We start from the raw sequence: 142685 nt of genomic DNA, 5'->3' as shown, positions 1-142685 counted from the left end.
GCTCCGCCCCCTCCCCCACCTGGCTGTGGGTGGGGGAGGTAATGTTAACCAAACTCACTGAAACAGGCAGGTTCTGTCTTTGGAACATAAAATTGGACTGGGTGTGAAATAGGCGCCTGATCTAAACCCTCCTGTTCCCACTGAGCGGTTCAGGTTAAAGTGACCTCCATAGTTGATTGATCGACTGAACAAGATGAGGAGAATGGAGCATTGATATCCAGGCCTCTACCTATGGTGTTACAGCAGGAGCTGTGAAGTGAAGGTTACTCAATGCAAAATGCCAAAGAAATATTGAGGTAAAAGCTCCTGTTCCTGTAGAGGGGCAGATGGAGTCACCTGGGAGTGGTGCATGGGGGAACAATTGAGCCGGAGAAGAGAACTGGTCCAGCGAGGGGTGGCTCAATATTCCATCCGTTAATTGAAATGTAAGATAGGTCAGACAGACTCCCTGAAACATGTTCACTCCTCCCAGCCCAACCTCCCTCCACCAGCTTTCTCCAGGTGATCCAAAACTCCCAGACACTACATCAAGAAAATTGCACATTCTTTTTCTAAACTATCATTCTAAACTGATAGAAAGAAAGACGTACATTTATATAGCACCTTTCATGACCTCGATACATCCCAAAATGCTAAACAGCAAATGAAGTACTTTAGAAGTGTAGATGCTGTAGGAAACACAGCAGCCAATTGGCACACAGCAAGATCTCTCAAATAGCAATGTATTAAAAGCCAGGTAATCCATCATGTGAAGTTGACTGAAGGATAAGTATCTGCCAGTCACTGGGGGAGAGCCCCCCTTTGAAATAGTGCCGAAGGATCTTTTGAATACACCTTAAAGAGCAGACAAGATCTCACCTGAAAGATGGCACCTCTGACAGTGCAGCACTCCCTCAATGCTGCCTGTCAGACTTTACGATACTGCCTCAATAGTAACCTCTGACAATGTGGCAGTTCCTCAGTACTGCAATGAAGTGACAGCCTTAATTTTTGTGCTCAAGTCTCTGGAGTGCGACCAGAACCCATAACCTTCTGACTCAGAGGCAATTAGTGTGATCCACTGATGAGAGTTTAGTAATTGTACGGAGTAAAGGATATATGCCCTTAGCTTTGTAACATGATCCAATTCAGTTCCTGGGAACTGAAATCAGGTAAGACTGCTGTATTAGTGAGTAGTTCTGGACTGACTGAAAACGTGTGAGGACTTGAGTTTGTTCAGCCATCAGCATATTTGAATTAAACAGTTCATTTCTCACAGGCAGCAAGAGTGAACATGTTCTGGTAATAAACCTGAGCGTTTCCAGCCTCTAGTAATTTCCTGACAATGTGGTGAAAGTTACAGAGTACATGCACGTACAAATGGTAGGAACCTTTTGAAAAGAGCATATGCAAGGAATTCTTTTTTTATTCATACATCGTATGTGGGTGTTGCTGGCTAGGCCCATCCCCTAATTGCCCTGGAGAAGGTGGTGCTGAGCTGCCTTCTTGAACCGCTGCAGTCCATGTGGTGCAGGGAGGGAGTTCCAGGATTTTGACCCAGCGACAGTGAAGGAACGGCGATATATTTCCAAGAGGGTGGTGAGTGACTTGGAGGGGAACTTGCAGATGGTGGTGTTCCCATCTATCTGCTGCTCTTGTCCTTCTAGATGGTAATAGTCGTGGGTTTAGAAGATGCTATTGAAAGAACCTTGGTGAATTCCTGCAGTGCATCTTGTAGATGGTACACACACTGCTGCTACTGTGCGTTGGTGGTAGAGGGAGTGAATGTTTGTGGATGGGGAGCCAATCAAGCGGGCTGCTTTGTCCTGGATGGTGTCAGACTTTTTGAGTGTTGTTGGAGCTGCACTCATCCAGGCAAGAGGAGAGTATTTGGGGAATCAAAAGTGAATTACTCACTGCAAGATTTCTAGCCTCAGACCTGTTCTTGTAGCCACAGTATTTATATGGCTAGCCCAGTTCAGTTTCTGGTCAATGGTAACCCCCAGGATGTTGATAGTGGGGGATTCAGCGATGGTAATGCCATTGAATGTCAAGGAGTGATAGTTAGATTCTCTCTTGCTGGAGATGGTCATTGCCTGGCACTTGTGTGGCGTGAATGTTACTTGCCACTTGTCAACCCAAGCCTGGATATTGTCCAGGTCTGGACATTTGGACAAGGGCTGCAGGCAATCACCTGTGCAATTATTTTGTACCAGTTCCAAATGATTGGACAAACAACATTTTCCTTAACAGGATAAATCCTGCTGAGTTAGAGTGTGAACCAAAGACTCCATTGCTGCTGCCTCCTTAAAGACAAGAGATGAGCTTCTGCAGGTCAGGATATCTACCCCATGGAGCCCTGCACATTTACTGACCACCCCACCTGTTACTCAGTTAGTCAAAGCCCAGAGAATGTTCCCAACTATAATTTTTATAAAGGTCATCAAAAGGAGACAAAGAAAAGTAAAATATTTTAATGCTGAAATTGCTGGGTTCTATATGGCATGTAGCCGCATCAATACAGATATTAGATTTGTGCTGACATATTCAGCTTCAAACTGCGGAGGTTTTTCTAGTTAACTTTATCTTACAACTTTGAAAATCAGTTATTGTTTTACCACTTGTCCCAATAAACTTACATCTGAATTTCCCAATACATGCTTGTGTTACTTTTAGGATTTTAGAGTTGCTTTAGTAATTGAAGGGTTTGATTTATGAGGAAGAGGAACAGGGCACTAGAATTTTATATTTGTAGAAGTTTAACTACAGATGAGCGTACAAGTTGGGCTTCATTGAAATGTTAATGAGCTCATTTCTTCTCATTTTGGATCTGGCTTTGTGTGGCATCGAACATGTTTTGGGAATGTGTCACCCTCCAGTATAAAAATACTGGTCTAGAAATGAGTCTGTGATGTGAGGCTGACCTGAACTGGACACAGGGAGCAATCCCATTGCCCAAAGTCCCACCTGAGCCTCAGGTGCCGATCGGCACACAGTGAACGTTTGCTCCAGAATTCACGTACACAAGTTCCACTTTATGGATGTTTTTGTGCCCGTTTTATACCTGTGAAATGGCACCAATGAGTTTTTAGGACATAATCCCTGTAATCTGGTCTATAGAACTGTAAAGATTATAAAACAGAACAGCTTGGCATTTGTTGTCGAATTCCTTTTCGTAGATTACTGTCAGCTAAACTAAGCTTTTTCTAATTGGTTTCAATGCATTTCCTTTATTGCAGGGGCAGAGTCCTTCAGGAAAGCCTGGTTAAGTTGGTTGATGCTTGCAATGACCAATCCAATAGCATTGACAGGTGGCTCAGTAAACTGGAGGCTTCCAAATGGCTGACCCATGTTAAAACCGTACTGACAACAGCTTGTCTGGCTGTTCAGTGTGTCGAAAGGTAATGGACTGTAACTTTAGAAGCTTTTTAAACATCAGGAACTCCTTGGAGATTGCTGAAAAAGGGACATTTTTTTGTTGAAGCTTTTTCCTCTTGCGCTTATCAGGGCAATTCGCAAGAATACCAATGTAAGGGAAACAACAAATTTATACCGTATGAGAAGAGAGTGCTGATTGGTTGGCAAGTGGACTCTGATTGGTAGAGGTGTTACCATGGAGAATGCACGAGTTGAAGGTGACTGACAGTTAACTGCCAAGTATTGTTTGAAATTTTAAACCAGGCAGCTTGACCCTAATTGGTCAAGGCATTCCCCTGAGGAATGAGTCAGTGAATGGCTGTCACTTATTTTGTTTGGCTGAAACAGGCGCAATGTGTGTACATGTTCTTTCTGCCTGCAAAGAACAGGGTCGTTTGTATTAATGTATGTACACGCAAATATAGGTACACGCAAATGCTCCACACTGTGAGCCTGACTGACAATCTTAACTTGGTTGTCAGCGTAATTCTTAACACACAGGATTATTTAGCAAATGTTGTCCAATCGCGGAATCACATCTAATGTGGGATACTGTGTTTTGAGTTTTGCAAGCACGGGCTGGTTGGGTACAGTCTGTACCCTGCATGTCGTGAACAGCAGCTGGGATAGTCTTTGGGATGTATGGCCTACATACCGAGCATCACACTGGCATTGAAATTTATTTACCACATTACTCATTTGTGTGAAGAGGCAGAACATCTTTTTGGTTTGATGGCAGCTTCCTGTTAATGGCCAATACCACTCGTGTTGCTACTGCATAGTAGCAGCGTGAAACACTGCTTCACCTGTTGCTCAAATTTTTGAGATACCTTGTCCTTCCAGGGTAATCTGAGATAGACTGGGCACTTTTCAGGGCTGAAAGTGACAGCCTTAGGCCCATTCATGAGTTTGCGCAATACACAGCACAAAATGGTCTGATCAGGGTAGCCATTATCCCACAGGAAGGCTTTGATGAGCCTTGTTTCAGCATCAAGCCTACATGGTGCGCAAGTGGCTTGGGGCCTATTCACGAGGTTGCCGATAAGGCCAACCTTGTAGTGCATGGAACTGTAAGAATCCCAACGTGTATATTGACCAGTGAAGATAGGCTTACAGTAGACTGCGGTAGAGAATCTCCTGGCAGATTTCTCAACTAGTACGCCAAGGAAAGGGAGTTCATTTGACTGCTCCATTTCAAAGGTGAAGTTGAGCACAGGATGGAGCCCATTAAGACATGTAAGGAAATTATTACATGCAGCTGAGGATTTAAATATAGCAAACGTATCATCCACATATTGGAAATGTGCATAGGTAAGAGGTTAGGTGTCATTCCATCGAAGATACATTTCTTGTGGAACCCAACAAAGATGTTTGCGAGAGCTGGGCCTAGAGGGGATCCCATGGCAACACCGCCTATTTGGGCATACATTGTGTCATTAAAACTGAACTCAACTGTGCGAGTTGCTGAGTTCGTAAGTTCAATGAATATTGATTCACACACTGGTGGCGGGTCTAGATTGCCATGATATAGCGCTGCAGCGTAAATATCTATGGCTTCCTTAAGTGGAATATCAGTGAATAGGCTAGCAATGTTAAATGAGCACTTGGACACAGCATTACTATTGACATGCAAGTCCTGGCAATGCCTCTACCAATCAGAGTCCACTTGCCAACCAACCAGCCCTCTCTTCTCATACAGTATAAATTTGTTGTTTCCCTTACATTGGTATTTTTGTGAATTGTCCTGATGAGTGCAAGATGAAAAGCTTCAACAAAAAATGTCTCTTCTTACAGCAATACTCAAGTTCTGTACTACCAAATGACTATTTGTATCCATGGAGATTTGTATTCCCCAACTTTCTTTCTCTCCTTGGAACTATATCTTGCTTGAACATATTCCATGCACCAGCAGCCCTCTATATTCAACCACGTGGCTGTTTTCTCCTGTGTAAGGCTAGATTATCAGCATCCTATTCAACTGTGAGTCATTACAGTCAAACCCAATCTTGCCCTTATCTGGTGTTCACATAAACACACTTCCTAGCAGGATCACCCAATAGAAATAAGGAAAAAGAATTTGTTAAAACACTCCCCTCACGATTACTGAGACCAGTTACAGTGATCTAACAGCAAAGATTGGCTAATTCGGAACCTCCTATGATAACTTTGCGGATGAATGTTTACAATATTGGGGCATCATAATTTTGCTGGTTCCTGTTAAACAGCTGACTATCAGTATACCTGAACGAATGAAGCATAATTGCACACTTCCTGTTTCTAGAACATACTGTTGAAAGGGACTTTGACATCATTTTGTAAATTAAGGTCCTCCGCCAGGCTGATATATCATATCTTGGATGTCGGCAAAGTGGCTGATTACAGAGACATAAAAGTATAGATTTTAACAGCAACCACAAAACCTTGTATTTATGTAGCAGCCTTAACATGGTGAAAGATCCCAAACTAAAACTTCACACAAGAGCATCATTAAATGAAGTTTGACACTGAGCCACATAAGGACATATTAGATCAGATCAGCAAAATCTTGGTAGCTTTTAAGGACTGTCTTAAAGGAGGAAAGTGAGGTAGAGAGATGGAGAGCCATAGGGAGAGAATTCCAGAGCTTAGGGCCCAGGCAGCAGAAGGGTCAGCCACCAATGGTGGAGCAATTAAAATTGAGGCCAGAATTGGAGGAGTGGAGAGACCTCAGAGGATTGGGGACATGGAGGAGATTACAGAGATATAGAGGGCCAAGACCGTGGGGGGTGGGATTTAAAAGAAGGATGAGAATTTTAAAACTGGACCAGGAACCCATGTAAGTTAGCGAGCACAGAGTGATAGGGGAAAGGGACTCAATGTGAGTCTGAAACTAATCAGGAGGTATGCAATGAAATAGTGAAGTACAGAGATAACAAAGCATGGATGAGGGTTTCAGCAGTGGAGCAGCTGAGGGAGGGGCAGAATCAGGTGATGTTACAGGGGTGGAAATAGGCCGTCTTAGTGATGGTGGAGGTATATGTGGTTGGAATCTCATCAGTGGATCAAGGTTGAGAAAGTTCTGGTTCAGCCTCACAGTTGCCAGGGAGAGGAATGGAGTCCGTAGCTAGGGAACTGAGGTTGTGGTGGGGACCAAAGACGATGGCTGCAGTCTTCCCAAGATTTAAATGGGTGCTCAGAACGTTAGCTTGCTAATCTAAATACCCAAAAATTCCCTGCAAAACAACATTGACCACACTTCAAAATGTAATTCATTGGCCACAAAGACTATCAGAACATTTCTTTTGTTTAATGTTGTCTATTTTCTCGTTTGGCGAAAGAAAATGGATTTTAGCAAAGATTGACTGCATCAACACTAAATAATCAAACTGGTTCAAAGTTAATTTAAATAACCACAGCTAAACCTGGAACAATATATGGCTGAATATTTGGATAGATGAGAGAGTTGTGCTGTCACTCAATACAGGGAAGGAGCATCTGTCCTGATCCACGGCTCTGAGGGGAGAGACACAACACTACAGCTCACATCTCTGGCACAAATCATCTTAGATCCAGACTGCAGGACCATTAGTGGTTTTCAAGCTCTTATCGAACGGGAATGGTTACAGGTATGTAAAATCAGAAGGAAACATGTTTAAGAAAAGGCCATTTGGTCCCTCCTAGTACACACTTTGCAAAGACCATGGGCAGTCCATCCTATCAGAGACTCTATCCTGCCTATTTAATCCCTGAAGGATAAAGTCTGCATGAATACCCTCCAATCTGTAAAGGTTCTAAAATAACACTCCAGAATATTCATCCTCTCATCTTTGATATAACAACAGCATCTGGTATTACCCTAAGCTGCTGCCGTCTCTGTGCTTCCCCACCCTCTGGCTCAACAGCAGACTATTGATCCAATGAGGTATTTGATCATTTAGACTGTAACTATCTTTGGAATCCTGAGAGGTTGAGGAAATTCATAGTTAACGTCTATCTTCAACAGTGAAAACAAGCAACCCCATGGCTTTATTGTAAGGATCGTGTGGAACTCAGTCACCTTCAGCCAGAAGGTCCGAGTTGTTCTCAGCCAGCATAGTGGCTTGTGTTTTACAATTGGCACAGCATTGCTGGGCCAAGAATGGGGGAAGATCATCTCGTGGGATTAAATAGATGGCTCTTTGAAAGAGCCAGCAGAGACTTGATGAGCCGAATGGCCTCCTTCTAGGGGGCGGGGTTTATGATTTTATATGATTCTAGAATCCCAACTCCTGATTGCTGTCTGGCAGTTCCTGCTGGAAAGTCTGTTTGTGTGTACATTGCATGGGGACAGGATAATGCTCAGCTGTGATGCCTCACATGGTTGAATGGCCTGCTAGCATTTATTATCTAGGCTCACAGAATGAAGAAACTACCTCCAAGAAACAATATTCATGCTATTTTTTCTTTTAATGATCCTGAGGTTGTCTCTGTTCTGATATTTTTGCAGGGGCGAATGGACAGTTTTGCTCATCCTGAAACATTCAGTCACATTTTGATTTTCCTTTTTTTACAGGCAGGTCATCCCTTCCAACTGCGATGTGCAAGTTCAGCTTATTCTCATGCCAAGCTGAAGCAAGAGGCACCAGTCTTCCTTATCTTCCTTGACTGCTGCTGGCAGATGAGCTATCAATTCCCCTGCTCGTTCCAGTTTAATGAGCGCTTCCTCATCACTCTGTTCGAACACGCGTACGCCTCCTGCTTTGGGACCTTCCTGTGTAATAATGAAAAGGAAAGGTAACGTAGGAGGAAATCGTTTTACCAAACTCCGCCTAATGCGAAGGTCATTGTCAGTGAATCACTGTCAAGTTCTTCACAATCGGAGTCTGAGTAGCTATAATCGCAGGACTTAGCTTCTGTAGGTCAAATTTTTCATGCCTGTTTTAAGATGTTTCTAAACTGTTAAATGTTTTGAAAATTAAATTATAAAAATTGTGTGGTTTGAATAAAATAAATCTTAATGAACAACGGATTCCCAAATATACTCCACCTTTATCCCTGAAGATCGGGAGCAAATCCCATCAACTTGCCCCATGCTTCCCAATGGTGAGAGTTTCCTGTTTTCCCAGAATTTATGAGCTTTGCAATGAATCCCTGGCCTCCTCATCCGCAGCCTTACCCCTTTCTCTCAGTGGCAGCCTGTTCATTCAAACCCCCTCCCCAGCACCAGCACCATCGGGACAGGTTCCTTGTGGCCCCAGCATCTTTAGATCCTTGACCATCAGCTGTGAGGCCCCTCCCCCTGAGTTTGAGTGGGAGATGATCCTGCTTTATTCAAATATCACCCATGAGTTAAAATGGCCTAGGCCTCACTGAACTCCCCCGTGACTGTACCCTACCCAGTGAAGAACTCCTAGTAACTCTCTTGTTAAAATACCAAGTGATGTGGTGGTCAAACATACAGTTAACTATTTTGTTGTCTATTTCAATTCTGCTTTCTCCTTTGGTTCCAGGAAAGGTCATACTTTCAGTCAACCCCACTAATAACTCAGATGTGTGTAATCCTACTTGCATGCAATAAATTACTTCCTTATCTTTAGTATAGACTGCCCAACCATCAAAAAATATCAAGAACAACAGAATTTATGACATAGATACCAGTATTCTTGCAAAATCCAGTGAGTAAGGGGGAATAATAAGAGAATCAGAACTTGCCCTTAGTGTACAATATGAAAGCTCTGTATAACAAACCTTGGCTTCAGATTTCCTTACAGTGTGCAGGCTGAGGAACTTCCTTACACAGGAATACGTACATTAGCTAAGATTCTATTACCTGCACTCTCGAATAACCACCAGTACTTCTGTGGGAGTTTTAAATTCGGAGATGAGTGGGACTCAGCAAGAGAGAAAGAAAACTTCTACGTTCAAAATAAGGTTTATTTAAAACAGAAATCGGAAGGAGATTTGGGAAGTGCCGATTATCTGTCAATTTCCAATAGCCGTACTGACCTCCATTATGGTGAATAATTCCATTTAATAAAAGCTCTTTGCCTCTGAAATGAGTTGGTTCTCTGGTGGGATAAATCATTCTTAACAACTTCTTACTGTATGCTCCTGGTGTAGGAAGACTCCCCTCCTTTCTCCAGAGAGTCAATGACACTTCAGAGGAAGTTGCCTCCCACAGTGTAACTCAGATTTGATCTTTCACTTTGACTGAGAAAACAGTCAGACTTCACCATCTTAAAATGAAAGGGGAAATGGTCACATTTGTTGTTATCTCCTATTAGAGATCCAGCACATTTCAGGTAGGTAAAATTGTCTAATTTATAAAAGGTTGTTGGTTGTGAATTGTAACTGGGATTGTATCATAGGGAAAAGCGATGGTCAGAATCATTGCAGTTTGGATCAGGCCTTTTTAATGTCACTTTACTGGTGTGATTTGGCAATGATGTTACGCAGAAGAGGCTTGACTGTGTCTCTTAAGGCACTTTAAATTGATATCAGGCTACCAGCAACAAAGCCTGTGCTATTCCCACCGTTGACAATATCTATCTATACAAATGATGTGAATTCTATGGGCCAGAATAATGTCACTTATACAATGCATGCCATCATCAGGTACCAACACTTGCAGCAAATTTATGGGCAAAAAATTTGAAAAGCTAAATGTGCACAAACAAGTCGAACTAACAGGGCCCGTGGCGAGATGGCTCACCCCTGTAAAACCTTTCCCTATATCTCAGGTGACTTTGCAGAGATGGCTTTTCCCAAGTCCCAAGACTGATGATCAAAGGCATAGAAGATATGTACTGCTTCCCATTGACCCCCCACTAGGTCCATGTCAAAAAGTAAGAAGGAGACTCAAAGATCCAAGGCCTCTGCCTGGACACCCCTATCATGGAACCTCACCACCAATATAAAAACCTCTTTGCTCCTTGGGTCTCTTCCTGTCTTTTAGAAAGACTAACATGTGTAACACAAAACAGAGAAAGGAATTTAATTCCAGTGGATGTGTAAAAGGGAAGATTTACTTAGTGACAATTAATGTTATCTGATATAAAACCTAACGTATTATCACTTAGTGTTCAAAGATAAATTAACAGATTAATCTGGGACTGGATTTATAAATTGCCATTTTATCTCAAGTCCCAGGAAAGGAGGTTTCAGGCTAATCACCAGAAGATTCACTGCCTCAGACTTTCAACTGGGTCAGTGGAATTAATCAGTCCCATTATTATTGCACCCTGCTTCGTGCCACTTGCTTCATTTGTAAATTAGAAGAGAATAAAACACATTTGTTGCATCAGATTCCCCCCCTTATCCCAGGTTTGCAACAATTGGCAGAAAACACAAAGTACTGGCAGCAGAAACACTCTATAAAGTACATTTACTTTCTGAATATCTTCCCCATGGTTTGTAGGTTTAATCTGAATGTGAAGGAACAGACGATTTCCATTTGGGCGCGGCTAAACAGACCTTGTGAGCGAAAGCTATACGTTAATCCTCTGTACGAAAGGAACAGCCTCACCATATGGCCTTCAGTTGCTCCACAGAGCCTGCAACTTTGGCAAGGTATGTGTGATTAAAATATTCACTGAAGACTGCAAACTAGGCAACCTGTTCTCCTCTTTGTCTACTCTCCCTGGTCCACCTATCAGCTGGTGCTAAAAATAAACAAGCAGCGGGTGACATGAAACAGATCCTGGATCAGACTTTAAACCAGACCCTTTCTTCCCTCTCAGGTAGCACTATTTGGAAGGATAGCAGAGGACCAATTTCCTGGTCTGTATTTATTCTCCGACCATCATCAATAAAAAACAGATGATCTGTTCATTATCATATTGCTGTTTGTGGGAGCTTGCTGTGCGCTACTTGGCTGCTGTGTTTCCTACATTATAACAGTGACTACACTTCAAAGTGTTTCATTAACTGTAAAGTACTTGAGTCATCTTGAGGTTGTAAAAGATTCTTTGTAAATACAAGGTCTTTCTTTCTCCCTTTCTCTCTTTCTCCTCTCTCTATTTCTTCACCTCTCTTTAGCTCTGTTTCTCTCTATCTCTTGTTCTCTCCTCTGCCAATGTCACTGTGGTTTAGAAGTCTATGAGGGGACTCTGATGTTGGCATTCCCCATGAGGGCACAGGCATGGCCCATGCTCAGTTCTTTGCCACACAATTGACGACTGAAATGCTGGAAAACACACTTACTGAATTTTATTTAACCGAGGAGTTGAAGCTTTGGGAGAATCCAGGAGAATTGTAATGGTATAACGTGCATTGAAACATCAGCAATGCCCCCCCAACAGTGGTTTAGAAAGATGACAAATTAAGAGACTGGGTGAAAAGTAATTAAATTCAAAGGAAGGTACATGAATAGCTTATTACAGGGGTGGTCAAACTTTCTGAACCTTAGAGCCAGATACGATAATCTCCAGACACTCGAGAGCCACAAGACACGGACATATTTTTATTACTATTGCACACGCTTATGTTCCCTCCCAGCCCACTCACTCATCCATTCCTTCCCTCCCAATGCAGCTCCCCAACTCATCCACACACCCTCTCCTTCTACTCCACCCTCCCCACCGACCTGGATTTCTCCACCTTGCGTGAATGTGGGAGAGCTAGAATAGAGAGAAGCAGCTCTCAGGGCCCAAACCCCAGGCCCCAGTTTGCCTCCTCCTCTCTTGGCCCCACTATCAGCCCTGTTCTCAGCCTCCCCTGGCCCATCCCCCCACCCCCAACTCCCCCTTCCCCGGCCATGCTCTCGGGCCCTCTCTGGCCCCACCCTCACCCCAGTCTGGCAGCACCAAATCCTGCAGCTGAGGTGGCCCAAGCCAAGGCCTTGTCCAGTTCTTCAGAATGATCCAGATTAATCACCCCACCCTAATAATTGCCCCACTTTTTCTGTAAAGCCTCATTTCATTTGTAAAAGAGCCATATGTGGCTAGTAAACCGCAGTTTTAGCCACCCCTGCATATTGTTTTTCAATGTTCACCCTGCAGACAACAGCCTTTGGATGGCAAATACTTAAAAGCATATTGAAGAGATTGCCAGAAGCTGATTCAAACAGGATATATTTAGATAAGGACAGCAACTGAAGATCAAAATCTGTGAACGTAAAAATATCTTCTCAAAAAGGAGAAGAGAAAACAAGTGACCCATAATGTTAAAAGAATCAAACTCAAGTGAGATTTGTCCTACAAGATTCATGGGAGTTTTTGAAAATGTATACAATGATGCTGGCAGTCAACGTTTCAGAAGCGACCTAAACCGGATGAGAGGGGAAGGAATTGTAACTGAAGCAAAACCACAGATGACGATTAGCAAACTGAAAAGGAGAACTTAATTGGATGATAATGTTTGCCAAATATGTAGACATCTTTTCTTTAGTAACTCAAGTTTTGTAAGCTTATTAGTTAGCAAATTGGAGAACAAATTTAAACAAAGTGTTTTTAAATCAACTCTTTCCCCTTCATCAAACATTGGAAAAATAGCAGAAAAGAATCTCATAGTTGCTGAAAGATAACCTTTTTGAGCCTGTAAATTTTCAGCCTTCTTTGTTACTGAACTCTCAAACAATAAAGCTGCTTTGTTCATGTTGGTAATTCAGGCTGGCACTTATGCTGCTAAGATTAATAGAAAAATTCAGGATAAAGCATTACCCTATAGAGGGTGAAGTAAAAACCCCAATGCCTAAAGGAGGAAGCTCTATCCTAGCAGCAATTGCACATTGCAAAGAAGATTAGAAGAGAAAGAAGAAGGAAAGAAGATTACGAAGGTGGAGGAATAAAGATAATGAAAGTAATGTATGTAGTAGATAGAATGGGGAAAACTATTATAAAAGAAGTGAAGATGCATGGGAGGAACTTGAGGAAGAAGGAAGTCAGTGAAGGAGGAAATAGGTAGCTAGGGAATGAGGAATCTGTGAGGAAAGGAGAAAGCGGTGAAGAGGAAGCAGGGGAACAAGTTAATAAAGTTGAGAGTAAAAGAAAAGAGAGTGAGATAAATAAAAGAAGGGAGAAAATGTGAAGAGTTCGTCTTGGTTTAAATGTAAACACAGAATAGGTCCAGTTCAACACTCCCCCCAATGATATTTTGTTGTTTATGTTTCAGGTTTGTTCCTAAGATGGAATCTATCACCAGAGCATCAAAACGAGGCTTGGGAGCAGATTAATCACATCATGGAACACAGCAGGAGAAAAGCAAATCCTACAAGTACAGAACTGTCTGTTCTGAAGGAAGACCATGCCAGAAACTAGGAAACTTTCAGCATTTGATATTCAGAGTCCAGTATAGATCGGAATGATTTTCAGAATTTCCCAGCTTCACCCTTTCAAGGTCATCACCATTTGTAGGGCTATAGAAAAAACAAAAATAAAACTTGGACTGTGCACCCACAGAGGTGGACGTAGGAAACCATTGATGACAGAGTTGAAGGAGAGTTGGGGGAAAGCAATTTCCATCCTGATAAATACAACTGTAGCTGAATAAAAGTTTTAAAGTACTGTTTTTACTTTATTATTTGCTTTGTTGATATGAAAACTATAATAAATCAGCTGTGAACTCGTAACAGTTAATAAGATACAACCAGATCACTCGCTCCTTAACTACTGATTATTTAGCCAGCTGACCCATGTTTGTACACATGTTTGTTTTCACTCTGAAGTAGAAACATTGTTAGGGCCAACAATACAAGTTCATAATGGGACAGCCAAGTTCTCTGCAGAGTCTCTCCACTGCTGGAACTCGATCAGCCTACACTATTCTCCTGGATGCTTTTTTCTAAATACAGAGATAGGATTGTTTCAGGTGTAATTGAGCATCTTTTGTAATTTTGAAAGACTTTCCTGAAGATATTCTGGGACAGACTTTGTTTTTGAGCTGACAATTTCACTTGCATTCATACCATTATCGGCAAACTTGCTTTGGTTTATGCAGAGAAGCTCGATAAGCGATCTGCATTCAGATTAAAAAATAATATTTCAATGGACACCTTTCAAAATGATGTGGGCATCTACTTTCCTCTATAGGAAGGATAATGGTCAAGAGTGAAAAGCTGTACGGTAGGAGATGTGGGAGCTTTGACCCTCAATAGTTATGGATCTGTTTTTTTAAGTAAGAGAACAGACGCTAATCTTATTGCAGGTTTACTGTCTCAGTAAGTCACAATTTCATTGTGTTTAGTAAATGTTGCATTGTAATTTTAAACCATTGAAGGTTCCAGCATCTAGAAAAGCAATGCAATGCCATCCAGTGCTGGTAAAGGAGAACTGCAATAATATTTGGTGTGGCTGGTTCAATGGACATGTGTCTAAAGCTTGTCCACCCAATTCATACAAAACTTCACACACTGAGAAGAGACTGAATTACGAAAGTGAACAGTTTAGCCATATGTGTTTTTAATACATGTCATTGAGTGTTGGAGTGAAGGTTTCCTGAATTCTTTATAGGTCGTTTCACACAATCTGAAATTCAGTGGTAACAAGCAAATGTTCAACAGAATAAATAATAAAATGGTAGCATTACATTCTTCCTTCACCCCTCCTTTAAAGTTATTATTATAATATTATTGAATATCACTTCTCAATTGCTCTGTGTTTTACAATGTGACGAAGACATTTTGTGTTCCTGGGATTAAGTCTGGTTTTATTTCACTGATCAAAATAGGTTTGTTAATTCTGCACATTAATAAAATTTCAAAACATTTATATTTGTATAAAATCAAATTTTAAATAAAGTTTATTAGTACAAAGGTCATTTGTAATATATTTTTCAATATGTTGTGTCAAACATTTAAAAATGAATTTGTAGTATCTCCTTTTCAACATAATTTCTACCAATTTATCAACTTCAGATTTGATCCCCTATATGTATCTGAATTAATATGAAATACAGTTTTCAAAAAAATTGATAGTAGTAAGAATTAAATCTTGGTGTGTACATATGCACTTGTGTGTGTTGGGAGAGAGAGGAAAGGTTTGGAGGAGGGACAGGGGGGAATCCATGGGTAAATCTTCCACTGCCTCCCCTCCCCCTCACAACAACAGGGTCGGTCTGGGCAGCTTCTTTGGCTTCCTTGGGAAATCCCATCTCGTGAACGTTCTGACAGACCCCAAATCTTTACTAGACTGAGATAGTCAAACTCAAAGAGAATCTATTACATACTCTGTGGGGACAAAGGCTGTGCTGGAGCAAAGGCTTTGGTTTCAGTAGTCTAGGTTAAAAATTGGTTCTAATTATTCAGTTAAGAAATTCAGTGCAGAGTCAGCTCATGATCATTGTTTCAGACAATCTGTAGGCCAGCTAATTTTGATTGATGGATGGTGCTGGGTACAGCTGTCAAATCCAATGACTGAGTCCTCCAGGATACAAAACCCCATGCATAAGCTGTACATGTCCCTTACACTAAAAGCAGGATGCCCATTTACTGAGAGCAACACTATATGGGGCCCCTCATTCTCCTTTCTCTCATCCTTCACCCCTTTTCTCCTCATTTTCCCCTCTCCTGTGCTTTCATTCTCCATCTTCACCCTTTCCTAGGTCTTTCAATCTACCTCATTTATCCCCTCTTTTACCTGGTTCTCTCACCCACAGTTCGATTGCATATTTAGAAAGGCTCCACTACCTGGAAGAATGTAATGCCCAACACAAAAGACATTTGCTCTGTTCGCAGAGGCAATTGGACAGGATCTGGCTGAGACCCTAGAGAAGCAGGACAGGGAGCAGATTGGAATGCTTCAGATTTTTAATATTTTCAGAGGCTGCAAGTCTGCAAACACTGATTCCAGACTTATTAAAACCCTCCAATCTGGACCCACTCTCTTCAGGTGATTAAGTTAGCCATGCATGCAAGTACCAGGAAGAAAACAATTTGGAAGGATCTTTATGGGGCAGACACAGAATATCATAGATTGAATTTGACCCATGGACAGATATTTGCATACCACCACTCTACATGGAACCATGCATAAGGCCATTAAATTGTCAGGGCTAAATGTCTCTGTTCATTCAAACTATATTTTTCTATCCTTTGAAAATTCGGCATAGAACCAAAGCAGCAAACACAGACAGGCAAAGGCTCCCAATAGTCGAAAACTCTCCCCAAATTCAAAGGTACTGAAGAGGAAACAGTGACCTTCTCCTGAACCTCTGCCCTGCCTGGATATTCAAGGGAATTCGGCACCTGTCACTGATCTTCCCCAGAGAGGAATGGCTCTGAGCACAGCATCTCTCCATGGGTTTGGTTTTGCCCACTTGCTCCACAGGGAAGTGCAGATGCAGCAGGATCTGAGCAGCTGGAGTTACAGTGCTGAGTGCTGCCTGCTGTACCAATGCAGAATTCTTTAGTCTGGCTTCACCTGTTAAATCGATGCACCAACTGCGGCTGGAGCCTGGAATCTGTGCACTGGGTTACTCTCCAGCAAAGATAGGCAAAAATTGGCATTTCAACAATGTCAAATTTGTATTTTCAGTGAAGAAGTAATGTTTATATATGACCTTCTCCTTGTCCAAATGCAGCAAGACCTGGACAATGTCCAGGTTTGGGCTGACAAGTGGCAAGTAACATTAGCACCACATAAGTGTCAGGAAATGACCATCTCCAACAAGGGAGAATCTAACCATTGCCTCTTGACAGTCAATGGCATTACCATCACTGAATCCCCCACTATCAACATCCTGGGGGTTACCATTGACCAGAAACTGAACTGGACTAGCCATATAAATACTGTGGCAACAAGAGCAAGTCAGAGGCTAGGAATCCTGTGGTGAGTAACCCAGTCCTCAAAGCCTATCCACCTTCTACAAGGCACAAGACAGGGGTGTGATGGAATACTCTCCGCCTGCCTGGAAGAGTGCAACAACACTCAAGAGACTTGACACTATCCAGGACATCCGCATCATTGGCACCACATCCATAAACATTTGCTCCCTTCATTACCGAGGCACAGTAGCAACAGTGTGTACCATCTACAAGATGCACTACAGGAACTCAGCTAGGCTCCCTAGATTTACAAACCCATGACCACTACCATCTAGAAGGACAAGGGCAGCAGATACATGGGAGCACCATCACCTGGAAGTTCCCCTCCAAGTCACTCATCATCCTGACTTGGAAATAAATCGCTGTTCCATCACTGTCACTGGGTCAAAATCCTGGAACTTCCTCCCTAGCAGCACTGTGGGTGTACCTACACCACATGGACTGCAGCAGTTCAAGAAGGCAGCTCACCACCACCTTCTCAAGGGCAACTAGGGATGGGCAATAAATGCTGGCCTAGTCAGCGATGCCTACATCTCATGAACGATTACAAAAAACCTTCAACAGGTAGGATGTATTTAATACTGATGTATTGAAGAGTTGTGCAAAATGAAGCTGTAAATTGAAGAGTCCGTTTAAAATTCACACATTTAATTTAAGCAAAGTTTTATCTGAAAAAATTAAACTGTATTGATTTATGATCACCCACAAGTTGGTCTTATCACTCTGCACTGAGATAATATTAAATCTAAGATAAAAGCAAAAAACTGCGGATGCTGGAAATCGAAAACAAAAACAAAAATACCTGGAAAAACTCAGCAGGTCTGGCAGCATCTGTGGAGAGGAACACAGTTAACGTTTCGATTTTAGTCATGCGGACTCGAAACGTTAACTGTGCTACCTTCCACAGATGCTGCCAGACCTGCTGAGTTTTTCCAGGTATTTTTGTTTTTGTTTAATATTAAATCTGTCTGACAAGAGTCATTCATTCTGATATTGTGTCTCATCAAACTAGAATAGATGTGTTTGCTTCAAAATACCAGCAATAAAATATCCTACAGGAGAGTGCGATGCTTTTAAAAATAAATGTTGTTGTTCTTGGAGAAATGGAGCTCCTGGTGGCTTGAGTCTTTTTACCGATGTAATCGGACAAAACTAACCCACTGCCCCTGAGGAACATAGCATTAATTTTCACCCAGCACGTCTTTGGTATTAATGAGAGGGAGGGTTTAATGTTCATCTGTCCTCTTTTTGTTTCCTACCATCAGCACCTGTCACTTTGGATGCTCTCGATAGAGAAGTTTGTAAATAAATGATTCACGCCAATGAGGCCGGTATATATAAGAAATGTTAAGATTTACATTTTTTTCCCACCCCTAATTGCCCTTGAGAAGGTGGTGATGAGCTGCCTTCTTGAACCGCTGCAGTCCATGTGGTGCAGGTACACCCACAGTGCTGTTAGGGTGGGAGTTAAGATTAGATTTGAGGTCGTGTATGTGTTTGGAGGTGAACCTGATTGGTTGGCCTTTCAATATTCTGATGTGCCATCCAGTCAGAAGGCTCCGATGGCCTATCAGATGTTCCCGGGGCGGGGGGGGGGGCGCTCAGATTGAATGGGGTTTCATGCAGGATGAATGGAATTTCCAGTTTAGAAGATTCACTTGTCAAAAAGAAGCCACCTTTTACCAAATTGTATGGACATCACTCAGGAAAAAAAGGGTGAGTTGGATCTGAATGCGAAATATTTTGAAAGAATCGGGTGTAATGGTGGTGGTAGACCAAGAGAGAGAGCAGGAAAAGGGGTATGGGAAAAATGGGTGCAGGAAAGGGGGCGAGGGGAGGGACAGAGGGAACTGGGAGAGGGAAGGGACAGAGAGAACTGGGAGAGGGGAGCGAGAGAGAGAACGGGAGAGGGGAGCGAGAGAGAGAGCGGGAAAGGGGAGCGAGAGAGAGAGCGGGAGAGGGGAGCGACAGAGAGAGCGGGAGAGGGGAGCGAGAGAGAGCGGGAGAGGGGAGCGAGAGAGAGCGGGAGAGGGGAGCGAGAGAGATCGGGAGAGGGGAGCGAGAGAGAGCGGGAGAGGGGAGCGACAGAGAGATCGGGAGAGGGGAGCGGGAGCGGGGAGCGAGAGAGAGAGCGGGAGACGGGGGCGAGAAAGAGAAAGCAGGAAAGGGGAGTGAGAGAGAGAGAGAGAGCGGGAAAGAGAAGTTGAGAGAGAGCAGGAAGGGGGAGAGTAAGAGAGGGTGGGAAAGGGGAGAGAGTGGGAAAGGGGAGAGGGTGGGAAGGGAGGAAACAGAGATAGAGAATGGGGAAAGAGAGAGAGAGGGAGGGGGCGAGAGAGAGTGGGAGGGGGAGAGAGAGAGTGGGAGGGGGAAGTAAGAGGGAGAGAGAGGGGGGAAAGAGGAGAGACAGAATGGGAAAGTGTAGAGAAAGAGAAAGTGGAGGGGGCGGAGACGCTCTCCCTTCCCCTTTCCCTCTCTCCTTTCCTCCTCTCTCATTCCTCCCACCATTACCCCCGATTCTTTTGAAATATTTTGCGTTCAAATCAAACTCTCCGGTTTTTTTCAGTGAATTCCACAAAGTTTGAGAAAAGGGGAATTTCTTTCAATCGAGTGAATTCTTGTAACCTGGAAACTCCATTCAAACTGAGCACCTCCCTGGGAACCCCGATCAGCCAATAGGAACCTTCTGAGTGAATGGCCAATCAGGGCAGGGCAAAGCTGTCCAATGCCAAACAAATTCGGGAAAGACATTTCGCGGGGGGTTGGATGAGGTTCCTGATCACATCACTCACAGCATCAAACCCCACATCAGGACAGTGACACTATTATATCGAAGATAATGGGTAACTAGGAGGAATTAGGAAATAATAACAAAAAAACTACTGCGGATGCTGGAAATCCAAAACAAGTAATTAGGAAACACTAATTTAATTAAATAGACGGAATGACCCCGCATGTTAAAAGCACAGTTCAACTTATAACCGTTTTAATGTGCATATTATATTTCAGAATTGAGGTCGACATTAACAGTTATAGTTATTGCCCGAATAGATTCGTGCTCTAATGTCATGAAGTGATTTTATTCTCTTTCTAGGTGAGTTTCTGTGCCGATGGCGACACTCGCCCCGAGACATTGAGACATTAATAAGTATAGAAACCCCCTCGAAATTGCAGTTATTCCAGTGAACAGTTCCAGTGCAATCCAATTAAACCAATCTCTTTTCAAACCCCTTGCTTCTCACCCAATTAATTTCTAAGGTTCTAAGGGCTGTTCGTCAAGAGTGACATTTCTCCTGTGTCAGAGAGAGAGAAATGTTCAGTAGCCAAAGTAAAGATAATGATCTTTTCCTCATTTAAAAAGAATCATTCGAAATGTCCTTTTCACCCCTGTTCACTGATTCCAAACCTCAGAAGTGAAGAACAATTATCCAGTGCTGAGTAATGTTGTCCTCTTTGTGAATGCACAATTGAGAAGGTTAACGTGATGGAATCAAGTCCTTAATATTCCGTGACATTTTTCTGCGATGTGAATAGACCATTAAAGCAGCGGAATTTCCAGCAACAACATTTTGAGATCGAATGGGTTTATGTGAGTATTACTCCATGAAATTATATTATCCCAGTTGTTTGGGGGGGGGATGCTGTGGGACGTGCTCTTCTTCTTTTAGAATCCACGTGTACGTTTATATAGGAACGTTTATTCGGGTCTTGTAGATAATTACCGGCAATTCCAGGACTTCATTTCCTACCAATTATTATCTATCAATAAAGTCAGAGAAAACCTGGCAAAGGTTGAGTGAGACGTCAGCCCAGGAAACTCCTCGTTCCTTCCAGGGTTGATAGTAAATGCTCTGTGACATTTCCTCAGACTCTCAATAGCCGCATCTCTGTCACTGCTGGGTCAGCAACTCTCTATCTGCCTATTCCACCGGCCGTGTGCGGACGCATAATTTTTCCTAGCGTTATTTACAGAGGGTCATTTTTACATTAAGGACATGTAACCTATTCACGGCTATCCTGAGTCCTGTAAAATTACTTCCTATAGAGAAAGCTGCAACCAAAATAAGACTAATTGTAAATGTTGATGACATTCCTATTTAACGAATGACCTTGAACAGAGCTGGAATAAGGGGATTTTCTCGCTGGGACCAGCCAGTAGTCCTGAGGCTGACCGCTCCATGTACCGGAGTGCGCTCTGGACATTGTAGTCTTTTGCATGTGAGCTGTACAAGAAATGGCCAGAAGCGGACTCCAACTCCCAGAGCGCCGGACAGCCTGGTCTCATCATCCAATACTCATCGGATCAGCCTCTCCCAGCCAGTCTGTTATCACCACCCCTCCCGCTTTAAACTACTGGTGAACAGCCAGTGGGTAAAGGTAATCCGGACGCTTGCCCTGATCTTTTAAAGGGAATCCGTTTACCCCAGATATTATAGAAGAGGACATTGCCGGGTGAGGCGAAACAAGAACTCTTCAAGTTTTCACACAGTTAAAACCTTTGAAGGTGTGGGAAACAGCGAAAAAAGCGAAGCCTCGGATGTAATCGTTCCCGCTTGTTCCTTTTCCTTCTGCCTTTTGTATTTAGTTTATATAATACATGTCGATATTTCTTCTTTGTAATTTTCTTTCTCCTTGTCCCGAGCTCAGCTTGGCTTTTACAATTGTAGAATTTTAAGCTTCAAATGTCACACAGGTCGTTGTGTCCGACGCGCTGTCATTGCGGGTAAGGGTTTTACCAGGTCGATTCCGTAAATGTCTACAACGGTTAAGAGTATGTTTTCAATGAATATGGTTTTAGACAAAGAGACAGGGTGAAAAAGAGAATGTTGCTTTTATCGCTTGTGATTTACAGCTGATGGAGAATACCATTTAAATGGTAGGATGCAGAAAGGTAAGGATCACATCAATGGGATAAACCCTTCAAAGGCAGTCTTTCCAAATGAAATGCAGTTGGGGTGAGGTGCAACAATCCTGCCTAAGATCCTGGCAAAATGAAAGCTAAACTTCATTAGTCAAATGAACCAAATGTCAAAATGCAAAGCAAATTTTCTAAAAAAAAAATCAAATTTAAAATTAAATAACTTAGAATTGATGTGTCAGCGGATTTAGATGATTCGTTTTGTTTCACTACGATTTTTGCAAGCTCATTTCTTTGAACACCCATGCATTCTCCTTAAGAACAGGTATCAGCTTTGGTAATATTTAGCTGATCATATTTGAATCTGATCGTCGATCATGTTCAGCAGCGAATACAGTAACTTTCTGTTTGACCTACGTTTTGATTATAGCGATGGTAAAATTGATTTTCGTTGTAATCGAGAGAGGAGCATCTATTTCTGATATTCTTCCGGTCATTAAAAACAAAATATTATGCAATAAATAATTTCCAGAGTAAAATGTATGTAACTCAGGATGCTTGGTGCTAAAATAACTAGAAGCCACAATTTACACGTTGAAGATTTGCAGTCTGCAATCTCTCGATTTTTATCTTTCCAAAAGTATTCTTTATTCTTAATTTATAAAAGTGGTTCAGATTTGACATTACATGAAGTGCGATACTGATCGGATTCTTTCAATGCAGTAGGTGAGAAGTCTCACTGCATTTGCAGTTACAGATTATATTTACAATGTACAGTTGCATTTCATTTCAAACATTCCCTGGTGCATACAGCCCGAGGGGTTCCACACCCCCCCACCCCCCACCGCTCTCCCCCCTTCCCCCTGTATAGTATGGTATCATCCTGTTTCCCTTAAGGTCCAATAGCCAAAACTGAACTCCTTTCAATTTAAATATTGAAATTGGTCAGATCGGAGAAACGCCTCACTGTAATACATTAACACATTACCAAGTGTAGGGTCTTTATAAACCTCACAGAGCAATCTTAATAGGGCAACCTACCTGAAATAAACAATAAACCATACTGTCAAACACTCATATTTATTCCAAATCTGAAGTGAGACAGTAAGTTTCCTTCATATTATTCCTGTCATTCCAACATAGACAATGGATGTACCAGCGCTATTTTCAGTACATATTTGGCTGACCATCAATTAGAGAATGACGTCTACTCAGGACCGTAAGTTTTCGCTATGGGCCCTCAGGTGGCTGAACAGGCCGATTCTCCACCCACAGATCGATGGGCACATGAAGGAGGACATTCCATGAGATAGTGGGATTCGGAGTTCAGGATTTGTTTCCTTTTCTTCCCTTCTCTGCCTCATCATTAAGGCATTGGGACTTAGAGCGTGATGCAGTTTGATGGACAATTTGTCACCATCCTGAGCAAACAAATGTCCTTTAGAGAAGGAAATCTGCTGTCCTTACCTGGTCTGGTCTACATGTGATTCCAGATCCACAATAATGTGGTTGACTCTTAAATGCCCTCTAAACAAGAGCATTTAGAGATGGGCAATAGATGCAGCCAGCAACACCCACATCCTGTGAATGAATAATTAAAAAAAGTAGCAAATTCCTCCAAATCAAATGCAACAATATTGACATTAAAGGAGAGCTTCAGAGTGTCTTTGAAGCATTTTCTTTTGCAGTATTTATTCAATTGCTCCTATTTCTTTTCCCCATTTAAAACCCTGACTATCTTCAGATGTATAAGTGATTTAATTTAACTTATGTGTGACATCTCTAAATAATCCGCCCATCTAGCTATATATATATATAAAAATATCAGTAGCTTAATCTCACTCAAATGAGAGCATAGTTGATGCAGAAATAGGTGGGCTGAATAAATAACATTTTTTTTTTCAAATCTTGGGTTTGTGCATGTGGGAGTCTTCAATGTATGTGATATTGGACAATGACATGTATCAGGATGTTTATTCTTTGTTATTTTTAATTAGCACATACTCAAAGGTGAAGAACTCTCTAACTGTGTTATGATTTCCATAAATTCTATGAATGTTTAAAAAGAAAATTCAACTCCCAATAATTAAATGAAAGAATTACACCACAAGATTTCATGCTTTAAACAAACAAAACTTTATTATACAAAATTTAAACAAAGCAAATCATAATAAATTAACACTCTCTGTTTTGCAATTACTTAGGTTGTAAGCCCAATTCTATTTTTTACTTTCACCCACAAGTTCCCATATATTTTACAAAATGTTGAGGGTTCATTCACTACTTCTGGGATCAAACTAAAGGTATGCCACAGCTCTCAGGAATTCACTTTTGGTTTCTCCTTAGTGTTCCAGCTATTCTCTGAGGTGTGAATACTTTTGGTATCCTTCCGTTAGCATTTGGCTAGGTGATTCTCTGACTCTCCCTTAACCATGGATCTCACTTGCCTCCCTGCTTAGTGGCCTTCTAAAATCAGAAAAAAACCTTTTGTTTTCTGATAGCCCTTTGTTATGGTTCCAGCTCCTGGCAGTCTCCTCTCTCTGCCTTCTCCAAACCCCAACCAAGCTGACTGCCTGCATCCAAGCTGCTCTCAGGCTAAGTGCCTATTTCTCTGAGAAAACACACAGATAAAAACCTGAAATAAAAGATTACCTCCCTGCATTGCCCATTTCCATAGCAACTTGGCACACTTGGGATGTTCCAAACAGAAATGTAAATTAGTTACTTTTTACCTTCAAAACAACCCTTTGGTTCTGGGGCTCACATGAATAATTCATATCTCTAATGGAGATAATGGCCACCTCTCCAGACCCACTGGTTCCACCAAGAAACCCAGTGTTTACTAAAAGGTTGCTTTTAGAACTTCTTTGATCTTGGGAACCTACATGAATAATTCACTCCAACTTCAACTTCAAAGCATTTTCTGAGCTGTCTTGAGGCTAGAGAGATCCAGGTGGGCCATTATAATGATGGGTGTGAGTACCTTTCACCACCATCCTAGCAACACAATAAAACTTCCTCTTTGAACCGACATTACCCCAAGTCTGTTAGTTTGCACTTACTTCAGGGTTATTTACCCATTTCTCAATCAAGTGTTTCCATTTAACTCACATTTAAAATCAATTCTTAAAACGAAAAGTGATACCTTTAAAACACATGAATTACAAAATTAGGTATTCACAACACTTGTCTCGCTGTTAAGTTGCTGCAAAGCATACTTTGTTGTCGTGTTTTATATTCACTATTCTCTTACATCTTCCTCACCTTTAAAAATAAGGTCAAACCCATAAGTCTCTCCAAAGTTGTTGGTCAACCAGGACACAAATTTGAAAGGTATGAAAAAAGGATCTCTGCCCAGTTTTCCATTTGTTGTTCCAATAAACAAACTAAAATCAAGCAAACTCATTGTGCGGAAGATTGAGTTGCCAGCATGAGTTTCCATAGCTTTCCCCTTTAATGTCTTTCCTTTTTTAATGATTCAACAATGTGTAAGCTCCTCCAATGTAACTCCATTGCACAAATGTTGCAAATGATTAGCAAATTATTTTTGTTTGTGTTTTTCTAGGTTAAAGATGTTAACAGGCCTGCAACGATTTGTATTTGAAGGATCAAGGAAAGCTGCTACTCAAAACTACGGTTGTAACTTTCCGATGCTGCATCAAAGAGTCGTTAGGTTTCTGAGCTGGTCACCTCAGCAGTTCACCGGAGATGGTGACTACAGACCCAAAGAGGCTGCTAAAACCTATGATCCGAGGATCTTGATCACAGGTCTTGAAAGTGATGGCAGCTTTCAATGCTGTTCTTATTGTTTCTTTACAATTCTGCACAAATGGTGCTAATAGCCTTGAATTTACCTTGGTTCTTTTTTGACATTGCTTTTTTTCCCTTTCCCTATCATTTCCCTGTGGAGCTGTTGCATTCTGTATGTTCACCAACAGACTGGGCATACTTTGTGTTATTTTAATTCATGTTGCTTCCACCGATTGTAAATAGATGAAAATGGCCATCCATCATAGGGTGAATTGGAGCATGTCAGTAATACGAAAGCACAAATATCAGAAAGCGTGTAATGAAAAGGGGCATTTGTACTCTTATATCCTGCTTATTCTAAAGTACTGTATTTTATAGATTTGACCTCATTTACTGAATTTCTTGAGACAAAGTTCAGACTAAGTGCTTCCAACCCCAAAAGCCAATCTAGTTAAAAAAATAGAAAAAAAATCAAGCAAACTCCCGAATACCTTTTTTGTTTTTGGAGTCTTCATAATCCGATCCTATACTTTTTCTATTCCTCTGATCTCAAAGCCGGACATTGAGCAGATAAAACTCCTGCACAGTAGGGCATGAAATTCCTAGGAAAGACAGGATGAAATGTCTAATTTCTAGCCAAGAAAACAGAGCATTTTGGGGCAGAGCCAGTTAGTTTAACATCTGTCATTGGGAAATTGTTGGAATCCATTATTAAGGAAGTAGTAATGGGGCATTTGGAAAGTCAAAATGCAATCCACCAGAGTCAGCATGGTTTTATGAAGAGTAAATCATGTTTGACTAATTTGCTAGAGTTCTTTGAAGATGTGACAAGCAAAGTGGATAATGGGGATCCTGTAGATGTAGTGTATCTGGACTTCCAGGAGGCCTTTGATAAGGTGCCGCACAAAAGATTAATACACAAGATAAGATCACATGGAGTTAGGAGTAATATATTAGCTTGGATAGAGGATTGGTTAACCAACAGAAAGCAGAGATTCAGGATAAATGGGTCTTTTTCTGGATGGCAAGCTGGGGTGCCACAGGGTTCGGTCCTTGGGCCCCAACTATTTACAATCTATATTAATGACTTGGATTCAGGGATATATAGCTAAATTTGCAGATGACACAAAAATAGATGGGAAAGTAAGTTGCAATGAAGAAATAAGAAATTTATAAATGGATATGGACAGGTTAGGTGAATGGGCCAAAATCTGGCAGATAGAGTTTAACGTGAATAAGTGTGAGGTTATCCATTTTGGTCGGAAGAATAAAAAGGCAACTTATTATTTAAATGGAGAGAAACTTCAGAATGCTTCAGTGCAGAGGGATCTGGGTGTCCTCGTGCATGAATCGCTGAAAGCTAGTATGCAGGTACAGCAGGTAATAATGAAGGCAAATGGAATTTTGACATTTATTGCTAAAGGAATAGAGTATAAAAATAGGGAAGTGTTGTTGCAATTGTACAAGGCATTGGTGAGACCACACCTGGAGTACTGTGCACAGTTTTGGTCCCCTTACTTGAGGATGGATGTGGTTGCACTGGAGGCAGTTCATAGGAGGTTCACTAGATTGATTCCAGAGATGCGGGGCTTGTCTTATGAGGAGAGATTGAGCAGTTTAGGCCTATATTTGCTCGAGTTTAGAAGGATGAGAGGAGATCTAATTGAGGTATATAAGATGCTAAAGGGATAGACAAAGTAGACGTGGAGCAGATGTTTCCCCTTGTGGGGCATTCTAGAATGAGAGGCCATAGTTTTAGGCTAAGGGGTGGTAGATTTAAATCAGAGATGAGGAAGAGTTACTTTTCTCAAAAGATCGTGAATCTGTGGAATTCACTACCTCAGAGTGCAGTGGATGCCGGGACGCTGAATAAATTTAAGGAAGAGATAGACAGGTTTTTAATTAGTGGCGGGTTGAAAGGTTATGGGGAGAGGGCAGGAAATTGGAGTTGAGGCTGAAATGAGATCAGCCATGATCGTATGAATGGCGGGGCAGGCTCGAGGAGCTGAATCGCCTACTCCTGCTCCTAGTTGTTATGTTCTTATGATCCCAGTTCTGTGGGGATTTCGGACCATTTGCTATAAATTCTAGTGGGTAGGGCTCAGGAGCAGCTCAAAGTTGGTAAGACTTCTGATATAAGACTGAAACTCAGTCAAATTCAACAATTACTCCCATACCCTCCATTCCCTGGTAACTGCTTGAACCGGACTGTGGCACCCTTGACATTGTAACTATTCCTGACCACATATTCACTCCATCATCATATCACCTCATTCCACCTCCATAACGTCACCCGATTCCACCCTTGTCTCTGCTCATCTGCTGCTGAAACCTATGTCCATGCCTTTGTTATCACTAGACTTAACAATTCCAACAAGTTTCTGATCAACTTCACCTATTCCATCCTCCATAAGCTCAAACTCATCCAAAACTCTATGCCCATATCCTAAAACGCACCAGGTCACATACATCTATCACCCACTGTGCTTCTGGTTGAGTAATGCCTCAATTTTAAAATTCACATCCTTGTTTTCAAATCCCACCATAACCATGCCTCCATCATTACTTCTGTAACATCCTCCAGTCCGACAACCCTCTAAGATATCTGCACTATCCTGGCAGATGATGTGCTCTGCATGCAGCTAATAATGTACATCAAGTCTCAGCATCAATGGGAAGTAAAATCATGCAGGGTGTATTGCCACTGGCTGGTTTTTGTGTTGGCCAAATTCTGCCTAGCACACTAACAAAATTTCTCCTTTGAACTGTGCCATTTGGGAATTTGTTTTGTACCCAGAAGATGGCACCTCCAACAGGACAGCACTCCCTCAATATTGCACTGAGATAGCCTATATTGTGACTTAAGTCTTCGGAGTAGCCCTGAACCTTCTGACTCAGGCAAAAGTGCCAGAACTGAGCCTAGGTTGATTTATTTTGAATGCAATCCAATTCAGTCTTTAAAGAATTTATTGTTAAAATCCTCTGTTTAATGGTTACATTTCCTGTTTAGGTGGATTGGGTCAGCTTGGTTTTGGTCTTGCAAAGTTTCTTAGGTGAGTATTAGAATTCTTGATACGGTCATAGATGATAAAAGATTTATCCTGAATTTACCCTGAAACTAATTTTGACCAGTTTGGGTTTGAGTGTGCAGTAGCCTTTTAGACCAGAGTTAAACTGCCCTAGGCCCCAGGATGTGTGTTTATGATGGATGTTGATGTGATGATGTCTACGCATTAATATGCACTGTAAGCGATAGGAGTTCTGTCACATTTTAAATCGTAAACAATTCCATATGTTTTTAATATCTATTATTGAAATATGGCCATTCAGTTTAAATGGGATTACTGCATGCTGACCTACATCTTTGACCAAACATTTGATCACTTGTCTTAATATCTCCTTGTGTGGCCCTGGTGTCAGATTTTGTTTGATAATGCTCCTGTGAAGCATTCTGGAATATCTTACATTAATTTGAGATTACTATAAATATGCAGCTTGTTGATAATCTCTTCATGATTTGTGTCTTTCTGATAACCTATTGAAGAAAATGCACATTACTTTTATGCAAAATACACATGATCATTGTTTTTTTTAAAACATTCATTCATGGAATGTGTGCATCTCTGGCAAGGTCGTCATTTATTGGTCATCATTTATTGCTCATCCCTAATTGCTCTGGAGAAGGTAGTAGTGAGCTGCCTTCTTGGACCACAGCCGACCATCAGGTGTTGGTACACCCACAGTGCTGTTAGGAAGAAAGTTCCAGGGTTTTGATCCAGTGACAGTAAAGGAGCAAGGATATAGTTCCAAGTCAGGATGGTGAGTAGCTTGGAGGGGAACTTGCAGGTGTTGGTGTTCCCATCTATCTGCTGCCCTTGTCCTTCTAGGTGGTAGAGGTTGCGGGTTTGGAAGGTGCTGTCAAAGAAGATTTCTGTGTTGTAGTGCATCTTGTAAATTATAGACACTGCTGTCACTGTGTGCCGATGGTGGAGGGACTGAATGTTTAAGGATGGAGTGCTAATCAAGTGGGCTGCTTTGCCCTGGATTGTGTTGAGCTTCTTGAGTGTTGTTGGAGCTGCATTCATCCAGGCAAGTGGAGAGTATTCCGTCACACTCCTAATTTGTGCCTTGCAGATGGTGGACAGGCTTTGGGGAATCAGGAGGTGAGTTACAGAATTTCCAGCCTCTGACCTGCTCTTGTAGCCAAAGTATTTATATGGCTAGTCCAGTTTAGTTTCTGTTCAATGGTAACCTCCAGGATGTTGATGATGGGCATTTCAATAATGGTAATAACATTGAATGTCAAGAGGAGATGGTTATATTTAGTCTAGCTAGAAATGGTCATTGCCTGGCACCTGTGTGGCACAAATGACACTTGCCATTTATCAGCCGAAGCCTGACTGTTGTCCTGGTCTGGCAGCATATGGGCACAGAAAGATACCGAACATTGTACAATCATCAGCGAACATCCCCACTTCTGACCTTATGATGGAAGGAAGGTCATTGATGAAGCAGCTGAAGATGGTTGGGCCCAGGACACAACCCTGAGGAACTCCTGCAGTGATGTCCTGGGGCTGAGATGATTGGCCTCCAATAACCACAACCATCTTCCTTTGTGCTAGGTATGACTCCAACCAGTGGAGAGTTTTCCCTCTGATTCCCATTGACTTCAGTTTGGCCAGGGCTGCTTGATCCTACACTCGATCAAATGCTGACTTGATGTCAAGGGCAGTGACTCAAACATCACCTTTGGAATTTAGCTCTTTTGTCTAGAATTATCTAGATAGATAGCACAATGAAGATTATTCCTCATAGCTCATAAAGGTGACAGTTATTTAATATTGTTTGCCCGGTTCCAGGAGGCAGAACTAAATTAGCCACGTTTATTTTTCCCATTTGGATGCTTGGTATTAAGATTCTCAAAGCTTGGCTTTATCCTATGAGTAGATGAAAGATTGGAGAGAAATTTCTGGGGGTTGAGGAGGGTGGTGTCCTGTACCTTTTGAAGGCCACCTGATGGATGCATCTGCAGCCAGGAACTGTTGACTCTGGATAGATAAAGCCTTCACCCAGTCCTTCAGCTCTTCTGAACCCAGCAAGAGAGATGCTGAAGGCGCTGCTTAGGCCAATCCATACTGGACACTGCTTATATTATTAAGAGTTAGCAAAGATTTGCATCTTTTACCTTCTTTGTATATCCAAAGAATTGGAAGATAAAAGTAAATGGTTTCTGGTGTCTGGATTTGTAGCCAGTGGCTACCTCTTGTTATAATGAATTGGATTTGTGGTTTATTCTTCCTCTATTTGAGGATCGGAAGAACATGTAACAAATAAATGAGTTCATTAGAGCAACAAGGTTTTCTGTTCAATCGTTGGGCAACGTTACATCAGCAGATATGAGTACAAGGTTACAACCTGATTCATAGGGAATAAAGATTTATTTCTGAGAATGGTCTTTAATTCTGGGCACATACAAACATACATACGAATTAGGAGCAGGAGTAGGTCACTCGGCCCCTTCAGTTTGCTTTACATTCAATAAGATCATGGCCGATCTGAATGCAACCTCAGCTCCACATCCCTGCCTACCCCCGATAACCTTTCACCCCCTTATTAATCAAGAATCTATCTAGTTCTACCTTAAAATATTCAAAGACTCTGCTTCCACCCCCTTTCGATGAAGAGAGTTCCAAAGACTCTCAACCCTCAGAAAAAATTTCCTCACCCCTGTTTTAAATGGACAACCCCTTATTTTTAAACAGTGACCCCTAGTTCTAGATTCTCCCACAAGGGGAAACATCCTCTCCACATCCACCCTGTCAAGACCCCTCAGGGTCTTATATGTTTCAATCAAGTCACCCTTGCTCTTCTAAACTAAGCCTAGTCTGTCCAACCTCTCGTCAAATGACAACCCACCCATTCCAGGTATTAGTCTAGTAAACCTTCTCTGAACTGCTTCCAACACATTTGCATCCTTCCTTAAATAAGGAGACCAATAATATACACAGTACTCCAGATGTAGTCTCACCAATGCCATGTGTAACTGAAACATAACCTCCCTATTTTTGTATTCAATTCTCCTCACAATAAATGATAACATTCTATTAGCTTTCCTAATTATTTGCTGTACTTGCACTCTAGCCTTTTGCGATTCATGCGGTATGACACCCAGATCCCTCAGCATCTTGGAGCTTTTCAATCTCTCACTATTTAGATTATGGGTGGGATTTTCCACACCCGCCCGCTGCCGGAATCACCTGGTCCCGCCACAAGTCAATGGGCTTCTGGCTGGGGCACCGCCTCGCCTGTGGCGGGTCCCACCCACAACGGGGCCGGAAAATCCCGGCCAATATGCTTTTTTATTATCACAACGTTATTCAATCTTTACTAATATCACAAGAGAAATATTTGGTGAAGTCTTAAAAACCTAACACACACATCTCTGAAAGTCAACACTTAAGGATGTGATTTTTCATGAACATGTGGGACTATATATGCAGAAAAGGACAGGCAAAGAAAGCTGTCCAAGAGGCAATTTGGAATAAAAACAAAAATTGCTGGGAAAAACTCAGCAGGTCTGACAGCATCTATGAAGAGAAAGACAGAGTTAACGTTTCGAGTCCCTATGACTCTTCTTCAGAGCTAAAGAGAAGTAGAAATGTGGTGAAATATATACTCTTTAAGGGGGGGTGGGACAGGTGAAGCTGGATAGAAGGCCAGTGATAGGTGGAGGCAAAGGAGAGATTGCCAAAGATGTCATAAACAAAAGGTCGAAGGGGTGTTGATGGTGATACTGGCTAAAGGAGGTGCCAATAAAGGGACAATAAAAAAATGTAATCTTTGTTTTAGCTTCCTATAGTTTCTGCAATCATTTGTGTAACCATTTGTTAAATTACCCCCATAGCTTATTGGTTGTAGCAAGACTGGACCCCTGGATTTCACCAGTATCACTTCCACCCAGTCTTGCTAAGAGTGTAAATAAGAAATATACATTGTACATGCTCACCCTTGAAAAGGCAGGAATTCTGATGATGAAAGGGTCAGAGCTCTGGTGGGTCCAAGGTCCATCCCAATTTCTGTCTCCTCCTGTCCCCCTTCCCACTCAACCCATGCACCAATTCCCAGAATTTTGGGAGCACTATTATGGAGCTGACTCTGGTTCTGGAATTTGTGAAGATGGATGTGATTGGTTTTAATATTTTGGGAATATGGTGGTATTCTGTAAAGAAGAACGTGTGGCTGTGTGTGTGTGTGTCCATGATTAATTAAACTGGAGAGAGGGTTCATTAAGACAGCTTGTCTGTGAGAGTTGAGAGATAAAAGGATGAAGGTGCTAGATGCATGCATTTGTAATGAGAGGCTCTGGTGAAGTGGATTTACAAGACAATATGTTGGGTTTTAAAATTTGCAGTTGGTGATAGGTAGGTACTTGACTTTTGAAATGTTGAATTTCAAAGGGGAGTTTAAAAGTGACAAGAGACTTTTACAACTTACAAAGGTTTCATAAGTAAACAAGGGAGGGTTATTCAATTTTATTTGACCCAAAAGTGGAGGCAATAGGAAAACATGAAAGATTTTTATACTTTGGAAAAGTTGAGTTAAAAGAGGCATTTGAGAACAATGGAATCTAAGATGAAAGGGGGAAAAAAATAGATATTTAAGGAAAGATGTTTGAGTAGTGGTTGGCTGTGAGGGGGAGATGTCCTGAGACCAGCTCTGTGCTGAGAAAAGGTGTGAAATCTGAAACAGCCATCCAGTGAGACAAGAAAAGTCTTTGTTTTCAGAAAGCAGTTTGCTTCTAAACTTTCTTGGATTTCCACAGCAGAGTGAAAGAGAGTGAGAGGTTGTGTGGCATACTTTTGCTAAAGTGACAGCAGTTTTGCCTTGGGTAATATTATTGGATTTTAATGGTTAAAAATCTATGAGAGCTGTTGCCAAGTAATTTACTTGTTTGTTCTGACCAAGTGGGTTTTTTTAGGGAGTGGATGTTTCGTAAGACTGTTTTAACTGTGTAACTTTAATCTTGTGTGCTTAAGTTTTTTTTGTGAATAAATCTTTTTATTTTAAAATCCTAAAAGTGTTACTGGGATCCTATGCTTCTGGGATCAGTAGTTTTTTCCTTTGTTTTCAAAATTCAAAATAAAAGTTATGATCAGTATGACAAGTTTCCCTCTGGGTTTGGCTTGCTCAGCAAATAACATCAGCTGTGGTCATAACAAATTATACTATTGGAAACTATTATATAGCAATACCAAGCTGGCAGCGGAATCATTGGAATCTGACAAATCATTATCTATTTTTATTTTACAAATGCATGGTCAATAATGTTCTAAGCTCTAAAATCCCATCCATAAAATATTTCTTTCAGATTGTTTTCTTTCTTGCTGGATTTGCCTCAATCTATAAAACACACAAATTTGGTGTAGATTTAAAATAGTTCTGCAGTGACATTGATGCAATAAAATTATCAATGGGGACTTTCTTATCTATATTCTCTGGTTTGTTTCTTCCTGTTTCCACTTTGATTTGATCACTAATATTTATTTTCCCACCATCTTTCTCCCCTCCTCCTGTAAGTCATTAACTGCTGCTGAGATACCTGTCACTCTCTGGGTATCTTGGATAAGTGACCATGATCCATGTGTGAGCACTGGCAGGTTGCCAACATCCATTGTCAGAGCTCATACAGGGATAATGGTGAGTTGTGCAAAGTGGCTGGAGGGAAATGGATCTACAGAACCAACAAAGAGTCCATGTCCTTCAGAGAGAAAAAGAGCTTTGAGAGAAATATTTACTTGTTGCATTTCCATCCCACAGGGAGTCATTTGGAAGGAACAATGTCATTCTTTCTGATATCCACAAGCCTGCAGCTGAAGTTCTTGAAAATGGTGAGTGTAGACAATATGTACAATTCTTTCCTGAAAACCCATGTGTGAAATCCTGTGTATCTACTCAACAGAGTTGTCCAGTGCAGTAGTTCACAAGCTTTCTTGGTTGAAGGACCCATTGGTCTAATGAATACACAGAATCTCAATCTACCAGACCAGAAAAGTTTTAAGAGATAAATGTATCATTCTTACATCTATATTGGAATCCTTTCTTTTATCTTAATCTGATCTTTCTGGAAGAGCAAAGGGCTCTTAATCATCTGTTTGACAATGGAAAATTGGCCATAATTTTTATATAGAATAAAACCGGTTTACAATATTACGATTAGTAATAATTTTACAAGCCCAAGAGAATGATTTTAATCTTAGTGAAAATTAAAGCTTAAGGAACACACTTTCAATCTTGCAGTTTGTTTAAAAAGTAACTCTGATTTGTTTGTCATCATCATCTTTATATGTAGTCATACAGTATAGTAACATCAGATTATTAATTGTATTAAAGATTTTACCCACAAGTTCTTTACACTTAAAATTGCATCTTGACATATTACCTCAAGGTACAGTGAACATTTCCTTATTCAATTTACAGGTCCCTTCATCTTTGCTGATGTTCTTGATTATAGGAATCTACAGGAATTAGTGGTCAATAACCAAATAACTTGGCTAATCCATTACAGCACTCTTCTTAGTGCAATTGGAGAGGCTAATGTGCCATTAGCCCGCAAAGTCAATATTACTGGTATGCAACATTCTTAGCTTCAGAATGAACTTTATCTGATTTTCTCTCAAACGGTTACATTTTATTAATAGTATTTTCCTTTCATTACTAATATAAACTTCTCCACACTTAAAATTTGTTAGATGTTACTTTTGGTGTTTCAGTTTCACGTTTTTAGAACTAAGTTGTGATTAGTTCTAAAAATATGACAAGTAGCAAGCTTCACAGAATCGCAAACTTGTTATGGTGCAGAATGAGGCCATTTGGCCCATCGTGTCTGCTCTGGCTCTCCGAATGAGCAACTCACCTAGTACCATTCCCCTGTTGCCTTCCTGTAACCCTGCACATTCTTCCTTTTCATATAACATAACATATAGCATTTCATATTCCCTTTTGATTGAATCTGCCTCCACTACACTCTCAGGCAGTGCATTCCAAACCCTAACCACTTGCTGCGTAAAAAAGCTTCTCCTCATATCACTATTTTGCTTATTTTACTAATTACTTTAAATCTGTGCCCTCTTATTCTCGATCCTTTCATGAGTGGGAACAGTTTCTCCCCATCCACTCTGTCCAGAGCCCTGATGATTTTGAATACTGCTATCAAATCTCCTCTCAATCTTCTTCCTGTAAGGAAAATAGTCCTAACCTCTCCAATCTATCTTCATAACTGAAGTTCCTCATCCCGGGACCCATTCTCATGAATCTTTTCTGCACCCTCTCTAATGCCTTGACATTGAACCTGCCTCCATCACAATCTGAGGCAGTGCATTCCAAACCCTAACCACTCCCTGCGTAAAAAAGTTTCTCCTCATCGTGTCCTCCTAAAGTGTGGCGCCCAGAATTGGACTCAATACTCAATAGCTGAGGCCGAACTAGTGGCTTATACAAATTCAAAATAACTTCCTTGCTCTTGTACTCTACACCCCTATTAATGAAGCCTAGGATACCATATGCTTTATTAACCACGCTCTCAACCTGTCTTGCCACCTTGAATGACTTATGCTCATATATACCCAGATCCCTCTGCTCCTGCACCATTTTTAGCATAATGCCCTTTATTTTATATTGTCTCTCCATGTTCTTCCTACCAAAATGAGTCACCTCAAACTTCTCTGCATTGAACTTCATCTGCCATCTGTCCGCCCATTCTCCAATGAGCCTATGTCCTTTTGAAGCTCTACACTGTCCTCCTCACTTTGCTGATAGTTTAGGACCCAGGCATTTTGACACTCAACCCATAGTTGAGTTTGGCTCTAATCATAAAATCACACATTCAAGTCACGGTCTGTCAATCTATCTTACCTTGTTTAGGAGAGCTCTATTAACTCCTGTTTAAGAGAAGACAAAGTAAATATAATGGCCCTGGTAAATCATGGACCCTACCTTGGAAAAGCACTGAGGGTTTCCCTCCATTTTAACTACATAAGTTTGCTTGGTTAGTGAATAGGATCGCTAGGGAAACTTAGAAAATATCAATTTTTTTTTCCTCCTTGTTTCTGCCATTTTCCCCACTGTTTTACTGACTGAGGCTCCTTTATCTCAGCAGCAAAATGAAATGATTCTAACATTGATGTTCTGGACTCAGCCAAAAGGAAGCCTGATTGGTGATTTTTAAAAATCCAAATTCCTATTGGGGATGCAATAAAACAACTTGCTAAAAATCAACAAAGCTCAAATAATATGGCACGGGGAATTATTCATTGATTTAACCTGAAGATTTTAGCTGAATTCCAGGTTGAGAGGAGATTCATTCCAAATAATGACCAAAGAAGGGATCATATGTAGCTCACAGTATCAATCTAATATCATCATGTGGTATTTGATTGCATCCCAGCTCCAAACTGAACAGTATCTTTCTAGATTGAAAAGGGGACAATCTGATTTCTCACATCTGGATTCTAAATTGTACATTAATTGTACTGCCAAAAATATTGCATTGCTTATATTTTAAAATATAATAAATTCTAAATGAAGAGAAATATAACATTATAGTTTTGTGTTACTATATTGGGATTATGTAGTGGTTCTCATTTATCAGCCCTGTGCATCAAGTGATCATGAATTTCACCCCTATTATTGAGGATGAACTATGTCTTTACAGCCCAAGAACTTGCACCTTGTGCACAGAATAAGTGCATGCCACAAAGACATTATGCAGATGATCACAGTTCTTTATTTGTTTTGGCCTTAACCATTTGTCCAAAACCAATGAAGATCACTGGTAAGGTGATTAATAACATTAGCTGTACAAGTTTGTTATCAAAAATGATAGCTTTCTTCAAATGCATATTCTAGACATTCAAAAATGTATGAGAATAGAATTAGAAAGGGATTGCTGAATATGAGGCATGGATTTGATTAAAAAGATGATATTGATTATTAATATTTAAGTTGGAGTGCAAATCACTTTTGGAATTAATCAGGATTTGACCAGCAGTTTAATGATATGCTCCTTCGAATTGCTTCTCAGGTTTGCACAATGTGCTGGATGTTGCTTTAGAATATTCTCTACGTCTTTTTGTCCCCAGCACCATTGGTGCCTTTGGACCCAGCTCTCCCAGAAACCCTACTCCTGACCTGTGCATTCAGAGACCTCAGACAATCTATGGAATTTCCAAGGTGCATGCAGAGTTAATGGGTGAGGTGAGCTGTTGTTTGTCGTTATTGGAAAAACACATAGGTTCAAACAATGAAGTAGTTAGCTGCGATTATGATATCTTGGTTATCACTTTCTTGTTTTCACAAGTCATGCCCACATTCTGTTAAATTTCAAACCCTAATTCAAATGCCTACTCTGTGTTTTAGTCTTTACCTGACTTAATTTTTTTTGGTAACTCCACAGAACCATGAAACTTATGATGTTGCACCCTTGCTGTTGTAAACTGGTATGAAGATCAGTAAGTTTTGATGGAGTGACTGATAGGTATTTGGAACAATGTCCATCATGCATCAGGATATCCAAATGGGGAAAGTGCTCATTTATGAGAGTATTTTGAAACTCCTCAGGAATGTGTCATGCTGCAGGCTGTTGATTGGTGACTATCACCGATTTGATAATACCTGCATTGAATCTCAGAATCACAGAATTGTTACAGCACAGAAGGAGGCCATTCAGCCCATTATGCCTGTTTTGGCTCTCTGAAAGAGCAATTCACCTAATGCCATTCCCTGCTTTCTCCCCGTAACCCTGCACATTCTTCCTTTTCAGGTAATAATCCAATTCCCTCTTGAATGCCTCAATTGAACCTGCCTCCATCACACTCTCGGCCAATGCTTTCTACATTCTAGCCACTCGCTGCGTGAAAAAGTTTTTCCTCATGTCACCGTTGCTTCTTTTGGCAGTTACCTTAAATCTTTGTGTTCTCATACTGGATTGTACCACCAATGGAAACAGTTTCTTCCTATCTACTCTGCCCAGTCCCCTCATGATTTTAAATTCCGCTACCAAATCTCTTCTCAACTTTCTCTTCTCCAAGGAAAACAGCTCCAACTTCTCCAATCTATCAACATAACTGAAGTTTCTCATCCTTGAAACAATTCTTATGACCCCTTCTCTCTCATGCCTTCACATCCTTCCTAAAGTGTGGTACCCAGAACTGGATGCTCTAGTTGAGGCTGAATCAGTGTTCTATACAAGTTTAACATAACTTCCTTGCTATTGTACTCTATGCCTCTATTAATATAGCCTAAGATGATTTATTAACTGCGGTCTCAACCTGCCCTGCCAACTTCAATGATTTATGCACATATACACTCCATCTGCTCCTGCACCCCCTTTAGAGCTGTATCCTTTCTTTTAGATTGTCTCTCCATGTTCTTTCTACCAAACTGAATCACTTCATACTTCTCTGTATTAAATTTTATCTGCTACTTGTCCTCTCATTCTATTAACCAGTCTATGTCCTTTTGAAGTTCTACACTATCCTCTTCCCAGTTCACAATGCTTCCAAGTTTTGTATCATCTGCAAATTTAGAAATTTTGCCCTGTACACCACCAAGGTCCAGGTCAGTTATATATATCAGGAAGAGTAATGGTCCTAGCATGAACCCTTGCGGAACTCCACTGTAAACCTTCCTCCAGTCCAAAAAGCATCCATTAAGCATGACTCCCTGTTTCCTGTCACTCAGCCAATTTTGTATCTGTGTTGCTACTGTCTCTTTTATTATATGGACTCTAACTTTGCTCACAAATCTATTGGGTGGTATTTTACCATATGCCTTTTGGAAGTCTATGTACACCACATCGACAGCATTACCCTCATCAACCCTCTGTTACCTCATTGGAATACCTCGTATATTACCAAGGGTCCAAAATGCTAACGATTTGGTAAAATATAAATCCAGTGGATATAACTGGGAGCAGCGAGATTAGAATTTGCACTGGACAGAAGGTACATTCGATTTCATGGCACCTTTTAAGTACCCCATAAATTCTGCTGAAAGCAGGAGAAGGTGTAACAAGTGCCTGATCCAGCAAAAGTATAGCCATGGGCTCCAACTAGGATGGCATCATAAGTCTAAATTCTGACATTTCCACCCTAGGATCCAGTGATCTGAATTAAAGCAATAGGGTTTACTTTGAGAGTAGCAGTTGAGAAAGGCTGGTGCTGGGATCTTGATTATGAATTTCTGTATTTCATTATGCTGCTAAAGAATAGTTCATAACTTTACTTGGCTTGATCTTTCACCAATTTTACATTTGGCCTTTATTTTGGAAACACTCATTAATTTGGAAGCTTCCTTCAAGACTGTTTCTTGCTTGGGGAATTTCCCTAAAGGGAAGTGAAAACATTGCAAATTATTGTTCCCATCCTCATTATTTATTTGTTTGAGGAGGAAGAGGCTAAAAGCAGGCATCCTGGGAAGCCAGGCTTCTGACAGGACCATTGGAGATCCAGCCCTCCCACAGATATCCAGCCACCAGGTTATACAGCCAATGAAGATCATTCTTTAATATATCCATGGATTTAGGTGTCAAGAAGCCTCTCTGGTTTGCAGGACATTTGAAGAACTTTCTGGGCTACCACTTGCTTCAGGATTCTCAACACTGTACAGAAACCCTTTCTGATAATGTTGCATCGGAATCCACCAACAACCCTGCCATCTGATGCATATCATTGGAGTGCCTTTATATGATCATTGATACTCTGCAAGAACTTGTCTTTTCATAGCTTGGCTGCTGATGGATCATCATTTTGAATGTTCAACAGCAAGGACGTGACCTCAACTCCTAGGCCTCAGCTCTGATATATCACACTCCACATCTAATATCTTAACCTCTGGTTTACTCATAAGTTGTGAATGACCCTGCCAATTCCTCACCTAGGCCACCTGTACTACCCCAGGTTAACCTCCCAGTGTTGGTGAATGCATGTGATAAGTTCAAGATGGAGTGAGCCATTTTTCTGCTGGCAGTATCAGGTATTGAAGAAAAGAGTTGACGTTTCGAGTCCTCCTGACCCTTCACTCAGTTCAGCTGAAGGGTCAGGAGGACTCGAAACGTCAACTCTTTTCTTCTCCGCCGATGGTGCCAGACCTGCTGAGTTTTTCCAGGTAATTCTGTTTTTGTTTTGGATTTCCAGCATCCGCAGTAGTTTTTTGTTTTTATCTCAGGTATTGAAGAGTCTGACATTGGTCCTTGCAGTTTCACTGTTGTATTATTCTTGGTGTCTGTGTCAATGAGAAGAATTGAGAAATGGAATGTCTTGCTGTCCACTTTTTCCTTCCTATTAAGGACATATAAAGATCTCTTCATAGTCAAGAAAGGTTAACCATTTCTGATATTTGACATTGGCACTTAGCACACACACAAACCGTTTGTGCATGCAAACCCTTCCATGTCTCCATTCTGTAAGGCACTGGTGAGTTAGTTCCAGGATTTTCTTTGGCCCTTCCTGTCATCCGGCCTCCTGGAATATCTTCTCAGGAATAGTGCACATTTCTGAAAACTCTTATCTCTTTGCGAATGCAATTCTCATAGAAAATTCCTAACATTGCAGGATGATTAGTTTTGTATTGAAGTATTGTTCTATTGCCTTTAAAAAGTAAATATCTTGCAAAGTCTTAAACGTAGGAGGTTTTCATTTTCCATAGAACAAATCCCAACAGATATACAGGGGTAGCATCCATCAACTTGAATCTTGAATGCAAAAAAGCTAAGAGATGGGTTTCACATGTTTTTTTCTCAAGGTTGTAATATAAAGAGCTAAACTTTCATAACTTCTGATTTGGCATGACTTCTTTATTACTTGTGAAAAGATTATCCATAGGACTTAATAATTTGACTGTTAAGTAATTTAGTTACTGGTTGTTTTATTTGTAGCTGTTTGTCATTAACCAACCATTACAATCTGATTACCGGTTTCTATGATTAGTTAATCATTCCATGATTGTACCATGTGACCAGCAGGTTGGTGGATGGAGAACTTGGTGGATTGAATCTTTTTTGTCCTGTGTTGGTCATTAAAAATAAACTATACACAAAACCTCACTTAAAAGTAATACTACTTTATCACCTTCAATCTGTCTTAATGCAATAATAGGGACAATTATGAAAAAGGAATTGAAAATTAATATTAAAAGCTACTACTTTTTTATTTCAAATAGTATTTCCCAACTTAAGTTTCTAATAATGCAATCTATTTCAGTATTATCATCTCAAATATGGTCTGGATTTCCGCTCTCTCAGATATCCAGGTATTATTTCAGCTGTCTCTAAACCAGGTGGAGGAACAACAGGTGAGAGTCATCAGGGTCATTTAATCATAGTTAATTCAGGCTTTACTATACAAGCAATGAGTGAAAAGACAAACTTTCTATTATCAATGTTGCCTAAACCATAACCAAAACTCAAAGAACACTTTAAGAAAAAATGAACTAGATATTGTAGATATAACTTGAGAGTAAAATAATTCAATATTTTCTTAAGTCAATTTTTTAGAATACAGTGAGATCTATGATTCATTTGCATATCATTTCAAACAGCATTTTATTTTCCTGCTGCTTTTTGTACCTCCTAGATATTGTGGCTAAAGGGAGGAGACCAGACCCATACCAAGACTGTACTCAGCTTGATGCAGGATCACAAGGCTTGCCATGTGGTTTAGGGATGATTTTTCTCTTGTCTCCCTTAGGATCAAGAAGTTTGCTTCTACTCCTCCTATGTCTAAGGCAACAGCTAATATCAGGAGCTCAGCTTTCAGGGAGAATTGAACATAACCCCTCACCTTCATTGTTGTACAATTTTTGGTACTCAAAATATGGGATCTTCCACCACCATTTTGAAATACTTCATAGTTAAAATTTGGTCTTCCAAATTGCGAAGGCCTTGGATTTTCTTTGGCCATTTTATTATATGATTTATTTTAATTTCTAAGTTAAGTTTCCCTTCTTCTCCTGTCCCAATAATAATAATTTCACTAAATAGATTAGTTAGATTATTAAGATTTTTTTGTTGAAATCTATTATTGATTAATCTGGCATAGAAGTTGCTGTTACAGCCAACAAAACATAGATTTTCTGTTTGTCACTCCCTTTTCATACCTTATGTTTGCAGGTTCATGAAGGTGAAATTCATACATGATTATAGAGTATATCTTGCAATCCATGTCGGATCTGCTGGATTAAGTTCTGAGGCTTTATGCCACCCTTATCATTCTTTCCTTTCAGACTATGCTGTTCAGATCTTTCATGATGCTCTCAAGACTGGAAAGTTTGAATGCTACCTTAGATCAGATACACGACTTCCCATGATGCACATTGATGACTGTCAAAGGGCAACCTTGGAGTTTATGGAGGCTCCAGCAGAGTGCCTCACCATGAGAACTTACAACGTCAGTGCCATGAGCTTCACTCCACAGGAGCTTGCTTCTGAAGTCTGCAAGTACTTGCCTGATCTGGAGGTCTCCTACAAGCCAGATCCAATGCGGCAGAGCATTGGTAAGTGAAGTATCCAGAACATAAGGAATTCGAGAGGAATTTCAACCTTGTCTATTTCAGGAAAACTTATTTTCTTTCCACCAACTGCCATAGAGATGTGCAATACTTTTCCCAATGATGTATCAGGACATGAGGATGTACAATCTTGTCAGTGCAATATCTGATATTGGTTTGCATCTTTTGAGTGCTGGTTGGGAGACAGGATCATTGACAAAGTGGATACATGTCTCCTCCATCTTGGTTGCAAAATAAATATTGGTTCCATTACCAACAGCTCAGATAGAGATTCCTCTGCTGTTATGAGAATGTACCTTGCCTAGTTCTCAGCGCAAACCCACAGGCACCCTCTAGATTTCCAATGTGCAATGTAAGAGTACAGGCAAGGATATATCCTGTAGATGGAGCGAATGGAAGGTTTTGATTTTACGTCACAATTCAGGGATGCATAAGGTTTATTTCTTCATTTACCTTTTTTATCTGCTCCTTTCTCACCTATTCTCCTGCAGGCAATGTGTCCTTGCTTGGGACGCTCTGAAGAAGAGTCATACAGACTCAAAACATTAACTCTGTTTCTCTCTCCACAGATGCTGTCAGACCTCCTGAGTTTTTCCAGCATTTTATGGTTTTTATTTCAGATTTCCAGCATCTGCAATATTTTATTTTTGTCCTCATTTGGGTATGGCTCCAAAAGTACTGCTAGCACCCTACCCAAATTACCCTTATTCATAATACATGCGAGTGCCTTAACATTGGGTGTCAGTGGAGCATGTTATTGTGCCATATGTCACAATTATTCCCATCCAAAGTGAACACACAGCTGCCAGCAGGAGGTCACTGAACAGGTTTCAACAGGAACACTGAACTTTTTTTCCCCTTCATGATCCAGGATTTCGGGAGTAATTTAGTGAGATCAGCCAGCTTGGCACAAACTAAGGAACAAATGTTCTACATTCTGTTCTGTGAAGTGTTTCTACTTTCTGATAAATTGCTGAGCCAATCGGCCAAACCCACAGGATTGCATTCAGTTAAAAAAGTAAATCAATTTAGTTCTTTCTCAAACAGGACTTTTTTAATGAGTTAACAAAATCATAAAACCTCTCCAATTCCGTGAAAACAGCATCATTTCCACCCCTTAAAAAAAAGCAAGAAGCATTTTTTTAAATTCTTTGAGATGTGGGCATCATTAGCAAGGCCAGCATTTGCCCTTGATAGACCATTTCAAGGGGCAGTTAAGAGCCAACCACATTGCTGAGGATCTGGAGTCACATGTAGGCCAGAGCGGGTAAGGATGGCAGTTCTCCTTCACTAAAAGACATTAGAGAGCTCTAATGTGACGAGGTATATTATCAAAGTCTTGTTATAGATGTATAATTTTTAATGTTCTGTGCACATCAGTTTTAGGCCATTGGCCTCCTCCTTTCCTTTGCATCATTCTTTAACTTAAAAGGTGAATACGAGAACTATTAACGCTCTATAGTCGCTGACATCACTGCACTCTTACTGGCAACCAAAGCTTCTCCCTCACTGTAAGAGCTTGTTAAAGCTCTAACGGAATAAAATGTAGAGTATAATGAGATAGCCTGATTTCTCAAGGGAGAGTTAAAACCTTCGCTTTATGAAATGAAGGTTTGCTTAATGTATGTTATTTTAAGGCACAGGAAAATTTTAGTTATTTTTCATTAAATTTCTGAAGACACTTTGATGTTTTCTGCTTTCATTTTATATCCTCCGATTTTCTCACTTTGTTCTTTGCACAATATCCACTTTCCCTGACTAACAACAACATTTTGGAACTTACTCCCTGGTCTGAGCCATCCAATCAGTGCTGCTCTGTACCCAGTTGTTGGGAGAGTGTCTTATCGCCTACTCTCATTTGTTTGTGGCCTCCACAACAGCAACATTAGTTTCAGGAAGCGGCTAGGGGTCTAGAACAAGGGAATCACAGTCTCTGGATACTGGGTAGGCCATTTAGGATTGAGATGAGGAATCACAGAATTGTTACTGTGCAGAAGGAGGCCCTTCGGCCCATCATGTCTGCACCAGCTCTCCAAATGAGCATCATGACTTAATGCAATCTCCTCCATTTTCCCTGTACCCTTGCACATTGTTACTATTCAAATAATCATCTAATGCCCTCAATTGAACCTGCCTCCACCACACTTCCAGGCAGTGCATTCCAGACACAAACCACTCGCTGTGTGAAAAAAAGTTTTCTTGTCACATTTGCTTCTTTTGCAAATGACTTTAAATCTGTGCCCTCTTGTTCTCGATCCTTTTATGAGCAGGAACAGTTTCTCCCCATCTACTTTGTCCAGCCTCCTCATGATTTTGAACATCTCTATCAAATCTTCTCTTAGCCTTCTCCTCTCCAAGGAGAACAGTCCCAACCTCTCCCAATCTATTGTCATAACTCAAGTTTCTGATTCCTGGAACCATTCTTCACTCAGAGGGTGGTGAACCTATGGAATTCTCTATCGCAGGAGGCTGTGGAGGCCAAGTCACTGAACATATTTAAGAAGGAAATAAGATAGATTTCTGGATTCTAAAGGTGTCAAGGGGTGTAGGGAGAGAGTGGGAATATGGTGTTGTGACAGAAGATCAACCATGATCATATTGAATGGCGGAGCAGACTTGAAGGGCCGAATGACCTACTCCTGTTCCTAAATTCCAGCCCAAAACTACATTATCAAAGCACCTTAGTAAAACCTTTGTGTAATCCTATAACACGATAATATCTATAGCTGTAAATTAGATTTATACTAAAATGGGTTTTGCTGCTGATCTGTAACAATAATTTGTTCACTATAGTGTGAACATAACATAAGAAATAGGAACAGGAGCAGACCATTCGGCCCCTCGAGCCTGCTCCGCCATTCAATAAGATCATGGCTGATCTTCTTGTGTTTCAATTTCCACATTCCCATCGAACCCCGATAACCTTAGATTCTTGTTAGGCAAGGGAATCAATCTACCTCTGCCTTAAAAATATTTAATGACACCACCACCTTCTGAGGCAGGGATTTCCACAGTCACACAACCCTCTGAGAGAAAATTTTTTTCCTCATCTGTCCTAAAAGGGCAATCCCTAATTTTACAATAGTGCCCCTAGCTTTGGACTCACCCACAAGAGGAAACATCCTTTCGAAATCCACCTTGTCAAGGCCGTTCAGGATCTTGTATACTTCAATCAAATCACCCCTCACTCTTCTAAACTCTAGTGGAAGCAAGCCCAGACTGTCCAAACTTTCCTCATAAGACAACCCAGTCATTTAAAAAAAAAAATCATTCATGGGATGTGGGTTTCGCTGGCTGGTCCAGCATTTATTGCCCATCCCTAGTTGTCCTTGAAGGTGGTGGTGAGCTGCCTTCTTGAACTGCTGCAGTCCATCTGGTGTGGGTACACCCACAGTGCTGTTAGGAAGGGAGTTCCAGGATTTTGACCCAGCGACAGTAATGGTGATATATTTCCAAGTCAGGATGGCAAGTGACTTGGAGAGGACCCTTTAGGTGGTGGTGTTCCCATCTGTCTGCTGCCCTTGTCCTTCTAGATGGTAGTGGTTGTGGGTTTGGAAGGTGCTGTCTAAGGAGCCTTTGTGAATTCCTGCAGTGCATCTTGTATATGGTACACACTGCTGCTACTGTGCGTCGGTGGTGGAGGGAATGAATGGCTGTGGATGTGGTGCCAACTATGTGGGCTGCTTTATCCTGGATGGTGTCAAGCTTCTTGAGTGTTGTGGGAGCTGCACTGATCCAGGCAAATGGGGAGTATTCCATCACACTCCTGACTTGTGCCTTGTAGATAGTGGACAGGATTTGGGGAGTCAGGAGGTGGGTTACTCGTCGCACTATTCCTAGCCTCTGATCTGCTCTTGTAGCCACAGTATTTATATGGCTAGTCCAGTTCAGTTTCTGGCCAACGGTAACCCCCAGGATGTTGATAGTGGGGTATACAGTGATGGCAATGCCATTGAACATCAGGGGTGATGGTTAGATTCTCTCTTGTTGAAGATGGTCACTGCCTGGCACTTGTGTGTTGCGAATGTTACTCATTCCAGGTATCAATCTAGTAAACCTCCTTTGAACCACCTCCAATGCATTTACATCCTTCCTCAAATAAGGAGGTCAAAACTGCACACAGTATACTAGGTGCAGTCTTACCAGTGCCCTGTATAACTGAAGCATAACATCCTTACTTTTATGTTCAATCCCTCTCATAATAAAGGATAGCATTCATTAGCCTTCTTAATTACTTGCTGTACCTGCATACTAACTTTTTGTGACTCATGTACTAGAACACCTAGATCCCTCCGCACCTCAGAATTATGCAGCTGTTCTCCATTTAAGTAATACTTTTTTTTGTTCTTCCTGCCAAAGTGAATAACTTCACATTTTCTCTCATTAAACTCCATTTACCAGATCTTTGCCCACTTATTCAACCTATCTCTATCCACCTACAACCTCCTCATGTCCTCTTCACAACATACTTTCCTATCTAACTTTTTGTCACCTTCAGATTTAGCTACCATGTCCTCACTCCCCTCATCTAAGTCATTGATGTAAATCATAAAATATTGAGATCCCAGTACAGACCCCTGTGGGACTCCACTCATCACATCCTGCCAATCAGAAAAAGACTCATTTATGCATACTCTCCACTTCCTGCCAGCCAGTTAATCTTCTATCCATGCTAATATGTTATCCACTACTTTTATTTTCTGTAATAATCTTTGATGTGGCACCTTATCAAATGCCTTCTGGAAATCCAATTACAATATGTCTACAGACTCCGCTTTATCCACTGCGCAAGTTACTCATTCAAAAAAACCCAATAAGTTGCTTAAACATGATTTTCCTTTCACAAAGCCATGCTGACTCTTCCCTATTGCCTTGAGTTTTTCTAAGTGCCCAGCTATAATCTCCTTAATGATCGATTCTAATAACTTCCCCACGAAAGACGTCAAGCTAACTGACCTATAGTTTCCTGCTCGCTCCCTTTTTGAATGGAGGGGTTATATTTGCTACTTTCTAATCTGATGGAACTTTTCCAGAATCTAGCGAATTTTGGAAAATTAACACCAGAGCATCAACTTCCTTATTAGCCACCTCTTTTAAGACTGTAGGATGTAGTCTGTCGGGACCCGGAGACTTGCCAGCCTGCAGCTCCATCAATTCGCTCAGTACCATTTCCCTAGTGATTTCAATTTCACCAAGTTCCTTTCTCCCGTTCACCTCCTGATTTGCAGCTATTACTGGAATATTTTTTGTATCCTCTAGAGTGAACATAGAAGTAAAATATTTGTTCATTTCTTCTGCCATTTCCTTAATATCTACTATTAACTCCCCACTGTCACTCTAGAGGACCAACATTTAATTTACTTATTCTTTTCTTGTTTAAATATCTGTAGAAACTCTTGCTATCCATTTTCACATTTCTAGCTAGCGTCCTCTTATACTCTAATTTCATTCTCCTGATTAACCTTTTTGTCATTCTCTGCCATTCTTTATATTCTGTCCTATCATCTGTCCTGCCACTCATCTTTGCAGAATTGTATGCTTTTTCCATAAGTTTGATGCTTTCCTTAACATCTTTAGTTAACCACGGATGGTGGGTCCTCCCCTTAGAATTTTTCTTGATAGTAGGAATGTACTTATTCTGAATACTCTGAAATACCCTCTTAAATATCTGCCACTGCTTCTCTATTGATCTATCCCCTGGCCTAGTATCCCAGTTCCCTTCAGCTAGCTCAGCTTTCATCCCCACATAGTTGCCCATAAACTTATTTAAGTTTAAGATACTAGTCTTAGACCCGCTCTTCTCCCTTTCATACTGGATGTAAAATTCAATCATATTGTGGTTGCTGCTACCTAGGGGTGTTTTCATTCTGAGGTCATTGATTAATCCTGTCATGTTACACAATACTAAGTCTAATATAACCTGCTCTCTGGTTGGTTCCAGAATATGCTGCTCTAAGAAACTATCTTGAAAGCATTCTAAGAACTCCTCATCCAGGTTACTACTGCCAATCTGATTTTTCCAGTTTGTGTGTAGATTAAAAGCACCCATGATTATTGCCATCCCTTTATCTCAAGCACACAACATTTTCTCTTGAATACTTTGTCCTACACTGTGGCTACTGTTAGGGGCCCTGTAGACCACTCCCACTAATAGCTTTTTCCCCTACTATTCCTCATCTCCACCCAAAGCGATTCTACATCCTGATCTCCTGAACCAAGGTCATCTCTAACTGTTGCACCAATGCCCTCTTTGATTAACAGTGCTACCCCTCCACCTTTACCTAGCTTCCTATTCTTCTTCAATGTCATGTACCCTTCAACATTAAGGATCTAATCTTTGTCGTCCTGCAGCCATGATTCCATAATTGCTATCAGATCATATTTATTTACTTCAATGTGGGCCATCAATTCATTTACTTTGTTTTTGAATGCTATGTGCATTCAGATAGAGAGCCTTCAGCTTTGTCTTTTTGTTACCTTTGTAACATCTAGTCTTGACCGTTGACGTATTCTTCGGTTTTTTTCTCTCCGTCCCTTCCTGCCATTCTCTGACCCCCATTTCTCATATTACTATTTTGCTCTCCCTGCCTTGAATTGCTACCTCTACCCAAACTTGATCCCTCACCCCTCTTGTTTAGCTTAAAGTCGTCTCTACTTCCCTTATGTGATTTGCGAGGACACTTGTCCCAGCACAGTCCAGGTGTAGACCATCCCAACAGTACAGCCCCCACTTTGCCCAGTACTGATGCCAGTGCCCCACAAACCGGAACCCCCTTCTCCCACACCAGTCTTTGAGCCACGCATTTGTGTCTCTACTCATATTTTCCCTATGCCAATTTGCACATGGCTCAGGTGATAATCCAGAGATTATCCAGAGTGAAGGTGATCAGCTGTCCATGTTCCAGTCAATAGGTGCTTTTCCAGTGGCAAAATGAAGCAGAGAATAATTAAAACAAGAGTATCACCTTTATCAGCACAATTAGCCATTATATTACTTTAAATATTGTGTTCAAATTTAATGTCCTAAATTATTGCCTTTTTGGTTTGAGCAGTAAACCAGAACCAGAAGAATACACAACATTCTTGGGAATGGTGCACAAGTTAAAATAAGCTGATTTGAAAGAATAGAAATAATGATTTTAAATGAAGCTCATTAAGGTCACTCAGTCTTTTCTCTTTCCAGAAATGTGTTAATTGCTCTTTGAACCCACTTCTACTGTAGTGGTCATGCCTGCTAACTTATTCCACAAACTCTGAGCTGCATTAAATAAAATATTTGCCCTAACAAACACTTAATAGAAACATAGGGGGAGGACACTTCACCCATTATGTCCGTCAGTCAGAAAAGCGCTAGCTTGTCTAATCTCACCTTCCAGCTCTTGGTCTGTACCATTGTAGGTTATGATACCTTGTGTTCATATCCAAGTGATTTTCAAAAGTGATGAGAATTTCTGCCTCTACCACCCTTTCTGGCAGTCAGATCTGATCATCACCACACTCTGGGTGAAATGTTTCTTCCTCAACTTCCTTCTAATTCTTCATCATTTATTTTAAATGTATGCCCCCTGGTTATTGACCTCTCTGCTAATAGAAATAAGTCCTTCCTATCCACTCTATCTAGGGCCTTAACAATTTATGTACTTCAATTAAATCTCCCTTCCACCTCCTCTGTTCCAAAGGAAACAAACTCAGCCTATCTAATCTTTCTTGATAGCTAAAATGCTCTATTTTAGAAAAACATCCTTGTAAAACCTCCTCTAGTCCGATCACATCCTTCCTTTAATGTGGTGACCAGGACTGTACACCATACTCTAGCTGTGGTCTAACCTGTGTTTTATAGTCCTAGCATAACTTCCCTACTTTGTACCTAGGCTTTGGCCAATAAAGCATTCTGTATGCCTTCTTGACCAGCTTATTTACCTGTCCTGCCACCTACGAGGATCTGGACATACACAAGATCCCTCTTCTTCCACACTTCTCAGAAACTTACTGTTCCCTTGTGTGTTTCCTTGTCATGTTTGTCTTCCCCAAATGTATTACCTCACTCCCCTGAATTGAATTCCATTTGCCACTTTTCTGCCAGCTGACCAGTCCATTCATATCTTCCTCACCATCAACAATATAGCCAATTTTTGTATCATCTGCAAACTTTTTAATCATACCCCCTACGTTAAGTCTAAATCATCGATATACACCATGAACAGCAAATAACCCAACACTGAGTCTTGCTAAATCCCAATGGAAGAAGCATATCAGTCATAAAAACCATCAACTGTAGCCCTTTGCTTCCTGCCAATGAGGCACTTTCCCTTGAATCTCACAAGCTTTTAAATTAGTGATCAGTCTGCCATGTCGGATCTTATGAAAAGACTCACTAAAATCCATGCAGACAGCATCAAATACACTATCCTCCTAACTGAAGATCTTTTAAATGAAACAGGGAATCGAGGGGAAAATTTTTCACTGGTTGGAGTCACGCCTAGCACAATGGAAGATACTTATGGCAGTTGAAGGTCAATCATCTCAGTCCCAGGAAATTACTGCAGGAGTTCCTCAGGGTAGTGCCCTAAGACCATCTTCAGCTGTTTCATCAATGATTAAGGTCAGAACTGGGGAAGATCATTGATGATTGAACAATGTTCAGCACCATTCACAATGCCTCAGATACTGAAGCAGTCTGTGCCAGCAAGATCTGGACAACATTCAGACTTGGGCTGGTAAGTGGCAAGAAACATTCACACCACACAAGTGCCAGGCAATGACCATCTCCCCTTGACACTCAATGGCATTATCATCGCTGAATCCCTCACTATCAACATCCTGAGTGGGGGGGCGCAGTTTACCATTGACCAGAAACTGAACTGGACCAGCCATATAAATACTGTGGCTACAAAATCAGGTCAGAGGCTGGGAATTCTTCAGGGTAGCTCACCTCCTGACTCCCTGAAGCCTGTCCACCATCTACAAGGCACAAGTCAGGAGTGCAATGGAATACTCTCCACCTGCCTGGATGAGTGCAGCTCCAACAACACAAGAAACTCAACACCATCCAAATCAAAACAGCCCGCTTGATTGGCATTCCGGGCGCCACATTCAACATTCACTCTCTCCATCCATCACCGACACATGGGGCAGAATTTTCCCCTTGGCGATTTGGGGGCGGGGCCCGCTCGCTGACGCGGAAATGACACAGGATGACGTTGGGAGGAACCCCCGACGTCATCCCGCCCCATTTAAATATTCAGGAAGGCGGGCGGACAGCAAGGTCACCTGTCCGCCCGCCGTCCTGTCAATGGCCAATTGAGGCCATTGACAGGGTAATTAAGGCAATTAAAGGCCCTGCCCATCCAACCTTAAGCCTGGTGGGCAGGCCAGGAACCCTAGCGGGCTTCTGAAAAAACATGAAACCTCATCCACCGGCGGGATGGGGTTTCATGTCTGTTTTAAAAAACATTCATAAATTTTCTGTAATATTTATTAACATGTCCCATCTCGTGTGACATTGTCAAATGAGGGGTACATGTTAATAATTTTTTTATTTCTCTATTTTTAAAGTTTCAAACACTGTCAGCGCTCTCCCTGAGGCAGCACTTAGTCTCAGGGAGATGTGCGTTCTTTAGCACACATGCGTGAAAAAGCGCACTCTGACAGTTGGGGAATACTCCCCACTCAAGCACAGGAAGTGCATAGCGCTTCCCATCGGGCAGCCCACTGGGTGGGCCTTAATTGGCCCGCCCACTCAAAATGGCGGCAGAGCCCATTTTGGCGGCGGCAGTGATCAGCTGCCTGCCCACCGAGCCGGTGGGGCCCGCCCGCCCGCCCATCAAGGGCAAAATTCTGCCCGTAGTGGCAGCAGTGTGTACCATCTACAAGATGCACTGCAGCAACTCACCAAGGCTCCTTCAACAGCACCTTCCAAACCCATGACCTCTACCACCTAGATGGACAAGCATAGCAGATGCATGGAAACACCACCTTCACTGGTTGGAGTCATGCCTAGCACAAAGGGAGATGATTGTGGTTGTTGAAGGTCAATCATCTCAGTCCCAGGAAATCACTGCAGGAGTTCCTCAGGGTAGTCGTTCTAGGACCAGCTTCAGCTGTTTCATCAATGACTAAGGTCAGAATTGGGGATGTTCATTGATGATTGAACAATGTTCAGTGCTATTCACAATGCCTCAGATACTGAAACAGTCCATTCATTGAGAGCAAGTTCTCCACCAAGCCACACACATCCTAAATTGCAACTCTCATTACCATTCCTTCACTGTGGCTGGGTCAGAATCCTGAAACTATTTCCCTAATAGCACTGTGGGTGTACCTATACCACATGGGCAATAAGGGATGGGCAATAAATGCTGGACTAGCCAGCGACACTCACACCCCATGAAAGAATATGTTTTAAAAAACCCAATTGTCGGCCAGGTATTGACCCTGGGCAGAATTTTATGGTGCCGCCAAAGTCAATGGACCTCTGAATGCCTCGATGCATTATTCGGCCCTGCTCCTGCCGCAACGGAGCTGTAAAATTCCACCCCCTATGTCTATGTAGATAAACGCAGGGTTTCCCCCACCACAAATATAATTTGCTTATTCCTTTTCTCTCAAATGTTTCTTATTTTAGCTGACGGATGGCCAATGAGCTTTGAAGACAGCAATGCTCGGAGAGACTGGGGTTGGAAACACCGGTATGGTCTGCAGGAACTGGTGGCTGACATGCTCCAACACATCCAACTGAAAAACAGCAATGATGCCTAAGTCGGATCTAAATAAAACCCAGGAGTGAGTCCTCTTCGTACATTTCATTTCAAACCCTTTCTTGAAAAATGTAACAATAAATATTAATTTGTTCAGACATGAAAAACAAATGGTGCTGTATTTAGACTAGCAGTGTAGAAATGCTAGCCAAAATTGAACTTGCAAAAATGATCACCAGTTAGATTATAAAAATAAACAGTTCGAGGTGCACCAGGTTTGCAATGGGACATGCCTATTTCTCTTTCATTTTTAAGACATTACCCTGGATACTTGACTAGAAGTGGAGAATTTAAGCCTTATTAAAATTGCCTGTATAATGATAGTTGGGCCCAAAATTTGTTGGAGGTTCTGCTGTAATTCCATCTGGAAACTTTCCAATTTTAATATATAATAGTGATTGCAAACAAACCATTACAATTGTGTGTGGGATCATGTAAAAGATTACACTAAACCAAGCGAAATTTCAGCAGCTGTTATATTGCATATTAACACTGAACCTCGATAATGATATCCCAAGTATTTTGAGAGGGGACAATATAGTCGGTTCATAAAATATTCATTAATGGTTTTCACTCAGGCAACTAACAGCCATGAATAAAATTTGGCAGACTGGTACTGGATGCAAAAACTAGCATGTATGAGATTTTCAAAGAGTTATGCGAAAGCCATCATAGTAAAGGTTATATACAAGTCAATAGAAATATCTAACTATTCAATAACATGCATTAAGATAAAGGCAAGATTTGTTTTTACCAATAATGAATGGCTTAGGTTTAGCAAAAAATGCCAAATTGGAATGTACAGTGAACCCACTCAGGATTGAAAATATTTTGTTGCTAGATATGATTAATTTGTGGCCAAGAAACAGAAATATGAAAACACCTGTTCGAACATCTTTTTTGGACAAATACAATGCACTCGTAAAGGTCTTCAGCAGACACAAGATAAATCAGGTAAAGGAGCATAGCCGCAAACTGCAGGAGGATATCAATGGGCTGCTCAGGTGGGCAGAGCAGTGGCAAACGGAATTCAACTTGGATAAAGTGTGAGGTAACGCACTTGGGGAGGGCTAGCAAAGCAAGGGATTACACTATGAATGTTAGGACCCTGGAAAGTACTGAAGATCAGAGGGACCTTGGTGTGCGTATCCACAGATTCCTGAAGGTAGCAGGGCAGGTAGATAAGGTGGTTAAGAAGGCATATGGGATACTTGTCCATACTAGCCAAGGCACAGAATACAAGAGCAGGAAGGTTATGCTGAAACTATATAAAACGTTCGTTAAGCCACAACTGGAGTACTGCGTGCAGTTCTGGTCACCACATTATAGGAAGGATGTGATTCACTGGAGAGGGTGCAGAGGAGATTTACCAGGATGCTGCCTGGGATGGAGGGTCTGAGCTATAAGGAAAGATTGGATAGGCTGGGGTTGTTTTCCTTGGAGCAGCGAAGGTTAAGAGGGGACCTGATAGAGGTGTATAAGATTATGAGGGACATATAGGGTGGATAGGAAGGTACTTTTTCCATTAGCAGAGGGGCCAATAACTAGGAGGCATAGATTTAAGTTAAGAGATAGAAGGCCAAGAGAAGAGGAGTTAGTGTAGTCAGATCTTTGTTGAGCGGCATGGACACAATGGGCTGAATGGCCTCCTTCTGTGCTTTAAACATCTTTGAGCCTGAATATTAATCATTTCAACAATATGGATAATATAGATTTAAAATAACTCCACAAATAACCAACTTGTGTGCTCAAATGGCTGATTTTTATTTCAGAACATTGGTGAAACAGTCCTTTATTCCAATGTGCTAATTCCGAATATAATTTAAAGTAACAGAATTACACATTCTTCCAATTTCATTGAAACCAATTTTTTTGGTCACCGTTGCAAATTGGTCCAGATTATGCATCTGCAAAATGAGAGCAATTTAAATAGGGCAAATGATTTTTGTTTGAATCTTTTTATAGTTAAACTGTATGTTTGCTGTGTAAAGTCCAATTAGAATAACTGAATCAATGAAATACAGAGCAAGTAAATGATGTTAATGTTCTTTTGTATTCATTTATTTTAACAAAATAAATCTTGCAAAACAATTTGAAAATGATCTCTCTTCAACTCCTTAAAATTCCATCTCAAATTCAAAATACTGTGGGTCAAAATGATGTATTCTCACGTAACCATCTTCACCTCCACTACTGTAACTGTAAAGAACAATAATTATTGATTAGATCCTTGTACATTCTAGTCTATCCCAAAACTAGAAAAACAGGGCAAATAACACTTAGGTGCTAAGACTGGTGCAGGTATCCACATTATCAATTTTGGAATCAAGTTTGGCTGCACTCATTCCTCCTTTTCCCCACTCTTCACTCACAGCATCCACTGTCCTTGCAGTATTTTAACAAGAGCTTTCCAGAATTCAATCTGTTCTGGAAAATTCAAACCATTACCACACTAATCTGCTGAATTCATTCCCTCCATCTAAATAATGTTACTCAAGATACCCATAAAATGGTGAAGATAATTTCTCTAATGTCACTATGAATATCTTCTAAGCAGTCAGCTAGTTGGTCTGATTTTTGTAATGATAATTGCATTAAGAAGTAAACTAAAGTCATTATAGTAATATATCTGCAATACCTTTAAATTTACTGGCAGCTATGTATAAACTCCCTTTAGTTTGCTAGATACCCTCAGAACCACAAAAGCAAAGAAGCCCCAGAATACAAATTGTCTCTAAATATTTCCAAATGTAAATAAAATGTGTCTGGAATAGGTCTATTTGAAGAACAGTGACACTCGGGAACTAAAACAATAAAACTAAAATTTATCTTCTGCTAGTTTCAGTGTAACTCATAATATACTACATCAAAGTTTCAAATGCGATTTTCAAATTATTGCACCAACCTTTTTCCATCAGGGTGGAAAGCTACACTGTTGATTGGTCCAAAGTGACCCTTCACTCGACCAAATTCCTCTTCAAATGACAAATGGAAAAATCTAAAAAAAGGGAAAAGGAATTAAACTATCAGTCAGTTCCACAGTTATCGTTAAACAGGCCCTCCCACCTCATCACTATATTGTATTTTCTCTGAAGCCCTGAGGGTGGAATAATCTGATTTACAGATTGCTCAACAACTCCTGCCTATGTTACCCTGCGAGTATCCAACGTGTGTAGATCAGAGCCTTTTAGCTGATCTTTCCCCAAAGGTGGCTGCAAATTCCTTTTTTTTTTAAAAATAAAAATAACTAAATTGAATATTCCACCACATCCCTGGCCAATTCTGGCTTCATTAATGATGGCCATCACACAATTACCTGAACAAAAACAGAAACAGAAATACCTGGAAAAACTCAGCAGGTCTGGCAGCATCGGCGGAGGAGAGTACAGTTGACGAAACGTCACCTGTACTCTTCTCCGCCGATACTGCCAGACCTGCTGAGTTTTTCCAGGTATTTCTGTTTCTGTTTTTGTTTTAGATTTCCAGCATCTGCAGTTTTTTGTTTTTAACACAATTACCTGACGTTGATATAGACAATTTGTAGTGACCATACAGGATCATATAGATCGAACCTCAGCTAAAGTCCTCCGCAATCAGGAAGCCAAGAAGCAGAAAAATTCATTTCAATGCAATGCGATCTGAAAGCCGAATTCAAGGCTCTCTGGCTCAAGGCTAAACATTCCATCAATAAAGTCCCGCAACTGAGATTACTAATGATAATTTTCATTTAAAACAAGTATAAAAAGCTATTTTGAAGACAAAGTAAATTTGCCGTCTCAGATATCAAGACCAGGAAGCTCCCGGTTTGCGCTGAGTTCTCAGATAGGGAGCAGGCAACAGAGCCCGACAGAACTGTCCTCAAGTTTAGGCTGTGCACCTATGGTGCAACAACATTCCTGGCATGGCAATAAAATTAACAATGGTTTTATTCAGCACAAATAGGAGGTACAACAAAAATAGTAAAAGAGGCTGTGCAATGGAGCAATGTCTAGCATAAGGCTGAAAAACTCTGACATAGTGGCAAAGCTGCAGTATAGATAATCCATGTTCCACTGTGAAATCACAAACCCAAGATTTAAGTAGACATTTCCCAATTCAAATATTGGAATGGCATCAGCTAATCGCATTCTTGTGAAAGTAAACTTTTCAAAGACACAAGACTTCCAAGCTGCACTCTGGAGAGTACAAAACATCCCAGCGGTGCACAATATTACTCCTAATTAACCGAGACGAAGGCACAAGCTTACTGAATGAGCCACAGACTGGATACTACTGTAGTGACATTTCAGACACATTCTTAAAAAGGAGTCTAATTCAGCATTTTTGCATAGTTCTTAAATTTAGAAGTAATAATTTTGGGTTAAACTCACAAAACAAGCAGATAACATACCAAAACTAAGTTCAGTGAATTAATTCCACACCAGTGTTTGCTACTTACCGGGCCTCAAACTTGCCAATTCTGGTAGAGGTCGTTGTGACATCCATTGCTTCCTGACCACCACCAAGGACAACCTATCGAATCAAAATTTAGTATTGAGACAATTAACCAAAGCAGACTACAAGAATACTTTAACAACAGTAGAAATACTTCATTTACTCGTCAGATTTACACAGGATGTTTTAGGAAGCAGGACAATGGCCTTTGGCAATTAACTGAGAGGGAATGGTGTCCAGGCATCGAAACACGTGTAATACACGGTATACCGATAATGAGCAGCAGAACGCAACCCAATTGAGAAAAAAAGCAATATTCAGATACATATTACAGCTGTAAAGGTTTATTTTTTTATATCAGCTTTCAAATTATATGCTGTGACAAGTAAAAATCTTCTACATGAAATAACATCCTCTCAAGCCATAAAATGCAAACCAAACTCCACATCATCAAGGTTTAACAAAACAAACAATCACCCTTTAATGTTCACTGCATGTATTGCAAGGGATAGTCTCATCACTATCTAGTTCAGCATTGGATACGGTCAATTAAACAGGAAAGTGTGTCATTTTTCACGAACACTGCTACTGTACAGATCTGCCCTGATGATCCTGTTACATGACTTAACCCAGAAATGACTTGTACTGAAGATGATTTAATTTCACATGAACAGTGTGTTGGGTCACAAAATTACACTGATACCTTGGCTGAATAAAATTTGATGACAACAATGTTAATAACCAAAAACGGTTCCTTCTAAACAATTATCCTGATGATTTCAGAATCGGTTCTTAATCTGATGAGTAATTTTTGCTGACAACTCTGATCACATCAACAGACAAGCAGTTAATCTAGTTCAGCAGCACTCAAGCTTTTTGTCTTTGTGGCTGATGAGCTGCAAACAATAGTCATATATAAAGACTGTAATTAATATTCTGATTAGCTTACGCACAACTCAAGCTGTGCATACTAAAAGATCCCGGTGCTCTGATTTAGGATTTATGCACTAATCCTAAATCAAAACCACCTGGCCTACAACATTCAAACCGGACAAACTTGTGAATAAGGTAAAACGAAATTAGGGCTAAGCTGCTCGGCATTGCAGGCTAGATTCCTGTCTCCCAGCTACATGACCCCAAGGGGATATACCACAGAAACCCCTGGTCTAGATAAGGGTTTTGTTACAATTGGAACTTGTGGGGTGAACCAAAATGGTGCTTAAATCTGTTATTTAATTTAAGTGGCTACGCTGCTTAAAAAAGTGTTGCAGTGAAGTACCTTTTTCTACTCATGGAGAAGTAACATTTTTCAGTTATCAGGGAAATCTGTGGAAACTCCCGCCTGTTCGGTTTCCCCAGCTACAGGAGAATCACATACAGCGCTCACTGCGGAAGTATGGATCTGTATTTGTCTCAGGCCCAGAAATCACTGTTTAACACAATTCACCAAGCCAGAATTTAACTGCTGTTGGATACTTTAGATTAAAATGTTTTTCCTTAACCAGCAGGCAATATTAAACATTTGCTAATATCCCATGGGCTGTAATTTTGTACATTTAGACAAAGCAATAGACTTATCTACTCTAACCTGATCATCAATTTTTATGTAAAAACAAAAATATGAAATAAGAAATATTAGTTGAGTTCCTGCGCATCTTTCACAGACCAGAACCTGCATGTCAGTCTCCATATAGGCCATTGTGATTATTGCTCATAATATCTGGTAGTTTTCATCCAAATAGAATGCTTATTGGTTATATTCCAAATCTTTTTCCATTTTGAGATATCCCGAGTAATAGAGCCTACATTTGTTTCATGTGAAACAAGTGAAGGGGCTTCTACACAGCGCTCCAAACTCAGACAAACCAGCCATGAATTGTATCATCTTTCATCCCCTTGGAAAGAATGAACTAAAGGAAATTTGTAGATAACGGTTTAAATTATAAACCTATGGTAAACTATTAGGCTGTGGTGGAAGGCACCATTCCTTTAGAGGATTAAAAATGGAAGCTGTTGTCCCAATCTCAGAGCAGGTCTCAGCAAGTAGAAAGGCAGATAACATTAGTACCAACAGATGAATAACTTTCATCTCCAGGCCACTGAGGCAGAAACAGCTTAATTGAAAATGACTTTTTTCATTAAGCTGAATGTCTACAAAGGGTGATGGACGAGGCAGTTATTGCATCCATAGAGGTAATGATAGTAGTGTCAGCTTTCCTCTATCTACACCATCTGTGGGAAAAGACAGCAACTTCTGTGAAAAATAGAGCAAGAAGATAAAAGTGAAAGGTGGTCTTCGACATTGCAATGCAGTAAATGAAGTGTAACAGAGATTTAAGTGGAATACTAATCCTGAGACAGCCTGCTCTAAATACACCAGCACTACCCTCGACTGAACACGAGATAAATGAAAGTCACAGAACGAAGCTTATTTACAACCATTTTAAATACTAGTAATTTATCAACCATTAAATCAGGTTGTATGCTTCAACTATTTAAGAAATTCCTTAAAATCAATTTGCATTTTGTGCCTTTGACTTTATCATAAAAGTACTTTCTCACCCCCAAGAATTCATCAAATACTTTCAAGTATGAATACCATTAAAAAAAAACTTTGTGCCTGGATGTTATTTTCTAAATAGACTCAGTCTCAGATGTTTGCAGCACAGGAGGCCAAATGGCCCATCGTGTCCGCGTCGGTCAACAAGGATCGGACTACACTAATCCCATTTTCCAGCGCTTGGTCCATAGCCTGGGGGCTATGGCAATGTAAGTGAATATCTAAATACTTCTTAAATGTTATGAGAGTTCCTGACTCAACTACCCTTTCAGGCAGTGAGTTCCAGGTTCCCACCACCCTCTGGGTGAAAAAATGTCTCCTTAACTCCCCTCTTACCTTAAATCTATGCCCCCTGGTTATTGACTCCTCTACTAATGGAAGAAGTGCCTTCCTATCCACCCTGTGTCCCTCATAATCTTATACATAATCTTATCCCTCAATCAGGCCCCCCTCCCAACCTTTGCTGCTCCAACGAAAACAACCCCAGCTATCCAATCTTTCCTTGTAGCTCAAACCCTTCAGCCCAGGCAACATCCTGGTAAAAACAAAACAACTGTTCTGTTGTTCTGCTGAAGGGTCTGCTGAAGGGTCATGAGGACTCGAAACGTCAACTCTTTTCTTCTCCGCCGATGCTGCCAGACCTGCTGAGTTTTTCCAGGTAATTCTGTTTTGGTTTTGAACATCCTGGTAAATCTCCTCTGCACCCTCTCCAGTGCAATCACACCCTTCCTATAATGTGGCGATCAGAACTGCACACAGTACTCCAGTTGTGGCCTAACCTGTGTTTTATACTGTTCCAGCATAACCTCCTTGCTCTTGTATTCTACGCCTCAGCTAATAAAGACAAGTATCCCATTTGCCTTCTTAACCACCTTACCTACCTGCCCTGCTGCCCTCAGGGATCTGTGGATATGCACACCAAGCTCCCTCTGATCTTCAGTACTTTCCAGGGTCCTACCACTCAATGTAATCCCTTGCCTTGTTAACCCTCCCCAAGTGCGTTACCTCACACTTTTCCGGGTTGAATTCCATTTGCCACTGCTCTGCCCACCTGACCAGTCCATTGATATCCTCCTGCAGCTTACGGCTATCCTCCTCACTATTTACCACCCGATCAATTTTCATGCCATCCGTGAACATCTTAATCATGCCCCCTACATTTAAGTCCAAATCATTTATGTACACCACAAAGAGCAAGGACCCCAGCACTGAGCCCTGCGGAACCCCACTGGAAATAACTTCCAGTCACAGAAACATCCCTCTACCATCACCCTCTGCTTCCTGCCTCTCAGCTAATTTTGGATCCAACATGCCGCTTTGCCTTCGATCCCATGGGCTCTTACTTTCTTGACCAGTCTGCCAGGAGGGACCTTATCAAAAGTCCATGTAGACCACATCAAATGCATTACCCTCATCAACATTCCTGGTTACCTCCTCAAAAAATTCGATCAAATTTGTCAAACATGACCTGCCCTTAACAAATCCATGCTGACTATCCCTGATTAATCCCTGTCTCTCCAAGGACAGATATATTTTGTCCCTCAGAATTCTTTCCAGTGACTTCCTCACCACCGAGGTTAGATTGACTGGCCTGTAATTTCCTGGTCTATCCCTTCCTCCCTTTTTTAATAATGGGACAACGTTAGCAGTCCTCCAGTCCTCTGGCACCTCACCTGCAGCCAGAGAGGATTTGAAAATTACTGCCAGGGCCCCTGATATTTCTTCCCTGGCCTCCTTCAACAGCCTGGGATACATCTCATCCAGGCCTGCAGATTTATCCACTTTTAAGGCCGCTAAACCTGCTAGTACCTCCTCTCTCTCTATGTTAATTTCTTCTAATATTTCACAGTCCTCCACCCTGATGTCTATACCTGCATCGTCCTTTTCCATTGTGAAGATCAACGCAAAGTATTCACTGAGGACTGTACCCACGTCTTCTGGATCCACACACAGATTACCTCTATGGTCCCTGATTGGCCCTGCTCTTTCCCTTGATATTCTTTGCTCTTCATATATTTTAAAAACCCCTTTGGGTTTTCCTTTATTCTACCCAACAATGCTTTCTCACGCATGCTCTTAGCTTTCCTAATTTCCTTTTTTAAGTTCCCCCCCCTGCACTTTTTATACTCCTCTATGGAGTATGTCATATTGAGCTCTCTGTATCTGCCATAATCTTCTTTTTTTCTTAATCCTAATCTTTATGTCCCTTGACATTCATGGTTCTCTGGACTTGGTCCCCCCGCTTTGTCTTTACGGGAACATATTTGCCCTGTACTCTCGCTATTTCCTCCTTGAATGTCTGTCTCTGCTCTGTCACAGTTTTATCTGCAAGTAGCTGTTCCCAGTCCACTTGGGCCAAATCTTATCTCAGAGTCATAGAGTTATACAGCACAGAAACAGGCCCTTCGGCCCATCGTGTCTGTGTCAGCCATCAAGCATCTATCTATTCTAATCCCATTTTCCAGCACTTGGCTCAGAGCCCTGTATGCTATGGCGTTTCAAGTGCTCATCTAAATACTTCTTAAATGTTGTGAGGGTTCCTGTCTCTACCACCCCCTCAGGCAGTGTGTTCCAGATTCCAACCACCCTCTGGGTGAAAAATGTTTTCCTCAAATCCCCTCTAAACCTCCTGCCCCTTACCTTAAATCTAGGCCCCCTGGTTATTGACACCTCCACTAAGGGGAAAAGTTTCTTCCTATCTACCCTATCTATGCCCCTCATAACCTTGTAAACCTCTATCAGGTCCCCCCTCAGCCTTCTCTGCTCCAAGGAAAACAACACCAGCCTATCCAGTCTCTCTTCATAGCGGAAACCCTCCAGCCAAGGCAACATCCTGGTGAATCTCCTCTGCACCCTCTCCAGTGCAATCACATCCTTCCTATGGTGTGGCAACCAGAACTGCACACAGTACTCCAGCTGTGTCCTAACTAGCGTTTAATACCGCTCCAACATAACCTCCCTGCTCTTATATTCTATGCCTCGGCTAATAAAGGCAAGTATCCCGTATGCCAAGTTAACCACCTTATCTGTGCTGCTGCCTTCAGGGATCTATGGACATGTACACCAAGGTCTCTCTGATTCTCTGTACTTCCTAGGTTCCTACCATTCATTGTGAATTCCTTTGCCGTGTTAGTCCCCCCAAAATGCATTACCTCACACTTCTCAGGATTAAATTCCATTTGCCACTGCTCTGCCCATCTTACCCACCCATCTATATCCTCCTGTAATCTAAGGCTTTCCTGTACACTATTTACGACACCACCAATTTTCATGTCATCTACGAACTTACTGATCATACCTCCTATATTCATGTCTAAATCATTAATGCACACTACAAACAGCAAGCGTCCCAGCACCGATCCCTGCGGCACACCACTCGTCACAGGCTTCCAACTGCAAAAACAGGTGATCATACTAAAACATAAGATCCTGAGGGGACTGGATAGAGTGGATGCCCAGAGGATGTTTCATCTTGTGGGGGATTAAAACTAGGTAACAGTTTAAAAAAAAGAGGTCTGTCTCCCTTTGAAGGCTGAGATGAGGAAGAAAGTTTTTCCCTCAGTGGGTCATTTGAGTGTGGAATTCTCTTCCCCAGGCGGTAGCGGAGTCTGAGTCTTTAAATTTATTCAAGGTTAAGTTAGCCAGAACTTTGATTTTTGTTAGACAAGGAAGTCAAGGGTTACGGGGGCGGGGGGCAGATCAGAAAGTGGAGCTGAGACCACAATCACATCAGCCATGATCTTATTGAATGATGAAGCAGGCTCGAAGGGCCAAATGACCTACTCATGCTCTTAAGTCCTACGTACAGCTGGGAGGGAGTTGCCCTGGGAGTCCTTAACATTGACTCTAGACCCAATGAAATCTCATGGCGTCAAGTCAAAATTGGGCAAGGAAACCTCCTGATCACCACCTACCACCCACCTCCCCGTCGATGAATCAGTACTCTTCCATGTTGAACACCACTTGGCAGAAGCACTGAAGGTGGCAAGGGCGCAAAATGTACTCTGGGTGGAGGAATTTAATGGCCATCACCATGCTCGGTAGCACCACCACAAATCAAGCTGACTGAGTCCTAAAGGACACAGCTGCTAGACTGGGTCTGCAGGAGGTGGTGAGAGAACCAACAGGAGGGAAGGACCTACTTGATCTCATTTTCACCACCCTGCCTGCTGCAGATACATCTGTCCATGACAGTGTAGATAAGAGTGACCACCGCATAAATCTTTGTGGAGATGAAGTCTTGTCTTCACATTGAGGATACCCTCCATCGTTTTGTGTGGCACTACCACCGTGCTAAATGGGATAGATTTCGAGTAGATCCAGCAGCTCAAAACTGGGCATCCATGAGGTGCTGTGGGCCATCAGCAGCAGAATTGTATTGAACCACAATCTGCAACCTCACGGCCTGGCATATTCCCCACTCTATCATTACCATCAAGCCAGGGGATCAACCCTGGTTCAATGACGAGTGCAGGAAGCCATGACAGGAGCAGCACCAGGCATACTTAAAAATGATAAAAGCAAAATACTGCGGATGCTGGAAATCTGAAACAAAAATAGAAAATGCTGGAAAAACTCAGCAGGTCTAACAGCGCCTGTGGAGAAAGAAAAAAACTAGCTCTGAAGGAGGGTCGTACAGACTCGAAACCCATACTTAAAAATGAGGTGTCAACCTGGTGAAGCTGTAACACAGGACTACTTGCATGCCAAACAGCAGAAACAGCAAGCGATAGACAAAGCTAAGCAATTCCACAACCAATGAATCAGATCTAAGCTCTGCAGTCCTGCCACATCCAGTTGTGAATGGTGGTGGACAATTAAACAACTCGCTGGGGAAGCCAAGCTCATCAGTGCAAAAGATAAGCTTGACACATTTGCAACAATCTTCAGCCAGAAGTGCTGATTGGATGATCCATTTCCTCCTCCTCCTGAGGTCCCCAGCATCACAGATGCCAGGCTTCAGCCAATCCAATTCACTCCACATGAAGGCACTGGATACTGCAAAAGCTAAGGGCCCTGACAGTATTCCAGCAATAATACTGAAGACTTGTGCTGCAGAACAGCCTAGCCAAGCTGTTTCAGTTCAGCAGCAGCTTGGCTAGGCTGTCGATGGAATTAGAAGTTAAAACGCTAGTAAGTGAGTCTGGAAGGCAGAGGAAGCATAGGCTAGATAAGAAAGAAGTGAATTTAGCAAGGCTAAATGGAATATATTTTAAAGCAAGGAGCCTGAGGAATAGGACAGATGAGCTGAGGGCACGGATAGACGCGCGGGAGTATGATATCACATCAATGACCGAGACTTGGCTAAGCTTAGTAAAATTAGCCTTTCCCCAGTTTAGAACTTTTATTCCCAGCCCAACCTTATCCTTTTCCATAACTATCCTAAATCTAACTGAGTTCTGGTCACTATCTCCAAAATGCTCCCCTGCTGATACACCTTCCACCTGCCTGGGCTCATTTCCGAATATTAGGTCCAGAACTGCCCCCTCCTTGGTTGGGCTTTCTACGTACTGGCTAAAAACGTTCTCCTGGATGCAATAAATCATTTACACTTTTAAATGCAAATCCTTCACACCTTAACTCCATTAAACTCCAAAAAACACTTGTAACAACGGTTTGAAAATTTAACGTCCATTTTTGGCCACTACTTGGCTGCTTTTGAAGTTTAACTGAAATACTGTTCTTCAAGTATTATCATTGATTGTCACAGTGCTTCTACAAGACTTGCATTTATCAGGACTAATTAAAACAGGAACTACGATGAGCTAGAAGCATGGGAGCTAGAGGTAATCAGAAGCTGCATTTGGAAGCAATTCTAAGTTTTAGTACAAACTGTTTTTGCTGATTACCAAGAACATTGTGGTACAAAATAAAGGCATGAATTATAATAAACCAAGCTACATGATCTAAATAATCATAAACCCCAATTATCTATTCTGAAAATCAATGAAAAAGCAGGATGAAACGTGCGACATAGCAACAGCAAAGGGATTAATATTGCTATTTTATATGATTGTCCACATTTCCAATGAGAAACCTAACCAGATTAAATGACTTTAGAATACAATTAAATCATGTAAAATAGAAATGGATGAAATTAACTTATACTGTACACAACAGGGCCAGTTATGTAACTACTTACATAAATTTGCATGAATTGCAGAAGCAATTTGTTTTTATATAAAAATCCTGCATCAAGCACACACCTTATCGTGCTTCCCTCATAGGATCATAAGAAATAGGAGTAGTCCATTTGGCCCCTCCAGCCTCCTCCAAATTCAATAAGGTCATGGCTAACCTGATTGTGACCTTAACTCCACTTCCCTGCCTGGTCCCCATAACCTTCGATTCCTCGTAGAAGGAAGGTAGAATACTTCTGATCTAGTCAGAAACTTCCAAGCACTTTGCATTGATTAGATTGCACTTGGATCAGTGAATATTTAGATGGTATTGTGACTTTGACGAGTTATCCACTTCTCCAGCCATTCTTTTTAGAGTTTACAGAATGCACCAAAATAAAGTGAGGTGTTTAAATGACCTGGAAGATGTTCCAGGAATTACTGTGCAGAAGAAACATCGCTCATTATGCATGGCCCTAAAGACAGAAAGGGGAGGTGGGAGGAACATCAAATCAGTAATTTTCACCAACTAAGCTGAGCATTGTAGTTTAGGAAGAAAATATTTCTAGCAATAAAATGCAGGCTACATGTGTGAACTTTGAACCATACTTTGTTTATTAAGAAGTATACATGCACACAATTCATGAATTTTAATCAGGCAACTTACATGTTCCACAATAGGTGAAATAGCAGCTGAATTCACAGGCCTTTCAGTCCTGAATGTTTTCAAGTGATCGAAACTTGCAGAATCAAACAGCTGTAATAAGAAAAGATTAAGAACACGTCAAGAAAATTGGAAAAACTAGCTCAAACAGAGTTGCCATGGATGGAACAAGGTGATATACTTATTATTATTTATGCACTTTTAGAGTATCTGATTCTATAATCTTTACAGCTTCAGGCACTCTTAAGCAATTAACTTCCTACATTGTATAAATTAAAAACTTTATAAAGAGTTTTTTTTTGGTTTGGAATCAGCAGGGGTAGCCACAGGGAGGGGTGGGTGTCAATGTGAAGTGTCAGGGTTGACTTAAATGGCCCTGATGGCCTTTTATCATCAGCTTTTCGTAGCTCAGGTGGCAAGAAAAATTACATCAACTAAGATGAGCATTCCAGCATTTTCTGTTTGTGTTTGATTTCCAGTATTTGCAGAAATCCGCAGTATTTTGCTTTTATATTATGGGGCAGAATCTTGCCCTTGGATGGCGTGTGGACCCCACCGGCTCGGCAGTGGGCGGGCAGCCGACCCCCGCCACCATTTTAAGTGGGTGGGCCGCCCGACGGGAAACTCTATGCGCTTCCTGTGGGGGGGGTGGGGGGAAGGAATCCTCATTTGTCAAAGAGGGCATTTCTCCCTGAGGCAAAGTCCTGTCTCAGGGAGAATACTGAGTGTCAAAAACATTAAAAATAGAAACATTAAAAAATTATTAACATGTCCCCCTCATGTGACAATGTCACACAAGACGGGACATTTTAATAATGACCACATAAAATTTATTAATTTTTTTTACAATACAGACATGAAACTTCATCCCAGTGGATGAAGTTTCATCAATAACCTGGAGCCCACTGGGGCTCCTGGCCTGCCCGCCAGCCTTAAGGTTGGACGGGCAGGGTCTTTAATTACATTAAATAGCCTGTCAATGGCCTCAATTGGCCATTGACAGGTAGGCGGGCAGACAGCTGATTTCACTGTCCGCCCGCCTTCCTAAAAATTTCAAAGGACCGGGATGACATCGGGGATTCCTCCTGATGTCATCCCGCATCATTTTCCCCTCGGCAACCAGGCCCCGCCCCCAAATTGCCAAGGGGACAATCCTGGCCTACGAAAAAGATCATCCCTTCACAAATGTACTTACATTACCAAGAATATTTATCCAATAAAAGCCTACAAAATGCCACACAAGATAAATGGTACTTTGCATTGTAATAATTGGAATTTGTAATCTAGGTTACATCAGATTTAAATTCAAACCATACTCAGTTAATAAAGATTTCAAAAATTGTGACACCGACTCACCAATAAATTTAGCATCCATGTTTAGTCAGGCTGTTACAGCTTTGATCCAGACATGGATGCACGAGCTAAATGCTTGGGATTGGAGATCTGCTGCCCCTGACAGCAGTGCTGCATTTGATGGAGTAAGGCACCAAGAGGAGTAAAGCAAAACTGAAGTCCATGGAAAACCAGGCTGATTCTTACCGTGAACAAAATTCCTCACTTTTAATAAACAGACTTTGTACATAATGTATCGCTATTTCTACAAGCTCAGATTGGAACAGTGTGCTGAATCTGGTCAAATCTACAGCTAAGTTTGCACTAGAAAAATTAGACGTGATAACATATGAATCAATAGCTGTTAAATATGAAAAAAATGCATACCTTGGCAGTACTATCCTTTGAAGCAGTGATAAACATGGTCAGGTCTAAGGATGTTTGGATGTCGTTAATTTGCTTGGTGTGTTCTTTCACTTTTGTCATTATTTCCCCTGACTGTCAATAAAGCAAAATAAGAGAAATGTCAATAATTGCAAAAAAGTCACTATCCTGAAGAGTCATATTGGTCTCAAAACTTTACCTCAGTTTCTTTCTTCACAGAAACTGCCTGACCTGCTGAGTTTTTCCAGCACTTTGTTTTTATTTCAGATCCCCAGCATTTTGCTTTTATATGAATAATTCACCATTGTTTAATCACTTTAAAGATATACATTTCATAGCAGTCAGGACTCCAAAATAACAAAGGACAGCTCTCTTAATGGCTCAAATTCATTGATTGATGTAGAACAGAGACATACATACCAGGAGCACTCCTTTCATATAAATACGTTCTTCCCTAGATATTAGTGAAAAAGAATACCAAGCAATATAGAATTGTCAGTGTTGTAATGATAGATGAGTTATACATTGCTGTTTAACAGTATGTGGGTTCTTGATGCACTTTTACTGCATGACTTGCTATTCCAGGTAGACTGGAATTTTAGGTGTTACACAGGCCAGTAACGATAAAATTAGTGGCACTGGGAATAGCTAATTACTTTTGCCTTCATTGTTGTTTTTCCTCTAGAGGCAGAGAACAAAACTATCCTGAGGTTGTGATCCCTGCCCCCAGGAGCATACATAGAACTTCATTTATATCACAATGCTGCCTCTAGGTTCCAGGCAATCATTCTGCAATTTCTTCTTACCTTAGCACTATACTGCACCAATTCACCATTCTCATGTCCTGCAATGACAAATTCTCCAAGGGGTCCCCAAACAGCACTGGTTATCTTTGACTCACTGGCTGGAACCTTCATGTATGGTTCATTGTTAGCTAAAGATTAACAGGGAAAATAAAAAAATAAATTAAAACTATATTAAAAAATCTTACATTTATATAGCACCTTTCGTGACCTCAGGACGTCTCAAAGCACTATACTGACAATGAAGTACTTCTGAAGCGTAGTTACTCTTGTAATGTAAAAAATACGGCAGCCAATTTGCAAGCAGCAAGTTCCCATAATGAGCCATGTGATAATGATCAGGTAATCAGTTTTTGTGATCTTGATTGAGGGATGAATATTGGCCACAACGCCCAGCGCTTCTTCAAATACTGCCAAGGCTTCTTTTACATTCACGTGGGATGCTGGACTGAGCCTCAATTTAACATTCTATTCGAAAGACAGCACCTTCGACAATTCAGCACTCCCTCAGTACTGCCCCGGAGTGTTAGCCTAGGTTTTGTGCTCAAGTCTCTGGAACGGGACTTGAATCTAGAATTATCTGACTGAGAGATGAGTACGCTACCAACTGAGCCATTGCACCCAATTTAACTTTACACTAGATGATAGATAAATCACTTTCTGGGATTAAATTGGGACAAAGCTATATTGCAATGATTGCTGAATATATCAAAAGGGTCAACTAAAAAACAATCCCACCAAATCAATTCAACAACATTGGGCAAAAAAAAAATGTTCATAAGAAATCAACTTGTATTAAAATAGCCTCTTTAACATAGACAAATCTCCTTTAGAGGAGACATGAATAGTTCATGTTTTGAAAAGTTTCAAATGTGAGGGGGTGGCCGGGGGGGGGGGGGGGGGGGGGGGGGGGAGAGAGGGAGTTCCAAAAAGCAGGGTTGAGGTGATTACAAACCCTACAACTGAAGATGGAACGGGAGGAGCTGGTAGGATGTATAGGAGGCTGGAGTAAGTTGGGTGGCGGTCAAAGGATACCAAGGGGATGTAAGGGTGAAGAAGATTGCAAAGGTGGGATGGGTTGTCATGAGTTACTTACTTCTGAGATTATAATAAAAATAGAAATAGTGGGATACAGCAGTGGGAGAAAAGAATTATCCAAACAGTGGTAGATGAATTAATGTAGGTGGCATCAATTGTAACATGTTTTCAGCCACTAGTGCACAAGTACAAAGTACTTTGAGTAATTTAAGTTAAACAGTATTTAGGTTTGTTCATGTGCAACTTAAAACTAGAGTACAAAATGGGAAATATGATTAAAACAAGCACAGTAACCCTGTTTCCTTTGTTCAAAGATGTAAAACAAATGGCTGCCAAAGTCAAAAACAACCAAAAAAATAACTGGGAAAAATATACCCGAAAGGAAAAGTTTGCAAAACCACACTCAATGGGGAAACTGCTACTGATTATCCATATCGGTACAAAAGGTTCTGTCAAACAAGACAGCTTACTACACTGGCCTGCCTCACTGTAGAAACAGCACCATCAAATGGAGGTTACTGAGAAAATCAAGTCCAGCTTCAGTTCCAGAATACTTTAAGGTTAAAGCTTGACTTTTCAGAAGTCTACCATGAGATAAGTCCAATAACAGGATGTTCCATCTTTAAATTGAACTGCTAAACATTTTCAATTAAAAGCCATTTTATGTAGCAAGGCATTAAAAAATCTTCCAAATTAATTATGCTACAACATAAAATCCATAAATGATTGTAAATTGATATGTAGCAAAGGAAAAAGCGTATTCATTATTTTTATATACACAAGTTACTGGAAATCACATAATACTACAGAATCTACCCATTTTATAAATGTGGGTGTTGAAAATGTTCATACTCACGTGTATGTACCTATATTTAGCTGTTTGTTAATGCAGAACTAAGTATTGCTGAAAAAAAGACATGTTGGAGCTTTTCGTCTTGCACTCATCAGGACACTTCACAAGAATACCAATATAAGGGGGAAAACAACCATTTATACTACATGTGAAGAGTGTACTGATTGGTTGGCAAGTGGACTCTGATTGGTAGAGGTGTTGCCATGAAAAATGCACCAGTGATGGTGACTGACAGTTAACTGTCAAGCATTGTTTGAAATTTAAACCAGACAGCTTGACCCTGATTGGTCAAGGCATTGCCCCGAGAAATGAGTCAGCAAATGGCTGTCACTTATTTTGTTTAGCTGAAACAGGTGCAATGTGCGTACATGTTCTTTCCGTCTGAAAAGAAGAGTCCTGTGTATTAATATATGTAGTTTCCAGTACACACAAATACGCCAAACTGCGAGCCCAACCGACAATCTTAAATTGGTTGTCAGCGTAATTCTTAGCACCCTGAGGATTACTTAACAAGTGTCGTCCAGTCACAGAATCACATGTAATGTTGGACACTGTGTTTTGGGTGTACAAGCACGGGCTGGTTGGGTATGGTATGTACCTTTCCCATTGTGAACAGCAGCTGTGACATGCTGTTTGAATATAACTTGCTGTTTTCCCCTCATATTGATACTTTTGCAAAAAGCTTCCAGATGTATCTATATCTATGAAAACAAATGCTCTGGTGGATTAATCAGAATTAAAAAATTAAACTGCTACACAGGAACTGCTCTTGTACCACACATCTCACTAGTTTTCTCTGTAAATTGAACAGCTGGTAACATATTTGAAAGACTTTTTTAAATGCTTAAGGAAAGAACATCAATCTTTGAAGGGGAGATTTCTCTAATTTCTATTAAAATGTACTCTCCTTACTTATCTGAGCAGAATCTCGTATGTCAAAGAAGCTGACGTAACAATGGTAGCCCATCTGCTTATCAGTTGTAAACATGATGATGTTGCCACTGAAGTCAAATCCGCCCGTTCTGACTGCAGAGCTCGTTTTAAACAAAGCAAGTTGCTTCCCTAATAATGAAAATTATTAATCTGATGAATGTGAAATAAACAAAACCTGCAATAAAAGTGTACAGTGCTACAAATGGTAAAAATGTACATGAAACACTGAATTAAATGCTGCAGAGAATACATTTAACCAAATTACCAAGCCTATTTTTTTTTTACACCAAGTCATAATTTATAAAAAGAAACTAATCTTAATATGAAGAATTTTGATTATACATTATACAGAAGTGAAGTGCCAAGTTAGTAACATTGCAATATCTCACCTGTTTCACAGTCCCAAAGTCTGCATGAGTTATCTGCAGAACCAGTTAACACTTGTTTTGTGTCCCCTGATTATTAGATTAAGGATAAAATTAATCATCTGTATGGAAATTCAAAATACATGCACAGGTCGCTGCAGCAACTACCACATGATGTCCAGGAAGCAATTTGAATTTCTTCAAATAATGTTGAATACTCATAAGTGGCATTTAGAAAGTGCTCAAATACAACTATAGAGAGAAATGCCATACCTTAAGAGTGACATCATGCTATCTGATGGCCTTTTAGAGAAACCAAGATAAGTAATAAGAATTTCCTCAGTCTGGTTAGGATTCACCTGTAATATGCAAATAATTTATTTTGCCAGGTGGTGTCCTTATTAGAAAGAAGGATCAAGTTTCTGGACCTCTTACAATGTAAAGCTGCAAGATTTTACCTGCAAAGTTATTATCACTAGTCCCACCAGATCTTAGTAGAGATCAGCACTCAAACAATGGATTACACAAACATTAATTTCCCTGCATCAAGTTTCAGCGATTATACAAAAAAAACATATGGACGTATATGGTATCAATGTCTATCAAGAGTAACTGCAATCAAAATGGGCTTTCCAGCATCGCCACTGTAGATTTTTCTATTGGATAAGTATTCGTAAGAACTGAAAATGTGTTTTCTTTAGAAAATTATCGATTTCATGAAGCTACACTCCCTGAAGAAATTTACAATATCGTGGCCACTATAGCAGCAGTAACCCATCTGCCAGTACGAATCTTTGACATTCAAATTATTCAGCTGTACAATTTCTGAAATCCCCCAAGGAGCTTCCAGAGGAGTATTCCCTATGAGAATTATGATGTGTACTACATCTTAATTCAAAATGCATAAAAATTGGAACTCATGGGCTGTCTAGGCTGTCTAAGTGTAAGAAATGCATCAATGGTTACATTGTGAAACATCTCACAATTCTAACTGACCGACCTGAGCCTGCATACACCTCTAGGCAGGATGGCACATTAAAAGCTGAACAGAAATGTTTTACACGTACAGAAAGCAAGAGTCTTTGCCGTTTATAGTGAAGTTGGCTGAACATCAGAGTAATACTTGCAAGCCAAATGCAGCCAATCAAATCCAAAACTTCTTCAGAAATTGATATTTCAGTAGTAAACATACACAAATGCTAGATTGAGAGATTATGGCATTGTGCCTATTCCCAGCAACCACAATGATTTTGGCCATTTTGACCATTATCATTGTGCAGTACTCTCAACCAAGACTTTAGATTTCAACTACGAATATACATAGTGAATTTATCCACAAAATACGTTGGTTACTACCTAATGAGATGATAAGTACAAATTACATCCTTGTCATTAAGGATACAGTCAACATCTACACACCATACTGCTCCAGTGTGTCCATTGTAAGTGCCAAGTCTCTCACCATTCAGAGAATACCAGACATTAACAACCTGTGCAGCACAGAGAAAAAAAACAGAATGAATAGATTATGGATTTTCATAAGGAACTATGAACTTTTATCAACTCTGTCAATACTCATTTTCACTTGTCACCAGTACAACATCATCCTTTTCAATGATGCAAACTAAAGTATACAAGTAAGCATTTTTTTTACCCCGCAGCATTGTGAAGTACTAACTAAGTTGTGGGCAACTTGCATTCTTTTTCAAAAATACAAATAAATTACATTTTAATTTAGCAACTTTTGTAAAGAACTGGTTTGATTGAGCCTAATTATAAATTAGATTTTACTTTAGCAAGTTAAAAGTTTACGCTATAAACATATGACAATATACATTCTTCATACATGTGTTGGCAGAACAACGTCTGCTCAGGAAGGTTAGCACATGGGATTATCTGTTTTGCTCACTACAGGTATGGCCCAGCCAGAGCACCATGAATATACAAAATGACACCATAATTGTATGGTGGTCTTTGAGTAATCAAGAGATGATAAGTAATAAAAATTTCAATAGGTCTGACTGCAAAATACAGCTAATTTTCTCAAATATTTAGCCCACTTCATTTTGCATGTTAGAAAGGGATCGAGGTTCTGGCCTCACAATGCAAAGTTAGAAGAAATTTTCTACAAATTCCTAGTTTAAACATGAGCTATCATACTGTAGCTATCCAAGAGATGAGCAGAGGGACACTAACAGGAATTTATTTTATTCTATATAGGGTACACACTGAAGCCAACCATTTAGAGATTTTAGTTTTAACCCAAGATCATTAATCAACTTTACAATATATGGCATTTATTTTTCTCATAAAATTTGAATATTAATCCACCAAAACAGCTCGATTACAGGAGTTAAACTGCTCGTTTGTGATGACATCACAGATGTTAACTCCGGCTACAGGCTGGCTCACAAAGCAGACAGCTTTGTGGAACCAAAGCGAAGGTGAAGACGGGAACAAAGTAAAAGCAAAATCAGTTAGTCTTTAAACAAGGCTGTCATTGAAAATATAAACTTATTTGTGAAGCACTGTCACACTTACGATTTAAAGTGCTTACACCCAAAGCCACATGAACATATGGAACAGTATCACAGTTGCCATACTGATCCTTCACAGAGTTTTAAATAATATTGCTCTACCAAAGACATAATGGAAAAGAAAATCGCTACACTGAGTGGCATAAAGCTACATAGGACACCCACTCAATTCCCAGTCTGAGCTGAATTAGCTTTTAGTTGAGCCAGAATAATTCTCCTCCCTGCCTCTGGGCTGGAGGCAACATAGGAGGAAAAAAACCAGCCAAGGTTACCACTCCTTGTCAATACTGTCTAGCCTCACGTTAAGAATAACATTTCGGTGATATATAGGAGGGTCCATACATAGGGAACTATAACCCAAGAGGCGAGAATACTCAGGAAAATGTATCATGTCAAAACAGGCAGAAAACAAAAGGTTAGAGTCCACCATTTTACAAGCTGGCAAAAAGTAACACTGGACCACTAGAAAATTCATCTGAACAAAGAAATGGATGTATCTTTTAAAAGCTGTAAGAATGCAAGTGGATACTTACAGCAGTTCAAGGTGGCTCACCACCTTTGCAAGGGCAATTAGGGACGGGCAATAAATGCTGACCTTGCCAGCAATGTTCACATCCCATGAATGAATGAAAAAACTGATTTTAAGTGTTAAAAACAAAAAGCTAAAAGCTACTGCGGATGCTGGAAATCCAAAACAAAAACAGAATTACCTGGAAAAACTCAGCAGGTCTGGCAGCATCGGTGGAGAAGAAAGCAGTTGACGTTTCGAGTCTTCACGGCCCTTCGGCAGAACTGAAGCATAGTTAGGAGAGGGGTGAAATATAAGCTGGTTTAAGGTGGGGGGGGGCGGGGGGGGGAGAGAGAAGTTGAGGGTGTGGTGATTGTGGAGATAAGCAAGCAGTGATAGGAGCAGATAATCAAAAGATGTCACAGACAAAAGGATCAAAGAGGTGTTGAAGGTGGTGATATTTGTCTAAGAAAAGTGCTAATTAAGAATGGAAGACAGGACACTCAAAGTACAGCTCTAGTGGGGGTGGGGTGGAAAAGACTAACAAGGTTTTAGTTTTAGATTTAAAAATAATGGAAATAGGTAGGAAAAGAAGAATCTATATAAATTATTGAAAAAAAAAGGGGGGGGTGGAGAAACGGGGTGGGGATGGGGGGAGGGGTAGTTTAAGATCTAAAGTTGTTGAATTCAATATTCAGCCCGGAAGGCTGTAAAGTGCCTAGTCGGAAGATGAGGTGCTGTTCCTCCAGTTTGCGTTGAGCTTCACTGGAACAATGCAGCAAGCCAAGGACAGACATGTGGGCAAGAGAACAGGGTGGAGTGTTAAAATGGCAAGCGACAGGGAGGTTTGGGTCTTTCTTGCGGACAGACCCCAGGTGTTCTGCAAAACGGTTGCCCGGTTTGCGTTTGGTCTCTCCAATGTAGAGGAGACCGCATTGGGAGCAACGAATGCAGTAGACTAAGTTAGGGGAAATGCAAGTGAAATGCTGCTTCACTTGAAAGGAGTGAACACTCCTTTCAAGTGAAGCAGCATTTCACTTGCATTTCCCCTAACTTAGTCTACTGCATTCGTTGCTCCCAATGCGGTCTCCTCTACATTGGAGAGACCAAACGCAAACCAGGCGACCGTTTTGCAGAACACCTACGGTCTGTCCGCAAGAAAGACCCAAACCTCCCTGTCGCTTGCCATTTTAACACTGCACCCTGTTCTCTTGCCCACATGTCTGTCCTTGGCTTGCTGCATTGTTCCAGTGAAGCTCAACGCAAACTGGAGGAACAGCACCTCATCTTCCGACTAGGCACTTTACAGCCTTTCGGGCTGAATATTGAATTCAACAACTTTAGATCTTAAACTACCCCTCCCCCCATCCCCACCCCGTTTCTCCACCCCCTCCCTTTTTTTTTCAATAATTTATATAGATTCTTCTTTTCCCACCTATTTCCATTATTTTTAAATCTAAAACTAAAACCTTGTTAGTCTTTTCCACCCCACCCCCACTAGAGCTGTACTTTGAGTGTCCTGTCTTCCATTCTTAATTAGCACTTTTCTTAGACAAATATCACCACCTTCAACACCTCTTTGATCCTTTTGTCTGTGACGTCTTTTGATTATCTGCTCCTATCACTGATTTTAAGTGTGCTGTTTTATTTTGTGCTTTTAGGAATGTCAGCAAACATTTTTCAGTCCCCTTTAGAGAGCCTGGAAGGCTCACAACTCAGTGCACTGCAGCTGAAGTGAGTTACCAGCGTCTTTCACAAGAAAATGTATATCATTGTTTCACCCAGGAATCATAGATAGGTTACATATACTGCACCACTATTTCATATATTCATGATTACTATTATTTTTTATTCAATCACGGGATGTGGGCTTCACTGGCTAGGCCAGCATTTATTGCCCATCCCTAGTTGCCCTTGAGAAAGTGGTGGTGAGCTGCCTTCTTGAACTGCTGCAGTTATTGATATCGTCACAAGATGTGCCAATACCAATTTCATGACATAAGTTATTACAATGTTCTATAATTTATAAGTTATACTTACAGTATCTTTTGCACAGGAGAACACCAAATCACCTTCTCTGTTGTATTTAATCTGTGTGATTGACCTTTCATGACCTTGTAACAGGATGGGTTTCTGGTATAGAGCAAAAAATAAATAAACTGGGATACATCACAGTGCTGATACAAAATAGATTAACCATTTAACATCAACAAGTCTGTAAGTATAAGGTGGTAAGCTTATTGATAAATTGCCAAAACTCTAAATCTTCTCAAGGTAAGGACCACAATGCTTTTTTGATCTTAAAAACAAGTGAAAACATTCAACTGCAACACAAAGGGCAGTGTCAAGAAAGAGCGACCGAAAGGCAACAGGACAACTATAACTAACTAAAACAGTATAATAAGCAGCTAAAGTGGAATGGACATGGAATGCAAGAACAGCATTTTGATGCAGATTGATTCCCCAATCATTTCAACAGACAAAGTGTAAAATGGTTTTATCAAATTGGTTGTACTGCTTAATAAAGATACCACATGCTGCCAGTATTACTAAGACAGGATCATAATGTTTGAGCCTCTTATGGTATATGAACTATTAAAATTTCATAAAGATAAAAGCAAGATACTGCGGATTCTGGAAATCTGGAATAAAAACAGAAAATGCTGGAAAAACTCAGGTCTGGCAGCATCCGTGGAGAAAGAGAAACAGAGTTAACGTTGACTTCATATGACTCTTCTTCTATTAAGATATCTTAGTGGTTTGCCAATTCTTGCAGAATTAGTTTAGTTTTAAAAGGACATGTGCCTAAACTATTGCACTCATCAATCTAAAAGAAATTTCCACCAGACAGGAAGACTAATTTAAGGGATATGCTTATAATTGAAAGTGATTCCTACATCCAGCTTTAAGAAGTGCTGCTAAATTTTTTTTAAAATGCAAGAAGGATAAGGAACAACTGGTTACCTGGAAAGGTATATTAATACTACTGGATGATTTAAAAGGAATACAGATACAAGAACTAAAAACTTAACACTCCAAGCACTTCACCTGACACTAACTGCTTTCTTTAAGAGGTTCCCAATAACTTAGTATTAATTAAACATCTAACTGAGCCAGACTAAGATTGGAGCTAACTATATTCACATGAATAATGGAAAATTAATAAAGCTGTCATAGGGAATACAGCGTCCATGTGAACGCTATCCCAGCACTCAACATCTTCATGCAAGCTTGGTTCAGTTGATAGTCCTCTGAGCCGAATCACAATAGTTTGATTTCAAGCTTCACTCCGGAAATTGATCACATTATTGAATGTAAAAGTGCAAGGGGAGCACTGAATTGGATAAAACTTTAAAAGGAGGCACAATCTGCCTGTTCAATTGGAAAGAAACAATCCCACGAGACTATTAAAAGAGTCCCAATCATTAGTTATTCCTCAAACTAAGACAGATTAACTGGTCATTTATCTCATTTGTTGCTTGGGAACTAGCTGCCACTGCCTTGTAGCACTTTGGCCTGTACAAACCATCCGACTAGGGGTGTTTTTCATTCAAGATAAATTCACCCATCAGCCCTGTGCTTGCTGACCTACACTGGTTCTCAGTAAAGCAACACCTTGATTCAAAAATTCTCATCCTTGTTTTCAAATCCTTCCATGGTCTCACCCTCCCTATCTCTGTAATCCTCTCCAGCCCCACGACTCTGAGGTATCAATGGATGTTATCTACTTGGACTTCCAGAAGGCTTTTGACAAGGTGCCACACAGGAGGCTGCTCAGTAAGATAAGAGCCCATGGTGTTAGAGGCAAGGTACTAGCATGGATAGAAGATTGACTGTCTGGCAGGAGGCAGAGAGTGGGGATAAGGGGGTCCTTCTCAGGATGGCGGCCGGTGACTAGTGGAGTTCCGCAGGGGTCAGTGTTGGGACCACAACTTTTCACTTTATACATTAATGATCTAAATGAAGGAACTGAGGGCATCCTGGCTAAGTTTACAGATGATACAAAGATAGGTGGAGGGACAGGTAGTATTGAGGAGGTGGGGAGGCTGCAGAAAGATTTGGACAGGTTAGGAGAATGGGCAAAGAAGTGGCAGATGGAATACAATGTGGGGAAATGTGAGGTCATGCACTTTGATAGGAAGAATAGAGGCATAGACTATTTTGTAAATGGGGAGAGAATTCAGAAGTCTGGAGTGCAAAGGGACTTGGGAGTCCTAGTCCAGGATTCTCTTAAGGTTAACTTGCAGGTTGAGTCGGTAGTTAGGAAGACAAATGCAATGTTAGCATTTATTTTGAGAGGACTAGAATATAAAAGCAGGGATGTGCTGCTTAGGCTTTATAAGGCTTTGGTCAGACCACATTTAGAATATTGTGAGCAATTTTGGGCCCCGTATCTCAGGAAGGATGTGCTGGCCCCGGAGAGGGTCCAGAGGAGGTTCACGAGAGTGATCCCAGGAATGAAAGGCTTAACATATGAGGAACGTTTGAGGACTCTGGGTCTATACTTGATGGAGTTTAGAAGGATGAGGGGGGATCTGATTGAAACTTACAGAATACTGAAAGGCCTGGATAGAGTGGACGTGGGGAAGATGTTTCCATTAGTAGGAGAGACTAGGACCCGTGGGCACAGCCTCAGAGTAAAGGGAAGACCTTTTAGAATAGAGATGAGGAGAAACTTCTTTAGCCAGAGAGTGGTGAATCTATGGAATTCATTACCACAGAAGGCTGTGGAGGCCAGGTCATTGAGTGTATTTAAGACCGAGATAGATAGGTTCTTGATTGGTAAGGGGATCAAAGGTTACGGGGAGAAGGTGGGAGAATGGGGTTGAGAAACTTATCAGCCATGATTGAATGGCAGAGCAGACTCGATGGGCCGAATGGCCTAATTTCTGCTCCTATGTCATTATGGTATCTGTGCTCCTTTAATTCTGGCCTCTTGAGCATCCCTGATTTTAACTGCTTCACCACTGGTGGCCGTGCCTTCAGCTGCCTTGGCACAAGTTCTGACTCGGGGGGGGGAGTGGAAAATGACCGCTCTCCCATTCCCACCCCTGCCCCAGGCTCACTCCCTCTAACCCCCACCGCCCTCGGGCGCTCTCTCTCTCTAACCCCCACCCGACCACCCCGTCCATGCTCCCTCACTCCCCCCCCCCCCCCCCGGTTTTTCTCTCCCTCCCCTCTCCACACTCACCATGCTGTCGGTGTTTCTCTCTAGGCCGCCTGGTTGGGAGGGACCTGTCACCGAGCATGCGCGGCGCCCATCCGCCTCCGGAAGTGAAACCGGGCGGGGTCAGGGGTCACAGGGCCGCTACCATGGCGACTGTGGGTGAGTAAAGCCGGAGAAATACAGCATCCCAGCTTCACATAGACCCACATATTTGTCCGCTTTGACCGTAAATCTCTCCCGCTCCCCTCCACCTCCTCACTCCCTACCCACCCCTCCTCCCCCCGCTGATTAATCAGAGTGATGATTATGAACAGTGAGGGATTTGCACTCAGAAACCCGGAGTCTTCTCTTTTATAACTCAGCACAAAGCATGAACCCTGTGGGGAAGGTTATGGGATCAGCCCGAGTCTGGATAGTTTATTTTTTCTTGACCTGCCACCCATGTCAGTGAGGGTCAGTGGGATCTGCTCACGATGTTGTCCCATGTTTTCTATTTCAGTGGAAGTTTGCTGCCTCCTCCTCGTGGCCCTGCTGTGGGGTGGAACAAACCCCTTTCTGAAGAGGGGCACGGAGGGGATAGAGAAGGTCAGGTCCAGAAACTTTGTCATTCAGCTCTTTGCAGAAATGAAGTTTTTATTCCTTAATTACAAGGTGAGAAATTACTTGGAAATACTGCACTGACTCTGCTGTATCCTTTAAGAGAGCATGGCATTAGAAATGCCACATGGGGAAATCAGCATTTTCCAGCTTCGGTTATTCTTATTTGAAATAATAATTTAGTTGGTGGGATAGTTCTTGGTTGTGAACCCATCCATGATTTGCCTTTCATGTCATTTTAAGATCCTTCTCCCCAGCCAACCCCCAACATCAGTGTTTATTTGTTAACCTGTGAACGTACAAAATAGGAGCAGAAGTAGGCCATTAGCTCCTCGAGCCTGCTCTGACATTCAATAAACTCATGGCTTATCTGTTTGTGTTTCAAATTCCACATTCTCACCTACCCCTGATAACCTTTGATTCCCTTGCCTAACAAGAATCTACCTACCTCCGCCTTAAAAATATTCAATGACCCAGCCTCCACCACCTTCTGAGGCAGAGAGTTCCAAAGCCTTACAACATCTCTGTCCTAAAAGGGTGACCCCTAATTTTAAAACAGTGCCCCCTATTTCTGTGCTAACCCACAGCAAGAAACATCCTTTCAATAGAGATAAAAACAAAAAGCTAAAAGCTACTGCGGATGCTGGAAATCCAAAACAAAACAAAAACAGAATTACCTGGAAAAACTCAGCAAGTCTGGCAGCATCAGCGGAGAAGAAATCAGTCAACGTTTCGAGCCTCCATGGCCCTTCGGCAGAACTGCAGCATAGTTTCAACAAGGGAGAAATATAAATTGGTTTAAGGTGGGTGGGGGGCGGGGGGGAAGAGACACATTGAGGGTGTGGTGTGAGCAGATAATCAAAAGATGTCAGAGACAAAAGGGTCAAAGAGGTGTTGAAGGCGGTGGTCTTTGTCTGACTAGGAACTTTACAGCCCTCTGGGCTGAATATTGAATTCAACAACTTTAGATCTTAAACTCCCCCTCCCCCCATCCCCACCCCGTTTCTTTTCCCCCCCCACCCGCTTTTTTTTTCAATAATTTATATAGATTCTTCTTTCCCCACCTATTTCCATTATTTTTAAATCTAAAACTAAAACCTTTAGTCTTTCCACCCCACCCCCACTAGAGCTGTACTTTGAATATCCTGTATTCCATTCTTAATTAGCACTTTTCTCAGACAAAGACCACCACCTTCAACACCTCTTTGACCCTTTTGTCTCTGACATCTTTTGATTATCTGCTCACACCACACCCTCAATGTGTCTTTTCCCCCCCGCCCACCTTAAACCAATTTATATTTCTCCCTTGTTGAAACTATGCTGCAGTTCTGCCGAAGGGCCATGGAGGCTCGAAACGTTGACTGATTTCTTCTCCGCCGATGCTGCCAGACTTGCTGAGTTTTTCCAGGTAATTCTGTTTTTGTTTTGTTTTGAACATCCTTTCAATGTCCACCTTGTCAAGAACAGTCAGGATCTTATACACTTCAATCAAGTCACCCCTCAATCTTCTAAACACCAGTGGAAACAAGCCCAGCCTGTCTAACTTTTCCTATTATTTGGCTGAAAAGTTGTCCAACTTACATCTAATTTTACCCTGAATTGACATTAAAGTCGGTGAAGCAAAAATATGCCAAAAATAAGCACAGTTATCAAAGATAAACTCCAGAAGCTGGGAATCTTAAGTACAGCTTCAACGGTAAGAAAGAAAGTCTTGCATCTAGATAGCAGCTTATTATATCTCTCAAAAACATCCCAAAGAACATCAGATACAATTAATTACTTTTGAAATGCAGGAACTATTGCATGCAGGCAATGGGTAGCCACAGCAAAATTCCACAAATAGCACTGAGACAAATAACTAATTAGCCTGTTTGTAGGGATGTTAATTGAAGGAGGAATGTTGCTCAAGACTCTGGGAGGTGGCTAGATTTAATATGTTGAATGTCTTATTCTGAGAAAACCCTTATCATAACATTGTTAACAGAGTCACCTCGCAATGCCTCTCCAAGTACTCTGACATCCAGCAACACCTGTCCCCTGGACTCCACTGAGTGCTACTCTTTGCTGATTCCTCAAAGCATTTCCAGACCCCTTTCCCAGTACATTCGAATATCACTGCTCCATTCCACAACTTTCCTCTTCTCAATCATCCCTATTTCTTCGAGCTTCTCCAATGCTCTCTCATCCCCAAACTTCCCCTTCCAAACCTGACTACCTTTCCAACAGTATGAGCCTCTACAGCCACGTTAATTCTCAAATACTGCTACATGCAGTTCTTTTGATTCACAACCCAACAACCTGCAGCTTGGAACATCTCTGTACTTCTTTCTCTGTGTTTTGGGCTATTTATATTAAAAAAGATGGTTGAAAGAACTTTGATTCACAATTGAGGCCACTGAGTACGGTTTCCATGTAAATTAGAATATAATATGGAATTTGAGCAAGAAAAGATTACTAACTCTACCACAATAAATCGGTGTCCCTGATAGTAATTTGAGTATTGCATAGCATTAAATTGTATATGAGGTATTTAATGAATACTTTGCACCTGTCTTTATCAAGGAAGGATATGCTACTCAGGCCACGCTGAAAGGAGGTTTTTTTTTCTATTCGATCATAGGATGTGGGCATCATTGGCTAGGCCAGGACTTATTGCCCATCCCTAATTGTCCTTGTTCAGAGGGCAGGTTTTAAGAGCCAACCACATTGCTGTGTGGTCAGGAGTCAGACCAGGTAAAGACAGCAGATTTCCTTCCCTAAAGGACATTAGTGAACCAGATGGGTTTTTACAGCAGTCGACAATGGTTTTGTGGTCACCATTAGACTTTTAATTCCAGATTTTTATTGAATTCAAATTCCACCATCTGCCATGGCAGGATTCGAACCCAGGCCTCCTGAGCATTACCCTGGGTCTTTGGATTACTAGTCCAGCGACAATACCACTATACCATCACGTGCTCCCACCTCAGACACCAGGGCCCAAATGTTCGCTCCTGGGCCACGTGTGCAGAGACAAGAGAATTCCCGGCTTTGTGAACCCAACCTTTAAAAATGGCTGCCCGCAGGTCAAATTTTTATTCCGGGGTGGGGGGGTTGGGCCCAACGTCCCCAGAATGAGTCCGGAGGCTGCTGGGTGCAGGGGCACTTAGTTTTAGTTATTTTTAAAAAAGCAAGGCAAATATCGGCCCTCTACCCCAGTCACCTCCCCTCACTCCCTATGCTCCATCTATGCCAATTTATGCCACTTCATGCCTCCATCCACACTACCATGGCCCCTCATACCTCCTATGCCAATCCATGCCTCTCTATCCACTCCCTATTGCCCCATACCCACTATGCTATTCACATCCTCATGGCCCTTTATGGTCCCTTTGCCAACTTAATGCCAACTCATGTCAACACATGACCCCCACCCACCACCCTTTGCCCTTACCCCCTCTATTCCAGACTTGTGAGCAAAGTTATAGTTCATGGAATAAAAGGGACAGTAGCAACATGGATATGAAATTGACAGTGACAGGAAACAGAGAGTAGTGGCTAATGAATATTTTTCAGGCAGGAGGAAGTTTTGTAGTGGAGTTCCCCAGGTGTCAATGTTGGGACCCTTGCTTTTCCTGATATATATTGATTTAGACCTTGGTGTACAGGGCACAATTTCAAAGTTTGCAGATGATATGAAACTTGGAAGCATTATGAACTGTGGAGAGGATAGTGTAGAACTTCAGAAGGACATAGACAAGTTTGTGGAATGGACTGACAGTGGCAGGTGAATTCAATATGGAGAAATGTGAAGTGATTCATTTTGGTAGGAAGAACATAGAGAGACAATGTAAAATAAAGGATAAATTCTAAAGAGGGTGAAGGAGCAGAGAGACCTAGGTATATATGCGGTGTCTTTGAAGGTGGCAGGACAGGTTGAGAGATCACTTAACAAGGCATTAATAGGGCCATGGAGTGCAAGAGCAAGGAGTTTATGTTGAACTAAGACACTAGTTTGGCCTCAGCTGGAGTGTGCGTCCAGTTCCGGGTGCCACATTTTAGGAAGGATATGAAGGCATGAGAGAGATTGCAGAAAGGATTTACGAGAATGGTTCCAGGGATGAGGAGCTTAAGTTATGAAGATAGATTGGAGTTTGGAGAAGCTGGGACTGTTTTCCTTGGAGAAAAGAAGGTTGAGAGGAGATTTGATAGAGGTATTCAAAACCATGAGGGGCCTGGGCAGAGTAGATGGGGAGAAACTGTTCCCACTTGTGAGAGGATCAAGAATGAGAGGGCACAAATTTAAAGTGATTGGCAAAAGGAGAAAATGCAAAGGGGAAAATCGTTTCCACACGGCGGATGGTTAAGGTTTGGAACGCACTGCCCGAGAGTGTGGTGAAGGGAGATCTAATCGAAGCATTCAAAAGAGAATTACATTGTTATCTTACAGCATAGAAGGTGGTCACTCGGCCCAATATGCCTGTGCTGGATCTTTGAAAGAGTTACCCAAACAGTAACACTCCACTGCTCTTTCCCTATTGCTCTGTAAATTTCTCCTTTTCAAGTGTTTATCCAATTCCCTTTTGAAAGTTACTATTGAATCTGCTTCCAACATCCTTTAGGGAGCCCATTCGAGATCACAACAACTCGCTGGGTAAAAAGGAAGAATGTGTGGGACCACAGGGAGAAGGTGGGAGAATGGCACTAAGGGAATCACTCATTAGGAGAGCCAGTGCAGACATGGTGGGCCTAATGGCTTTCTTTCTGCATTGTAACAATTCTGTAATATCCTCTTTCTCAACATGAGTGAAATCATGGGAAATTCGCAGGTATATCTCAGTTTGTTGTCTGGTTCTGAGCTGGATCTAGATTCACATTTGCCCCATAAAATACCCTCAGTAGTTTGAACTAACTCCAGTTACCTGGATTGTTTGGCTCAGGAACTTTAAAGGGAAGAGCCAAGCATCAGATGTACTCCAGACTCCAGGCAACCCATGAACAATGTCATCAGATAGTGTTGGAAGAAAGACCGAGAATTGATATTTATTCCTTCCGTTTATGTTTTTTAGTATTTGGTGCCTTTTGTTTTAAACCAAAGTGGATCAGTCATCTACTATTTCACATTGGCATCTACAGGTCAGTGAGCTTATTCATTCTACGTTACATCGCTGATGTTTTATTAAAGCCACTGTTTTGTACTGAAGTCTCGTTATCAAATGCCACTTTCTGAGGCTTTTCCAAATAATTGAGACAGCATGTATAATTTGGAGCATACACGTAGACCTTAGATTTATTCCCAACTCCTCACTTTGTTAAAGAACAACTTTGTGATGGAATTTTCTTTGCGAATAAATTTATCATGTGTTGTCATTCAAATCTTCTTGCATGTGGCATGTCTCAAGGACAATTAGGAATGGACAACAAATGTTGGCCTTACCAGTGACGTTTACATCCCATGAACAAATAAAACAAAAACATTTTAAATAAATGCTGTTTAATTGTCCTTTACGACATCATTAGTGAACCTTCCCAGGAATATCAGCTCTGGAGCTCAATTGCGATGTTTAGCTGCCAACTTAATTTGTACTTTTTCTTTTTTAGTTTTCTCAATACAGTAATTTGCCTGACCAAAAGCACTAAATGCCAGTTCCTGGAGCAATGCTAGTCAGGTTTTGTAATTGCCCTGTAAGATGTACATGATGATGATGTGGGTTGATTCAACCTCCGATGTTTCTTTCTCTTGGAGAATGCTAAGTACAAATATGACACCAGGATTACACAATTTAAATAAAAGTGATCTGTGCAGTGTTGGTAAGGTCGCATTTCTTGTTCATTCCCAGTTGCCTTGAGAAGGCCAGGCTGGGTTACTTTCTTGAACTGCTGTATTCTTCCACAATGTTGTTGGGTGGGAATCCCAGAACTTTGACAGAGAAAAAATGAACAACCGAGGATATATGAGGAAATTGGTTTTGATGATGGCTTTTGGCCCTCTCAATGGTGGAAGTCTTGGGGCTGGGAGGTGCTGGAGGAGATTAAAGCCATGCATCTTTTTAGCATGTTGCAAATTGAAATGGCAGGAATCTGTCTTAAACATATTTATTGTTTCCATATTGAAATCAATGGAAGTGTACATAATCCACAAAACTTACTGATCAAACTTGTTTGGCATCAGCGTCTGTTTCTTTTGTTGAATTCCAAACAAAGGAATTCACAAAGGGACAAAGTAGAGATATATTCAAGTGAAACAAATTTAGTACTCCTCAGTAATACAAGCAGTTGAATAAGAAAATCAGAAATTATGAAGTAGTAAGTGAATTGAATGTATTTCACGATTGATTGGCCTGGTGTTTTAACACAGATCTGGCTGAACTAACTCCAATACTTCTCACGTGCTGTCTCCTGGGTTTTGTTCCGACATATCACAATGCATGGGCTGTATTTGCAGCTTCTCCTCTTCTTGAACAGTCACCCCCTAACTGCTACTTTGCATCCTCTACTTTGCTTTTTAACGTACTACCTTTTCTTGATACCACATAAGCATGAGAACAGCTTTTCTATTTGCTTAGCTGCAGCTGCATTTGCTGCTCCTGCCTTGATGCAGCTGCTAATCAGCCACTAACATAAAGAATTGCATATCAGAATTATTGAAAATATTACCATTAACAACATGGATGTTTGTGCCACATACAAATCTCAATTTCAAAGCCACTACAATTGTGATCTAAAGCTTACATCAAAATCAAGCACTTGTTAAGTGACATAGCAAGTACAGCCGCACTGGTGGGAATTGTGTGATGGAAGTCCTATCATGCAACTACAGTCCACATTGTTTATAGATGGTTCGCTCGCGTGAATTAACTTTACCCTCTGTACACAGTGGCTGGTGTATCTGTACACAGTGGCTGGTGTATCTGTACACAGTGGCTGGTGTATCTGTACACAGTGGCTGGTGTATCTGTACACAGTGGCTGGTGTATCTGTACACAGTGGCTGGTGTATCTGTACACATTGGCTGGTGTATCTGTACACAGTGGCTGGTGTATCTGTACACAGTGGCTGGTGTATCTGTACACAGTGGCTGGTGTATCTGTACACAGTGGCTGGTGTATCTGTACACAGTGGCTGGTGTATCTGTACACAGTGGCTGGTGTATCTGTACACAGTGGCTGGTGTATCTGTACACAGTGGCTGGTGTATCTGTACACAGTGGCTGGTGTATCTGTACACCGTGGCTGGTGTATCTGTACACCGTGGCTGGTGTATCTGTACACCGTGGCTGGTGTATCTGTACACCGTGGCAGGTGTATCTGTACACCGTGGCTGGTGTATCTGTACACCGTGGCTGGTGTATCTGTACACAGTGGCTGGTGTATCTGTACACCGTGGCTGGTGTATCTGTACAAAGTGGCTGGTGTATCTGTACACAGTGGCTGGTGTATCTGTACACAGTGGCTGGTGTATCTGTACACAGTGGCTGGTGTATCTGTACACAGTGGCTGGTGTATCTGTACACAGTGGCTGGTGTATCTGTACACAGTGGCTGGTGTATCTGTACACAGTGGCTGGTGTATCTGTACACAGTGGCTGGTGTATCTGTACACAGTGGCTGGTGTATCTGTACACAGTGGCTGGTGTATCTGTACACAGTGGCTGGTGTATCTGTACACAGTGGCTGGTGTATCTGTACACAGTGGCTGGTGTATCTGTACACAGTGGCTGGTGTATCTGTACACAGTGGCTGGTGTATCTGTACACAGTGGCTGGTGTATCTGTACACAGTGGCTGGTGTATCTGTACACAGTGGCTGGTGTATCTGTACACAGTGGCTGGTGTATCTGTACACAGTGGCTGGTGTATCTGTACACAGTGGCTGGTGTATCTGTACACAGTGGCTGGTGTATCTGTACACAGTGGCTGGTGTATCTGTACACAGTGGCTGGTGTATCTGTACACAGTGGCTGGTGTATCTGTACACAGTGGCTGGTGTATCTGTACACAGTGGCTGGTGTATCTGTACACAGTGGCTGGTGTATCTGTACACAGTGGCTGGTGTATCTGTACACAGTGGCTGGTGTATCTGTACACAGTGGCTGGTGTATCTGTACACAGTGGCTGGTGTATCTGTACACAGTGGCTGGTGTATCTGTACACAGTGGCTGGTGTATCTGTACACAGTGGCTGGTGTATCTGTACACAGTGGCTGGTGTATCTGTACACAGTGGCTGGTGTATCTGTACACAGTGGCTGGTGTATCTGTACACAGTGGCTGGTGTATCTGTACACAGTGGCTGGTGTATCTGTACACAGTGGCTGGTGTATCTGTACACAGTGGCTGGTGTATCTGTACACAGTGGCTGGTGTATCTGTACACAGTGGCTGGTGTATCTGTACACAGTGGCTGGTGTATCTGTACACAGTGGCTGGTGTATCTGTACACAGTGGCTGGTGTATCTGTACACAGTGGCTGGTGTATCTGTACACAGTGGCTGGTGTATCTGTACACAGTGGCTGGTGTATCTGTACACCGTGGCTGGTGTATCTGTACACCGTGGCTGGTGTATCTGTACACCGTGGCTGGTGTATCTGTACACCGTGGCTGGTGTATCTGTACACCGTGGCTGGTGTATCTGTACACCGTGGCTGGTGTATCTGTACACCGTGGCTGGTGTATCTGTACACCGTGGCTGGTGTATCTGTACACCGTGGCTGGTGTATCTGTACACCGTGGCTGGTGTATCTGTACACCGTGGCTGGTGTATCTGTACACCGTGGCTGGTGTATCTGTACACAGTGGCTGGTGTATCTGTACACCGTGGCTGGTGTATCTGTACACAGTGGCTGGTGTATCTGTACACAGTGGCTGGTGTATCTGTACACAGTGGCTGGTGTATCTGTACACCGTGGCTGGTGTATCTGTACACCGTGGCTGGTGTATCTGTACACCGTGGCTGGTGTATCTGTACACCGTGGCTGGTGTATCTGTACACCGTGGCTGGTGTATCTGTACACCGTGGCTGGTGTATCTGTACACAGTGGCTGGTGTATCTGTACACAGTGGCTGGTGTATCTGTACACCGTGGCTGGTGTATCTGTACACAGTGGCTGGTGTATCTGTGCACCGTGGCTGGTGTATCTGTACACAGTGGCTGGTGTATCTGTACACCGTGGCTGGTGTATCTGTACACCGTGGCTGGTGTATCTGTACACAGTGGCTGGTGTATCTGTACACAGTGGCTGGTGTATCTGTACACCGTGGCTGGTCTATCTGTACAACGTGGCTGGTGTATCTGTACACAGTGGCTGGTGTATCTGTGCACAGTGGCTGGTGTATAAAATTAATCAATTTCAAACAGAATTTTAACAGCTTCAGAAATTAAAACTGTACTCATTGTTTAAAGAATGCCTGCTCTGGGATAAATGGACAGGATCAAGGAAGGTTAATGTGTTCAGCTTTCATTTCAATTCACTTTTGTAATGTGTTTATTGATAGTAGATGCATATAATTATTACTCCTTATGTAACTTTTAAGGTAAATATTCAGTTAAAATGTCTGTTTTTGCAGATCTGTCATTGGCTGTGCTCTTATCAAACTCTCTCACATTTCTCTTCACATTACTAACTGGAAAGTTGCTTGGTGAAGATATTGGTGGTAAACGTAAGTACAATATGTAAATTAAAATAAAACCTGTCGCAAGGTTTTTACAGAATGGAAACAGGCCACTCAGCCCAACAGGTCCTTGCCAGAGTTCAAGCTTCAATCGAGCCTCCTCTCACCCTTCTTCATCTAACCCATCAACCTATCCTTCTATTTCTTTCTCTCTCATGTGGTTATCTAGCTTATTCTTAAAAGCATCTATGCTATTCACCTCAACTACTCCTTGTGATAGGAAGTTCCTTATCTCAATCACTGTCTGGGTTAAAATGTTTCTCCTGAATTCCCTGTTGGATTTATTAGTTCACTATCTTATATGTATGGCCCCTAGTTCTGGACTTCCCTGCAAGTGGAAAGCATCTTCTTTATACCTGCCCTATTAAATTCCTTAATAACCTCATAGATCTATTATCAGGTCACCCCTGCCTGTTCAATCTGTCCTGATAGGTATCACCTCTCACTTCTGGTATCATCCTGGTAAATCTTTCTTGCATCGCGCCTCTATACAAGTTTAACATAACTTCTCTGCTTTTAATTCTATCTCTCTACAAATGTACCCCATTGCTTTGTTTATGGCCTTATTGACCTGGGTTGCTACTTTTATAATGTATGTATCTGTATCCTCTGCTCCTCTCCCCCATTTAGACTCTTATTTCCAAAGGAGTATGTGGCCTCTTTGTTTTTCCTACCAAAATATACCACCTCGCATTTAGCTATATGGAAATTCATGTAAAGCATGAACAGAATATGATTTGCTGACCTTAACGTTGCATCATTGTCTAAGCCATCAGTTAATAGCAAATTTGTTAACACACATTAGCCCAGAGCTTCCAGTCGCCAGATCATTGGAGGCTGGACGTATGACCCAAGATGTGTGTCAGGACCCTGCAGAAGTCCTGATGCACTGACCTCTGTGGGAATTGCCCAGGAAGTTTGACGGGCAACTCCCCTGCACTCCCCTCTGCAAAAGACTTTGACTCTGAGTTAGAGTCTGAGATAGTTACCCAGGAAATGCTTGACAGAAAAATTCTAATTAACTCCAGGGTAACTACAGAACTGACCGACCCCCCCGCCTCACCAATCACTCACACTGACGCCACTGGCTTCCCCCCTCCCGACATCTTGACTATTCCACCCCACCCTGCACTCAACCCAACTACCTCCTGACCAACCCCCTCCTGACCCAACTACCCCTCTCGCTCACGGTAACACCGACCATCCAACTTCCTCCTGACCAGACCTGAATAGCCCTCGACCTGACAACCCCTCCTGATCTGACTAGCCCCTGACCTGACTACCAGTTCCAACCCATCAAGCCCCAACCTGACTAACCCTCCTGACCCGATGCACCTACCCAACTCACCCACCTACCAGCTCACTCACCTGCCACCCTATCCACTTGCCACCTCACCCATCTGCCACCCTACCGACAATGATTACCGCTTTGTAGAAAATCTGAGCCACTATCTTTATATTAATAGCAACTTTGTGATGGAGTCGTGAGTCTTGTTTATTGCGTATTTGTCACTCTTTAAAAACATGCTTTTTAAAATATTTTCCATGTCTTTTTCAGAGGCTATGATAGGAATGCTGCTGATTATTGTGGGTGTCTCTCTGTGTGTTGCCAGCACAGTCAGCATGGAGACTTGACATAAAGGGAACCTGGTGCATCAAAAGGACAAAATCAAACTGTTTGTTGTATAGCTGTACTTGATCAACTCATAAAATGATGGAACAAAGTACAGAACGGCAAACGAGAAACACTAATCTGGTTGTGTCTCAGAATTAAGAGGAGAATGGATCATCAAATTCTAACTTGAGCACTTTAAAGATATAAACCTGTCCCACAGTTGGTGTGTTTATACTACATCGGAGACCTATGCAGGAAAAAAAGACTCTAGCTATCTTCAATCTGGAGTCAGATTAGAGGCCAGTAATTTTCAATTCTTGATTTCTGCTCTTTCAGTAGTCAGCATTTTCAAATTAAAATCTAGTATTGATCCTTATAATAGCCAATGGAGGGCACAGCCATGGCCTGTTGCAAAACAATTATGTATATTTTTCTTCCGCTGAAGTGAATGATTTTGTATGACTGAATATCAAAGAATGAAAGTCATGTTGTAGAAAGGGAGCTCCATTGTTGTGAATATACAAAGTTGAATAATAGTGACAAACAATGCTGTACGTTGACAACTTTTATCGTTTTAAACATAATCCCAGAATAATCTGGAGTTTCACCAGTTTTTATTTTAAATTGTGTGATACTTTCTTCCTGCCACTAGATGGTATTAATGCATTTATAAATCATATATGTACAGGAACTGATTACTCTAATAATATAGCCCTGTTGTGTATCCATAAATTCATGGGCACGTATCTGCACATTTTTTTTTAATTTCTAAGATTTTCCCAATCAACATAGTTTTCTTCATCAGTGTGCCTGTCATTGGGATAGAAAATACATGGACTTTCCCACAGGGAGCTCTGGGATATGGAAATAATTTACCTTCTAAATTATGTAGATGAGTTTGTGAATCTGAAGGACAAATTAGACAACGTGCAAATAGGGAACCATTGCGACCAAAGGGAATGATCTGTTGTGAAGGGATCTTGTTGAATAACATTTATCATCCAGCCAGATATAATGTTTGACTAAGGGCAATTATGTTCCACTTGAATTCTTTTAATTAAGAGACCATTTTTGGTATCTAATTTTAATCTCTTTAGTCACTGGGTACACATGTGAAAAGTGTTTTGATGCGGTCAGTTTATTCCTCGTCTAAATCGTAAACCAGCTGAAAACTGCTACACTACATTGATCTGGATGTGGCAGAAACATTTCTTCTGTCAGGAACAGGCTTATAAAATACCATTGTATGAATAAGAAATGCAGAATATAGGCACATATGGCAGAAATGCTGAGATTAGATTAATGTGCAATATCCACCCATTTCATTACTAATTCGAACATTAAGCAATGATATTGAAATGTAGACATGGACTTGTGGTTGAATTTAATATTAATCTACAACTCCTATGTCTATCTCCCTCATCTATGCTGTAAATACTAAATTAAATGAACATTAAAATGATTGATCTTCTGTCCTAGGAAAATCTAATGCAACAACAGCAAGATTTGCAAACAGTAGCTGAAATTGTTATAAAACTGAATTAAGGAAAGAAAGTATAATACAGTAGAACATTACAGGTGACAATTGTGCATTCCAAGGTGATAGCTAACGGTCTGCTCAATGCATCTGAACAATAAAGTCTGATTGACTGCTGAAGGTCAAGGGTAAAGAAATGTTAAGGATCTTAAATTAGAGTGGCTCACCAGAGTTTATTCACAGCACCCTTCAAACAACTATATAAGGGCATTTGGAGGACATTTGGACCATGCTGCGTTGCTGTGGATACAGCAAATGAGTTTTTTTTTGTGTGAGTTAAGTATTATGTGCAGCATTGTGCTAGGATTTGAAAGCATCTTGATTTAAAAATTAGTTTTCTATAACATTTGAAATTTTACAAATTCCTCCTTTATTCTGCCAGTTTTCACCCACCCCCTCCCAACTTTGAAGACTTTGACACCTTGCTGGGCACAATTTCATAACTGGCCATTCCCCTTTCCTGCCTCCTGGCAGGCAGCATTGACTCAGCACTGAAAACAGTGCCATGGGCACAGGTGTGCCCTGGTGCTCTCCAAAAGACATTATTGACTCCTTGTAAGGTTCTCCAGTTGATCTCTTGTACCTCAACCACATTAGTAGTCTTCCTGTGAGGATCCAAATGGTGAATGTCAGCAATTGGTGATGGGGAAGAGACAGAAACAACAACACCTGATGTCTATGCTCACACTTACTGAACGTTTCAGTGAATAGTAATTAGGAGCTGTGGCCTATTTTGCCTCTAACCTATGGAGGCCAATTGCAGCACTTGTTAGCACTAGCTGAGAACAGCTTTATTAGCATAGACTGTTGATGAAATCGGGAAGCTTCTGGTCTACATGGTTCAACTATTTACTCTAGCCACTTGAGCCTGTACCGAAATATTTTTCTGTTAGTTTTAAGGAGAACTTTTAAATAGCGTGAGAAGTGGTTTATAGATTTGGCTTTTATTCTTTCATAACACAGTAGATGATGCAGATTAATTAAAGTGTGAGAGAAAACAAATAGAAAATGGGCCACTCAAGTGTAAGCTCCAACAGAAGGTGCAGGAGAACAAACAAACTTAGGTTAGCTATTCATTAGCCTAGGAACACTGTGGCTAAATGCAGTGTCCGCACTAATGTCTCACTTGTGTTCAATTAATTCAGCCCTGACCAAAAATGAAATCTGGGATCCTTCTGATTTTTGTAATCAGTACCAAAATAAGCTGACACTTCAATGTATGGATAATGAAATAATGCATTGTCGCAGATGTGACCTTTCAGATGCGATGTTAAACTTAGGCCATCATCTGTCCTCTGAGGTAGATGTAAAAGATCTCATGGCATCATCCAGAGAAACGGGGGGAAGTCTTATTGCCCTAGTCAACATTTATTCTTGAACTGACATCACTTAAACATAATCTGGTTATTTCTCTCCTTGCTTTTTGTGGGATCTTGCTGTGTTGAAATTGGTTGCTATGTTTTTTTACATTACAACAGTGACTACACTCTAAATTGGCTGTGAAGCACTTTGGAATGTTCGGAGGTTGTGAAAGCAGCTATTTAAATGCAATTTGTTTTAAGAAAGCCGGTAAATCCAGCAAAGGGCCTTCTACATTGTTTACGTTAACAGATAAATATTACCATTGTTTTGTTGGAAAGTGGCACCATATAAAAAAAAGCTTTTTGAATGAATGACACATTGCATCATAGGAGCATGTTCAGGACCTTTTTGTATAAGGTACCAGCTTTAGAAACATCTAAGACCACTGAAAAGAAAAAGATGAATAATATGGAACTAGAAGTAAAACCAGTATTCAAATCATGTAATTTTCTGGCTTTGTGATGGGATGTTCTTTGTGCCAGTAGTGTGGAGTCAGAAAATTATCCCTTAATGATAGACTTGCAATTCTGTGTTACTGGTAACATTTTTAAAAATTCTTTCATGGGATGTGGGCATCGCTGGCTGGGCCAGCATTTATTGCCCACTCCTGGTTGCCTTAGAGAAGGTGGTGGTGAGCCGCCTTCTTGAACTGCTGCAGTCCATGTGGTGTAGGTGCACCCACAGTGCTGTTAGGAAGGGAGTTCCAGGTATTTGACCCAGTGACAGTGAAGGAACGGTGATATATTTCCAAGTCAGGTTGGTGAGTGGCTTGGAGGGGAACTTCCAGGTGGTGGTCCCATGCATCTGCTGCCTTTGTCCTTCTAGGTGGTAGAAGTTGTGGGCTTGGAAGATACTATCGAAGGGACTTTGGTGAGTTGCTTCAGTGCAGACTTCTGCCACTGTGCGTCGGTGTTGGAAGGAGTGAATTTTGAAGAGGATGCCAATCAAGTGTGCTGCTTTTTCCTGGATATTATGAGCTTCTTGAATGTAGTTGGAGCTGCACTCATCCAGGTAAATGGAAAGTATTCCATCACACTCCTGACATGTGCCTTGTAGATGGTGGACAGGCTTTGGGGAGTCAGGAGGTGAGTTACTGTCCGCAGAATTCCCAGCCCCTGACCTGCTCTTGTAGCCACAGTATTTATATGGCTGCTCCAGTTCAGTTTCTGGTCAATGGTAACCACCAGGTTGTTGATAGTGGGGGATTTAGTGATGGTAATGCCATTGAATGTCAAGGGGTGATGGATTCTCTCTTGTTGGAGATGGTCATTGCCTGGCACTTGTGTGGTGCGAATGTTACTTGCCACTTATCAGCCCAAGACTGGATATTGTCCAGGTCTAGCTGCGTATAAGCACAGACTATTTCAGCAAATGGTGCTGAACATTGTGCAATTAACAAACATCCCCACTTCTGACCTTATGATGGAAGGAAGGTCATTGTTGAAGCAGCTGAAGATGGTTGGGCCTAGAACACTACCCTGAGGAACTCCTGCAGGGACTGAGATGACTGACCTCCAACAATCACAACTATCTTCCTCTGTGCTAGGCATGACTCCAACCAATATAGTTTTCCCCTGATTCCCATTGACTTCAGTTTTGCTAGGGCTCCTTGATGCCACATTCGATCAAATGCTGCACTGATGTCAAGGGCAGTCACTCTCACTTCACCTCTGCAGTTCAGCTCTTTTTGTCCACGTTTGGACAAAGGCTGTAATGAGGTCAGGAGTTCAGGTTCCCTGAGCGGCAAGGAGCAGGTTATTGCTGAGCAAGTGCCTCTTGCTGGCACTGTCGACACCTTCCATCACTTTGCTGATGATCAAGAGTAGACTGATGGTGTGGTAATTGGCCAGTTAGATTTGTCTTTTTTTTGTAGACAGGACATACCTGGGCAATTTTCCACATTGCCGGGTAGATGCCATTATTGTAGTTGTACTGCTACAGCTTGGCTAGGGGTGCAGCTAGTTTTGGAGCACAAGTCTTCAGTACTATTGCTGGAATATTGTCGGGGCCAATAGCCTCTTAGGAAGGACCCCCAAAAGACAGGAAATAGATGATACACATTGGTCACCTCACACTAAGTTAGAGGATCAGATGGGGCAGGCAGCAAGGCCACAGAGACTGAAAAAGACAAATGGAATCATTTCCTAAAAATTAATTACAGGTAACTTTTCATTGGAAGTCTTCTGGTTGCTATGTTTGGACCATAGGGCTGGATTTCTCCCATGATTCTGGGTGTATACCTGTGTAAAAGTCCAGGGCCAGGATTTTTAGCTTGGCGCCCAACACGTCCAAGTGAGAAATAAAGCACGTTGACGATAAGGCACCCTCGCGATATTTCGCTAGGCGGGCGCGCTATGAAGACAGAGGCGTGTCCACCTTTAATTAAGTGGCTAGTTAAAGCCCTTGGGACACCAGTTGTCTCGGAGTTTACGTAGGCCGTTCGATTTTCAGGCCATCGCACAGGCAGGCGGGTAGGCCACATTTTCAAAAACCTCATCCACAGGCGGGATAAGAGCGGTCAGTGGGCTTGTTAACACAAGTCGTTTGTACTTTAGCGTATAACTTGCTGCTGCTTGCTTGTGTGAACAGGACATCTTCGTTTCACTTCAGAGCTGCTTTGACAGAAATAAGAGGCTTCAGCTCAGGACTCCGGAGGACTCATACCACTTGGGGCCTTCCAGGTATCAGACAGCCTTCCCTTACCCTGGAAATGGGGATTGTGGTCTCCGCTGGAGGCATCTCCTCTGAGGAAGAAAAGAAGAGAGGGACAGAAGGTGGAGGAGACCAGGTGTCCCTATTCAGCCTCCAGGGGAGCAACCTGTGGGAGGAGAGGCACAGGCACAAGGGGCGCAGGGCCAACAGGAAGTCCAAGGTGGAAGGGGCCACAGAAGATGCCACTACCCTATTGCCAGGGTTTACAGGCAGCGATGCAGCTACCTCAATATGTCTTAGGTGCAATGCCCAAGGAGGCTCTGCCTCTCAGCGGAGACAGTGACCTCTATCCAGAGGATCGGGCCTGAGATCAGCTCCGACTGTGTGGTGGACACCCATGCCAGTGGCTGTGAAGGTCATGGTGGCCCTCAACTGCTATGCCTCCAGCTCTTTCCAGGGGTCGGTGGGTGATCTTTGTGGAATCTCCCAATCAGCTGTCTACAGTTGTGTCAAGCTGGTGATAGACACTCTGTTCAGGTGTGCATTGATTTTCATTCACTACATGGACGAAGACAGCCAGGCTGAGCGAGCCAGAGGCTTTGCAACAATTGCTGGGTTCCCCTGCGTCCAGGGTGCTATTGACTGCACACATGTGGCCATCAAGTGGGTGAGCCCAGTGCCTTCGTCAACAGGAAGGGCTTCCATTCCATGAACATGCAGATAGTGTGTGACCACCGGATGCAGGTTCTGCAAGGTACCCAGGCAGCTCCCATGAAACTTACATCCTGAGACACTCCCAGGTGCCGGGGCTCTTCAGTGCTCCAGCCCGGCTGGATGGATGGCTCCTGGGTGACAAGGGCTATCCCCTCAGAAGGTGGCTCATGAAGCCTCTCTGTCATCCAAGAACAGAGGCCGAGCAGCGGTACAATAGGAGCCACAAGGACTGTGGTAGAAAGGACCATAGGTCTTCTCAAGATGCGCTTCCGATGCCTGGATTGTTCAGGGGGAGCACTCCAGTACCCCCCAGATCGTGTGTCCCTGATAGTGGTTGCATGCTGCACTCTCCACAATCTGGCACTGGAAAGGGGGGACGCAGTGGAGGAAGAAGATGTTGACGCAGCTGCTCTGTCTGCAGACGATGAGTCCAGTAGTGAGTCCGAGGATGAGCACAGTCAGGAGAACGCTGAGGGGATAGACGCTGACCTGGCCAACCTCCAGGGAGGCAGGGACACCCGGGAGGCTTTGATCCAACACTCCTTCAGCTAGCCTACCAAATAAGAACCACCACCACATGCCAGGGCTGCAGGCTCCATACTCGATACCTGACAGGAACATTTGCTTGGTAAACAACATGTGCTATGTGTCATTTCAATAAAGTTTAATGAGTTTATAGTCACTCATGACATCATGGGTTACCCTTCAGCTACAAAACTAATGAAGCACCCAGAGGCTTGTTGTACAAAAACACATTTAATGATATGGTGCCTGGCACACATTCTACAAGTTAAATTGAGAGAAGTTATCCATCACACCAATGAACAATTAATGTAAAAGTGGAGGAAACAAATATCACCCGTGATCAGGCCATGTTGTGCCTAAGGTGCTTTAAGTTTGCGCCTGTGGGTGCTATGTCTAGATGCTCCCCCCTCGCTGGCACCAGCATTGGAGACAGCTGCTGACTCTGCTGTCCTGTTGGCCTTGTTGACCTTGGCGGTCGTCTTCTGGCCTGCGGAGCCTGTGCTGGCCCCGCCTGGGAGGGAGCGGGCAATGTCACAGCTGGCATCTCCCCAGTCACCGCACCCTCAGCGGAAGCCACGGTCACTGGCAGAGGGGCGAAGGTGCTGCTGCCCTCATCCGGATCGCCCTGAGAGGAGCCCACAGAGACGACAGGCAGATCGTGCGCCAACGTGAGGTTGCTCTGGACCTCCCTGCTCACCACTGATGGATGGGCATGTAGCTGGGATACTGGGTGCCCAATCCATCTCCCACACTGACACTGACCACCTGAGATTGTTGCCGCTGTGAGGGCTGCAGGTCCGAGCGCATCCCCAGGAAGCCCTGATTCAGCTCCTGGAGCAGCCCCTCCATGAGAGTCGCCACCCTCTCCATGGAGGAGACGTTGCGCTCGGCCATGAGGGTCATTGCATTGCTCACGCTCTGCGAGTTCTCCTCCGTCATGGAGACCATGGCATGCATTCCCTCATGTATCTCCGCCAGATCCTTCCGCACACCCTACTGGACACCCAGCATCTGCTGCCTCAGGGACAAGTCCAGAGACCCATCATCAACCACCGACTGAGCATGTTCCTGGTCGCCAGCATTCCTCCGACTGCCGGCGCCCTGCGCACTCTCTGCCTCCGCCTGCACCTCAAGCGAGTGTGAAGTGTCCTCACCAACATGCACCGAGATACTAGCTGCCGATCTAATGCTCACCGAGTTGCTGGTATCTGCGCTGGTGCCTGCTTGGCTGAGAGAGTGTGATGCTGGTGCATTGTGATGGGTGCTGTCCTCTGGGGTCAGTGGTGGGCTTCAGGCTCCTGACCCCGATGGGCTGCTGGTGAACATGAAAGGAAGAACAAGGACGTGTCATTAGTTGAAGTCATTCCACTGTTACTGTGCATGCCTGGTACCCGGATCAGGGGGCCCTTGTCCTTCCATTATCAAGGGGGATTCCAGGTTCGTGGCTCACATCAATATAGAGACTACAGTGGAATGGTTGCAATAAGTGACATTCTCACCTCAGTGCACTGCACTCTTACCTCCCTGTGGCACCCCAACCTCACCACGGCCGCTTGACCGAGGTGGCACCTCTCTCGACATGGCACCTCTCCTGCTCCAGGGCCTCCTGCTCATATTGAGTGAGGATGAGGAGGTGTGGGTGGTCCCCAACCTCTCAGCATTGTTTTGGGATGTTTGCTCCTGAAAGGACAGAGGAGCATTGATTAATCCACTCTCTACCTGCAGCATCATTGCAGCCTGGCCAACCCCACCTGAGGAACACCTCACAGGGCTCAGCCCATTCGTGACCCTGGAGCTGTAAGACACTCAGTCCAAGCAGCCAGGGCTCAGCCCCTTGGCCAGCTCCTGCCTCATTGACAGTTGCCACTTACACTCTAACACCTCTGAGGTCCAAGGGGGGAATGGGCAGCTCTTAACTGCTGTGCAAAGTGACCCATGCAACACGGTTCTCACCCTCCCCGAGCACAGGAGATTGTTGAAGCGCTTCCGGCACTGGACCCATGTGCACCTCATCACATCACCACATCTCCTCCCAGGTCTTTTTGGTGAGGTGGGGGGGGGGACCTCGTCCTGCATTCCCCGGGGACAAGGATTTCTCAGGAGGGCAGTAAGCCACTCATCAGAGAAATGCGGGGCCAAGTGCCCTGACGACCTGCCCCTCCCGCCTGCATGTCCACCCGCTACGCTGTCCATCATGAGGTCAACGTCCTTCACTGGCAGCCTTCCGAGGGCTGCCGTGGCTGCCATTGGACCCAGTGGACATTGAGCACCGCCCCCCCACCCGCCCCTTCTCGCTCATTCCACAGCGGCGTCGTATGCTAGGTGGGCCTTTATTGGCCAGCCCGCGTATAATCGCGGTGCGGAGCCGATCGTGGGTGGCAGTCAGCTTCCCAAACGCTCACGCTGAACCCGACCAACAAGGGAAAGATTCTGGCCTAGGGAACTTCGGGCTGATGCCTATTGCAGGCGGCTGTCAGTCAGGTCAAGTGAAGGGCATTTTGAATATGCTTCACTTGAACTCCCTGGGCAGAGAAATCGTGTTCAATATTGAACACAATAATTAAGATTGAAATCTAATGTTACAGATTTTGCAGGACAAGAACATTGCAAGTGAAGGTCAAGGAAACACAGGAGATTCCAGTTTTAACAAATGATAATGATAAAAGGTCAAAGTACCTCATGCTGTGTGACATCACAATTATCTAGTTAAGAATCTCTGTTACTAAGGTGATTACTGAGAAACAATTGTATTTATCTTTTTAGAATCTTTGATAGTTATTGGACATCTGAACACTGCTCTTCCATTGGTGCGCTTTCTGTTTCAAAACTTGTGAGATTTATCTGACTCTTAATAAGTCAATAATTTTTTCACTTAGTAATTTAGCATTTACACTGTGCAGCAGGTAAGTTTAACAAATGTAACCAAAGAAAGAAACTTCTTTTCCCAAAGAGGGGTAAGAACGTGGAACTCCATGTGGAGCGGTTGAATTGAATAGTATAGATGCATTTAAGGGGAACCCGAAGAAGCACATGAGGAACAAAGTTATATTGATAGGGTGAGAAGAAGTCAGTGAGATGGAGGAGGCTCGTGTGGAGCATTAGTAATGACCATTTGGGGTGAATGGTGTGTTTCTATGCTGTGCTTTCTTCTACGCAACATGTAACTCCTTATGAATACTTTTTATGTTGTGAATAGTTCCTGTTTCTACTTTGTAAGTTATATTTTTGATGCAAAGTATGACACAGGAGCGTTATAACACAAAATTCAGCACCCAACCTCATAAAGAGATATTGGGACAGATGAATGAAAGCTTGGTCAAAGAAGTAGGTTTTAAGAAGCTTGTTAACAAAGCAAAGAGAATAGAAAGGCAGAGAGGTTTAGGGAGAGAACTCCAGAATGTAGAGCCTTGTCTGCTGTACGCATGGCTACCAATGGTGGAGTGATTAAAATTGGGAATGCTCAAGATGCCAAAATTTGTGGAGCAAAGATATGTCGGAGGGTTGTAGCCCAAGGTAAGTAGCAGACTTGGAGAGTTTGAGGCCATGGTGTAGTGGTATTGTTGCTGGACTAGTAATCTAGAGACCCACATAATGTTCTGGGGCCCTGGGTTCAAATCCCGCCATGGTAGTTGGTGGAATTTGAATTTAATAAAAATGTCTAATAAAGCCTAATGAAACCATTGTAAAAACCCTACATTAGACTCCAGACCCACAGCAATGTGGTTGACTCTTAAGTGCCCTCTGAAATGGCCTAGAAAGCTGCTTAGTCATCTCAAAAAAGGAATGAAACCAGACGGGCCACCCGGCATCAACCTAGGCAAACTCAACTCTGTGACCCTGCAAAGTCCTCCTTACTAACATCTGGGGGCTAGTGCCAAAATTAAGAGAGCTGCCTTACAGGCTAGTTAAGCAGCACCTTACAGATAATCTCGCAGACACCACCATCACCACCCCTCGGTATGTCCTGTCCCACCGACAGGGCAGAGGTGGCGGCACAGTGGTATACAGTCAGGAGGGAGTTGCCCTGGGAGTCCTCAACATCGATTCTAGACCCCAAGAAGTCTCATGGCATCAGGTCAAACATGGGCTGATTACCACGTACCACCCTCCCTCAGCTGATGAATCATCCTCCATGTTGAACACCACTTTACGAAGCACTGAGGATGGCAAGGGCACAGGATGTACTCTGGATGGGGGACTTCAATGTCCATCACCAAGAGTGGCTCGGTAGCACTACTACTGACCGAGCTGGCTGGGTCTGCGGCAGGTGGTGAGGGAACCAACGAGAGGGAAAAACATACTTGACCTCATCTTCACCAACCTGCCTGCCGCAGATGCATCTGTCTATGACAGCATCGGATGGAGTGACCACCCCACGGTCATTGTGGAGACGAAGTCCTGTCTTCACATTGAGGATACCCTCCACAATGTTGTGTGGCACTACCACTGTGCTAAATGGGATAGATTTCCAACAGATTTAGCAACTCAAGACCGGGCACTGAGTCACTATGGGCCATCAGCTGCAGAATTGTACTTGAAAACAATCTGTAACCTCATGGCCCAGCAAATCCCCAACTCTAACATTACCATCAAGCCAGGGGATCAAACCTGGTTCAATGAAAAGTGCAGGAAGGCATGCCAGGAGCAGCACCAGGCATACCTAAAAATGAGGTGTCAACCTGGTGAAGCTGTAACACAGGACTACTTGTGTACCAAACAGCATAAGCAGCAAGTAATAGCAATCCCACAACCAATGGATCAGATCTAAGCTCTGCAGTCCTGCCACATCCAGTCGTGAATGTGGTGGAGGAGGAGTCTCCACAAATATTCCCGTCTTCAATGATGGGGGAGTCCAGCACATCAGTGCAAAAGATAAGGCTGAAGCATTTGCAACAATCTTCAACCAGAGTTGCCGAGTGGATGATCCATCTCGGCCTCCTCCTGAGGTCCCCAGCATCACAGCTACCAGTCTTCAGCCAACTCAATTCACTCCACGTGATGCCAAGAAACAGCTGAAGGCACTGGATACTGCAAAGGCTTTGGGCCCTGACAATATTCCGGCAATAGTACTGAAGACTTGTGCTCCAGAACTTGCCGCACCCCGACCCAAGCTGTTCCAGTACAGTTACAACACTGACATCCATCTGGCTATGTGGAAAATGATGTACTGTAACACAAAAAGCAGGACAAATCCAATCTGGCCAATTATCGTCCCATCAGTCTACTCTTGATTATCAGTAAAGTGACGGAAGGGGTCATCAACAGTGCTATCAAGCGGCACTTGCTCAGCAATAACCTGCTCACTGATGCTTACTTTGGGTTCTGCCAGGGCCACTCAGTTCCTGACCTCATTACAGCCTCAGTTCAAACATGGACAAAAGAGCTGAACTCCTGAGGTGAGGTGATAGTGACTGCCCTTGACATCAAGGCTACATTTGACCGAATGTGGCATCAAGGAACCAGAGCAAAACTGGAGTCAATGGGAGTCATGGGGAAACCTCTCCACTGCTTGGAGTCATATCTAGCACAAAGGAAGATGGTTGTGGTTGTTGGAGGTCAATCATCTCAGCTCCAGGACATCACTGCAGGATTTTCTTAGGGTAGTGTCTTTGGCCCAACCATTTCAGCTGCATCATCCTTTCATCATAAGGTTAGAAGTGGGGATGTTCACTGATGATTACACAATGTTCAGCACCATTTGTGATTCCTCAGATACTGAAGCAGTTCATGTCCAAATGCAGCAAGACCTGGACAATATCCAGGCTTGGGCTGACAAGTGGCAAATAACATTCGTGCCTCACAAGTGCCAGGCAATGATCATCTCCAACAAGAGAAAATCTAACCATTGTCCCGTAACATTCAATGGCATTGCCATCACTGAATCCCCCACTATTAACATCCTGGGGGTTGCCATTGACCAGAAACTGAACTGGACTAGCCATATAAATACCATGGCTACAAAAGCAGGTCAGACACTAGGAATTCTGTGATGAGTAACTTACCTTCTGATTCCCCAAAGCCTGTCCACCATCTACAAGGCACAAATCGAGAGTGTGATGGAACATTCCCCACTTGCCTGGATGAGTGCAGCTCCAACAACACTCAAGAAGCTTGACATCATCCAGGGCAAAGCAGCCTGTTTGATTGGCACCACATCCACAAATATTCACTCCCTCCACCACCGACACACAGTAGCAGCAGTGTGTACCATTTACAAGATGCACTGCAGGAATTCACCTAGGCTCCTTAGACAGCACCTTCCAAACCCATGACCACTACCATCTAGAAGGACAAAGGCAGCAGATAGATGGGAACACCACCACCTGGAAGTTCCCCTCCAAATCACTCATCATCCTGACTTGGAAATATATCGCCGTTCCTTCACTGTTGCTGGGTAAAAATCCTGGAATTCCTTGCCTAACAGCACTGTGGATGTACCTACACCACATGGACTGCGGTGGTTCAAGAAGGCAGCTCACCACCACCTTATTAAGGGCAACTAGGGATGGGCAATAAATGCTGGCCCAACCAGCAATTCCCACATCCAGTAAATGAATAATAAAAACAATAGAGTAGGGAATAACAAGTCAGTGGATGGGGTCAGATTAAGGGGGAATATAAAAAAGCCGAAATCAGAGTTAATGTGCATGTACATAAATGCACGGAGTGTGGTTAATAAGATTGGTGAACTACAGGCACAGATTGACAAATGGAATTATGATATTATTGCTATACAGAGACCTGGCTCAAAGAAGGGCAGGACTGGACGTTAAATATTCCTGGGTACAAGGTGTTTAGGAGAGACAAGAAAGGAAGAAAAAGCAGGGGGGAGGGATGGGGGAGGGGGTGTAGGGACTAGCAGTATTGAGTAAAGGTGGCATTACAGTACTGGAGAGAGAGGATGTTCCAGAGGGGTCAAGGACAGAATCTCTCTGGCTAGAGGTAAGGAATGAAAAAGGTGCAATAACATTTATCGGTGTAGTATAAAGACCACCAACTAGTGGAAGGGATGTGGAGAAACAAATTTACAAAGAAATTACAGAGATGAGCAAGAATTATAGAGTAATTAAAATGAGGGACTTCAATTATCCAAACATAGACCGGGATAGGAATAGTGCAAAGGAACAAGGTGGGCGTCAGTTCCTAGAATATGTTCAAGGTAATTTCCTGCAGCAGTATGTATCTGCTACAATGAGAGGACAGGTACTGTTGAACCTGGTTCTGGGGAACAATTTGGCCCAAGTGGATCAAATATCAGTGGGACAGCATTTAGGGTATAGTGACCATTGTATCATAACATTTAGGTTGGTAATGGAAGAGAACAAGGAGCAATTGAGAGCAGGGATAATTAATTGGGGGAAAGCCAACTTTGATGGGATGAGAATGCATCTGAGTCGAGTGAGTTAGAATCAAATGTTGGCAGAAAAGTCGGTAGCTGAACAATGGGCCCCCTTCAAAGAGAAAGCATTGCAGGCAATGTTAAGGTGTATTCCCTTGAAGGGGGAAGGTAGCACAAATAAATCCAGAGCACCCTGGATGACAAGAGCGATAGAGGTGAAGATGAAAATGAAGATGTGCGCGTATGACAGATGTCAGGTAGAAAATACAATGGAGAATCAGGCTGAAAATAGAAGGACAAGGGGATTTAAACAAAGAAAAGCAAGGAGAGAGCAGGAGAAGAGACTGGCAGCTAACACAAAAAGGAATCCCAAGGCCTTCTGTCGGCATATAAATAATAAAAGGGTGGTAAAAGAGTAGGGCCGATTAAGGACAAAACAGGGGACTTGCAGGAGAAATAGCAAAAATATTAAACAAGTACTTTGTGTCTGTCTTTGCAAAGGAAGAAGATGCTACCCAGGCCAAAGTGAGAGAGGAGGTAACTGGTACACTCGAAGAATTTACAATTGAGAAGGAGGAGGTGTTAGAAAGGCTACCCTTACTTAAAATAGATAAAGTACCAGGACTGGATGAGATGCATCCAAAGGTCCTGAGGGAAGTGAGAGTGGAAATTGCAGAGGCACTAGTGATAATCTTTCAGTCTTCCTTAGACATAGGGGTGATGCCAGAGGACTGGAGAATTGTAATTGTTACAGCCTTGTTCAAAAAAGGGGTGCAAGGATAAAGCCAGCAACTACAGACCAGTCAGTTTGACTTCAGTGGTAGAGAAACTTCTGGAAACTATAGTTTGGGGAAAAATCAATAGTCACTTAGACAAGGGCAGGATAATTAAGGATTAATTAAAGGAAAATCACGTTTAACTAACTTTCTGGAGCTTTTTGAGGAGGTAATGGAGAAGGTTGATAAGGGAAACTCTGTTGATGTGGTGTATATGCATTTTCAAAAGGCATTTGATACAGTTCCACACAACAGACTTGTGAGCAAAATTCTAGCTCATGGAATAAAAGGGAAAGTAGGCACTTGGATAAGAATTTGGCTGAGTGACAGACAGGAAACAAAGAGTAGTGATAAATGGTTGTTTTTCAGATTGGAGGAAGGTTTGTATTGGAGTTCCCCAGGGGTCAATGTTGGGACCCTTGCTCTTCCTGATATATATTAATGACCTAGACTAGCGTTCAGGGCATGATTTCAAAATTTGCAGATGATACAAAGATTGAAACTGTTGTTAGCTGTGATGAGGGTAGTCTTGAACTTCAAAAGGACATAGACATGTAGGTGGATTGAGCAGACAAGTGGCAGATGAAGTTCAATGCAGAGAAGTGTGAGGTCATTCATTTTGGCAGGAAGAATATGGAGAGACAATATAAAACAAAGGGAGAAACTCTAAAAGAGATTGCAGGAAGAGAGGGACCTTGGCATGTACATACATAGGTCATTGAAGATGGCAGGGCATGTTGAGAGAGCAGTTAATAAAGCATATAGTATCTTGGGCTTTATTAATAGTGACATTGAGTACAAGAGTAAGGAGGTCATGTTGAACTTGTATAAGACACTAGTTAGGCCTCATCTGGAGTACTGCATCCAGTTCTGGGCTCCATACTTGAGGAAGGATGTGAAGGCATTGGAGAGAGAGAGAGTACAGAGGAGATTCACAAGAATGATTCCAGGGATAAAGAACTGTAGCTATGAAGAAAGATTGAAGAGGTTGAGATTGTTTTCCTTGGGGAAAAAAGGCTGAGAGGAGTCTTGATAAAGATATTCAAGATCCTGAGGGGCGTGGACAGTGTAAATAGTGAGAAACTGTTCCCACTCAAGAGGGCATCAAGAACTAGAGGGCACGGATTCAAAATAATTGGCAAAAGGAATAAAAGTGATGTGAGGAAAATCTTTTTCACTCATTGGAGTCTGCAACGATCTCCCTGAGAGGCTGGTGGGGGCAGGTACGATCAAGGTATTCGAAAGGGAATTGGATTACTATCTGAAAAGAGAGAATATGCAAGATTATGGAGACAAGGCAGGGGAATGGGACTAGGTCGAATGCTCTTTCAGAGAGCCAGTGCAGACTTGATAGGCCGAATGGCCTCCTTCTGCAGTGTAAAGATTCTGTGGAGGAGGTTATAGGGATAGGGAGGATAGAGGCCAGGGAGAAATTTGAAAACAAGGATAAGAATTTTAAAATTGAGGTGTTGCTGAACTGGGAGCCAGTGTAGATCAGGGAGAACAGGGGTAATGAGAGAATGGAACACCACAACAGTTAGATTTTTCTTCCCTTGCAGGCTACTTGCCCTGAAGTGCTTTCCCTCTTAGAAGCGGCAACAGTCCGAGCTGAAAACCTCACCGTATCACTAATGACAGTCCACATTAAACCAACAGTAGGTATGAACCAAACAGGCTGCTTCTCTAATCCTGGATAACAGGGTGAACTGACTGAAAAGTAACAAAGCTCCACAAATTGCAGCAAACAAGTTTGAGTGTTAGGTAGCACTGGGCTTTTAACTCATCATTATTGCACTAGGAGTCAGAAAAACTCAGCTAGTCGAGCTATGTAGTCAGCCAGTACATTTGGCCTTCTTATTAAATTGTCATAATTCCTGGCAAGGGAGAGATTCTGCTCCTCACCTTTCAGACACTGTGTATGTAATATAAGTTGAGCAAATTCAGTAATTTCCTCTTCCTCTATAAACTGCACCAACAAAGTCTGTTTTGTTGACAAGGTCTTGATAGTTAACAGGCTTCTGAAATATTTGAGAGGGCCCCCCCTCCGCCCATCTCCATCTCCTGACAGTTTATTCAGGGATCTGGTTCCAAAGGTGCCAGTAACCACTCTGGTATTTTATCCAGGTAGCCATTGTATTCGGGGAGTGTTAGCAGACTGTTGAATCACACCAAGCATCACAATTACACACCCCATTCTGTCCTCACCCCAGATACAGCATGGATCACCAGATAAGAGTTATGATTGGGAACATTGATTGATTTTGCCCCCACCCCCTCCCATGTATCTGTCATTACCGCTATGAATACTGTTGAATTTACAGGAAGGTTTTATGTGCTTGACCCATTCTCCATCCCCCTTACCCACTGGTATTGTATTTGCAGATATTGATAGGTCCTACGCTCCAGTGTTACTATGTGATGGCATCCACACTGATGGACGATTGGTGCAATGTAGTGATGTTATTACTGGGAAATTAAGTATGTCTGGAATTTTCTGCCTCGTTGGCTTCAGCTGTCATGGCGGACATGAGTGGACAATATGGCGGGAAGGCCAAAAATCTGTTTGATGAAGCCAGCTTGTGATCATCCGCTCCACCCATCAATGGCAGACTGCGTTTCCTGCCACCAGACATCAGGAAAGTCATTTCAATACATCTGCATATAATAAAATCCCCGCTCGTTGGAATCATCCCCGCTACGCTGGATCATCCAGGCACAGCAGCGTGATTACACACCAACGTGTTCCACAACTGTAATTAAGTGACGTGCACCTTGTGAGCTGCACTTCACTCAGGACTTCGAGGTTTGTTTGCCCACCTTGCTTCGGGCAGCACTCACGGTCTCAGCGCCAGGATTCACAGGCAGCACCACATCACTTTTAGGGGGACTCACAGGAAGGTCTCTACCTACCAGACCGACCGTGAGGCAGGGGTGGCTTTTCAACAGCTGCAGGGCTGGGGCTTGCTTGGGGAAGGGGGAGAAATGGCCTCAGGCAAGGGAAGAAACTGCAGGGCGAGGGCTGTACTGGGGAAGGGGGGTAACCCAGGATGTGTGTAGGGGCAAATTTTGTGCAAGTAGCCTCAAGATGGTGAGGGCTAAGGAGGCAATCTCCAGAGGAAATAAGACAGATAGTGATGTGAGGATGTGTGTGACAGAGTTTTAAAAAATTTATTCACGGGATGTGGGCTTCACTGGCTGGGCCAGCATTTATTGCGCATCCCTCATTACCCTTGAGAAGGCGGTGCTGAGCTGCCTTCTTGAACCACTGCAGTCCATGTGGTGTAGGTTCACCCACAGTGCTGTTAGGCAGGGAATTCCAGGATTTTGACCCAGTGACAGTTAAGGAACGGCGATATATTTCCAAGTCAGGATGGTGGGTGATTTGGAGGGGAACTTCCAGCTGCTGGCGTTCCCATGTATCGGTTGCCATTGTCCTTCTAGATGGTAGTGGTCGTGATGTTTGGAAGGTGCTGTCTAAGGAATCTAGATGAATTCCTGCAGTGCATCTTGTAAATGGTACACACTGCTGCTACTGTGCGTCAGTGGTGGAGGGAGTGAATGTTTGTGGATGTGCTGCCGATCAAGCGGGGCTGCTTTGTCCTGGATGGTGTTGAGCTTCTTGAGTGTTGTAGGAGCTGCACTGATCCAGGCAAGTGGGGAGTATTCCATCACACTCCTGACTTGTACCTTGTAGATGGTGGACAGGCTTTTGGGAGTCAGTGGGGGGAGTTACTCATTGTACTATTCCTAGCCTCTGACCTGCTCTTGTAGCTACTGTATTTATATGGCTAGTCCAGTTCAGTTTCTGGTCAATGGCAACCCCCAGGATGTTGATAGTGGGGGATTCAGTGATGGTAATGTCATTAAACATCAAGGGGCAATGGTTAGATTTTCTCTTGTTGGAGGTGGTCATTGCCTGGCACTTGTATGGCGCGAATATTACTTGCCACTTGTCAGCCCAAGCCTGGATATTGTCCAGGTCTTGCTGCATTTGGACATGGACTGCTTCAGTATCTGAGGAGTCGCGAATGGTGCTGAACATTGTGCAATCATCAGCGAACATCCCCACTCCTGACGTTATGATGAAAGGAAGGTCATTGATGAAGCAGCTAAAGATGGTTGGGCCTAGGACACTACCCTGAGGAACTCCTGCAGTGATGTCCTGGAGCTGAGATGACTGACCTTCAACAACCACAACCATTTTCCTTTGTGCTAGATATGACTCCAACCAGCGGAGAGTTTTCCCCCGAATCCCATTGACTCCAGTTTTGCTAGGGCTCCTTGATGCTACACTCGGTCAAATGCGGCCTTGATGTCAAGGGCAGTCACTGTCGCCTCACCTTGGGAGTTCAGCTCTTTTGTCCATGTTTGAACCAAGGCTGGAATGAGGTCAGGAGCTGATTGGCCCTGACAGAACCCAAACTGGGCGTCAGTGAGCAGGTTATTGCTAAGCAAGTGCCGCTTGATAGCACCGTTGATGACCCCTTCCATTACTTTACCGATGATCGAGAGTAGACTGATGGGGCGGTAATTGGCCTGGTTGGATTTATCCTGCCTTGTGTGTACAGGACATACCTGGGCAATTTTCCACATAGCTGAGTAGATGTCAGCGTTGTAGCTGTACTGGAACAGCTTGATTAGGGGTGCAGCAAGTTCTGGAGCACAGGTCTTCAGTACTATTGCCGGAATATTGTCAGGGCCCAGAGCCTTTGCAGTATCCAGTGCTTTCAGCCGTTTCTTGATTTCACGTGGAGTGAATCAAATTGGCTGAAGACTGGCATCTGTGATGCTGGGGACCTCTGGAGGAGGCTGAGATGGATCATCCACTTGGCATTTCTGACTGAAGATCGCAGCAATTGCTTCAGCCTTATCTTTTGCAGTGATGTGATGGGCTCCTCCATCATTGACGATGGGAATATTTGTGCAGCCCCGTCCTTCAGTGAGTTGTTTAATTGTCCACCACCATTCATGACAGGATGTGGCAGGACTGCAGAGCTTAGGTCTGATCTGTTGGTTGTGGGATCTCTTAGCTCTGTCTATTGCTTGCTGCTTACGCTGTTTGGCACGCAAGTAGTCCTGTGTTATAGCTTCACCAGGTCGACACCTCATTTTATTTATGCATGGTGTTGCTCTTGGCTTGCTCTCCTGCACTTTTCATTGAACCAGTGTTGGTCCCCTGGCTTGATGGTAATGGTAGGGTGGAGAATATACCAGGGCCATGAGGTTACAGATTGTGTTCGAGTACAATTCTGCTAATGCTGATGGCCCACAGTGCCTCATGGATGCCCAGTCTTAAGTTGCTAGATCTGTCCGAAATCTATCTCATTTAGCACGATGATAGTGCCATACAATGCAATGAAGTTAAAAGCAAAATACTGCCAAAGCTGGAAATCTGAAACAAAAACAAAAATTGCTGGAAAAATTCAGCAGGTCTGACAGCATCTGTGGACAGAAAGATAGAGTTAACGTTTCGAGTCCATGTGACTCTTCTTCAGAACTAAAGAGAAGTAAAAATGTGGTGAAATATAAACTGTATAAGGGGGGTTGGACAGGTGAAGCTGGATAGAAGGCCAATGATAGGTGGAGGCAAAGGAGAGGTTGCAAAAGATGTCATAAACAAAAGGACGAAGCGGTGTTGATGGTGGTGATACTGGCTAAAGGAGGTGGTAATGGTGACATTAAGAGTAGAAAGCAGAATGAGGGTGACAGATGACTGTAGTGGGGGTGTAGTGGGGGGAGGGGACAGTGTGGGAGAAAAGATCGAAATAGGCTAAAAGGTGGGGATAAAACAATGAATGGGAATAAATTTTTAAAATAATAATAGAAATAGGTGGGGAAAAAACACACATATTATATTACACACAAATTAAAAAATAAATATTTGAATAAAGGGGATCAAAAAGGGGTGGGGATGGAGGAGAGAGTTCATGATCTGAAGTTGTTGAACTCAATATTCAGTCCAGAAGGCTGTAAAGTGCCTAATTGGAAGATGAGTTGCTGTTCCTCCAGTTTGCGTTGAGCTTCACTGGAACATTGCAGCAGGCCAAGGATGGACATGTGGGCAAGAGAGTGTTGAAATGGCAAGCGACAGGGAGGTCTGGGTCATGCTTGCGGACAGACCGAAGGTATTCCGCAAAGTAGTCACCCAGTCTGCGTTTGCTCTCTCCAGTGTAGAGGAAACTGCATTGGGATCAGCGAATGCATTAGACCAAATTGAGGGAAGTGCGACTGAAGCACTGCTTCACTTGAAAGGAGTGTTTGGGCCCTTGGACGGTGAGGAGGGGCAGGTGTTGCACCTTCTGCGGTTGCATGGGAAGGTGCCGTGGGAAGGGGTTGAGGTGTTGGGGGTAATGGAGGAGTGGACCAGGGTGTCCTGGAGGGAATGGTCCCTATGGAATGCCGACAGTGGGGATGAAGGGAAGATGTGTTTGGTGGTGTCATCATGCTGGAGTTGGTGGAAATGGTGGAGGATGGTCCTTTGAACACGGAGGCTGGTGGAGTGAAAAGCGAGGACAAGGGGGACCCTATCATGGTTCTGGGAGGGAGAGAAAGGTGTGAGGGCAGGGGCAAGGGAGATGGGTCGGACACGGTTGAGGGCCCTGTCAACAACCGTGGTGGGAAATCTCGGTTAAGAAAAAAGGAAAACATGTGAGAAGAATTGTTTTGGAAAGTGGCATCATTGGAACAGATGTGACAGAGGAAAAGGAACTGAGGGAATGGGATGGAGTCCTTACAGGAAGCGGGGTGTGAGGAGCTGTAGTCGAGGTAGCTGTGGGAGTCGGTGGGCTTGTAATGAATATTGGTGGACAGTCTATCACCAGAAATTGAGACAGAGAGGTTAAGGAAGGGAAGCGAAGTGTCGGAGATGGACCATGTGAAAGTGATGGAGGGGTGGAAATTGGAAGCAAAATTAATAAATTGTTCCAGGTCCAGATGAGAGCATGAAGCAGCACCTAAGTAATCATCGATGTACCGGAGAAAGAGTTGTGGGAGGGGGCCGGAGTAGGACTGGAACAAGGAATGTTCCACATACCCCATAAAGAGACAGGCATAACTGGGACCCATGCAGGTACCCATAGCCACACCTTTTATTTGGAGGAAGTGAGATGAGTTTAAGGAGAACTTGATCAATGAAAAAACAAGTTCAGCCAGACGGAGGAGAGTGGATGGGGATTGTTCGGGCCTCTGTTCAAGGAAGAAGTGGAGAGCCCTCAGACCATCCTAGTGGGGGATGGAGGTGTAGAGGGATTGGACGTTTATGGTGAAGAGGAGGCGGTTAGGGCCAGGGAACTGGAAATTGTTGATATGATGTAGGGCATCAGAGGAATCGTGGATGTATGTGGGACAAGACTACAAGTGAGAGAGAACAGAGTCAAGGTAGGGAGAAATAAGTTCCGTGGGGCAGGAACAGGCTGATATGATTGGTCTGCCGGGACAGTCCTGTTTGTGGATTTTGGGGAGGAGGTAGAAGCGGGCTGTCTGAGGTTGGGAGACTATGAGGTTGGAAGCTGCGGAGGGAAGATCTCCAGAGGAGATGAGATCAGCGACAGTCCTGGAAACAATGGCTTGATGTTCAGTGGTGGGGTCATGGTCCAGGGGGAGGTAGGAGGAAGCATCTGAGAGTTGGCACTCAGCCTCTGCGAGATAGAGGTCAGTGCGCCAGACAACAACAGCACCACCCTTGTCAGCAGGTTTGATGACAAAGTCAGGGTTGGACCTGAGAGAATGGAGTGCGGCCAGTTTAAAAGGAGACAGGTTAGAGTGGGTGAGAGGGGCAGAGAAATTGAGACGACTAATGTCACACTGACAGTTCTCAATGAAAAGATCAAGAGCAGGTAAGAGGCCAGAGGGAGGGGTCCAGGTGGAGGGAGAATATTGGAGGCGGGTGAAAGGATCCGTTGAACGGAGAGACGACTCCTGCCCAAAGAAGTGAGCACAGAGACAAAGGCGGCGGAAGAAGAGTTCAGCATCATGCCGAGACCGGAATTCATTGAGGTGAGGGCGCGAGGGTATGAAACTGAGTCCTTTGCTGAGCACTGAACATTCAGCATCAGAGAGGGGAAGGTCAAGGGGTATGGTGAATACATGGCAAGGGCTGGGATTAGAAGACGGGATGGGATCAGAGGGACAGGCAGGGGTGGAGGGTCCTGGATGGGTTTTGGTATCAATGAGTTGTTGGAGCTTGCATTCCTTAGCACCTAAAAGAGACAAAGCTTCTTGTTGAGGCATCGGATGAGATGAAGAATAAAATGAAACTGGGGGCAAGGACAGCTTTGAGATAGGGTGAGTCGGTGCAACTGGAGGGAGAGGTTGAGTGTGTTCATATGGCGGTGCATGGCACTGAGCAATGGAAGGTATCCTCACAGTGAAGGCGGGACTTTGTCTCCACAATGACTGTGCGGTGGTCATTCCTACTGATACTGTCATGGACAGATGCATCTGCGGCAGGCAGGTTGGTGAGGATGAGGTCAAGTATGTTTTTCCCTCTTGTTGGTTCCCTCACCACCTGCCGTAGACACAGCCTAGCAGCTATGTCCTTTAGGACTTGGCCAGCTCGGTCAGTAGTGGTGCTACCGAGCCGTTTTTGGTGATGGACATTGAAGCCCCCCCACCCAGAGTACATTCTATGCCCTTGCCACCCTCAGTGCTTCCTGCAACTGGTGTTCAACATGGAGGAGCACTGATTCATCAGCTGAGGGAGGGCGGTATGTGGTAATCAGCAGGAGGTTTCCTTGCCCATATTTGACCTGATGCCTTGAGACTTCATGGGGTCCGGAGTCAATGTTGAGGACTCCCAGGGTAACTCCCTCCCAACTATGCCACTACCTCTGCTGGGTGTGTCCTGCTGCTGGGACAGGACATACCCAGGGATGGTGCTGGTGATGCCTGGGACATTATCTGTAAGGTATGATTCCGCCGCTTGACTAGTCTGTGAGACAGCTCTCCCAATTTTGGCACTAGCCCCCAGACGTTAGTAAGGAGAACTTTGCAGGGTTGACAGGGCTGAAGTTTGCCGTTGCCATTTCCGATGCCTAGGTCGATGCTGGGTGGTCCATCCAGTTTCATTTCTTTTTTGAGACTTTGTAGTGGCTTGACACAACTGAGTGGCTTGCTAGGCCATTTCAGAGGGCATTTAAGAGTCTCTTGAGCTGGTAGTGAGTGAGATGCCAGTGAATGGGTGATGGGCTTGTGAGTGTGTGAGTTTAGAGTGATGAGATGGTTGCCTTAACCTGGCAGCATGGATGAGATAATTCATCCGTTTTCTGCTCTGGATGACCATCCTCTTCTGTGCAGCATTGGCACTGACCACTCCTGCCACTACCTCTCAAGCCGGAGCGGTGAGATTGATGGGCCTCCTGTGGCCAGAGCAGGGGTAGAGGACATCATGGCGGACTTCCAAAAGGCATTCCAGTGATGGGTCACTGAACTCTTCTTGGCTTTCAAGGCCATGTCTTCACTGGAGCAGTCCTAGGCTGCAAGCATTGAGAACTGCGTGTGTGTGGCTGCAGTTTAGGTATGGCACCCGGAGTGGGAAAACGATGAGGTAACAGCTTGGCGGGCGATTCAGAGGTGGCCCACCAGCAAGACGGCATGTTTCATATGGCTGCATAATTAATGAGGTGGGAATTGGACATATGGTGTGAAAAGCCGCCATTGCGGCCGGCGGGTAAAACGTCCTTTTTCCTGCCTGCTACCACACTTAGCGCAAATGTGGAATGATTCCGCCCAATATCTTTCTGAAGAAAAGAGGGTTGAGAGGAGATTTGATAGAGGTATTCAAAATCATGAGAGGTCTAGACAGACTAGATAGGGAGAAACCATTTCCGCTCATGAAAGGATCGAGAATGAGAGGGCACAGATTTAAAGGAATTGGTAGAAGAAGCAAAAGCGACATGAGGAAACTGTTTTTCATGCAGCGAGTGGATAAGGTCTGGAATGCACTGCCCGAGAGTGTGGTGGAGGCAGGTTCAACTGAAGCATTCAGAAGGGAATTAGACTGTTCTCTGAAAAGGAAGAATGTGCAGGGTTACGGGGAGAAAGCAGGAGATTGGCATTAGATAAATTGCTCATCCAGAGAGCCGGTGTAGACACGATGGGCCAAATGGCCTCCTTATGCACTGTAACAATTCTGTGATTTTAAAACTGTGCAAATGCAGTACAGATTTATCATTGACGTAATATAGTGTATATGACTAGCGTTAAATTACATAAGGAATAATGACAATTGGTGTGTTTATAAGGCTAGAAACATATTGAAATTTCAAATTACATCATAGACAAAGGGACTAAGGCTAAAACAATTTAGAATCTGAACATTGAGATGGGATTACAGTCTCCGAAAAATTCTCCTTCCCTACAGGTTTTTTACAAGCATGACGGAGGATTCTGTGGATTCTGAACCTCAACCTGAGCCGGTGGCATTAAATTCAGAGATCAAAACCCTTCCTCTTCCCAAGGATTGTGAAATACTTTCTGTACGTACAAAAGTGAGGAAAGGTATTGAACAGAATACAAAATACACACGTGAGGTAAGTGATTTAAAAACATTTTAGAAGAGTTTGATCTATAATATATATAGAATAATAAAGCAAATTTTCTAGCTTTCTCATTGCAAGAAATAATCTTGAATTTCTTTATGGTATTAGATTTAATGCAAGAATAGCCTGGAGTGATTCAGGCCAACTAATAAAAATAATTCACTATTCCATCCCATTTCTATATCAGATCCTGGATTTATCACCTATTTAGTGTTTTTTTTTCTATCCCTTTGCTCATATTATGGTGCTTAATCTACAATAATTCTGGAAATTCACTGTCACCCATAAACCTTAGCACTTAATCTGTCTCTAAAGAAGCAACCATTTGCTTCAATGGCCATAAACAATGTTACCTGATGTAGAAATGTTTACATTTCTTTCTAAAATCTTTGTTTTTATGCATATCTGTTACATTCAGATGTTGTCTTCATAACTGTTAGGAGAAGCAGACAACGCCATGACATAGGAAAAACAGAGTACAATTTTCTGAAGTCAAATAAATACATGACTCTAAGTAAACACAAACTCAAAGAAGGATGGATTTTCCTCTGTGATTCCATCTGAAATGGGGTGAGTTGCAGGGGTAAATAAACCAAAATCCTGACATTTCTGTTTCCCTATTTCCCTTCTCATCTAGCTGTGATCAGCACTAGCTTTCCTGACTGCTGGATTCAAATGTTGGTGGGAGCACAAGGCCCAGAATAGGCCATTCCCCTCTATCTGCCCCAGTTACTTTACTTCCCATGGTCGTCATATAGAAGGTGATGGTAGGCTAGGGGTAGCAATATCAGCCTCGAGGAAGAACGTCTAGTAGAAGATTCCTCTCCCATGGTAGAGGCTCCCATTTAGTTACCTATGTAAATCTCAACTTCTGTTAAGGCCCAAAGGCTGCAAAACCTTAAACTGCGAGGCCTTTCTACCCTTTTAAATTCCCACTGCAGAACCAATGGGATATTGTGGCTGGACATTGATGGGCTTGATCTTTGAGCAGCCATATATTCAATGAACCTTATCCCAGGGAAATGGTTTTAGGGTCATGGTAAGTGGAAGCCTTGCCTAGTTGCCTAGTTAGTGTCTATTTTTATGTACTGCCTCCTCATTTTTTGGAGATTGTGCCCCATTAAAATGATAACCCTTCCTTTCTGTTTTACTTGAAATACAAAATGCCTTTAACAAACAGACTAAACTCAAACACTTCAGCAGATACATGCATTTGTGAAACATTGAAAAGGAGCAAACCCTGTTCTTTTATGATGAGAGCCCTGTGCTTGTCATTTTAAAAAGTCAGGATCTCAACGGGCAAAACAAGTGGTCAATTAGCTTTACTACTTTTGACATTCAGTAACTCAGCTAATATTTTGGTAGCGTAAGACTAAGTCTTGATCCAATTCATCAAACAGTTCAACACAATTACTATATAATATGCTCCAAAGAACTAATTTCATTGTCTGCTAAGCTTGTTGCCAAGCTGCACAGCACTAGTTACATCACAGAAGACACCAAAACAATGTTAAGATTTATTACTTACTTTCTCTTTCTACAGAAATGCATTGAATGCAGCAACTGTAAAGGAAACAGTCAGCATTTAAAGAGAAATTACCAGGGAAATGGTGAACAAACTCCAGCAATTAAGTCATGCAGGTATTTCATTATCATATGAGAAGCAGCAGAAGGATTTTTGTAAGGACAGGGTCATACTCATCCTAACCCATCAACGTTTCAAATTAACCATTCAGGACAACAACTCAACGTTTTGCAGAAATTTCTGAAAATAACTTCTTCCTTCTCAATTTTTTTTAATGAAGTCATTGTGAGGTATTCTAAAAATTAAAACAAAAAAACAGTAGCTCAGGATTCACAATTTTCTTTGGTATGGAAAAATAAGTTTCATAAGAGGTCATTTGGGCAAATGAGGTGGCAGAGTGTTATTCCAGAAGTGCACATAGGTTCAAAACCATTTTAGACAATGGCAGCTCATCTACTGTCAGCTGTATCTTAACCTACTGGACATGAACCCACTGTGTAAAACTGCTTATAATTTGGCACACGTTGTCAAGTTGGACATTTCTCACAGAAAATGTTACAAATGTGCCATGAGAAATAGGAAAGTTTAAGCTGGTACAGAGGTGATCTTCAGTGCTCAAAGTTAAGGCACATTACTGGGTTCTATAGGTCCCTGTTGATCATTGCTCATTATTTTTAAGTGCTTCAATTGGTTTGTGGGAGCTATGAGACCGAAAAATTTAATTTGCCATTAGTCTACGGTAGCCACCTCACATTGGTCCATTATAACCATGAGATTATGACAAGGGATGATGTAACAATAGCAAATTCCTCCAAGAATGTATTGCCAGTATTAGATATAGAAGAAATATGAACTGGAAGAGGAGGCTTGAATTTTGTCTTTCCATAAAGGAATATTACAAGTGTTTACATTCACCTGAATCCACGACACTTAAACAATTGGAAACAATTAGGGAACAATGGCTAATGGTCAAGGAAACAAAGGGTACTGGTCGATGGATGTTTTTGCGAATGGAAAACGATTTCCAGTGATGTTCCACAGGGCTCAGTGTTGGGGCCCTTGCTCTTTGTTGTGTATATTAATGATTTGGACATAAATGTGGGAGGTATGATTGGGAAATTTGCAAATGACACAAAAATTGGCCGTGCAGTTAATAGTGAAGAGAATAGCTATCAACTCCAGAATTATATCAATGGTTTGGTTGAGTGGGCGGAAAAGTGGCAAATGGAATTCAATCCGGAAAAGTGTGAGGTAAAGCATTTGGGGAGGGCAAACAAAGCAAGGAAATACTCAATAAACAGGAAGATATTGAGAGGGCTTGAGGAAGTGAGAGACTTTGGAGGGCACGTCCACAGGTCCCTGAATGTGGCAGGACAGGTGGATAAGGTAGTAAAAGAAAAGCATATGGAATGTTTTCCTTTATTGGGTGAGGTACTGAATACAAAAGCAGGGATGTAATGCCGGAAATGTATAAAACGCTGGTTAGGCCACAGCTGGAATTTTGTGTATAGTTTTGGTCACCACATTACAGGAAGGACAGAATTGCTCTGGAGAGAGTGCAGAGGAGATTTACAAGAATGCTGCCAGGGCTTGAAAATTGTAGCTATGTGGAGAGATTGGATAGGCTAGGATTGTTTTCCTTAGAACAGAGGAGAGGCTGAGGGGTGACCTAATTGAGGTGTACAAAATAATGAGGGGCCTAGATAGGGTAGATGGGAGAGACTTGTTTCCCCTGGCTGAGGGGTCAATTACCAGGGGGTATAGATTTAAGGTGATTGGTAGAAGGATTAGAGGGGACCTGAGGAAAAACTTTTTCACCCAGAGGGTGATGGGCATCTGGAATTCACTGCCTAAATCGGCGGTTGAGACTGAAATGCTCAACTCGTTTAAAAGGTACTTGGATCTGCATCTGTAGTGCTGAAACTTGTAAGGCTACGGACCAGGTGTTGGAAAGTGGGATTAAAATCAACTGCTAGTTTCTTTTTCATCTTTTTCTGGCCGGCACAGACATAATGGGTGGAATGGCCTCCTTCTGCACTGTAACTTCTCTATGGTTCTAATTGCAAGTTTTTACTCACAAAAGTTCGTCATATTTACATCTGATTGTCTAAAATTGCGAGAGCGGACCTATCAGCAAGTAGCAGGCAGGAGTGAAAGGTACCGATAATGAAGTTCAAAAAGCTATGAGTTTAAATTTGCCAGTCAGCGAGATCGACCAATAAAGAAGGTGAACCATTCAGGTTGATCAACATGTTTTTTTGAAACTCTTCTCACGTATCTTCTTGGATGTTTCGCTGAGCTGAAAATGAGATTTGTAATTGTAATAAAGACATAAAGAGTTACAAGAAAATAATTAAACTTTCCTGTGTTTGAAGATTAAACTATGCTTTTGTGGGAACTCTGTACCTTTCTGACAAACTCTTCGGGCAGAATTTTACATCCTGAGGGTGGGTGCAAGCCCGACACAATCAGGAGTAAAATAGTGCTCGAGGATGCCAGGTGAGCGTCCTGACGTCATCGCGCACTCGCACGATATTCCAGTCGGCGGGCACACTGCCAACTCTCATAACAATTAAGAGGTCCATTAAGGCCATTAAACTAGCAATTCATCTGTATTTTTCATTGCCCGTCCAACCTTATGGTTGGCGGGCAGGCGAATTGGCCAGGAGGCCCAAGCATATTTTAGGAACCCTCATCCACTGGCGGGATGAGGTTTCCAACAGTAATTTTTAAAAAATAAAAAATTTTAAACATAATTTTTAATATGTTCCTGTTGGTGTGGCTGAGTCACATGTGGGGACATGTTTCCCTCATTTTAAAAATCTTTATTTTTCATTGTAAAATTCTTCAGCTCTGTGCCTTCAGGGAGATTTCAGTGCGCACTCCCCCATGCACACGCAGACTTTAGCACTCGTTCTCCTCCCGCCCCCACCCCGGCAGCGCTGAGCACTGTAGCGCGCGTTTCATGCTGGTTGGCCGGTGTGAAATCGAGGTCGAGGCCCGATTGCGGGCAGCGGTCCATGTCACGGCCAGTCCCGGGCCTGCCTAACGAAGGGAAAATCCTACCCTTCAGTCCACAAACTTCCCAGGACTTTCAATCAGCTGAAGGAACAACTAAAAGGTTCAGTAAGACATGTACCTGTCCATTCAGAATCTGGGAAGATAAGCTGATTTTAACTGATTTTCAGTTTTAAGTGGTTTTATTTTCCCAAAGATTTTAAACTTCAATACTTTTTTGAGGTAAGTTTTAGTAGGAAATCTATTTTCTTGGGGTGTTTTTCTTACAGGGAGATAAAGGCAAATCCTGAAATCCTTTCCTAAAAAATTCCAAAGTATCATCTAATGAAAGCAGAATTTCACATTCAGTCATTGTGAGTCAATGACCCTGATAATACATTGTACATTATGTGGGATAGTGCTCTTGCCATTACACAACGGTGTCCCCCCCTTTTCACTGTGACCAACATTATGGGAGATAACATTTATCATAAAACTACTATGTAAAACAGATACAAACTACTGACAGCCAAGGGATGGAATAGAGGAATAGCTAAATAGGTATTTTGATATAAATAACATAATAAATATGTACTTATGAATAAAGTGGTAGTATAAGTTATGTTTTATGTTTAACCAGTGAGGATCGACTCATAGAAAAGAGACGTAGCCCAACAAATGGAAGGAAATGTACTAAGAAGACCATGAACTATGATGATGGTAGGTCTGTGCGTTTAATAGAGTGAAATTACCAGTCCCAGTCTCAGCACTAAATCAGCTTTAAATAATCACCAAGAGCTCACAATATTGAATGGACCCAATGTATAAGGCAGCAGGGAGTAGCACACAGCTACATCTCCTAATAGCAGTACCTACAAAGTGAGCGTCCAGTATTGCTGTACACAATCAAAGAGATGACTGAAGGAGCTTGTCTGCCCCACTTTCTGGGTGTGTTTAGTTTGAGGTCCTTTTGCACGAAAGGCAGTAAAGGTTGTCCTTGATGAATGCCTGTTTACCTTCCCTTGTTAATGTAATGTCCAGGTTGCTTGGCAGGAGATGGTTGAACTGAGTTAATACAGTGTCTACCACCAAGAGGACCTGGAAACAGATCTGTCAAAAACCTTAGCTAGTATTGCATAATATCGTGCTACCCACCCCACTAACTGTTTCCTTTTACATTTTAACACATTGACTGAGGTTGACTGCTTAATCCTCAGAAAGAAGTTCTTCCTAAGCATTGCTTGTATTCCCACCCCACAGCAAGGTAAACTTTATTAAAATGTATTACGTGAGCATTTGGAAGGATGACCTGACAAAGCAAGCCTAACATGTCACTGATACATATGATGTACAATGCAGGGTGACCTTTAGGTTCCCATTAGTCTGTGTGCTTTTCCAGTGTCTTATTACTTCTGTTTACAGGACAAAGCTGTTTATAACATAAGAGAACAGAGCTGAATTAGAGGAGGACTCTTGCTGTCAAACACCTCACACAGTACGAGTGTGCTTCACTGAATAGAGAGGATATGAGCCATGGAGAACTGGAGAACTCCAAGATCAGGAAGGTACCGTTCTTCTCTTTCTTCCCCTCCTCTCAAACACTCACGCATTCACACACAGGCATTACAACAAAACATTCTGCACCTGATATTGGCTGAGTCGGCTCTGGTTTTTAGCCACCACTCTAACACACTGTCCTTTTATTTCTATAGATGTGTGAAGACAAAGGCAGCTTGAAGTCAGCACTTCACAACACTCAGTGTCACGCACTCCATCCATAGCAAGCAGCAGCACAGGTACATCCACCCGCATCAGTGATTCAAGTCCAATTTGTTGAGATGGACACTTCTCCATCCATCCTTACATAACTTTCCATTGTACCCCACGACCATTGTGCTACAAGCATGTGATTTTTTGTAAAGAAAATCATCACAGTGACACAGCGCTAGAGTAAATTTCTGCAGTTTGGGTAGTTGTTACAGGAAAACCCACCGGGTAAGATCTTCAGCTCGGTGTGTGGGCGCGCAAGCGTGAAATAGCGTGCGTGACATCGGGCGCTCATCCCAACGTTATCGCGCACTCGTGCAATACTTTGGTCGGCGGGCACACACGAGAATTGGCAGCACGCCCGCTGACAATGAAGAGGACTATTAAGCCCATTAATCAATGAATTTAATTAATTTTAATTAAATAAATTCAATTTCATTAAATTTCTCACTGCCTGTCCAACCTTATGGTTGGTGGGTGGGCGAATAGGCCAAGCGGCCTTTGCATTTTTTGCGAAACCTCATCCACGGGCAGGATGAGGTTTCCAACAGTGACTGAAAAAAACAATTTTAAAAAACTTTAAACTTATTTTTCACATGTCCCTGTTCATATGACAGAGTCACATGTGGGGACCTGTTTTCCTTATTTTTAAAATCTTTACTTCTCATATTAAAATTCTCAGCACCCCGAAGCAGCTCTGTGCCTTCAGGGCGCTGCCCTCACCCCGGCAGCTCTGTGCCTTCAGGGTGCTGCCCTCACCCCGGCAGCTCTGTGCCTTCAGGGCGCTGCCCTCACCCCGGCAGCTCTGTGCCTTCAGGGCGCTGCCCTCACCCCGGCAGCTCTGTGCCTTCAGGGTGCTGCCCTCACCCCGAAGCAGCTCTGTGCCTTCAGGGCGCTGCCCTCACCCCGGCAGCTCTGTGCCTTCAGGGCGCTGCCCTCACCCCGGCAGCTCTGTGCCTTCAGGGTGCTGCCCTCACCCCGGCAGCTCTGTGCCTTCAGGGCGCTGCCCTCACCCCGGCAGCTCTGTGCCTTCAGGGCGCTGCCCTCACCCCGGCAGCTCTGAGGCTCCCAGCGCGTGTTTCAGGTTGGCTGCCCATTCATTGGCCAGCCAGCGTGAAATCGTCGCAGGCAGTGGGACCGTTTCACAGCCGCTCCCGGGCCTGACCCCCATGTCTGCCCAACGAGGGGAAAATCCTCCCCATTGGCCTGGAGTTTCCACTCGGTTACTGTAGGGGGGGTCGGGATGTGGGGGGAGTCCCATGGGGAGAGGCGTTGGTCTTGGTCTTTACACCAGTTACCCAGAAGTTAGAAGAGGTGAAGAGGTTTTAATTCTTCTAACTTTTTCTGGGTAACTATTTGTGTAACACAGCCGGAACTATCCGAAGTTTGCGATTTAAATTGCATTTTCGGATGCTTCCCAGCGCAGGGCAATTGCCCAGAGGAAGTTTGCACTTCTGGGCAATTGTCGTGCAAACCTTAGCTGTGAACCTCCGAAGAGGGTACCCCAGTGCATCCTTGGAGTACCCCCCCAACTCTCCCCAACAAATCCGACACTGAATTTACAGCCCAATATTAAATATCCAAAGGGATATATTTTGAAAGCAAAACTTTAAAAAAGCCTTGGGCAGGATTTTGAGGTTGTCAGGCGGGTGCAGTGGGCAGGTCCGGGAACAGCCAGGAAACAGCCCACCACCCGCAATCGGCCCCCGGCTGTGGTTTCATGCTGGCTGGCCAGAGCCCACCCAGCGTGAAACACAGCTCGTCACTGCTCAGGAAGGGCGGTGTGGGGGCGAGGGCCTGTTGGCCGCTGGGGCCATTGGCGATCCTCCGGCCGGGTTAAAAGTGGCTCGGACAGTCCCTGGAAAGCTGCCATGGAAGAACGTCTCCTCTGCGTTTTCAGCATTCAAGTTATGGAGTCGAGTGGGGCTGGACTCGGCAGACAGGTGGGCAGGTCGGGTGGGCACTTGGCCCCCTGCTTTTTTTGCCGTCCTCCTGGAGGAGGTGGCTGCCAGGAGGGACACCCTTGTCCCAGAGATGGGGGGAGGAGGCCAGCGCACCTCACCAAGAGGGTATGGGAGGTGGTGGCAGCACTGGTGAACAGCCATGACGCAGTGCGGCGCTCCTGGGTGCAGTGCCGAAAGAGGTTCAATGGCCTGTTGTGCTCAGGAAGGGTGAGTACCGTGTCGGCAAGGGTCAGTGTGCAGATGTGTTAAGCTGTGGCTGTCCCCCCGTGGAGCTCAGGGGTCTTAGAGTCTGAGTGCCAACTGCCAATCACACCGGAGCTGGCCAAGGGGGTGAGCCCTGGCTGCTTGGACTGAGTGCCTTGCAGCTCGAGGGCCACGACTTGGATGTGCCCTGCGAGGTGAGCCTCAGGTGGGGTTGGCCAGGCTGCAATGGTGCTGCAGGTAGAGAGTGGACTAATCAATGTTCCTCTGTCCTTTCAGGGGAAGACAAACTATAACCAATCAGAGAGGACACAGACAGGCGGAGGGCAGCCCAACCTCCTGCTGCTCAGCAGGTTTGAGCAGGATGTCCTCGAGCTGGAGATCCGGCTCCCTGTGCAACCGGGCACAGAGAGGCGAAGGTCAGAGTGCAGTGCACAGAGGTGAGAGTTCAGATTATGCAACCATTCTTGTGTAGTCCCTTCATTGATGGGAGCCTCGAACCTGGAGTCCCCATTGATCAGTGAAAGACGAGGGCATCATGATGCAGATCTCCATTCTCTCACCAGGGTGCCTGGCATGCACAGTGACAGTGTGATGAGTTTAATAATGACAAGTCCTTATTCTCCCTTTTAGGTTCACCAGCAGGTGTTTGCTCTGTGGGGCCTGAAGGGCCACCCCTGATGCCAGAGGACCACCGGGCTTCTGTTGCTTCTATCAGGCTTCACTTGCACCTGCATCACACCCGGTCCCTGAACCAAGCACCAGCACAGATACCAGCATCTCAGTGGGCATTAGATTGGCAGCTAGAATGTCGGAGCACAGCAGTGAGGACATTTCACACTCGCTTGAGGTGCAGGCGGAGGCAGAGAGTGCCCAGGGTGCCGGCAGTCAGAGGACTGCTGATGACCAGGACGATGCTGAGTCGAAGGCAGATTTTGGGCCTCTGGAGTCGTCCATTAGGCAGCAGATGCTGGATGTCCAGTGGGATGTGCGGGAGGATCTGGCGGAGATCCGTGAGGGTCTGCATGCCATGGTCTCCATTATGGAGGAGCCCATGTGGAGTATGAGCATTGACCCTCATGTCCGAGCGCACTGCCTCCTCTATTGAGGGAGTGGCGACTCTCATGGAGAGGCAGCTCCAAAGACAGAATCAGGAGTTCCTGGGGTTGCGCTCGGACCTGCAGCCCTCACAGCGGCAATGACCTCAGGTGGTCAGTGTCGGTGTGGGAGATGGATGAGACACCCAGTATCCAAGCTAGGTGTCCATCCATTAATGGTGAGCAGGGAGGTCCAGAGCGACCTCACATTGGCGCATGAGCTGCCTGTCATCTCTGCGGGCTCCTCTCAGGACGCTTTGGATGATGGCAGCAGCTCCTCTGCCCCTCTGCCAGTGACCGTGGCATCTGATGAGGCTGCGGTGACTGGGGAGATACCAGCCATGGCATTGACCACTCCCTCCCAGGTGGGGCCAGTACAGGCTCCACAGGTCAGAGGACGATCACCAAGATCATCAAGGCCAACAGGACAGCAGAGTCAGCAGCTGTCTCCAGTGCCGGTGCCAGCAATGGGGGAACACCTAGACTTAGCACTTGGAAATGTAAGTTAAAGGCACCATGAGCACAAGAGGGACAGTTCATGAGTGATTCTCTGTTCATATATGTTTGCTTTATCTTTACCGGTCTGGGGATACAGACCAGAGAAGTTTATGTATATTTTTTTGGATGTCAAAATGAGATAAATTTTGCTTTTGTCATAATAGCCTGTGTATGCTTCACCTTTGTATTTTTTTGGTGCAGGGTACGTCAGTATGTAATGTTGGATGTGAGTGGCTCTAACCTTTATTGCACAGGCACTGAGTGGACTTTGGTACAAACAGAAGGGTCATTTCAGACACCGGGACGGAGGCGATAGCCCTGGCAATGAGGTGGAAGCAGATCTTTGGCAGCTGAGCTGAAGAAGTGTTGGATCAAGGCATCCGTGGTGTCCCTGCCTCCCTGGAGGATACAGAAGTCTGCCTCCACACCCTCAGCATTCTCCTCACCATGCTCCTCTTCTGACTCACCACCTGACTCATCTTCTGTGGCCTGTGCAACTATGTCAAGATCCTCTTCCTCCAGTGGACCCCCCCTTATCAGTGCCAGATTGTGCAGAGCGCAGCCACGATCAGTGACACATGCTCTGGGGGGTATTGTAGTGCTCCCCACTGAACAGTTCAGGCATAGACTTATGGTCCTCTCTATCACTGCCCTTGTGGGGGCATGACTCCTATTGTAACACGTCTCTGCCTCTGTTTTTGGATGGGAGAGAGGTATTGTGAGCTACCTCTTCAACGAACAGCCCTTGTCACCCAGCAACCATCCATCCAGCCGGGCTGGAGCACTGAATTGCCCCGGCACCTGGGAGTGTCTCAGGATGTAAGTGTCATGGGAGCTGCCAGGGTACCTTGCACAGACTTGCAGAATCTGCATCCTGTGATCACACACTATCTGCACGTTCATGGAGTGGAAGCCTTTCCTGTTGACGAAGGCATCCTAACCCCCCATCCCCTTGCCGTGCAGGCTGCGTGTCAGCAGACCCGTCTGGAGCTGGGAAAACTGCAGCAGAGTTGAGAAGAGGCCCTTAAGTGGTCATTAATTGGCTGCTTGAGGGACTCAAGTGGAGGGAAGGGACGGGAAGGCTGACCATGGGCCTTCCCAGCCAGAATTTACTTCCATGGAGGTGAGAAGGTGTTGGATATCGGTCCTGATGCCAACCCACCAAATCTTCAGATTTTGTTTTGGATTTCCAGCATCTGCAGTTTTTTGCTTTTATCTTAGTGTTTAATTGACTGCCACTTCTCTTCAAGGAATGCCTACCTGGAAGAAGTACTGCCCTTCTCTCAGACAGGATTTCCGTCCCTCTCTTTTGCCTTGTTCACCACCTATCACTGGCCCTCTATCCAGCTCTACCTGTCCCACCCCCCCTTAAACCAGCTTATATTTCACCTCTTTTCTATTTCTCCTTAGTTCTGTTGAAGAGTCATACGGACTCGAAACGTTAACTGTGCTCCTCTCCGCAGATGCTGTCAGACCTGCTGAGTTTTTCCAGGTATTTTTATTTTTGTTTTGAATCTTCAGGCCCTCCTGCATTCTTCCATACCTCCTCCAGGGTTCCACCCACTGTACTTGCACCAAGCTATTTATAGGATCAGTGTACTATGGTTGTTTTCTTATAACTTTTGAAAGGATAAATACATTTGCATCCTTTCAGCTGGTGCCACATGGTATCCTTTCAAAATTACCTACAGATTCTGGAAACTGAGGAGAAGGTGGCCCAGTGGTAATGTCACTACACCAGACTAACGCTCGGGGATTATGGGTTCAAATCCCACCATTCAATTAACTTAAAAACAACTTAGAATTACAAGTTAGTCTCAGTAATGGTGACCATGAAACTATTATTGTTTGTTGTAAAAACCGATCTGGTTCACTAATGCCCTTTAGGGAAGAAAATCTGCTCTACCCGGTCTGGCCTACATAGCAATGTGGCCTTAACTGCCCTCTGAAATGACCTAGAAATGACCTGGGCAACAAATGCTGGCCTTGCCAGAGACACCCACATCCCATGAAAGAATAAATTTAATTGTGTAGGACCACTCGGGCTGTATACCTGGTGTGGAATGTAAATTGTAAATAACAAGAGTATTGCAATTGTATTGAGTTGCCTCAGAGTGGAACATGCTGTATGGATAAAAGTTCAATTCTGTTACACTTCCTGTAATGTACTTTCACGAATTTTAGGAATAAAATATAGTTTTGGGCAAGAATGTAACAGATTCAGGAGGAACAACTGAAACCACAGAGAAAATAATGGAAGAAAGGAGCACAACAGAACTCTCTGACTGCAGCGAGATTCAGGTTCACAACTATTGGAACGTGTGTAGCTCACTCCACCTCGATTGACCGACAGTGCAATACAACACCGCCTGGCTTTGTAGCTTCACGGCCCAAAACGTGCATTGCCCAGGGTTCTGTTTATATGTGGATCCTGGGGCTTGCTGCTCAGCTGCAAGGTGTAGCAGGCACTGTATCATCAGGTCCCTCTAGCCACTGTGCTTATATAACCACCAGCCTTGGAGATGGTGGCATTCACATATAAGAGGTGGGTTCCGAACTGAGAATGGAGAATTGCTGCAGCAGATCTTGAGTCTGACACAGTCGGTGGGACAACATGGCCACTAAGTTGCCAGAAGTAAATTTTAGCATTTGCACAAACATATCTCCAATTGAATCCCCGGGGCTCGTGCTGTTAGCTGTGGAAAACTCAGCACCAAAGACAAACAGATAGCTCATCTCTTCAGCTAAAAACCTTCACTTAAAAGTTACAGCATTCACAATTCAGAAATGACCCTTTACATACCACATGAGTGCCAGCTTTGAATGGCCCTGCTTATAGAAGTGCATTTCTGGCAAGAATCATGGGCATTGTGCAAGATGCATATCAAGAATGATTGTAATATTACAATGAGGCTCTGTTTTGAGATCATTGTCCCAATTCCAGACCATTAGAGCAGCACATTATTTCCAGACCAATGTGGCTTGTTCTGTCCCAACAGAGCAACAAGGATAATTGTAAAATATACCTTTTATGTGTCATGATAATACTTCTGCAAGAAATAATCAAGGCCTCCAAAACTTATAGCCATTGCAGTCCCAAAGGCATCGTATTTGATGTAATGGCAACATCTGCCTATTGGATGAATGTTTTATTGGGTTTTCATCAAAAATCATAGGTGATTTCCTCTAATAAGATATGGCAGTGACAGGAGATTGGGGGCGGGGAGGTGTATGGGGCGTGTGGGTGGGGGGCATAGTTGGTCTCAGGGGTTGCAAATTTACCAAAAGTGTGTTTGGGTCAGACGTTGACTCACTAATCTGACCCCACCATTTTCCCAATTCAGTCTCCTGTGTTTGCAAGACAGGCTCCATCTCTGCTCTATACTGTACTGGGAGTCTGTCACTGCACTGCTTACTGCAGCAACTTAAAAGGGTTTGGCAGATAAATGTTTGAAGGGGAGAGGAACAAAGTTGATATGGAGACACCTGGTGGAATAAATTATTATGGGGAGTGGCAGGGAAAGGTAGCAATGTATTTTTTAAAAACGGTTAGTCTCAGCATTGATGCTGCCTGGTTCCAGCAAATGAACTTTCAACATACATTGTTTCAGTGAGGCAGAGTCAGAGTGGAATGCGGGAGTCCAGAAAACACTGCCCTCGAGTCAACATTGATACTTTGAGGCAGTCACTCGTCACCTGTAAATTTGAACACTGAGGGTCAGCAAACAGTTTGACTGTGCAGAGCATCAGAGTTGAACCTCAACCTGTCCTCACCCAACTTTCCAACAAGAGTTAATATATGGCAATCACAAGCTCAAACTCAACACGTACTGCATATCGAACATGAGACCTTCTGGTCTGTGTTTGGCCAGTACACTATCATGAGACGCTATAATTTCTAAGTGTTGTGCTTCTGAAAGATGTTTTTCCATTTCTGTACAGATTGTGAGCTTCAATCTGATAACGGGCATTGTAAAGTACATCACATTAGATGTTACAACTGTGGTCGTAGAAAGAGTAAGCAAGAAGATGAGTGTTGTGGAGATCGAGGCAGTCACAGTAATCGGTGTGCAAAAGAGAGAACAGACGAACACTATTTTGACTCCAGGATAAATGATGTTCCCTCAAAGCACCTTCAAGAAAAGAGGTTAGTCATAAGTTTTTTTTATTCATTCATGGAATGTGAGGTTGGCTGGCTGGGCCAGCATTTATTGCCCATTCCTAGTTGCCCTTGAGAAGATGGTGGTGAGCTGCCTTCTTGAACCACTGCAGTCCATGTGGTGTAGGTGCACCTACAGTGCATCTTGTAGATGGTACACACTGCTGCTATTGTGCGACAGTGGTGGAGGGAGTGAATGTTTGTGGATGTGGTGCCAATCAAGTGGGCTGCTCTGTCCTGGACGGTGCCAAGCTTCTTTAGTGTTGTTGGAGCTGCACTCATCCAGGCAAGTGGGGAGTATTCCATCCTGACTTGTGCCTTGCAGATGGTGGACAGGCTTTTGGGAGTCAGGAGGTGAGTTACTCACTGCAGAATTCCCAGCTTCTGGCCTGTTCTTGTAGCCACAGTATTTATATGATTGTCCAGTTCAATTTTTGGTCAATGGCAACCCCCAGGATGTTGATAGTGGGGGATTCAGTGATGGTAAAGCCATTGAACAGCAAGGGGCGATGGTTAGATTCTCACTTGTTGGAGATGGTCATTGCCTGACACTTGTGTGCCGTGAATGTTACTTGCCACTTGTCAGCCAAAGCCTGGATATTGTCCAGGTCTTGCTGCATTTGCACATGGACTGCTTCAGTATCTGAGGAGTCGTAAATGGTGCTGAAAATTGTGCAATCATCAGCAAACATCCCCACTTCTGACCTTATGATGGAGGGAAGATCATTGATGAAGCAGCTGAAGATGGCTGGGCCAAGGACACTACTCTGAGGAACTCCTGCAGTGATGCCCTGGAGCTGAGATGACTGACCTACAACAACCACAATCATCTTCCTTTGTGCTAGGTATGACTCCAACTAGTGGAGAGCTTTCCCCCTGATTCCCATTAACTCCAGTTTCGCTAGGGCTCCTTGATGCCACAGTCGGTCAAATGTGGCCTTGATGTCAAGGGCAGTCACTGTCACCTCACCTCAGGAGTTCAGCTCTTTTGTCCAGGTTTGAACCAAGGCTGGAATGAGGTCAGGAGCTGAGTGGCCTTGACGGAACCCAAACTGGGCATCAGTGAGCAGATTATTGCTAAGCAAGTGCCGCTTGATAGCATGTTAATGACCCCTTCCATTACATTACTGGTGATCGAGAGTAGGCTAATGGGGCAGTAATTGGCCAGGTTGAATTTGTCCTGCTTTTTGTGTACAGGACATACCTGGGCAATTTTCCACATAGCCGGATAAATGCCAGTGTTGTAGCTGTACTGGAACAACATGGCTAGGGACACGACAAGTTCTGGAGCACAAGTCTTCAGTACTAGTGCTGGAATATTGTCAGGGCCCATAGCCTTTGCAATATCCAGTGCCTTCAGCCATTTCTTGATATCACGTGGAGTCAACTGAATTGGCTGAAGGCTGGCATCTGTGATGCTGGGGACCTCCGGACGAGGCCGAGATGGATCATCCACTCAGCACTTCTGGCTGAAGATTGTTGTGAATGCTTCAGCCTTATTTTTTGCACTGATGTGCTGGGCTCTCCCATCATTGAGGATGGGGATATTTGTGGAGCCTCCTCCTCCAGTGAGTTGTTTAATTGTCCACCACCATTCACGACTGGATGTGGCAGGACTGCAGAGTTTAGATCTGATCCTTTAGTTGTTGGATCACTAAGCTCTGTCTATCACTTGCTGCTTACGCTGTTTGGCATGCAAGTAGCCCTAGGTAGCCCAGCAGCACTAGGTTGACACCTCATTTTTAGGTATGCCTGGTGCTGCTCCTGGCATGCCCTCCTGCACTCTTCATTGAACCCGGGTTGACCCCCTGGCTTGGTGGAAATGGTAGAATGGGGGATATGCCGGGCCACGAGGTTACAGATTGTGTTCGAGTACAATTCTGCAGCTGCTGATGGCCCACAGCACCTCATGGATGCCTGGCCTTGAGTTGCTAGATCCATTCAAAATCTATCCCATTTAGCATGGTGGTCATGCCACACAACACAATGGAGGGTATCCTCAATGCGAAGATGAGACTTCGTCTCCACAACGACTGTGCAGTGGTCACTCCTACCGATACTGTCATGGACAAATGGCATGATTGGTTTCATGATGGCATGAAACCAGTTTTTAAAAAAATTCATTCACGCGATCATCCGCTCAGCCTGCCAATGGCGGGCAGCATTCTCCGCCATCAGACATCAGGAACCTCATTGTAATACACCTGCATATCATTATTAGGCCAGCCCAATGGACTCATCTCCTCCCACACTGGATCACCCACCCACGTCGGTGGGAAAGCACGCCAACGTGATTCAGAACAGCACTTAACTGACGTGAACCTGGCAGGCTGCACTTCACCCAGGAGTTCAAGGTTTGTTTGTCTACCTTGCTTCAGTCAGCACTCGCAGTCATCAGCGCCAGGCTTCACATCACTTTTAGGGGGGCTCATGGGTAGATCTCTACCTACCAGATCAGCCATATGTGGGTGGCTTTTCAATAGCTGCAGGGCTAGGGCTTGCTTAGGGAAGAAGAAGTGGCCTCAGGCAAGGGAAGAGGCTGCAGGGTGAGGGCTGTACTGGGGAAGGGGGGTATCCCAGGGTGTGTGTGGGGACATATGTTGATCTGCGCAAGTGGCCTCAAGATGGTGAGGGCTGAGGAGGCAGTCTCCAGAGGAGATGAAGCCAGATGGACATGTGAGGGTGTGTGTGAAAATGGGTGGTGATGTCCCTTAAGCTGGCAGTGAGTGAGATGCCAGTGAATGTGTGATGGGCTTGAGTGTGTGAGTTTAGTGTGGTGAAATGGTTGCCTTACCCTGGCTGCACAGATGAGATCATTCCTCCTCTATCTGCATTGGATGGCCAACCTCTTCTGTGCAGCATTGGCAATAATCGCCACTGCCACTGCCTCCCAAGCCTGGTTGGTCATGCCACTGCCCATTCCGTAGGCCAGAGCGGGGGTAGAGGACATCCTGGCGGGCCTCCACGGTGTCCAAAAGACATTCCAGTGATGCATCACTAGACCTGGGGGCTGCAGTCTTTTTGCCTTTCGTGGACATCTTCTCTGCAGTAGTCATGGGCTGGAAGTACTGAGATGTGTGTGTGCAGCTGTTCTTTAAATATGGTGCCCGGCATGATGAAATGGTGAGATGATGGCTTGGTGGGTGAATGAAAACCCGCCCGCCATCAAATGTTATCTGGGAATGCAAAACTAATGCGGTGGGTTTGGGATGATACCATGTGAAAACCCACCATTGCAGCCGGCCACCCGCTACTGCACAGTGCAAATCTGGGACCATTCTGCCCGATGTATGTATGTAGTAAACCCATCCATATATTTATCAACACCAAAACCAGACTATTTCTTGTTTGTGGAATTTTGCTGTGGGTAAATTACCTGCCATATTTTCTCACATAACAACAAGTGACTTCATTTGAAAAGGTAATCCATCAGTTGTAAAACATTTTTGGACATCCTGAGAATTTGATAGTGTATTTATTTTTCTTTCATCAGATTTCCTTTCGTCTTTAGTTTTTCAATCAGTTTCTAAATCTCTCAAACCTGCTTTATCGGATATTGGCTGCCAGGAATTGCCCTTATAGCCTCTCTTCCATTATGACATTACAATAACATACTAGATCAAGTGTGTGGTATCCTGGATACAGAAACAAACTGAGAGGGAGGTTGGTGAAGAATAAACAAGTTGTGATTAGTGATGTAGACACTCAAACCAGCTGAAATACTTTGATATAAAATAGCAAATGGAGGGCACAATCAGGAAAACAGACATATAATTTGATAGTGTCTGACATCAGGTAGTAACTTGGAGAGAGGGAAAAAGGACAAAGTTTCAAACAGATTGCCCCAGTTGGTCTAAGGAGTGAACATAAACCTCCTTTCCATTCCTCAGGAAATCTCAGTCTCACAGAAAACCTAAAGAAAATACTTATTAAAAAGAAAAACACAGCTTCCTTATCTGCATCCTACACTGATGGTTCCTTTGTCAGCAATGTTCCTAAATTTTCTGATGTGGATTTGTTCTTCTGGAAACTGGATTAAGATTTTCCAAATTATTTCTACCTGTGCGTGACAACTTTTTCAATAGCCTATTTATTTATCATTATTATATTCCCCATTTTTTAGTCTCTTTGCTTGGAATAATACAATTCCAGAGAACCAGACTGGCAGAGCTTGGATCAGGCAAAGTTCCTTGATTCTTCCCTATGATTGGGAGGATGACTGTGAAATGATTGACTGGATAATTGACCAGTATGTACAGGAGGATAACAGCATTTCCGCATTCTACAAGGGCAAGATCATTCGAACCTTAAAGGATGCTTTGGGAATCACATCAGTAGCTGCAAACTCTGAAAATCTTCCAAAAAGACTCCAAAACCACCTGCTTGATACAAACATCCCAGACATCCTGAAGGTAGTCAGCCAATCAATTTTTTTCTTAACTTAATTTTCAATGCAAATGAAAAACTGTTCATTATGTTCGGTTTTCTTATTTCATCTTCTGAAATTGATGTCAGAGACTCTGGTGTACTCCCACATGTAGCAGCTGCCTTCTGCAATCGAACTGTCCACTCTTCTTGTGTGAATCTGGGTAATGAATGGTGATAGGCAATTAACCGCCAGCATTTTCTCAACCAAACCTGATCCTACTCTTGCTTAATGTCAATAGATATACACTTTCCAATAATAGTCACTGAATAATGAGCAGCCACAGGATTCTGAGTGATTTATTTTCCACTGTGATGGCTTATGTCAACTATACCACACCTATTACCACTCCAACCAAGACCTACTAACTCAGGGCAGATAGTGGCTTGGAGACAGAGACCTCCCAGTTACCCAACAGTGCTACAGTCACCAACTAAACCACTGGGAAACTTTACAAATCCATAACAGAATGTTAGCAGAATAGGGACACATCATAATACAGTAAAACAATCAAGTCAGAGGGAGTACAGCTGCATTAAGTTTCAAGGGAGTAAGGCAAGGCTGGATGGCCTCTACTTTAATGCCAGGAGTATCACACGTTAAACGGATGAGTTAAGGGTAAGAATTGACATGTGGAATTGTGATATAGCAGCCATCACTGAGACGTGGTTGAGGGAGGGGCAGGATTGGCAACTCAACATTCCGGGATATAGAATCTTCAGGCGAGACAGGGGAGGGGGTAAAAGAGGAGGAGGTGTTGCATTATTAGTTAAGGAGTCAGTTACTGCAGTAAGGAGAGATGATATCTTGGAGGGGGCATCAAATGAAGTTTTGTGGGTAGAGCTTAGGAATAAAAAAGGGGCAGCCACATTGTTAGGTGTTTATTATAGACCCCCAGATAGTCAGCGGGAAATTGAGGAGCAAATATGTGCACAATTTGCGGAGGTGTGTAAAAACAATAACAATAGGGTAATTATATTAGGCGATTTCAACTTTCCCAACATTAATTGGGATAGACATAGTGTTAAGGGCTTGGATGGAGTGGATTTCTTGAAATGTGTACAGGAGAACTTTTTAGGTCAATAAGTAGAGGGTCCAACAAGGGACTGCGCAGTGCGATAGCGACCACAACATGGTATGGTTGAAGTTTGTTATGGACAAAAAGATAGACAAGTTGCAAAAAAATATTTTGTATTGGGGGAGAGTGGATTTTAGTAAAATAAGGCAGGATCTGGCCAAGGTAGACTAGGAACAATTACTTGTGGAGAAATCTACAGAGGAGCAGTGGGGGGCGTTCAAAAAGGAAATGGGGAGGGTACAGGCACAACATGTTCCCTCTCGGGTGATAGGAAGGAGTAACAAGCCCAGAGAACCATGGATGACCAGAGATATTCAGGTTACAATGAGAAGGAAAAGAGAGGCTTTTAGCAGGTACAAGGGAAGCAAATCAGCGGAGGCATTAGTGGAGTACAGAAAGTGCAGGGTGGAGCTTAAGAAAGCAATTAGAAGAGCAAAGAGGGGATATGAGAAAGCTCTGGCTGGTAAAAGTAGGGAAAATCCCAAGATATTCTATAAGTATATCAATGGGAAGAGGATAACCAGGGAAAGAGTAGGGCCCAGAAGGGACCAAGGGGGCAATCTATGGGTGGAACCAGATGAGATCACTAGAATGTTGAATGAATACTTCTCATCTGTCTTCACCCAAGAGAATGAGGATGAAGGTATCGAACTTGGGGAGAGAGACTGTGAGGTTCTTAAGTAAATTGATATAGGGAATAACAAGGTATTGGAGGTGTTGGCAGGCTTAAAAGTGGACAAATCTCCAGGTCCAGATGAATTGTGTCCCAGACTGCTGAGGGAGGCAAGAGAGGAGATCGCAGGGGCTTTTTAATTCCTCTCTGGCCATGGGGGAGGTGCCAGAGGACTGGAGAACAGCTAATGTGGTTCCGCTACTTAAGAAGGGTTGTAGAGATAAGCCAGGGAACGACAAGCCAGTCAGTCTCACGTCAGTGGTAGGGAAACTATTGGAGAAAAATCTGAAGGAGAGAATCTATCTCCACTTGGAGAGGCAAGGGGTGATCAGGGATAGTCAGAAAGGCTTTGTCAGAGGGAGGTCATGCCTAACAAATTTGATTGAATTTTTTGAGGAGGTGACCAGGTGTGTAGATGAGGGTAGTGCAGTTGATGTAGTTTATATGGATTTCAGCAAAGCCTTTGACAAGGTCCCACATGGGAGACTTATAAAGAAGGCAAATGCACATGGGATACAGGGTAATTTGATAAGGTGGATTCAAAATTGGCTTAGTTGTAGGAGACAGAGGGTGATGACAGAAGGATGCTTTAGTGACTGGAAGCCAGTGTCCACTGGCATACCACAGGGATGTGCTGGGTCCCCTATTATTTGTCAATTATATTAACAACATAGATGACTATGTGGGGATAGGATTAGTAAGTTTGCGGATGACAGAAAGAATGGCCGGGTGGTTAACAGTGAGGTTGAGTGTCTTGGGCTGCAGGAGGATATAGACGGGATGGTCAAATGGGCAGATAAGTGGCAGATGGAATTTAACCCTGAAAAGTGTGAGGTGATACACTTTGGAAGGAGTAATTTGACAAGGAAGCATTCAATGAACAGCATGACACTAGGAAGTTCTGAGGAACAAAGGAACCTTGGCGTGTGTGTCCATAGATCTCTGAAGGCGGAGGGGCATGTTAGTGGGGTGGTGAAAAAGGCATATGGGACACTTGCCTTTATCAATCGAGGCATAGATTACATAAGTAGGGAGATCATGTTGGAGTTGTATAGAACCTTGGTGAGGCCACAGCTGGAGTACTGTGTGCAGTTCTGGCCGCCACATTATAGGAAGGATGTGATTGCACTGGAGGGGGTGCAGAGGAGATTCACCAGGATGTTGCCTTGGATGAAACATTTAAGTTATGAAGAGAGATTGGATAAACTTGGGTTGTTTTCATTGGAGCAGAGGAGACTGAGGGGCGACCTGATCGAGGTGTACAAGATTATGAGGGGCATGGACAGGGTGGATAGGGAGCAGCTGTTCCCCTTAGTTGAAGGGTCAGTCACAAGGGGACATAAGTTCAAGGTGAGGGGCAGGAGGTTTAGGGGGGATATGAGGAAAATCTTTTTTACCCAGAGGGTGGTGACGGTCTGGGATGCACTGCCTGGGAGGGTGGTGGAGGCGGGTTGCCTCACATCCTTTAAAAAGTACCTGGATGAGCACTTGGCACGTCATAACATTCAAGGTTATGGGCCAAATGCTGGTCAATGGGATTAGGTAGGTAGGTCAGGTGTTTCTCACCTGTCGGTGCAGACTCGATGGGCCGAAGGGCCTCTTCTGCACTGTGTGATTCTGTGATTTTGTGATTTTCAAATTTGCATTAGACAATGCCACCTGAGGACAAAAGGGCTGACAGTCAAATCAAATGTATGGTAAATTTTAGACAAATACAATTTTAGAAGAAATATAGTTTTTGAGACATTGAAGGCCACAGTGTATTTGAACGTTGGTCTTTCACCTGAAGGATCTAAGTTTCAGCTCTGGGGCACCGTCCAAGTTCAAATATTACAGTTGTCACTTTTTTGGCCAGTCTGATGCATAGAAGGGCTGTGGGGCTGGGGTAAGGGGGATGCTGTGAGGTGAGCAGGGAGGGGGGAGAGTGTGGGGGTGGGGGGGGTCAGCTGCACAGTTAGGAGTGTGGGGAAGTGGCACATGGCATTGTAAAGGGTCACGTTGTGCCATCAGGCCTGACCAAACCTGCACAAAAACCTGATGCATCATGAAACTGGGAATGGATTTCCCTGTCCATCTCGATAATGGAGGTGTTCATCAATCAGGAAATGGCCTGCTTTTCTTATGCACAGATCTCTTTAGAAAGGCAGTAATTGAAACCAGGATTTTTTTCTGAGTAGGTGAATAGCCTAATACATATATGATTCACAGGGTCACCTATCTGTCATAAAAACAGAAAATTCTGGAAATATTCAGCAGGTCAAGCAGCATCTGTGGAGGGAGGAACATACTTAACGTTTGATTCCGATGGTCCAGCATTTTCTGTTTTTATTTCAGATTTCCAGCCACCACAGTATTCTGCTTTTTGATTCGTCACTCTGACTATACCAGAGTATCCTGGTAACTATGGAAACAAGCTTATTTGAAATCATTCTAAGCTTTTAGTATAAGTGGAATAGCTCTTACGCTGCCTGACATATTAACTTTATCCATAGTGTTTTATACTGGGATCCTGTTGCTGTTCATTACAGAATCACGGGATTGTTACAGCAACGAAGGAGGCCATTCGGCCCATTGTGTCTGTACCGGCTCTCCAAATGAGCAATTCGTCTAGTGCCATTCTCTCGCCTTCTCCCCGTAACCCTGCACATTCTTCCTCTTCAGAGAACAGTCTAATATTTTTTTAAATGCCTCGATTGAGCCTGCCTCTGCCACACTGTCAGGCAGTGCATCCCAGACCCTAACCACTCGCTGTATTTTAGGAAGGATGTGCATTGAATAGAGTGCAGAAAATATTCATGAGAATGATTCCAGAGATGTGGAACTCTGGAGTTATGGAGATAGATTGGAGAAGTTGGGACTGTTTTCCTTAGAGAAAAGAAGGCCGAGAGGAGATTTGATAGAGGTATTCAAAATCATGAGGGCTCTGGACAGTGTAGATAGGGAGAAACTGTTCCCATTGGTGGAAGGATTGAGAATGAGAGGGCACAGATTTAAAATAATTGGCAAGGGATGCAAAAGCGATACAAGAAAATTATCCTGTGACTATTGTTGGAAAGTGTACATCTGTTGACATTAAACAAGAGTAGGATGAAGTTTGGCTTAGACAATGCTGACAGTTAATTGGCCCATCACCATTCATTAACCAGATTCACTCCAGAAGAGTGAACAGTTCGTTTGCTTAAGGCAGCTGCCACATGTGGGAGTATACCAGAGTCTCCAATGTCGATTTGTTCTTTCTGTAACCCAAAATATTTTGCCAAACAAT

At 43.1% G+C, this 142685-nt stretch overlaps 4 protein-coding genes across 5 annotated transcripts in view; 3 read left to right on the top strand and 1 right to left on the bottom strand.

The window, feature by feature from the left end:
- Nucleotides 1-15127, top strand: part of LOC144696146 (myotubularin-related protein 9-like) — a 51000-nt gene extending 35873 nt beyond the window's left edge. For both annotated transcript variants that reach the window (XM_078567492.1, XM_078567493.1), the window contains 5 exons: nucleotides 3219-3380; nucleotides 6860-7001; nucleotides 7928-8148; nucleotides 10772-10923; nucleotides 13465-15127. In XM_078567492.1, coding sequence (XP_078423618.1) covers nucleotides 3219-3380; nucleotides 6860-7001; nucleotides 7928-8148; nucleotides 10772-10923; nucleotides 13465-13610 — 823 coding nt within the window. In that variant the 3' untranslated portion in view covers nucleotides 13611-15127. The remainder of the gene's footprint in view (nucleotides 1-3218; nucleotides 3381-6859; nucleotides 7002-7927; nucleotides 8149-10771; nucleotides 10924-13464) is intronic.
- A 6315-nt stretch (nucleotides 15128-21442) lies between these two features.
- On the top strand, nucleotides 21443-54085 carry LOC144695425 (L-threonine 3-dehydrogenase, mitochondrial-like). The gene is made up of 9 exons (XM_078566316.1): nucleotides 21443-21562; nucleotides 25534-25736; nucleotides 28729-28771; nucleotides 34536-34606; nucleotides 35196-35345; nucleotides 37798-37970; nucleotides 41975-42065; nucleotides 42996-43265; nucleotides 53905-54085. Exons 2-9 carry the CDS (start codon nucleotides 25541-25543, stop codon nucleotides 54036-54038), a joined length of 1128 nt encoding a protein of 375 aa, XP_078422442.1. The 5' UTR covers nucleotides 21443-21562; nucleotides 25534-25540; the 3' UTR covers nucleotides 54039-54085.
- A 1692-nt stretch (nucleotides 54086-55777) lies between these two features.
- On the bottom strand, nucleotides 55778-81869 carry eif3i (eukaryotic translation initiation factor 3, subunit I). The gene is made up of 11 exons (XM_078567494.1): nucleotides 81759-81869; nucleotides 78608-78700; nucleotides 74925-75012; nucleotides 73547-73612; nucleotides 73137-73286; nucleotides 70337-70464; nucleotides 69534-69644; nucleotides 67818-67907; nucleotides 58476-58549; nucleotides 56943-57035; nucleotides 55778-56236 (listed from the first exon to the last, which is right to left on the bottom strand). Exons 1-11 carry the CDS (start codon nucleotides 81759-81761, stop codon nucleotides 56155-56157), a joined length of 978 nt encoding a protein of 325 aa, XP_078423620.1. The 5' UTR covers nucleotides 81762-81869; the 3' UTR covers nucleotides 55778-56154.
- A 333-nt stretch (nucleotides 81870-82202) lies between these two features.
- tmem234 (transmembrane protein 234) lies at nucleotides 82203-94187 on the top strand. Its single transcript, XM_078567497.1, has 4 exons — nucleotides 82203-82385; nucleotides 87380-87446; nucleotides 91873-91965; nucleotides 93536-94187. The coding sequence occupies exons 1-4, from the start codon at nucleotides 82218-82220 to the stop codon at nucleotides 93610-93612; spliced, it is 405 nt and encodes a 134-aa protein (XP_078423623.1). The 5' UTR covers nucleotides 82203-82217; the 3' UTR covers nucleotides 93613-94187.
- The last annotated feature ends 48498 nt before the right edge of the window (nucleotides 94188-142685 follow it).

Source organism: Cetorhinus maximus, chromosome 21 (assembly GCF_964194155.1).
Source record: "Cetorhinus maximus chromosome 21, sCetMax3.hap1.1, whole genome shotgun sequence".
NCBI lineage: Eukaryota > Metazoa > Chordata > Chondrichthyes > Lamniformes > Cetorhinidae > Cetorhinus > Cetorhinus maximus.
The sequence above is the reverse complement of the archived record's forward strand: the minus strand, read 5'-3'. Positions and strand labels throughout refer to the sequence as shown.

Coding starts and splice junctions, on each gene's coding strand:
- LOC144695425 (XM_078566316.1), top strand. CDS start 25,541: ATGTTAACAGGCCTGCAACGATTTGTATTTGAAGGATCAAGGAAAGCT. Junction 25,737..28,728: donor TCCGAGGATCTTGATCACAG/GTCTTGAAAGTG, acceptor TTTCCTGTTTAG/GTGGATTGGGTCAGCTTGGT. Junction 43,266..53,904: donor TCCAATGCGGCAGAGCATTG/GTAAGTGAAGTA, acceptor TTCTTATTTTAG/CTGACGGATGGCCAATGAGC.
- eif3i (XM_078567494.1), bottom strand. Junction 75,013..78,607: donor TCTCCTGTGCAAAAGATACT/GTAAGTATAACT, acceptor TGTGCTGCACAG/GTTGTTAATGTCTGGTATTC. Junction 70,465..73,136: donor ACGAGATTCTGCTCAGATAA/GTAAGGAGAGTA, acceptor GTTAATCTTTAG/CTAACAATGAACCATACATG.
- tmem234 (XM_078567497.1), top strand. CDS start 82,218: ATGTTTTCTATTTCAGTGGAAGTTTGCTGCCTCCTCCTCGTGGCCCTG. Junction 82,386..87,379: donor TTTTATTCCTTAATTACAAG/GTGAGAAATTAC, acceptor TATGTTTTTTAG/TATTTGGTGCCTTTTGTTTT. Junction 87,447..91,872: donor TTTCACATTGGCATCTACAG/GTCAGTGAGCTT, acceptor CTGTTTTTGCAG/ATCTGTCATTGGCTGTGCTC.